The 142,237-nt window shown below is 36.3% G+C and overlaps 13 protein-coding genes and 2 long non-coding RNA genes across 28 annotated transcripts in view; 5 read left to right on the forward strand and 10 right to left on the reverse strand.

Annotated features, from left to right (window-relative positions):
- Positions 1-2,457: 2,457 nt before the first annotated feature.
- Positions 2,458-8,651, reverse strand: LOC121252717 (alpha-dioxygenase 1-like). The gene is made up of 10 exons (XM_041152488.1): positions 8,482-8,651; positions 7,989-8,252; positions 5,559-5,708; positions 5,243-5,376; positions 4,711-4,927; positions 4,366-4,511; positions 3,867-4,094; positions 3,512-3,714; positions 3,147-3,390; positions 2,458-2,949 (listed from the first exon to the last, which is right to left on the reverse strand). Exons 1-10 carry the CDS (start codon positions 8,602-8,604, stop codon positions 2,727-2,729), a joined length of 1,932 nt encoding a protein of 643 aa, XP_041008422.1. The 5' UTR covers positions 8,605-8,651; the 3' UTR covers positions 2,458-2,726.
- A 7,457-nt stretch (positions 8,652-16,108) lies between these two features.
- On the forward strand, positions 16,109-21,340 carry LOC121252719 (protease Do-like 9). The gene is given in 10 exon segments (XM_041152489.1): positions 16,109-16,790; positions 16,793-16,912; positions 17,525-17,724; positions 17,828-18,008; positions 18,255-18,446; positions 19,366-19,598; positions 20,370-20,471; positions 20,567-20,617; positions 20,718-20,822; positions 20,920-21,340. Coding segments are annotated over 10 exon segments (1,761 nt in total). The 5' UTR covers positions 16,109-16,312; the 3' UTR covers positions 21,019-21,340.
- Positions 21,341-21,754: 414 nt separating this feature from the next.
- Positions 21,755-25,582, reverse strand: LOC121252720 (WAT1-related protein At3g28050-like). Its single transcript, XM_041152490.1, has 7 exons — positions 25,014-25,582; positions 24,847-24,912; positions 24,558-24,671; positions 22,831-23,065; positions 22,548-22,706; positions 22,287-22,438; positions 21,755-22,034 (listed from the first exon to the last, which is right to left on the reverse strand). The coding sequence occupies exons 1-7, from the start codon at positions 25,454-25,456 to the stop codon at positions 21,851-21,853; spliced, it is 1,353 nt and encodes a 450-aa protein (XP_041008424.1). The 5' UTR covers positions 25,457-25,582; the 3' UTR covers positions 21,755-21,850.
- A 324-nt stretch (positions 25,583-25,906) lies between these two features.
- On the reverse strand, positions 25,907-37,780 carry LOC121252721 (DNA repair protein UVH3). Of its 5 annotated transcripts, none has more exons than XM_041152493.1 (19): positions 37,556-37,780; positions 37,215-37,465; positions 36,543-36,724; positions 36,329-36,452; positions 35,962-36,039; positions 35,594-35,709; positions 35,367-35,499; positions 33,640-33,717; positions 33,478-33,531; positions 32,604-32,788; positions 30,933-32,343; positions 30,643-30,843; positions 29,968-30,162; positions 29,362-29,447; positions 28,825-29,122; positions 28,605-28,741; positions 27,849-27,933; positions 27,051-27,584; positions 25,907-26,818 (listed from the first exon to the last, which is right to left on the reverse strand). In XM_041152493.1, the coding sequence occupies exons 1-19, from the start codon at positions 37,641-37,643 to the stop codon at positions 26,105-26,107; spliced, it is 4,950 nt and encodes a 1,649-aa protein (XP_041008427.1). In that variant the 5' UTR covers positions 37,644-37,780; the 3' UTR covers positions 25,907-26,104. The 5 variants fall into 5 exon arrangements, with proteins under 5 accessions (XP_041008427.1, XP_041008430.1, XP_041008425.1 ...); XM_041152496.1 differs by having other exon boundaries at positions 30,643-30,813; positions 31,580-31,585; positions 32,151-32,343; positions 37,215-37,780; XM_041152491.1 differs by having other exon boundaries at positions 37,215-37,780.
- Positions 37,781-42,018: 4,238 nt separating this feature from the next.
- LOC121252725 (RING-H2 finger protein ATL46-like) lies at positions 42,019-45,325 on the forward strand. Of its 5 annotated transcripts, none has more exons than XM_041152499.1 (2): positions 42,019-43,737; positions 44,819-45,325. In XM_041152499.1, the coding sequence occupies exon 1, from the start codon at positions 42,586-42,588 to the stop codon at positions 43,732-43,734; it is 1,149 nt and encodes a 382-aa protein (XP_041008433.1). In that variant the 5' UTR covers positions 42,019-42,585; the 3' UTR covers positions 43,735-43,737; positions 44,819-45,325. The 5 variants fall into 5 exon arrangements, with proteins under 5 accessions (XP_041008433.1, XP_041008434.1, XP_041008437.1 ...); XM_041152500.1 differs by lacking the exon at positions 44,819-45,325 and adding an exon at positions 44,017-44,418; XM_041152503.1 differs by lacking the exon at positions 44,819-45,325 and adding an exon at positions 44,027-44,418.
- Positions 45,326-47,042: 1,717 nt separating this feature from the next.
- LOC121252726 lies at positions 47,043-48,104 on the reverse strand. Of its 3 annotated transcripts, none has more exons than XM_041152504.1 (2): positions 47,524-48,104; positions 47,043-47,450 (listed from the first exon to the last, which is right to left on the reverse strand). In XM_041152504.1, the coding sequence occupies exons 1-2, from the start codon at positions 47,886-47,888 to the stop codon at positions 47,351-47,353; spliced, it is 465 nt and encodes a 154-aa protein (XP_041008438.1). In that variant the 5' UTR covers positions 47,889-48,104; the 3' UTR covers positions 47,043-47,350. The 3 variants fall into 3 exon arrangements, with proteins under 3 accessions (XP_041008438.1, XP_041008439.1, XP_041008440.1); XM_041152505.1 differs by having other exon boundaries at positions 47,043-47,443; positions 47,517-48,104; XM_041152506.1 differs by having other exon boundaries at positions 47,043-48,103.
- A 9,514-nt stretch (positions 48,105-57,618) lies between these two features.
- LOC121252722 lies at positions 57,619-62,099 on the reverse strand. 2 transcript variants are annotated; one of them, XR_005938267.1, is made up of 8 exons: positions 61,549-62,099; positions 61,376-61,462; positions 61,042-61,218; positions 60,032-60,202; positions 59,618-59,830; positions 59,450-59,538; positions 57,869-58,864; positions 57,619-57,682 (listed from the first exon to the last, which is right to left on the reverse strand). XR_005938267.1 is itself a non-coding variant. In XM_041152497.1 (7 exons), the coding sequence occupies exons 1-7, from the start codon at positions 61,628-61,630 to the stop codon at positions 58,127-58,129; spliced, it is 1,557 nt and encodes a 518-aa protein (XP_041008431.1). In that variant the 5' UTR covers positions 61,631-62,099; the 3' UTR covers positions 57,723-58,126. The 2 variants fall into 2 exon arrangements, 1 of the variants encoding a protein (XP_041008431.1); XM_041152497.1 differs by lacking the exon at positions 57,619-57,682 and having other exon boundaries at positions 57,723-58,864.
- A 1,338-nt stretch (positions 62,100-63,437) lies between these two features.
- Positions 63,438-69,844, reverse strand: LOC121252727 (potassium transporter 8-like). Of its 2 annotated transcripts, none has more exons than XM_041152508.1 (9): positions 69,596-69,844; positions 69,307-69,448; positions 68,727-69,213; positions 68,580-68,633; positions 66,157-66,417; positions 66,003-66,055; positions 65,446-65,569; positions 65,096-65,350; positions 63,438-64,651 (listed from the first exon to the last, which is right to left on the reverse strand). In XM_041152508.1, exons 2-9 carry the CDS (start codon positions 69,343-69,345, stop codon positions 63,600-63,602), a joined length of 2,325 nt encoding a protein of 774 aa, XP_041008442.1. In that variant the 5' UTR covers positions 69,346-69,448; positions 69,596-69,844; the 3' UTR covers positions 63,438-63,599. The 2 variants fall into 2 exon arrangements, with proteins under 2 accessions (XP_041008442.1, XP_041008441.1); XM_041152507.1 differs by having other exon boundaries at positions 69,592-69,844.
- Positions 69,845-75,035: 5,191 nt separating this feature from the next.
- On the reverse strand, positions 75,036-79,307 carry LOC121252728. Its single transcript, XM_041152509.1, has 6 exons — positions 79,123-79,307; positions 77,742-78,031; positions 77,452-77,558; positions 77,202-77,334; positions 76,879-77,073; positions 75,036-75,538 (listed from the first exon to the last, which is right to left on the reverse strand). Exons 2-6 carry the CDS (start codon positions 78,012-78,014, stop codon positions 75,260-75,262), a joined length of 987 nt encoding a protein of 328 aa, XP_041008443.1. The 5' UTR covers positions 78,015-78,031; positions 79,123-79,307; the 3' UTR covers positions 75,036-75,259.
- A 7,592-nt stretch (positions 79,308-86,899) lies between these two features.
- Positions 86,900-87,211, forward strand: LOC121252732. The gene is made up of 2 exons (XR_005938269.1): positions 86,900-87,011; positions 87,107-87,211. It is a non-coding gene; the product is annotated as an uncharacterized LOC121252732 (long non-coding RNA).
- Positions 87,212-87,219: 8 nt separating this feature from the next.
- Positions 87,220-94,437, reverse strand: LOC121252731. Its single transcript, XR_005938268.1, has 3 exons — positions 94,426-94,437; positions 88,585-88,597; positions 87,220-87,384 (listed from the first exon to the last, which is right to left on the reverse strand). It is a non-coding gene; the product is annotated as an uncharacterized LOC121252731 (long non-coding RNA).
- Positions 94,438-94,611: 174 nt separating this feature from the next.
- Positions 94,612-116,951, forward strand: LOC121252729 (methyl-CpG-binding domain-containing protein 9-like). Its single transcript, XM_041152510.1, is given in 12 exon segments — positions 94,612-95,380; positions 104,283-105,000; positions 105,154-106,278; positions 106,395-107,087; positions 108,041-108,352; positions 110,345-110,680; positions 111,049-111,147; positions 111,442-111,870; positions 113,621-114,208; positions 114,210-114,214; positions 114,216-115,809; positions 116,081-116,951. Coding segments are annotated over 12 exon segments (6,708 nt in total). The 5' UTR covers positions 94,612-94,874; the 3' UTR covers positions 116,384-116,951.
- Positions 116,952-119,014: 2,063 nt separating this feature from the next.
- On the reverse strand, positions 119,015-122,303 carry LOC121252733 (homeobox-leucine zipper protein HAT5-like). Its single transcript, XM_041152511.1, has 4 exons — positions 121,686-122,303; positions 121,196-121,329; positions 120,278-120,517; positions 119,015-119,631 (listed from the first exon to the last, which is right to left on the reverse strand). Exons 1-4 carry the CDS (start codon positions 121,771-121,773, stop codon positions 119,260-119,262), a joined length of 834 nt encoding a protein of 277 aa, XP_041008445.1. The 5' UTR covers positions 121,774-122,303; the 3' UTR covers positions 119,015-119,259.
- Positions 122,304-136,219: 13,916 nt separating this feature from the next.
- Positions 136,220-138,825, forward strand: LOC121252734 (bidirectional sugar transporter SWEET4). Its single transcript, XM_041152513.1, has 6 exons — positions 136,220-136,390; positions 136,881-136,917; positions 137,128-137,350; positions 137,692-137,853; positions 138,004-138,123; positions 138,401-138,825. Exons 1-6 carry the CDS (start codon positions 136,348-136,350, stop codon positions 138,533-138,535), a joined length of 720 nt encoding a protein of 239 aa, XP_041008447.1. The 5' UTR covers positions 136,220-136,347; the 3' UTR covers positions 138,536-138,825.
- Positions 138,826-140,954: 2,129 nt separating this feature from the next.
- The window catches only part of LOC121252735 (serine/threonine-protein kinase STY13-like), a 4,514-nt gene continuing 3,231 nt past the window's right edge, over positions 140,955-142,237 (reverse strand). Inside the window, exons 4-6 of one of the 2 annotated variants that reach the window (XM_041152514.1) lie at positions 142,220-142,237; positions 141,553-141,687; positions 140,955-141,379 (exon numbers count right to left, since the gene is read on the reverse strand). The exon at positions 142,220-142,237 is cut by the window's right edge and continues 157 nt beyond it. In XM_041152514.1, coding sequence (XP_041008448.1) covers positions 141,173-141,379; positions 141,553-141,687; positions 142,220-142,237 — 360 coding nt within the window. In that variant the 3' untranslated portion in view covers positions 140,955-141,172. Of the gene's footprint in view, positions 141,380-141,477; positions 141,688-142,219 lie in introns of both variants that reach the window. The other variant, XR_005938270.1, reaches the window with a different exon arrangement.

Below are 142,237 nucleotides of genomic sequence, written 5' to 3' on the forward strand. Positions count from 1 at the left end.
GATTTAATGATCACTTGTGTAGTACTATATACACAATTAATTGAGGCCCAGCATATCTCCAATTAATATATCAGCCAGTCAATATGCATGCGATCGAACATGGTAATTTATATTTTGTTGAAATATTAATGCTTGTTCCATTAGTAAATTAAGCATATATATATATAATAGATTTCTGATCATCAATTTAGTTGCAGACAATCGATTATAACCCATGATGATATCTCTCTTTATAATATCCTGGAATTCATGAGATCAGGAAGCAAGCACGCTATATAATCAAATCGATCCATATATATGTTGAGAAAAACGATGACAATAAAGTAAATTCAAACACGAGAAAACAAGCAATTACATACGATACAATATTTACATGATTCGGCAAATTGTCTACCTCCACGGGGATTGCAAATGATTTTTATTTCTTGAGGAATCACAATACAATGTATGTAGAACGGCTACTGTTCACTCTGATACAGTACAAGTAAAAAAAGAACAAATATATATGTCATGCAGCGGAAACCCTAAACTCAGCAGAATTAGTGATGTTCGCTCGAGCGGCATGTCCAGCCCACATCGAGCAAACCTGTTTCCCGCAATCGCTCGAGCCATGTGTCAAGCGGCTCCTCAAGCAAATCTCTCTGACTTCCCTCCGCTCGAGCTGTGTGTCGAGCGGTGTCGAGCAAAACTCTCTGACTTGCCTTTGCTTGAGCGGTCTGTTGAGTTGTCTTTGAGCAAAGCTCTCTAACTTGTATTCGCTCGAGCGGCGTGAACCAGACTCCATATAGTCAAGAACATACTCTCAAGGGCATAGTAGGGTCGACGTTTCTTTCAAATCGGTATTAATTAAGATCATGATCTAAATTAATTAGAATTCCATTTTGCGACTTTTCGACCAAGAAGTAAAGCTCAAATATGCCGCCATTTGGATCAAGAGATCGAACATGATCACTTTCACGTGCTATTCAACAACGACGACGACCATAAGAAATAGTACTCTTCCTTAATTTTTTTAATAGATATTACATGAGCAAAGCACATCAAAGACGACCCGGACCAGAGAAACTATTACACAGTACACATGAAGCCCAAAGTCAAGCTCTGCCAAAGCAAGCCCACAATCAAACTGCAAAAGCCCAAAGTCCAGCTACAAGTCGTCTACCTCTCACAGCCTCTGCAAGTCACTTAGCTACAACACATAGAAGTGGAAAAGGATGACTTACTATTATTTAGATTCCATCTGTATATTTACTTATTATTTTTCAATTGTCCTTAGGATGTCAGGATCGGACGGACGTGTATATGAGGCCTCTTCTTGTACCTTTCATTATTCCGATTTCGAGAATGCACAGTACAGAATTTTCAGCCTTTTCATGCATCATGCTCTCTGCACCTTAGTGCTTTACAAAAACAGCGAGAAATTGTACCTACTTTATTCCATGAATTAATTGCTATATAATATCTATAGTCTCATTTTAAAATTAACTCCTATTTTTCAACTCGCTCGCACAGCATGATCATCACTAGCTATCGTCTCTTTCTCCAACAAAAATGAAGAGTGATTTCTTGTACAATATTAATAAATATACATATCTACAGACGTAGTACTTCAGCTACAACTAATAAATATAAATAAATACTATATTAATAGTTATATATAGCAAAGTCATGATATTTTTCTTAGAGTACTTTTACATTCACGAAATAGATTGGATAAAGATTCAGAGAATGATGAGATGCACAATAGTTGCATGTGAAAACTGGATAGTTAAACTATATATAAATAAAAATATTTAAATAAAGCAAAATATATATATATATATATATATATAGAGAGAGAGAGAGAGAGAGAGAGAGAGAGAATCATGAGTACAATATATATACCTGAAAATAGAAAAAGAACAAGAAATTGAAAGAAAAAAATAAAGTTAGTCTACATACAGTTCTCATTTAGGGACTGTTCATGCAAGCTCATACAGTTATATTTAAAAACAATTAAAATTATAATAATATCATTTTTAAAATAATATTTTTCCCCTTTTACCCACAATTATCAATAATAATGGAACTGCATATGTAAGTTTACCACTTATGACTGTAAATAGAATATCTCATAAAGATATTATTGAAGCTAAAATATAGCTAGCTAAACTTTCATTAATTAAACCAAGCCTTGTTCTATATATGGAGCTAGTGTTCTTTTAATAATCTTGGATATTTATAAGTTTTCGGGTATAGCTAGCTTTCGTATTGCATTTGCACGTTAAGCGAAAATCAATGATATATAAAATGGCTGCAAATAAAATTCTCCTCTCCGTTTTATTCTGATGATTTAGTACGTAGATATTATATACACACAAGCACATGGGCTCTTTCCTTGAAGAATTGTTCATTTTTCATCGAATCCACACACACACAGAGAGAGAGAGAGAGAGAGAGAGAGAGAGAGAGAGAGAGAATTACAAGTACTACTATATTAAAATTACAAAGTTGGAGTAAATTAATAGTACTGTAACATTAATAATGACAAATAGCTTGATCTCCCTTATTAACGAACAACGAGATGATCATGGCCAATAAATTTATAAAGCTGGTAGTGCATGGGCGCTTATTGACGCAATATATAGTACGTTACACATATTTTCACCTAAGCTAGCTAGAACTTGATGGTATTCCAAAACCCAAGCACTGACTAGCTAGTCATGATTAATAAGTCTTATATATTATTAGGGAACACGCAAATAGATTGGGATTGGATTGTGAGATTCTGGAGGTGAATCCCAGACCGTGAAAGCACTCGTAGAGTTCATCCATTTCTTTATCAATTCTGGATAATGACGCTCTAACACATCTTTGAGGCTCTCTGTTGTATTCACCCATTCAAATCCCTTCTTCGTGTACGTCTCCTCATTAAAATTGCTTGTGAAGAACCTATCCGCTTCCAGCCTCCTGCATCCATTCATTCCCATATATTAACCCAATTAACGTCGTACATTCAACGTTAGATATATTAATGTAAAATTCATTTTCATCATGTAATTAGGACGCAAAGATCTAGTCTCAATGATATGAAACAATATGCAGCATGCATGGCTGTGCTAGCTAGCTGCTTCCTTTACGTATTAACAATGGATTTATTTTATTACCTGCTTGCCATTAATAAGAAGATTACAAAAGCTGTCTCGCTAATGGCGAACCCTGTGATCTTCTTCTCTGCCATGAGGCCCACAAGCAAGTCAAGCTCTTCAACATCATCACCGTACACTTCTTCAAGAACTCGAATTGCTTCCTCATCATCTGTCAGATCTTCCCACTTCGAAATGGGTATCAACAGTAAGGCCCTACGAAACTCATTATACCTTGCTACACTCCTCTCCCTGTCCCTATAAACTGCATTGATATATACGAACCAGAACATATACATCAGCTCCGACAAATAATATGTATGCGCGCTAGCTGGTAAATAAATCAATTAGATGAACGGTTGATATATATTAGTTAATGTTGCTACCTTCAAGAGCTGGGAGGTCCACATGATCAGGCCTATCATGGCCATCCACGTCATGTGGTATGACATCCCTGAGCCATGTGGGATAGTTCCAAAGTTCTAGAGCTCCGCAAGCTTGGTGGCCCATTGACACCATTTGCTTTGCAAACCCAATATTTGCCAAGGTCTTTTCTCCCTTGTGACCTATCAAATTTGCCATAGGCACCCTAGAAAGGAAACAACACATGATTTTAGGGCAAATTTACATATATGCATATTGCTATATAGCTAGCTATATTTCACAAAGTAGTTTAATTTCATGAAAATTGTTCGGGCTACTTTTGATGCTTGGGGGAGTGAATTTAAGAGAATGTCATACTTTTCCATCAATGGTGGAGATTTGTTCGGTCCGGGTGAGGCCGAGATGTCCCTAAGGTCAAGATGATCTGGTAGGAGGCCATGCATCCGATAAACACTAACAAACTCCTCGGTCAATGAGTAAGGGACCCCATGATTATTGGGTTTCTTTAGACCCACCAGACCTCCCAAGACGACTCCTCCAACGTGACCAAATGTGTCCTTGAATTTCTTTCCCAACAATCCATACCTGAATCACAAAAGTTAATTATAATTAAAACAACCGAAACCTTTCGATCGGAATCATTTTCTAAAACAATATTGTGAAATCTTTATTTTATTCATTACATTTCTCTATACTAAATTTGGAGTATTTATATATAAGTTTTGGTCTAAAAAATAAATCACAATTATAATAAGCCCCCTTTTTGCTTTCCATATAAATTCATCATATCATCATGTATAATATTGTGTAAAGACGGACAAGGTGGTGATGAATCTCAGTAATTATATCTAATTACCAGTTGGCGCGCATCCCTGCACGTAACGTATCAGTTTTGAGGAGCTCCACAGTCCAATCTATGGTGTGGACCTTAGCAATCACTGCCGATGTGACTAGCCTTGCACGATGATATAATTCTTCATCATCCATGTCTCGATATTCCTTCTAAAAAAATCATGATGAAAGTTAATAAATCTTGAGCTAACTGATCAGAGTACGTATAACTCACGTACGAACAGGAAAAGTAGTGATTAATATTGATGATCACTTGCTTTGGCTGATCATCATCGGCCAGTACGCACGTACCCAAAACAAGTAATTATTGAGAGCGTTGTAGCTAGCATGCATGCACTAGCTAAATTACCTTGAGAGTGTCGCAGACTGCATTGTGTTCTTTAATGAAGAGGGCTTGCAACGTGGAAAGGCCTGCCCAACCATTACGAACGTCTCCTGAGACCGGAGTGCCATCTTGATCATGGAGAAGAAGATCAGTATTCGAGTCTTTTTTGAGCTTCCCATCTTTGAAAGTCCTCACTTTTTGCAACCTTTCCGCGTTGCTTCCATATATGGCGCTACCATCCCTAATATATTTCATAATTGTTTTAAAAAAGAGAAAACAAATCCATGAATCATCTCCGGTACTCCCTAATACTGATCACCATCATTCATGTTACAAGCAGCTTTGTTAACAAAGGTTTAGGAAATTCATTTAAATGACATGATTTCGGCTTGCATTTAAATTTGGCCAAAGAAAGAAAATGCTTTCAATTTTTTATATATATGAGATCTAAAAATGTACGTACTAAGACTAGCTAGGCTCTTCGATTTATAAATCATTTTGTGTGGAACCTGGCACAGTACCCTGGAATATTGCAAATTTGTACTAATTTTCTTACCACCATGGTGTACGAATGTTCAGGCCACCCTCCTTGATCTCGTAAAAGCCGGTTGGAACCTCCTTTGTCTTGTAAAACTTGAAAGACTTGAGAGGGCACTGGCTCGCTACTTCTTTGGGTGCAGTCAGCTCAATCTACGACAATTTGCACACATTTAGGAAGAATATATACACATAATGACACGTAAAATTACATAAAGGAAAACTATTAAAGCTTTGTTAAACTTTCCAAGAAGTCCAAGAAAAAAAAAAAATGGATCGTACGTTCTTAATTAAATATTATATATATATGTGTTTGATATAAATCAGATTCAGGCCTGCTTGGTATCCTCCAAATGATCAATCCAGTCATGTATCATAAACTGAATCCAAGAGGCTGCTATCATGTTGAATTGCTTTCCCGTGTCTGTGAATTTTCTCCGCGCAAGCAGCTTTGTGGCCACCACCATTGGATCTGGTTTCATTAGCTGCATATTATCAAGAACAGATTGTTATTGGAATTGAAAATACTAGAAACAAGGAGTAGAGCATTAATCACACAGGATAAAAAAATAATAAGTACATGCATATCGACATTTATGGTATTAATATCAAAGATGTTGACATTAATTATGTTCAGAAGAAATAATTTCAACTCTGTCAGTTTTATCATAGTTTTCAATAGCCATTAATCATGTATATATAAGATTGACATGCATATGAGTTGTACAGGTAAACTATTTCATTCCATATAATTATTATGATTTTTTAAAATTTTTAAATAAAATATAATAAATATTTCAACTTTTTTAATTTTAAAATAAAAATAATATTTTAGTAATATTTTCTTTAATTTCTAATTTTCATCTCATCTCAACTCACTAACCAAATCTAGCGCCTTAGTTGCCCCTCTTTTCCTCCCTCCTCTTAACAATCTCCATTTTCGACCAACTACTTGTACAAAAATAAAAAAATTAGAAATCAGCTCCTAGGAACAATTCCACATCACAGTAGCCTCTTGGATTCAATTTATGATATACGATTGGATTGATCATTTGGAGGATACCAAGCAGGAACAATCGATTTGCAGGAACAATCGATTTGGATTTGTTGGAAATCAATTTTGTCTCGGTTTTTATGTTTTAAAAATCGATTTAGATCAAATTGAACCAAGATATATATATTTAATTTTTTATATTATATATATTATATGCAATATATATTATACATATTATAAAATTAATATAACATAAAATGGTAATCTTGTTATTTATACTTTCTAGATATAAACTTACTCTTAAACATAATTATTAATATTAAATTACATACTTACATATATAATATGGTATAAGTATAATAGTACAATTTTGATATGTATATATATATATATATATATATATATATCAAGGATAAATACAGTTTTAATAAGTATATTTTTACACATTTTTTCTATAATTTTTTTTTTTCATTTGGGTAAGAAAAACTAATAGCACTAGCATAATAGCATAATAGCATTGGATTATGCATCTACATATGCATGTACATATTTGCATAATATGACTTTAAATTAGACTACATTGGATTATGCATATCCAAAAATTTGCATAGCTATGAGCAGTGTTTCTTCAAATTTGAAGATGCACTGTTCACTCTCCAAATCTTATTTTGCTATTTTTTTTCTCTCGACACTAATGGAAATAAACCCTCTCTCGAAATATTTCTTTCTCCTCTCTCTCTCTCTCTCTCTTGCCACCAATGAAAAGAAATCCAAAACAAAAAAATAATTTTAGGAAAAAAATAATAATAATAAAATAATAACATTTTTTTATTATTTGACTCAAAAATACATAATCCAATGTAGGAGTTTTTCTTGATATGTAAAATCAATCTCCAAAAGATGTGATTTTGCATATGCATATAGAGAAACCAATGCTTGATCAGCTCCTCCAACAAAAAGGTTCAAAACCGAATCACACCTGTAAAACTTAACTGAACTAGACCGAAATTGAAAAAATTGAAAGTTCCAATTTCTTGGATGAACCGGTTCAGAGGTTGATCTGGATCGGTTTTCAGAATTCCAAAACCGACTAAGACCAATTCGATCACAAAATATGTCGAAAACATGACTGAACTGAATGATTACGCCCCTACCCCCTCCATATATAATAGCTATTCACATCCTCATGTTCCTTCAAACAAGTACTCCAGTCTCACTTGGGCATCAGATTTAGGTTGTCTATTGTTTTTTCAAAGTATTGGGAAGCTCGATCTGCCAAGATCGATCTTTAGGTGTCCAACTTACCCTTCACTTTTCAAGCAGGCATGCATGCATGTACATATTTTGTTTTGCGGAGAAGTGGGTTTTGCTCATCTACGTACCTTAATCATCATTAAGGAATGCACAAACTATATTTAGGATTAAAAATCTTCAACTATCGCTAGATTGGACACAGTTGGCTAGACCTCCCATCGCGCGGAAGAGTCTATTGCAAAAGATAATTAAGAATATTAGTAACTAATTGGTTTTGATTGCTCCAACAGTCACTATTATGCATGGCGACCATGCACCTTAATTTGGACCAGTACCTACCTTAATTTGGGACTGGACCACTCATTCGATACAATTTTTTTATTTGTGTTTTATTTGTTAATATTTTGAAATAATTGTCAGAAATTCCTTTCCTAATTTCTTCATGTATTTTCTGTTTTTATTACTTGGTAATAAAATTATTTTGCCCATTAAAAGAAAACAGTAGTAGTAGTACTACCTTCTTCTTTTGATCGACGGGGAGAATATTTCTGCCAAAGAAAGTTCCTTCACTACCTGCACCTTCATTGAAGGGATCGTTGTATTTCCCATCAGCTGTCCTGTACGGATAATCCATGGGGTTGAACCGAACGCCAACCGTAGATCTTCCAACGTTGACCAAGTTGTACTCCTCATGAAGGTGCCGGCGAATTCCCAGATAGAAGAGACCTAAGAATACCGGTAACCGATGCCATATGCCCAACTTGTCAATGAAGTGAACAATCTGCATGAACATGACATGAAACACATGAAGTACGTGTACGTACTACGTCAAAACAAACATAACTTATATCCCACTATAAGATCAGTGCGTGTTTTTCGAGTCTTTTTAGAAACTAAATCATGTATTAATGATCATCATCGTAAAGCTAGCTAGCAGGTCAAGCAATATTTGAACATATATAGCTGCAGGTATTTAGGTTTAACATGATAAGGTCATGATGAGGTTTTACGAGGAAGAGAAGACGGTCGATGAGAGTCATCTTAGCGACAGCTTCATGGAAATCTCTGTGGATGAACAGATGGAAAAATTCGGTTATGAGAGCTCTAATCGACGCCATTATTGCAGAAAACATAACCACTACTTTCTTGCTCACGACTTTTTCGTTCTTTATTAATATCACAAGGTACCTTTTACTTGATGTATGTTTGTCATGTATTTATGGTACGCAGAAGGTAGTCGGGTGTGGGGACCAATATCGTGCGTATGTGAAAGCAGACACGTTACGTTTCATTGTTTCACGTGGACGACCGATCGAAACTACGACCAAGGCCAAGTCCATATTAGCCACCCACAATATCAACCTGCCTCCATTCAAAAGATGTTCAACTGCTGAAATACTTTTATTTGATCTTTTTCCACACGATCTTCGATCGAAGAGATAAGGATGTAATTGGCCGGGCCGGGAAGAACAAAATATCATGTTGACCATAAATTTTATGTAATTATTTGATGCAACTTATAATTCGACATGATAACATGAGAAAATCCTTTTTTCTTCTTCTTCTTCATGTTCTTCTTGATCTTCTCTCTCTCTCTTCGCCAAGTCCTTTAATTTCTTTTTCCATCACAAGCAGTACACGGTATTTCAGCTCGCAGAATCGGTGATATTGAGTGGCTTGGCTTCCTCTCCACGTGAGGAATTAGTAGTTTGTATTAAATGTATGTTTTTAATATGTTATAATTAAATTATTTTATTTTATTAAATTATTTAAATATTTTTAAGACTCCCAACCTAATTCTAAACATGCCCTTAATTCATTTCACCGAATAACCAGATCTATTAATTAATATGATTCGTACAAGGTTGAAATTAATGATTTTCATGTGAAAAATAATTTAACTTATAAGGTAGATTAGGGCTAAACAAAAACCGACTTGCAGTGGCAAATTGAAGGAACTAATGTTCAGCAGTTCAATCCCGATTTGAAGCTGAACCAAACTGCTGAACTGACCGAATGGGTAAAACTATTTTTTTTAATATACCGTATATATACAAAACAACGTCATTCCATTTAAATTTAAGTAGAACGGCGTCGTTTTATACCTATAAATATATAATACATAATGAAAACCATGTCGTTTGATATTAATCCACATTAATAATTCATCTAATTTAAATTTTAATAATTTTTTATTAATTTATTTGTAAAAAAAGATGAAAAAAAATTAAGCTGGATTGACTAGACCAATAGGTACATGTCTGGTCTCTATGGGTGTTCCATTTGATCCAAAGTCGAAAAATCTTGGACCACATAGATTTAGTCTGATCCCAAAAATTCCCTCCAGATCGACCGGACCAGACCGAACTCACTTTTAATCTCGATAGGCCTAATTATTTCTCCCCTCCAGACCCCCTCGTTTGTTTTCGCAAATGAGATTAGATAAGTTAAGATTCAAGTTAAAAGTTGATTATAATATTCTTTTAATATATTTTTTAATATTATTTTTATTTTAAAATTTGAAAAAATTAAATTTTTTAATTTATTTTATATAAAAATTTAAAAAAATTATAATAATTAAATTAAATAAAATAAGATAAATTGAGAAAAATTATAAAAACAAACTAGGCGTCAATTCCATTCAAAATGGTCGACGGACTCCCTACGTACCTAGAAGCTGCATCCATCTGGAATAGTATATTTTCGTGTGCTATTATATATTCAAAGACCAGGACAGCTAGAGAAAATGAAACTGCGGCTGGAATAGTATATTTTCGTGTGCTATTATGTATATATTCAGAGACCAGGACGACTAGTTTCCAAAAAATAAAAATAAAAAAGACCAGGACGACTGGAGAAAGTTATGAAACTGCAGCTGGAATAGTATACTTTCGTGTGCTATTATATTATATATTTTAAGAAAAATAACTTATACATAATATTTTATATAATTATATTTTAAATAAAAAATAAAATATATTTGACAATAATTATATAATTATTGTCAAATATATTGTACTATATCATCATTAGTAGGCCTGTGCACTTGTCCGCCCAACATAGTTTTTGGTCAGACAAAACTAATCGTTTTTTTTTTTTTTTTTTTTTTTTTAATAAAGAACCGGCCATTCTCTCTTATTTCTAAAACGCATCTATATATAAGTTATAAATTATAATATCATATAATACCCAGAAACTCAAGCAGCCTCACTGTTTGGGATTTAGATCCTTATATTCATAATAATAACTAATAACAGTTTTAGTTTAATTTTAACTTTCAAATTTACTGTTTAGATGGAGTCAGCTAAATTAGAACCATGAAATTTTATTTCTCATGTAATATCCAGAAGGCTGAAACCATGCAAAAAATAAAACAAAAGAAAATAAAATAAAAACAAAAAAGAAGAAATCAAACCCACTTGCAGAAATCAATCAATCACCCAAATATTGAGGTTGACGATTGCATCCACACGGACCACACCTACTTGTAGAAATCAAACCACATTTCACCAAAACAGACTCTCCAATCCGATCCACGTGGACCATGTCTACTATTAGAAGTTTAAAAAGAAGAAGAAGAAAAGTAAGTAGGAGAAGGAGAAAAATCAAGGACTTTCAAGAATGTTCTATTTTGGAGGACGATTCTAAAAAATAAATAGAGAAAGAAGATCAGAATCTCATCTTGGGAGATTTAACTGTATGGGTTGCTAAATTCCGTTGTCAACTCGACCACTAATAGTGACCACACTATCGCTGCCGAATGCCGTCTGTGACAGAGAGAGAGAGAGAGAGAGAGGCTAGCTCTTTTTTCGATGAAGAAGGGAGCGGGTTATCGGGTGATTTTGTGTTTTGCCTGCTAAACACAAATTGTGACCCGCTTATGATTTTAACCCGACAGTATCGGATTGGCAAGGTCGGGTCAGCCGGATGGATCGGGTTATGTATTTATCTGCACAAGCCTAATTATTAGACCAGGATTAGAGAAAGTTATGACATTACATGCATGCATGCGAAGAGCAGTAGGCCGTAATTTCCATGCATGCACGGACCGAATCCATGAGCGATCAAGTATGTACCAGCTCAATAAATTTCAAAGGAAAATTCTATACACCTCACTTTCATTCTACTATATATGATGTGACACATTTATTATTATTAAATAATTATTTATTAGATAATTCTTTATCATTTAATGGTTATAAATATGACACATCTTATATAGTGAAATAAAAATAAGATGGTGATATAGTGTATAGTATTACTCAATTCCAAAACCTCATGCAATATATGCTATGCTAACCTATTTTTTTTTAAAAAAACGCTACTTACAACTGGTTGGGGAAACCAGGGTAACCGGCTGCATAAGTAAAATTATTATTTTTTTCTCTCTCTTCATTTCATTCCCTCTCTCTCTATCAATTTTTTCTTCCTCTCCTCCCTCTCATTCTTCCCCTCGATTTCATTCATTCTCCCTTCTCCCCCCACCCTCCCCACCCTCTCATTCATTTTCAGTTCTGGATATTAAATTTGCATTTTCATTTTCAGTTTTCGCAATGCTGAAAAAGAGTCCAAATTTTGCATTTGACCGTGACGTAAGTTTTGTAAATGATAGTGAAACATTCGCAAATGCTCTGTTTGGTTTGTAGGAAAAAGTATGAAAAAAAAAGAAAAGAAAACTAATAGATTCTGAATTTTAAATCATTTTCACATTTAGATTTCATAAATTCATTTTCTCAAACTTTGGCAAACTTGTAAAATCCGTTTGGCACTCATGCGTAGAATCCAAATTCATTTATTCAAACTTTCACAAATTGGTTCAGTTTCAGCTTCAAAATAGTTTTAAGAAAACTAACGAAATAGGTAGAGCCACCTAGAAATCTAAGTTCACTTTAGCCCAAAATAAATCAAGTTTCTATGAACACTTCCAGACAAAAAGAGAGAGGACGAAAGAGAAGAGGCAAGAAGAAAGAAGCTGAATAAAGCTTTTTAGTGAGAGAGGAGAACTTCGTCTTTACCGTACACTTTACTTTCCGTTGCAATAGACACTGGAAAAGGTCATCATGAAGAAGCAGAGATGGCATTGGTTTTAGATCATGTCTTTACCGTGCACTCAACTTTCCGTTACAATACTTTTCTGATTTTCGTTTTCTTTTTTTTTTTTCAACCGATTACCTGACGGTGGGAAACCGCCGGTTAAACGTAACAGAACTGATTTTTCTTTCTTTTCTTTCTTTATTTCCTTCTTTCTGAGCTCATACTGATCAGTACGTACGGCCGGCTAATCTATTAAATACTAAATAATACTAAAAATAACTCTTAAATAGATAAATTGCATACAATTTTTTTTTTATAAAAAAAATGAGTCTCAGTAATAAAAAATAAAATATAAAAAATAGTTCTTTTAAGATACATATAATTTAAACGGACGGACTGGATCTTTTACTTCCTAATGTTACCATGCATAATTCATTCAGGAAGCTGATATTATAGATCTGAAACATATAAAAATTGAATTTATATATATATATATATAGAACATTATACATATATATATATATATAGCAGCCATCGCCATCGGGGTTTGATTCAGGTCTTTGTTTCGTGTGGCGAGCCTGTACAAAACTTGAGATTTTAATAATTTACTACAAATTTATATAGGATTCTAGGTGAGGAGTCCACGTCTATTACCTAATTCGATAAGAATATATTATAATTTTTTAGTAAATTTTGAATGCCAGTGATTGTCATGATCGCTTTGCTTTGACCTCCTGAGAAAAATGGTTAGCCCATTCATTTTTTACTATTGATCGGACCTAGTCTTGATTATGATTTATTAATTATATTTTGTATTATTATTTTATACGATTACTGTATTGTATTTACTTATCATCTAAAATAAAATATTATGTAATTTTGTATATGTTGATACGAACCAAGTAAACATTGTATCAAAATTAAGACATTAACGGTTCCACTTCTATTTAATTACTTTTTTTAATTAAATATAGCTAACATGAGTGAGAAGTGCTGACCTAGTATGCATGTGATATCAACTATATATTAACATGCACGATGGTAGGTGCTTCAGTACGGACTAGTACCCCCTTCTCCCAAACCAGTCTGGCTTTGTCCATCTATGAAATTTATGTCTATGAAAAGCACACATGCATGTCAATGTAATGTCAATTATTCATAGCAATAACAGTAATTTTACTGTAAGAAAAATGAGTATTTATGATGAATTATTTGCTATGAAAATATATTTAATTTGGTAAAAAATAATCATTTTGACAGTAAATAACTTGTAGCAAATAAATAATTTTTTTGTAGTGCTTGTAATTAGCATTTTATATGAAAAATAGATTAGTATATCAAATGTATTACATTTCTCTTATAACCGGCCTAGTGTAGCTTGTTTTGCATTTCTTTTACAATATCCCACAAGGCAAATATTGCTTAATTTATCGCGGTATATATATATTAATTTACTTAAATTATAATTTTATTTTAAATTAATTAGATATCACCATTTTACTATATACATCATAAAATATCAAAATCTGATAATTAATACCTCCAGTACTGTTGATTTGACTATGAAAATGGATGAAAATTAGACATAATATTTATATGGTACGTACACTAGTCTTAATGGTTAGATTTTAACCAAGTGTGTAAATCGTCAAAATTTAGTAATTTGGATGCCAATTGTTAGTTTTTGAAGATTGTGATGACACAAAAAAAATTGTTAACCTGAATATATAGCTAGTATAAGGCTTCTGGAGAATTTTACAGAAGCCTAATACACTGATAGGTAGAGTGTATAAGGTGAAAGATTTCAGAAATGAGCAACTACTTGAATCATGGCTGGGACAACTACCATCTATGATTTCGAGGAGTTTATGGAATGTAATTAGATTGTTGAAAGATGGTTTGTTATGGAGAGTAGAGAATGGAAAAAAATATAAAAGTATGGGGCGACAAATGGATACCAAGACGAACTTCATTTGATGTCCAATCTCTCGTAAAAGCTTCTGAATTATGATGCATGCAAATGTGGAAAAGCTGATTACAGATGAGTCAAAGAGTTGAAATCAGGATATAATTGCAGAAGTTTTTAATTTGGAGGAAGTGCAACTCATTTGTTCATTGCCATTGAGTAAACTGGGTGGAGTGGACATAATGATTTGGAATTATACTAAAGATTCAGCTTTTAGTGTAAAAAGTGCATATCACTTGGATCAATGCAGGAAAAAAAAAAGATCAAGGTGAAACATCTAGTTACGAACCAAGAACGAGATGTATGGGCAGAGAGAGGGAGTTCAATCCACAATATGGCCTGTCAAGGAGAAGATTTCCTGGAACTGTGGAGACATATGTTCAATGTATTGAAGATGGATCAACTGGAGGAGATAGCTGCAATTATGAAAGGTATCTAGTATAGAAGGAACAGATTTTTGTTTGAAGACTCTTTCTTAAGTAATGATCGAGTGATGGGAGATGCACTAATTGCTTTGGGGGAATATAAAGAAGCAAAAGAGACACATAAACTAAGTCAAAGGGCAGTCCAAAATTCTGAGAGGGGCATGCAGTGGGTTGTACCTAGGGAAGGGGTCGTTAAAGCTAATTTTGATGTTGTAGTGTAGAGTACGAAGCACAAGATAGGTATTGGAGTTATCATTCGATATTGTAAAGGAGAGGTTATGGCATCTGCATGTGAGCAACAAACTAGAGTATACCAACCTGTTGTAGCTGAATGCTTGGCTTTTTGAAAAAATGTTGAATTGTGTTTGGAGCTGCATTTCTCAAAGGTGTTGTTTGAAGGGAATGCACTTTCAGTGTAACTGCAATTCAACAAAAGAGGACTAATATGACTCATTATGGACATATTGTGAAAGATATCAAAGTGGTCTTTAGAGCCAAAAAGGAGTGGTCTGCAACATTTGTTCATAGATCGAGAAATGTAACGAAGCGGCTCACTGTCTTGCCCAGTTGGTTGTACAAAAGCAAGGCTTTCATTATTGGATAGAAGAAGTTCCTCACTCTATTTCTAATCTTTTATAATATTGCTAATTAATGAGAATGTGCATATTTCCCTCCAAAAAAAAAAAAAAATCCCATTATATGTATATATGTAATATATATATATATATATATATTCATTACTAGAACTTGTTCACAATTAATATACTTGACTAAATAGGTTTGGTTAAATGCCTATTGAAAGAACGTCTTCTCATTTCTCTCTGGGAAAGCTCCACAAAAAAACACTCAAATTTCTTTTTTTTTTCTTTAATTTGTGTCCTCCCTTCCTCTGAGTTTCCCTCCCCATTAGGCATTATGTTTGTAAGATTTCATCTCAACTCCAGCCCAATCTACTGCCTCCTGGTAATTAATCTGAAACTCACACGTGCCACTTCATGCTAGTCTCTAACCATTGATCTCTCCAGAATTGCCGTAATAACCATGATCTATAGTAGGCTTATTTCTCACCTGCCCGCAAAGTTACTTTTAGACAAAAGTGGATTGACATTGGAATGGGCCCAAATGGGCTTTTCTCCCTACCCCGGGATAATTTGGAACCATTAGGGCTATTTCTCACTTGCCCGCCCTGTTACTTTTAGGCCCCATTCTCTCTCTCTCTCTCTCACATTCTGGCTGCTGCTGCTCTTCTCCTTTCTCGGACAGGACATCTACTCCTAATTGTTCAAACAAACACAGAATTCCGGGAATCTCCCAGTGTCCGCACCCAAACCTCTTTCACCCAGAAGAAACAGCAGCTGCTATACTCTCCAAAACCCATTTCGGTACTCTCTCCCTTTCTCTCTCCTAAAAATACAAATGGGCGAAAATAAACGGAAACGTGGTCGTAAACCCAAAACCTCGGCCGAAGAAACCAAGGACTTCCAATACACCACCACCGCAACAGCCAACGACGTCGTTTCTGCCTCCGTCCCCATCCCCTCCACCGAACCCACTACGGACACAAACAACCCACCGCCTTCTCTGCGCCGCCGTGGCCGTCCCCCTAAGGTCAAGAAGAACGAAAACCCCCGTGCCAACATAGCTGCTTCACCCGAACGCCGGGGCTCCAGACACGCCGACCAAAACGGAGACTTTGCCCTCGCAACGACATCGACGACCACCACCACCACTGCGGTTATCTCTGAGCCAGTAAGGTGGGAGACCGTGGTTAAGGTGGTGCCCTCTATGGACGCGGTGGTGAAGGTGTTTTGTGTGCACACTGAGCCCAATTTCTCGCTGATGTGGCAGAGGAAGAGGCAGTACAGCTCGAGTAGTAGTGGGTTTATCATTGGGGGAGGAGAGTCTTGACCAATGCGCATTCGGTGGAGCACCATACACAGGTGAAGTTGAAGAAGCGGGGTTCAGATACCAAGTACTTGGCAACGGTGTTGGCAATTGGGACTGAGTGTGATATTGGTAATGAGAAATTTGGGCTTTTCACTTGGTTTTAAGCTTATTTCGTACCTGGGTTTGGTTTGTTTAGGTATCGAGTTGCATTTTTAACAAACATAAATCATGGGATTTTGTACCGTTAAGGAAAGAGAGATAAAAAGTGATGATTATGATGACTATGGTTCTATCAAATTAGTGTTGCTTTGCTAACCAGGTAGGTTAATAGTTATAGGTGTTCAATGAAGTTTTCTTTTTTTCATCTTTGGTTTTTAGTCAATAAAAAAACTTCAGAAGTCCTAATTTTCATTTTGTTCGAATGTGTATATTAAAGACGCCGGTGTAATATAGAATATAAAGAAAATGTCAATGTTTCGTGCAGGGTACGCTTTGGGAAAGCTCGTCCGTGCTGGTTTAACCGTTTAATTGAATTGATGTTTATAGAGATAGGCTAGATAGCATTTAAAACTGTTAAGGGTTCATGCATTTATGCTACTGCAATGCTTATGCGATCTTAGAGTCTGGTTTAATTGAATGAATGTTTGAAGAGTGTCGGTGATTCATACAATGATTTGGTTTGAATTTGTGCACTATTTAATTGAAAAGGAATTTTTCCCTCCCTTTTCCGCAATTCTTCAGCAATGCTGACGGTGAGTGACGATGAGTTCTGGGAAGGAGTTTCACCTGTGGAGTTTGGAGATTTGCCTGCACTACAAGATGCTGTAACTGTTGTCGGCTACCCAATTGGGGGTGACACGATCTCTGTGACAAGTGGTGTTGTGTCTCGCATAGAGATACTTTCTTATGTTCACGGGTCAACAGAACTTCTCGGATTACAGGTTATAGAAGTTCCCTTCCTTTAGACTTACTTTGACATCAGATATGACAGTTTATTGACATATTCCTTTGCCGTCCCTTTTCTCTGACTTACTTTTTTCCCAGATAGATGCGGCAATAAACTCTGGAAATTCTGGTGGGCCTGCCTTTAATGATAGGGGGAAGTGCGTGGGTATTGCTTTTCAGTCTCTTAAACATGAAGATGCGGAGAACATTGGTTACGTCATACCAACACCAGTTATTATGCACTTCATTAAAGATTATGAAAAGAATGGGGCATATACAGGTATCTCTGGTGGTGTTCTACTTCGATTAAATCTCCCTTTTCCTGAAAATAACCTCAAATTATATAATTATGTATGAAGTTGTTGCAGAAATTCTGTTTATTGTATATATAAAGGTGATTATACTGTATGTCGTCCTCTCCCTGCACATTGTTCAGCAACTGTGGAATGGGGAAAATGCTGAACTTTGTGGTCATTGTCTGTTCATTGGAATGATCGAATTCATTTTCATTCCTTCAAATTTGTAGGGTTCCCAATTCTTGGAGTTGAGTGGCAGAAGATGGAAAACCCTGATCTATGCATGGCAATGGGAATGGCACCAGATCAAAAGGGTGTACGAATCAGAAGAATCGAACCCACAGCTCCTGAATCTCAGGTTCTGAAGCCTTCTGATGTTATCTTGAGTTTCGATGGGGTTAATATTGCTAATGATGGAACAGGTAAACCCCCACCCCTTTCTCCCATAAAGAAATGATAATTTAAGATCGGAATTTGTTGTAGTAATGTGTTCTGTATGTTTTTCATGTGCACTGGATTCTACGTTTACGTCTGTTCTGGTCTCGAGAACAGACTTGAAAAATGTTTACTACGAGGATTAATAAAATTACAAATGATAATCTTCTATAGAAACCCCTTAGAACTTAATTAACTGGAAGTTTTTTCTAAGTTTTCTTGTGCATTTAAGGTTTATTTTATGCTCTTTTGGAAAACACCATCATGTGACCGTCAAAGTGTGATGCCTACAAACTTTCTGGATGCTTGCATGGCTTAATCTCCGGTCAATTGTAGATGCTTTCATCAAGTAATAGGTGACATAGAAAGAATGTTAAGTGGTGGTCGATGGATGGGCAACCATGGGAAAGTAAATCATGATTAAAAAAAAAAAAAACTGAAAAATAAGGGTTCCAGGTGCATGCAAGAGTGAGAGAGGAGGTGCTAGAAATTGAACATATGCAGAAAGTTAGCTTTAGTCAGCGGCTAAACTTAATCAGCTGGCTGAGATGTTGGTCATGTGATTACAGCATTTGACCCATCTACTGCCATATCTGATAATTAAATTAAGTAATCCACAGAAGATCAGAAGATGGCTAAGAAAACAGATTCATTGAGTGGGTAGTCAGAGAGATTAACAGTTGCTATTCTCTGGAAAAAAACTCTGGTTGAGGCCTGAATACTTGTGTTAAAGTGTGTAGATGATAATAACATTTGAAGCTTGTCTGGATTAATTAGGCTCTGCAGCTCACACTCTCTTGTATAAGATGTCATCTGAGGATGATGTCATTCTTATGCAGATTACTGCAGTGTACTTTCTCCATCCTATAATGGCTATTAAGGTTTACTTTTGTTATTCTTTTTTAGTTCCATTCAGGCATGGAGAGCGCATTGGTTTCAGTTATCTTGTATCTCAAAAATACACTGGGGATTATGCTTTAGTAAAGGTTCTTCGTGATTCGGAGGTCCTTGAATTCAACATTAGACTTGCTACTCACAAGCGGCTCATCCCAGCACACATCAAGGGCAGACCTCCTTCTTATTTCATAATTGGTGGATTTGTTTTTACTGCAATATCTGTTCCCTATCTCCGTTCTGAGGTGTGTATCTAAGCCTGAAATTTCTCTCTCTCTCTCTCTGTTTTTTTCTTTGTTAATTCTGTGCTGCATTATTAGAGAACTGGAGTCTGGATGTAAGCATTTATTGGGTTTTTATGTGCATCAGTGTGCGCTTTGGCAACCTTTTCTTTTGTTTGTTCCAATACTTTCGGCTCTATAGGACTCTAGAACTTACATTGATAGATTAATTTTAATGAGAAGTATGAACTGCTAGGTTTTAGAATGGGATTTGGGGGATGTTTAGCTGTGTAACCTCTAGGTTTTATTGTATGCTCAATCATGTCAGGTACAACGTTTAGCTGGTGGCCAAATACTCAAGGGCCCTTCATTACTTATGTGTTTCAATTACCTGTGTGCCCCATGAAATGGATAAGTGCAAGTAAAAGTAGAAGCTCTGCATCGCTTTTCAAATTAATATAATGAATGTGGGTGGGATGCATCTGAGATCCTACACAAGTTGAGGCTTATTCTCTTTATAAATTTCTGCATGTTGTGTCAATCACGGATGCTCTGATTGTTGAATCATTTGTATACATAGAATATTAGCATACCTGCTATAAAGGGAAAGAGGGGGGGGGGGGGGGGGGGGGGGGGACCATTTAGTAATGAGGTGTATATAATATTCAGGGCGTGTAACTTGTTCTGATTTTCAATTGAAATGTGATATCCTAATTCAAATGAACTTTATGCTTGGGTCAATAAGAGAGATTTCTCTGTTACTTCTTAACTGCTTGGTTTTTTCACCTTTTCCAGTACGGAAAGGATTATGATTTTGATGCTCCAGTAAAGCTGTTAGAAAAGCATCTACATGCAATGGCAGAATCAGTAGATGAACAGCTTGTTGTTGTTTCTCAGGTTTCTCTCTCTCTCATCATTTTCCCCATTTTATGTCAGTTCACCTCCAGGTAATGCAGAAAACTCATTGCTTTTTTCCTCAAAATTTGTACTAGGTTCTTGTGGCTGACATCAATATTGGGTATGAGGATATCGTTAATACTCAGGTCAGGGAAATATGTGTACAACACACTGTAATGTAACATTGTGGAAGTAACTTTTATGTGCACTTGTTAATATCTTTCTTTTCATCTTTTGTATTTCTAGGTTCTTGCTTTCAATGGTAAACCTGTCAAGAATCTTAAGAGCTTGGCCAGCATGGTAGAGAGTTGTGACGATGAATATCTAAAGTTTGATCTAGAGTATCAACAGGTTCTCTCTTTGTCCCCCCCTCCCCCAAACACGACACACACATGTACCTATGTGCATTCTCTCAACTTTCACAAGCACTAAAACTTTGTTTGTGCAGATAGTGGTCCTACATACTAAGACTGCCAAAGCAGCAACTTTAGATATTCTGACAACGCATTGCATACCTTCTGCAATGTCTGATGACCTCAAAACTTGAATGAAGATTGTGGGGAAGGTAGAGAATTCCGTTGGGGGAAAGGTAAAGAAGATCCTTCAAGTAGCTGTCCTCGTAGTTCATTAGTTCATCTTTTCTTGGACCCACAGAAATGCAACGTGAGGCTGGGGTTTGCATTATTCAATTAACGTTTGGATTTAAGTTCATGGGCATTCTGAACTTTGTTTTAACGAGTGTAACATAGGGAGATGAAGCTTGGTTTTACTAGATCCAGAAACACCATGTGATTTTCGATTTTTCATCTTTTGTTTGTTTTATATCCCAACAAATCATTAGTAGAATGAGATAGATGTTTGATCAACAATTACAATGTCTTTATGCAGACATATTTCTTGACAAGTGAATGTCATAAATCTGAGTTTGCATGTCCACATCGTCTTGGTAAATGAAATGAAATCTTGGTGTTTGTATTAAATTATTGTATCATGGCACCAGATAGAATGCGCTTCTTTCCCTGGTAGGATGCTAATAATATAGAAAGGTTGGGCTCTGTTTATACCAGTTGAATTTATCTACGCGGTAATATGTTATAAACACCGCTGATGCCTCACATTGAGCAGGATGTTTCATCACGAACTTTGCTGATGGGTGAAAGGACAGGATTATGTGCTTGCGCTGCTTCCTGTTTGGAATATGAATTAGCCTGGAAATTTGGATAACAGAAAGTGATCTCTCCACTGTGTGTGGGTTTGGACCAGAGATGGAGAGGTTGGGGGTGTAACGTAATATTTGATGTGCTCTGACTAGTGGCCACTGGCAAGTCCATATGATTTTGTATAATTCAACTAGGTGCTGCACGCTTAGAGCATGCTTTTTACACAATCGCTTGCATTTTCTCTCTACCACTTACAGTTTTATAGCTCTGCAATAGAGGGACCTTTTGGCGGCTAGATGGTGATTCCAGGCCACGGACTCCACAGTCTTCACCCATATCTTCTTTTGCTTTTCCCCATGTTACAGTATAGAAGCCGATGGATATTATTGTTGCTCCAACAAGACTGTAAAAAGCAGAAAAGTGGCAATTGAATCCATAAAACAAACTGTGAGCAGACTAGAGCATTTGTTTAGTTCTTTATGTATTGGACTTAGTTTTCTAAAGAAAGACAACGTTGAAAAACCATGCAAGGACGTTCAGGAAATAAACAGTACTTACCTAACTTATTTTGAGCATAACTAGTCTCATCTTTGGATTTTTGGGGTGTTGAGGGTTAATTGGAACTGAAAAAAAGAGGCTTTATCTGTCCTAGTACCTGCCAAGATGGAGAGTATCACCAAGGAACATAACGCCCATGGCAACAGCAATGGCAATGGACAAGGGCTTGAACATTGCTACATAGTGAGGCCCCTTCACGCGTAACGCCCATGTATGAACTGCATTGTTCAAGAATGACCCAAAGAGTCCCTAGACTCGGAAAAAGCAGGATCAAGACATTAAAACTTATAAAGAAAGGTCATAAGGCTGTCTTGTTCTTTAAATTTCACAGTACAAATGGTGTGTGTTAGCTTCTTACCGAGCACACCACGGAGGCCAATGCTATATTTGGCTCCAATCTCCAAGCATTTGGATCTTCTTCTGTAATCAAACCTACAACTATAGCTATGATGCTCACGCATAAATTGTAAAAGAATATCACGGTCAGTTCATTTGGGTACTCCTTCATAATTTGTGCCTGTAAATAAAAAGGCATAGCTTTCAGACTAGTTTCGTTTCTACAGTATTTGCAAATCTCAAGCAACGTAGACATTGAAAAATAAATTGAAAATGGGTTCCTGTGTAATGAGAAAGAAACCCACCTGAACAATGTACCATAGTGGAAGCAAAATATTGTCAGCTGTAAGTAGAAGGCCGCCAATTACCCAATTTGATTTTAGTGAGCTTAAAGGTGGATGAAGTGAAAGGGATGATGACCGAGTAATAATGATCGGCGGGCCTTTGTAGAGAGTCACTACAAATGCACCTGATATTGATACCATGGTGCCCAAAACTTTAGCTAAGCTGCTCGAGCTTCTCGAATCCATCTTTTCCATTCTTTTAATGCCAACAACAGGGAAAAGAAATGGCAAAAACGAGATGAGCGAATGATAAAAGTAAATACACATATATACCTGTGTGTGTGTTAACAAGCATATAGATATGTAAAAGATGTGAGGCCCCAACCCAACAGTCACTTCAGAACAGTCAAAATAGTGCATGACAATCAAAAGAAAGGGGAAAAAAAAGTTGTGGAAATGGGACCACAGGAGTGACTTTGGTTTCATGGTTTCTTGACTTTGAGAGCGTCTCAAGAAAATGCCCGCTTTTAAAGAGAATGCTATTGGAGTGTTTTGGGGTGCATTGGTGTTTGCTATATTGGAGCAAACGAAAAAGAGATATCCACCGCATCTTTGTAGACCAAAATAGATTCAATACCTCATTAATTTATAGGTTGTCGGTGGAAAAGAAGGTGTCCTGGATTTCACAAGATATAGATTTGAAATTATTGGATTTGGATATGCATATTACTCTAGTCGAGTTGTGCTACATAGAAGCCTTACACTCTTACACATCACTTAAAAATATGTGATTTTACTTTTTTATCATTATATTTCATATTTCAATTCAATATCAAACATGATGGTAAAAAAAGAAAATTATATATTTTTAAGTGGTGTGCAAGGTGTATAACTTATGTTTAGAATTTTTCTACTCTAGAAATCTGCTAAAAAGTTAAGGAACTAATTTGGAGGTAAATGGTAGTAACGATAGTGTTGAAAGTAGAAGTAATAAAGGGTATGCGAGAGGGTGGTGGAGGTAGTAGGAAGAAAAAGAAAACGAGAAGGGTATGGTTGGTGGGGAAGATGAAAAGAAAATGAAAGAAAATAATCTCTCCAACTATCCTATGGAGAGGTGTGGGAGGAAGTAGAAAATAAGAAAGGGGAATAGGGAAGGTCTTTTCCTGAGGAAGCTCTGCGATGAAGTTTCTCATAGTTTCTTCAGGGACTGGAAGAGGTAGGTGAAGGCGTTGTAAAAACCTTAACGAATATGAAAGTTAGGTAGTGGTTCACGATGCTCAAAAGGTTTGACTCCACCTTAACTGGTAAGACCAGACATCAAATGACATCAATAGTATAATTTTTTCATCCAAACTTGTTAAGTGATCATTATCAAACAATGCCAATTATTGGGAAAGGACTATCGAATGCAGTAGTGACTACTGCAAGTTGGGTCAGACTAAGCTTGGCTGGTTACTGACTTTGGCCCAAGCACTTGCTCATAGAATTAAGGTCATTCCTGATTCTGGTTTGGCATTTCCGTTAATTGAATCAACTGCAGGTTTTTCTCTAGGCAACCAAAGCCAAAGGAGGCAACTAGACAGAACAGAGTTACTGCAACCCTTGTTGTCATGATTAAAAAGAAACCCTCTTCAACCTTTTTTTTAAAGTCTGTTTTATTTATTTATTTTATTTGTATATAGAGGCCACTTGATCTTTTAACACATGAGGATATTTTTGGTAACTAAATTGAAGGAGTGGAGAAGAACCTGAAAATTATGGCAAGTATGAAGGTGAAAGCTGGCACCAGGCTGCTGAGGGCTGAAGCAAGTGTTGGAGAGCTGAAATTGATGCCTGCATACCCCATGATCTGAGATGAACTCCTGCTCCCAACCCAACAACGATTCAAATTGAAAAACAGAGTTAGAAAAGAAATAAGAACGAGAAAATGTTAAGAGCTTTTACTCTCATGTAAATAAAAATAAGCTTTACTGATCCAACAAAAATAATAGGTTGGCTTTGTAGATCATCATAGCTGCATGTGTGAAATAACTGTACCCTATGAGCCCGAGAAGACCAATTTTCGACAGTATGGAAAAATTAAGTGGAGGAAGCTCTTTTGATCTGCAAATCATATGAACAGGAACATAGAAACTGTAAGCTCATGTCAAATTTACCTGTTTAGTTGAAGTTTGTAAAACCAATGGTAGAAGAGAGAGAGAGACCTTTGGGAGATAAAAGGTGCAGGAAAGAGGACAATAGCAGCAACAGCATAAGCATAAACAACAAAGACATGGTAGCTCATCCCAGTCAACGTGGCTGCCTTGAAGAGTGTGGTTAAGCCCACGCTGGTGCACTCCATGGTCACCATGGCCGTGAATGGCAGCACATCCCTGTAGCAATACCTTCCATTCATCTTTTTCTGGCTCAAACCCAAAGAAACAGAGACACGAAAGAGTAACTTGACAATGCAAGGGCAAAACCGAGCTGTTACTGGTTGCTGTTGACTTGACAATGAAGGGGAAGTATGTGAAATGTGTGGGATTGCTTGTTTAGTCCTTAAAAGAAGGAGAGAGAGAGAGAGAGAGAGAGATACGGTAATGCCAAACATATTGCTGCTCTCTCTTTTTTCTCTTCTTTTAGGGTAAATCACGTGTGAAAAGCGCATCTCTGGTATAATATATTATATATAAATTAGCACGTTAAGATCCTTCCATATCGTGTGACATCATCAAACTAAATAATTAATCAAGAGTAGTTAAGTTAAGTAGGGTATCACCATTCACCAAACACCAGTTTTGATTTCTTCCAGGTGAAATCAAGGCATGCAGTCAGGCATGCACCATGCATCTCATCATCAATGATGGTTGTTGCTCTTTTAGGCTTCGTTTTGGATCATCAGCTCATCTCAACACATCATTACAATTTTTTTAAATTCCAACACAAAATATAATAAAGAATTCAACTTTTTCAAATCTCAAAATAATAATAATATTAAAAAATAATATTTTAACAATATTTTATCATCTCAATTCAACTCACTTCAACATCCAAACACAACCTTAAGGTTCACTGACTTGAATGCCTGAACTTCATATTTGATATTTGGAAACATTTGATCAAATTGACTATTTGTTCCTCGACGGCTACACTTCTTACTTAATAGTTGTAAGTTCATTGATTTGTTTCCTATTTAACTGGATTAAAGGAAGCTTGCCGCAGCAGCTTTAAAGGTGGGGAAAGTAGAGGGGGAATCAGGTATACACAAAATACGAGAAAAGAATAAATTATTTGAAAACCAGAATGTCTGGGAGTTTTAGCTCTTTCTACGCTTTCTTTTCAGAAAAGGCATAGCACTTAGACCTCCAACAGAGGTCTTTCCAGTAGTATTCCGAGGCGGTGACGCATCCTCCTTCGAATTACCCTCATTACTTGAAGCATTTTGAAGGTCCAGATTCGATTCGGTATCATATGCATCTGTCTTCCCTGTGGCATGAAGTCCATCCAAGGCACCTTTGGGGCCCAAGTTAGATTGAACTGAACCAAAATCAAGATCAGCTTCATTTGTGAAATCAATGCGATGGGATGGGTCTGGGTCAGCGCTTCCTGAGGCATTAGCTGTAGGGCAATGAGTTCCATCTTGGTCATTCTTTGTCTCACCTTCATCCAAGCAAAACCCACCTCCCGCATTGAGGTAGTCTTTACAAAACTCGGCCCCAAAAGAAGGATCGCCACATTGGCTCACATCTGGCAGATCAATTTCACATTTGTCAGTGCAAAACCCACCACCCATTTCATGATAGTCTATATGCAAGTGCTCCTCATGAGCATAATCTCCTGCATTATTATGCTGTTTGTTTTCGTTATGACCAGCAGCAGCATCTTCACATACAACCTGGGCTGAAGATAAATCCCGTCCTACTGCCTCACCAGCAGAGCATTTTTCATCACTCTGGTCTGATGACTTCTCCCCATCATCCATCATAGAGTCATTCACAGTGTAATTCACAGGCTTCCGAATTCTCATCGACTGAAAGATATAAGCAGGAAAATGAGTGCAAAGATGAATTGTTTAAAGTTGGGTAAGGTAAGAATGAAAAGACTACAAGACTTTATTCTCTCTGATAACATCCATATCTCAGGTATCAATCTGAACTGAATGGTAAATCACATAATTAGAAAAAGGCTTGGTGGACATAATTCCATGAAGGTGATACTTTGGCAAATTATTGTTAAGAGAACAGAAAAAGACTGTAGCTTACCCTACGAACTTTGTCTGGCACTTCTAAATTCTCCACAAGAACTTCTTGCTCATCATCGTCTGTGTCATTACCACTGCTTTCACGTGGTTCAAAACCAGAACTTCTTTTTCCCCTTCCTCTTCCTACTCCATCACCTCTTCCTCTCCCTCTCCTTCCACCTCTTCCATTCCCATGCGATCCTTTGTTGCGACTTCGTCTGCCTTCTGTCTCCATAGGTGGTATGGCTGGAATAGGCTCTACAGAATTCCTCCTTTTCCTTGAATGTTTGGGTAATGATTTGTCCATAGAGTAATGCTGGTTCCCAACATCACTCCCCTCTATTTCGCTTGAAGGTTTTTCAGACTTATTATCCCCAGGTTCAACAGGGTTTGCCCTTCTTTTCTTTCTACTCCTAGAAACCTCTAGTAAGGGATTATCCATCAACTCCAAGGTCTGGCTCCCAGTGATTCCTTTAACAGCTTTCTTAATTCTCTTGCTACGAATTTTTGCAAATCGTTCATTGAAAGTGTAAAATGCTTCCAACCGCAATTGAGTCTTCATCAAACAAGTAACATATATTTGTGAGCACCATCTTCAGAGATGAGGGATAAATGAATAACATCATAACTGACAAGGATGTGTGATAGCCAACTAAATATTGCTCAGATTATGTGCACCAATTGATTTTAATTTAGTAGCAGGTGATGATAGAGATGAGAGCCAAATTCTCTTGGATTTTTTTTTTCTTTTTGGGGGGGGGGGGGGGGGGGGGGGGGGGGGGGGGGGGGGGGGGGGGGAAAGAAAGTGCATGTCCCTAACCTCGTGTTTGTCGTACTCCTTCAGAACAGGTACTAGCAACTCATCTGCCTTCTGGTTACCCCACCCGAACTTTTCCCAACACAATCTGTGAAATAAAAAGAAGCTCGTCAGAAAATTAATTATGAAATATTTCAATTTTATTTGTCTAAAAGTGTAAGGATTGTGAATACTGTCAGAAATGTGGGTGCATTGTTGGCAGTGGAGGCATGTATTCTGCCCTTGGACTGGATTAATCATTTGTAGTTTTACCATATGAGTTAGCCATTATATGGCGTGCATCTAGAAACCATAAATAGGAAGAAGTGGGCATGGGCTTTCACAAAGTTATTTGAAAAGAAATCAAGCCCAAACGCAGAATGTGCAAACTGAATATACTAACAAGAAGAAGCCCTGTCCAACACCAGAAAAATAAATCCAGGTTGCACAAGGAATATGTAAAAGCCTAAGTATTGATTAATAGCATGACTATACATAATAAAAAGACAACTTCCCCTTCAAGCTAATATACTATAAGAAAACTTTAACAGGACAGACAGTCTTTTTTTATAAGAGGAGGGGACACAATCTTCAAGTGATGAGAGCTGATAGATTTACATAGTGACCCAAGCTAGAAACCCAAAAATTCTCTTCCTTTTCTTTTCTTTTTCTTTTTTCATTTTTTATTCTTTAATGTATCAAAAGATGAAAATGATCATCAACCATCTCAAAAGATACAACTCATATGACCCCGAAGCTAAATTTCAACGAATAACTCACTTGCGAAGAACAAAATGATCTGGCTTTCCCCACGTGAAAGGCTCAGTTGAATTGTCCACTTGTGGAGAAAAGTAAGCAGAGACAACTGCTTCACTAGGGAAAACAGGAGGAATATGCCAGTTCTTGCTCACATTTCTCTATTAAAAGGAGAAGAGAGAATAAGAATGAAAACAAAAGAGCAATGACAAGTAAATAACAAGGCGGACAACATGATCAATACATGCTTATCCATAAAAATCTGCTTTATGTCGTGCATGGAAGTTACAGACTGCTGCTGCTCTTGACCTTCTAAAATGTTTAGGTCAGATCCAGAGACTTCTTCTAAATTTCTTTTTGAGCACTTCAAACCATTGTCAATAACTTTTGGTCCTCTTTTTTTCACAGTTGATCCTGTTTCTGCATCAAACTTTTTCAGGATGGTGGGATCTGGTGACTCAATCCACTCCCGAAATTTATGGAGGCCATCTTTCTCAGGAAATGCATTTACAACCTCAATAGCATTGACAATGCCAATCCCACTACATAAAAATATAATCAATGTATTAAGTTAGCAACCAAGTTCAGCACCCTCACAATAAAATTCAGTTGTATATATATGTAAACTAGCAATAGCATGAGACTCCCGTAATAGTAAATGACAAACGAAATTTGTATGAAGCACGGTAAAATTAGAAATATATGTGGCAATACTTTCATGGTCAAATCACTAGCAAAAGTACAAACAGCAAAGGAAGTCAGATCTGCAGCTGTTAATTACCTGACACCTTCAGTATAATCACTTCCAAGAAGCAATGCCATCCGAATTAATTTTTCTCTAGTCAGGCCAAGCTCCTTCTCCATGTCCTGAAAATAAAACGTGTGAGCAAATTGCATCAGCATAATTTAATTACTTTCCAAAAAAACAAAAGAAGAAAAGAAAACGAAGGGGGAAATAAAAAATACAAGGAAGGGGCCTGAGTAACAACATGCACCATAGGGATGAAAAAGTGGAACAAGAATCAAAGAGCCCCAAGCTAAAACTGAAGGCTCTGTTCACTCCAGTTGAAAAAAAGATATTCAAAGGACACTCTTGTTATATGCTTATCACAAAGCCAAAAAAGTTTTAAAAAAATCAAACAATTAGATAACATTTGGATACCACAAAAGCAGATGTGTTTTCTTTTTCAACCAAGAAAAAAATCCATATCAAGAAATGGTAAATGGTTTTTATGAAAAAAAAAAGGACCAGAATTAAGATGAATACTCTCATCTAACAAAGCCTCGCAAAGATACAAATTATAATAAACTTTCAAACAAATAAGTATAGTTGGTACAAAATATATAGAACAACAAGAATAGTAATGCAGCAACACAAAATTCGGACCTTCATGAGGTATGTCTCAACATACTTTCGATCATCAAATATATTCTTGTATACACTTCTTGCCCCAAACAAAAACACATCAGAGTCATCAGTCACGACACCATCAACAAGGTTTGCAAGTTCCATATAAGCACATTGAGCTTCTGCTTCCATTGGTGCAATTATATATGGCAAACCAAACATTTGCAGTAGTTCCTGCAAATTCATCAAAATTATAACGGACTTATCTTTTCCCAAGAAAGACCATAACTTACTGAAGCAAAGTCATACTGACCGAGAAAATGCCATAACTTATCAATTTCTCATTTGTTTCAGTAAGTCAAAAATCTTTTTCTTTTTCATAAGTTTAGTAATGGAGTAAAAAATCTAATAGGTGCATCAACTGACAAACTCCAAAGCCTGTCTACTGGATCGAAGGGCTGTTTCCCAAATGAGTTTAGAGTTCCCTTGAACAAAGTCATTCTCAAAGCACGGCACAACCTGGTGTCTAAAACACAAGGCAACAGTGCAACGAAGCATAAATTGGGGTCCATTACTAAATCAAGCCAGTCATACCAATGAATCGATCTTGACCATTGTTCATACCAATCAATTGATCTTGTCCATTGCTCAGAAAATAAAATAAATAATATTAACCATATATATTATTCGAACATTGCAAAATTTAAGCCACACCTGGCATTCTGCAAACATCTCGCTGCTGACAGATTCTGCATTACGCTCAAGCTTTCTCTGCTCATCTCCTAGACTTAAATATTCTTGACCCAGAATTTGGATTTCCTCTGCCAAAGTACCTTCTATAACTTCGGCGTCGATATTTTCATTTCCCTCAAATGGAGAACCATGTTGGCCATTTTTTTCTTCTGCAGCCAACTTCTGCTGAAAATCAATGTCATTTCCAAGTCAATTGTGGATAACTTAATTAGAGGAAAATCAGGGTTAACCATATCAATAAAATAACATACGGTTTCAGTTTTAGGATCATTTAACTCATCACCAATCTGAATGCCACTGGTATTGGCACCAGATATATGAGAATTATGCTCTGAACCCCTGCTAGGAAAATTGGGCGATCCAGCACCAACACTAAAAGTACCCAGAGGTTGTTCTGCAACCACATGGACCTCTTTTTGCAACGGAGCAACATATTCTGAACCTGGAATTTCTCTGTACAAACTGTCCCTTTCACTGGCATCTTGCATTGCCTGTTCAGAATGGGAACCTGGTTGTCTTTCACATGGCTTATTGATCTGATTCCCAGAGTTATCAGAGCTACATGCCACAGATGACTTCAACTGTCTCCCAGAACATTCAATGATTTGTGAGACAGTAATTCCAGCCACACCATTTGGCTTTACATCTCCATATACTATTTCACAAAATGATTCACTTTCTTGAGAACCATGCTCCCCTACCAGAAGTTTCCCACCAATATTATTTTTTTGACCAAAGATTGCAATATCTTTACGAACTTCTTCAAGATTTTTCTGAACTTGTGGTAATTCAAGACTAGATTCCTTATCCCCTACATACTCAAGACTTCTCCTTATTGCCTCCTGCAAATCAGCCTCTTCTTCCAAATAACCTTTAGAAACTGTTCTTCCTGCTTCCGCTTGTTCTGGGGAGGTGCTTTTATGAAAGTTGCAAAGCCCTTCCTCCCATTCCACGTCACTCTCATCACTAATTTTGTCTTTCTCAAGTGAAGGCTTAATTTCCCCTCCATTGTTACTAGAGAAACTACCAACTTTATCTTTGATGATTCCTTCTTCCCAATCACAATTTGAATAAAGGTTAGAAGACTGCTTCCTTGATGGGGTGTTATCAGCAGAAAAGCTTTTTACTGGATTTCCTGCTACTAAACGAGCAAATAGATCGTCATCACCATTCTCCCCACCATCTATCAAGGATATCTCTATGGAAGTGTCACTTTTTACATTGGATTCCTCATTTCTCCCATTCAAATTAACAGATTCACTATTACCATAATGTGAAGTTTCTACAGACTGCTTGGTACCAGGAAAGCTTCTTGGGGCACTAATTGTGTCTCCATCAACCATAGTTTGAGCATTTGCAATCTTTCTTGCATTTGTGCTTTCCTGCTCAACCTCTTTCATCAAGTCCAGATTTCTTTGTATATCACGAGTCATACGGATCCCCATAGCTCTCACTCTACTAACTCGGACGTGCCCCCTTTCATCCATATATGTTTCAATATTGTCATCAAAAACCCTCCTAGATTCATCCAAGCCTGAACCACTCATGGCATTGGACTTACTGGCAGATGCAACACTATTGATGAAATTTTGAGAAGGATGCTCTCTTGGTGTCTCTAGTTGCTTATCTCCATTTGTCTCTCCTCTGGCAGTTCTAAACGCCCTGACATATTTAAGAATGTTGAAAACAAATGAAAACCTTGATTTCTTTTTTTGTAAAATTTTTTTATTAATACTAATATAAGAAGCCCAAGTATACGGGATGTATACAAGAGGAAACACTTAGTTAGGAAGAACAAGCATCATTATATCTATCAAAGATTTAATATTTCTCACCCCCCCCCCCCCCCCCAAAAAAAAAAACAGAAAACATGGACTATTTTTTATGCATAATTAACATACAAAATATGGACATTGACTCACTGTTTATCACCAGTAAATGATGATGAGAAAATAAATTCTCTGTTGGCTTCAGAGGCTATCCGAGAAGTTTGTACGCCTCCTACCCCGCTCCCAGCAGCAGATTTCTGCACTTCATCTATCTCCCGACGGAAAGCAACAGTTTTTAGATAAGCTTGTATTTGCAGCTCCGAGAACTTTGTGGGATCCTAAAAGAGCATAAAAAAAATCAATAATAAGATGCATCCATACTATCAAACGAAGACATAATTGGAAGGAATCATATCATCGCTATGATGTATAGATCAATCTTATGATTATAGAGGGAGACTGCTAAATAATTTATCCTCATCTTGGTAAACAGTATATATAGAATTCCTATGGCATATAGTTGCATGTGATATCAATCTTTGCTCAGAAACTTTAGAACCTTACATGTAAACTGGCAACCCACTTGCTTTGATTCCAGACTCTTGGAAAGGCTGATTATATCACCATAGGATCTCTAGTCTAACTAAAGAATTATGAAAATGGCAAAACCAATAATTATATGGATAACTAGATACAAGTATTCATGAGATATTTTCTGAACTATCCATCTTCCAAAATTGATAAATATGTTATTTTTCAATCCTAAAAGTAGAATGCCTAGCAAAATCAACAACTTTCACCACAAGAATGAGCATATCTCATTGAATAACGTTTTTACTGTTTCTAACAGCAGAGAACTTATTAGTGTACGTATGTCATGTTTGCAACCTGACATTATTGCATATTAATTTTTTTAAAGGTAATCAAGTTTTATTCATAAGATAAAAAAAAGACATAGCCCAGGTACACAGGATTATTGCATATTAAAATGAATCAGAAACGCACATGAATGCATCCCATTACCAACCTTCTTGACTTTCTGATACTTCTGTCTGTTTTCAGCCATCAATCTTTCTCTCATCTACAGAGAACATCCATAATAAACATCATAATAAAAGGAATGTCAAGAAGGGAAAGCCAAAATGCTGAAGCTGAGAAAAATCCATAAACAATCTGTAGGGGCACTTACTTGAACAAGAAGATCAAGTTGCATTGATGGAGGCAAAGCGGCCAATACAGTAGGATCAAATTCCCCATTCATTTCAGGCTGCAAATTTAATTAAATGAAATAAACAACATATTTTTAACAGAGGTCAATAAGTCTCACATGACAGCATGATACTATGGTCTAAACCACACAAACCCAAAGTGTGTCTTTGTTTCCCAAATATGGGTGTTAATAAAACTACCAGCATAATCCAAACTAACCACATTCACACTTGGGCCATGTTTGTGTAATAGATATTGAAATAGCGTGATGAGTCCTTATTCCTATAGGTTGAGTTTAAATATACGAATTTGAATTTGCATTTGGATTTTAAGTCGAGATTTAAAATGTTTTGACTCCAAAACTCATGATTTTCAAATTTTTTGTTTAGATGAATTTTAGACATAAAGGGATTTGAAGTTCATTGTAACCTATTTGTTAGAATGATTAGGAATTCCTTTTCAATAAATGGATTTTGAAATCCAAGATTTTGAGTGATTAAAATCCTGCTGGGATTTGATTCGTGAGGTAATTTTTTTACAGAAAACCGTTTTCAAACTCCCCAGCTTTTATATTTCAAGGAATTAGAGAATCTATTGAACTGGTTATACCAATTTGACCTAGCAACCCCATCAGCGTCATTTTTATGTTAGTTGAGAATTTTATTTTATAAGTACACAAGTTGTATACAAGAGAAACACCTAGCTAGAATTATAAGCTGATAAAACACAATAGTATGTCATCAACTGTAATAATAAAAGGTAATAACTCCAAGCAAATACTTTGGCTTGATACTTGGTGAGGGTACAAGGGTCCAATTTTGGCTTTATACTTGCTGTGGTGATAGGGCTCTTTGTAGCGTGTTCCCTACTTTGTTTCATATAGCATCTAATCGGCTTGCATCTGTTGCTGATCTGTCAGTAATTTCGAATGGAATTTTGAAGTGGGATGTTGGTTTTACGAGAGCTGTTCAGGATTGGGAACTTGACGAGGTGTCTGATTTTTTCTGCTTCCTTTATTCCCTGCGGGTTGGGGGTGATGAGAGGGATAAAATGATATGGAAGCATACGGGCAGCAAAAAATTCTCGGTTTGGAGAGCGAAAGAGGTCTCATGTGCCTTCCAAAGTTGCATTTGGAGGTCTCATGTGCATTTAAACAGCTTCACTTGGAAATATTTTGACGTTTGATAATTTGAGAAAGAGGGGTTTTGTTATTATGGAATGGTGTTTTATGTGTAAGAAGCATGGGGAATCGGTGGATCATTTACTTTTGCATTGTGAGGTGGCTAAGGCATTATGGGATGGAGTTTTTAGTAGAGTTGGACTGGTTTGGGTGATGCCGAGGACAGTAGTGGATTTGCTTGCGTGTTGGATGGGGCTTCGTAGTTCTAAACAAGTGGTTGCAGCGTGGAAGATGGTTCCTTCGTGCCTCATGTGGTGTATTTGGTGGGAAAGGAACGAGCGATGCTTCAATGATAAGGAGCGCACCTTGGAGGAAATCTGGAAATTCTTTGTATTTACTTTATTACAATGGTTTTCTGCTATAGGTCTTGATGGAGCTTCTGCTCATGATTTTCTATTTTCTTCTGATTTATAGAATGTAACTAGGTGTTTCTTTTGTATACTTCATGTGTACATGGGCTTCGCCTATTACATTCGTTCAATAAAATTTCATTTTACTTATAAAAAAAATACTAAACAAAAACTTACCAACATCATCTCTTCGTCTTCATCCTCATCTTCGTATCCTTCACCATTCTCCCCAAAAGGAAAAGGATCAGCTGATTTTGACGCACAGTTAGGTGACCTCTCAATTTCCTCTGCCAAAATAGACGCTGCCAACCTAAACTTACTCATCAGAATCAATAATATAACTTTTTTCTTAAAACCATATGGTAAATATACCCTTGTAATCTACAACTGTGAACCCAGCTTACATTTCATCTAGCTTTTCCTGATTGCCACTCGGCCCACTCCTCAATATCGCATCCCCACCATTTGAACTGCAACCAAACATACCCGTTTCACCTGGCATAATCATCTTTCCCTTGAGCTGTTACATCAAACCCAACAGAATTGAGTCAAACAACTATGTTTTTTTCCCTTGATAAGTAAAACAAAAAGGTTATCATTAAAACATTGACACTGCTTGGGTTAATGCAAAACAATTTTTTCAATATTCTGTATAATAATGAAATGTATACAATATACAGTAAAATGCTTGGAAAACAAAAGCAAAATGAAGGAAAATGTAAAATATTTGACTTGACAAGAAACCTTTATCTATTTATATTAGGAAACTAACCTGAACGAGAAGATCGTGTTGCATCGACTGAGGCAAAGAAGCTAATACAGCTGGATCAATTTCACCATGCTCTGGAGGCTGAGAAACAAATATCATGCAATAACCCTCAAATATTTAGCAAACAGATCACGAAGTGAACATGAGCATTAATTAAGTATGAGACTTAACACCTCCCAAGCCAAAGAAAGAAAGTATTTTCTAAATGCAGGTGTTCAGTAAGCCAGCCTGAAATAGTATAAACCAACTATTACTAATTAATTCCCAATGCAGAACTTACATCGCAAACTGGTCCAGCATGAGACACAATGTCTATGATTTTGTAAAAAACAAAAGGTAATAATCCATAGAGTACGTAGAATAAACTTACTAGTATCCTCTCTTCCACTTCACTATCATCCTCCTCAGCAGGAATAATAGCAGCAGCAGCAGCAGATGTTGATGCATTGTTAGGAAACCTCCCATTATCCTCTGCTGCAATAGATGCTGCCAACCTAAAAACCAAATCATTCAACAGTCAATGAAACCTATAAACCACATAGTCGGAAGACAGCCTGAAAACTACAAATGGGCATGCAGCTTACATCTCATCTAGCTTCTCCTGACTGAAACTTTTGGAAACCATATCCCTTTCTAACTGATTACCAACCATGTTGGTTTCTTCTGACAAAGTCTTCTCACCCTTAGCATCATTCTTCTGCTTCTTCTGCCTTTTCTTCTGGTTCTCAATTTCCTTTGCCAGTTCTTTCAGTTTCATTGCCTTAAGCTGTTAGCAAGAAGCAGATAGCCAACATATCATATCAAACACACCAGTCAATTGTACCTCACTATGAAACTAACTAGAGTTATCCTCCATTTCACCAACTCGGCTTCTAGAAAAGAAATTCACACTCATTCGAGATCTCTTCACTTCCAAAAAACCAGACCGAGATCAAAATTAGAATCTATAAGTCCAAAGGTGTTTCCCCAGTTCGCTCACCAAACTGACAGAGTACATTCTTCAGGTGTTTCAAATGGTATAAAATAATAGAGTTGCAGCGAAACACAGCCACATAATGTCCAACGCGAAATGCAAAGTCACCTTCTACATCCAAAATCTAACACGATGAATTACCAATAATACTCAAATGCGGCAGGAAATCCAATTACAAACACAGAGCTACATACAAAAATTTACTGCTCATTTATTGCATCTCATCATTACCATAAGCAAATAGAAGAAATTCAAAATTAAAATAATGAAAAACAAGACGAACCTGATTGAGAAGCAACTTCTCGGCGGTCTTTCGGACCTTGGCCTGCGCGTTGTCGCGCTGTCTGCGGCGCGCGATCACGGTACGGCGCTTGAGAGCTGGGGTCGCCCCGTCGAAGACGAAGACAGGCTTGGTCCTCAGGAACAAGAGCTTGCAAATTCGTCGAAAGAATCCCAGCAAATGAGCGTTCCGTATCATCTCACCCTTCTCGTCCCGCATCGCCTTCATGAACTGCACCATCCATATGCTCGCATCTGGAATACAATTCATAATTCTACTGATGAAAATCAAAGGCTCGTGAGGTTTGAGAGTTAGGAATAGGGTTAGGGCTAGAGTGGTAGTACCGATGGCGAGCTTTTTTCCGGCGAGGGTTTCAACGGACACGCGGCGGCCGACGGGGGCCAGTAGTTCCCAAAGACCGTGCACTCCCATTGGTAAGTTGTAGTGCCGACGACGACGCTTTCTTCTCTGATTTTCAGTTAGTCCATTGCCGCCAAGACATATTAAAAGAGGATTTCGTAGGAAGTAGACAGAGCACAGATTGTGGTCAAAACGATGTCGGGAGAAGCCATGCAAGATATTAACAAGAAAATGATTTATCCACAATATTTTATATAATATATTATATAATAATATATTAAATAAAGAGTATTTTTATAAAAATATCTCACATTTAACACATTATATTATAATATATTATATTGGTATATCATTACTCAGTAATATAGTTTAGGTTAGTTTCGTGGAACGGAAGGAATGATGACGACGTCGTAGAATGTACGAGGACGACTTTGTCATTGTGGAACAGTGGAAGTCGGTATTTAAACGTGCAGATTTGTTCAAACAAATAATAAACATATTGCTCCAAGAAGGAATACGACTGTACATCAACGTTACAAAAGAATCTTGGGCTTCTTATTTAAAAAAATAATAATTGTTACAGAGTATGTAAATGTTGTATAATTATTTTAAAAGAAATAAATAAATATAGATTTTATATAAAAAAAATTAATTTTTTAATAATAAATTATACTCTTTTTTAAAATAAATATACATCACTTACACACTTTATAATTATACGAAACATTACCTTTAAAAATACACTCTAAATTGAAATTCATAGTTTTACATTAAAAAAAAAAACGTTAATATTTGTTGGTATAAAATCCAAGATAGATTAAAGGCTAATTAATAGCCCAGCCCATGTTGAATTAGAAGCCCAATAGCACAAAAGACTAAAAAGACTCAGAGGTAAAAAGCAATAACTTGAGAGATGCATTGGAGTGACTTCACTCCACCAACCAGACCATCTTCTTTTTCCCTCCTTAGCATTTGAGAGCAAATAGAGGATGAGTACTTGCATCAAAGATCTGTGCATAGTGATATCACCTCCTCAAGTGAAGATGCAGGCCTTAATACCGAACTGCGTAAATCATTTTATCTTTCACTTCTCTTTATATATATATTTCTGTATTTATTTTACTGTTCATGTCATGAACGAGCGTTCCAAGCATCGCAATTATCGTCAAAGATCTATCATAGTCACGCAATCATATTGTTGGCTTTCGACATTTGGAAAAATGCATCAAACACATTCTACTTGACTAGTTGATATAAGAAGTTACTAAAAAAAGTGTCATATTACAAACTACAAAATACCACTAGAGATTAAAAAGAAATCAAAATGAATGGTAATACTATTTTAAAATAAAATTAATAAAAAGTGGTCAAGATTGCTGGTTTCAAAATTCATTCTAAATTGAAAGCCATAGATTATACTTGATAATTAGTTTCCTAAGCGAATATTCTCTGGTGCATCAACTGTAAATTGGAGAAATTTTTACATAGATAACGTTTTTGTTGTACAATCCAAATGAGCAAGCAGACTTGGAGGTTGCAGCTAGCTATTACTGCTGAGGCATTGGCCTCCATGCATCAGGAACTAAAGTAGTAGATTGGATTTCTCACGGTAGCTTGAAATCCATCCTCCAACATCTCACGGCCATGGTTAGCCAATACGGCTCATCTCTTGTCGATGTTACTGCGACCAATGCATCCAGAGTCCAGACCCTTCAAAGGAGACATTTATGTACTTGGTGTCATGCTTCTTGAGCTACTTACTGGAATGCTGCTGCAACAATGGAGTAGACTTGGCTGATTGGTTGAGTGGAGTGACATAATACCCCGCATTAAATATAGGAAGGTGGTGAATGAAATCTCACTTTAGAGGGAGAATTTGGTCCCTCTCAAAAAAAAAAATCATATAGTCTTTTCTCTAAAAACAATTGGGGGAATAAAGGGAAAAATTTTATGGACTTGACAAAAAAAATCATGCCAACCTGACCTCTACAATCACATCAGAGAAGGCATTGCATTAAAGACTCTCCTTATACTGTTCATAGACTCCAACTAGGATGTTGATGATGATGATGATTCATGCTTAAAACTCCAGGGGACCATCAAGGGTGCTGATGTATAATGAACACAATTAACTGTGCTTATTACTCACAAATGAGTCATTATCTCTTGTAATGATGAAAACTAGAGATCAAACTTGTAATAAAATCACCATTCTCTTTCGGTGTTCACCAGCCAACCTACCGTGATAACGACCCCAGAGATGCAGATATTACTTGGTGAAGTGGATAGACCAAGAGAAGAAGAGGTAGATATTACTTGGTGAAGCTACTGCAGATAATGACCCACATGGCGGCTATGTTCAACCACAACAATGATATCGATCACGACAAATAATACCACATGACTTCTTTCTTTTTCTTTTTTTCTTTTTTCTTTTTCTGGATTGTAAGGTAATTGTGGAAACTCATAGGAAATGCAAGGAAAACTGTCCACCTTCGGATAGCCAGGATGTCTGCAGAGTGCAGAGTGGTTTCCCTCACCGAGCCAGTGCTGAATCCGGTGAGGCTGAAGTTTGCTCTACATCCACCTCCAATCAGGGGCTGAACTTTGGCTTTCCACCCACAAAACAACTTCAAGTTCCTCGGGTACATTACAATACTGATTCAGCTTCCAAAATAGTCAAAATTATCACAGGAAATACTAACTTATTTTTAAAACAACGCTTATTTGATCGGATCATGTTTCTAAGCAACTCTTTTGCAGACATTGGTTATTAGCAAGATATTGATCTTCACATTAACCCTCACGACATTGGCTCTTATATATAATCAATACATGATCAGTGAGGATTGGAGATTGGGTTGATTGGATTTTTTTGTAGGTGGCCATCATTAATAATATGCTGGAAAAAATTTACAAAACTTCTTTTTTCCCCCCCAAGCCTAAGGGGACCAGGGCTGAGCTAGATAGAAAGTAAATGCAGGTACCCGTGGCAAACCATAATCAATTGGGAATTATGTTGACAAAGTGGAATGATTAAGATGAGACAAGCCTGCGTTTATGGAGAGTGAACTGTGGAACCAGTTCTCATACACCTAACAAAGGGCCTGCCTTTTCCTTCTTAATCATCTTCCTTGAACATCCATCTAATATGTAATTGTCATCCATATACGTCCGCCTGAAGTGCCCTTAGACTCAACGCAAAGAATCATCCACATTTTCTTTGTTTAACGGCACGGCCATATGACTCACAAACACAAGCAATTGCTTAAACTAAGGCACTCAAGAATATGACAAAAGGATAGTGATCCTATGCAATCCAACAATGAGCAAATAGATGAGTTTGAGTCCACATTGAGTTTGACTCTATTCAAACAGGATATTTGAAGAGGATTTTTTTTTTTTTTTTTTTGATTTGGCATTGGATATCTAAGAACAAAGTCTCGACTAATTTGGAGGTGCAGAAGTTTTTTCCAAGTGCAGTAATTCAACTTGAGCCAAGATAAAAGGAAAAAAAAACAAATTATATAACACAAAACAAGCCAACGATGAAGAATTTTTTTTTCTTTATTTTAACAAAAGAAGAGTCCCAGAATGCAAAGTGGAGCTCACAAAGTATATCTGAGTTAAAATAGAAAACTCACTAGTCTCTACAATTAACGTTTTGTTACTACAAACTTCTCGTAGTAACGTGGGGTTTGTGTCCTTGATTTTCAATGTATCATAGTTTCTGGAGCCCAGCCATCTACTCTTACACCTAACCCACCGGACAACTGTGGTGAAAAACAATGACAAGAAAGCAAAAACAATAAATAAATAATCAATCACGCCTCATAAATTTATGTGGTTTGATAATCTGACTATATTTATAGAAGTGCAGATAATTTTATTATGATGAGTAATCATAAAATATTTTAAAGAAAAACATTACTGTTTAAAATGATCATATTGTACATAATAAGTATATTTATAAAATTATACGATAAAAATTTTAATTTTTATTTTTTTACGATATTCATTTTAGTAAAATATCGAGCCCGAATCAGTGAACTCTTTATGTGCCGTGTGATGTCTTCCCTAGCACCGACTTGAGCGAACTCTACACTTTCCGAATAAAAAACAGTGCCAAACAAGAAATCTGCACTCCATGACAGAAGCTTCATTAAAAATTCACTCAAAAAGTCGTAATGAATTTTTATCGCGAGTCTTCAAATCAGACCGTCACTACAATGAACCAGACTGCACAGACCAACAACAACTTCTCTTACGCAGAGCCCACAGTAGTTTCGAACTTCGCTTCAAAAAAAAAGCCCAGGCCCGCCCACCTTGAACCCCTAACTCGAGAGTGGAGCTTTGTCGCTTATGGCAGGTTGACAACAGAACTCTCACGCGCTCTTCATGGCATGTGGAGCAGCTGAGTTTAGTGTCTCTTTTTGTCATTCTTTGCAACTCCCATCGAAAACTACCATTGCTGCCCCACTGTAGCTGTCTTTGGTTCTATTGTTCCAGAACCTTAGTTTTTTTTTTCCTCTTTTTTGTGGGGAGGGGAGCTGTTCCTCTCACCCACTTCACTTTCCTTTCCTTACTCTATTTAACTGGCCATAAAGCCTATTTTTTAGGGTATTTTGCTAGAAGAACATCATATTTCTTGAGAGCTTTTGAAAATACATAAATGGTGGACTTCCCAGAATCCAGTTAGGTAAGCTCTAGTTTTTATCATATATTCTATGCCAGCTTCCATCTTATTATTGATCCATCAGTGACTTCCCTTTCATTTGAAATCGTGGATGCAATAAACAAATGCTTCGGAAAGTACCTTACAAGTTACAACCAATGGCTGCCACCTTCTACTATTCTCGAACCTGAGCGCAAAAGCCGTAATTTTTTAGGGGGTTTTGAATCAACCAAAAGCATTTAGCTTTGCTAGTATCGAAATGACTTTGGTGTGTGTTTGAATACAAAGAATTAGGTGTTGCTACTACATGTTTATGAGTGCGCCCATACGATCTGTGAGATGCCCGGATACAAAGAGCACGGGTGGTTTTTGGAGCCTGCCCATTTGAAGATGTCTTGGATTCAGCATCAAATCCAGCAAAAAGATGGTTATTTGAGCTACCCCCCTCCTCTTTCTCCTTCATCCACATCTCCGTATGCTAGTACATTTCATAAAGAATCAACTCCATCCTCTGGTACTCGAATAAGTCCGGCTGTTCTTTTCATTATAGTGGTTCTGGCCGTGCTATTTTTCATCTCTGGTTTACTCCACCTGCTTGTTAGATTTCTTGTGAAGCACCCATCTTCCTCAGCATCTCCTCAATCTAATAGATACCCAGAAATCTCAAGCTCTGATGCCCTTCAGAGACAGCTACAACAACTCTTCCATCTCCATGACTCTGGTTTGGATCAAGCTTTTATAGACGCTCTTCCTGTTTTCCACTATAAAGAGATTGTGGGTCTGAAAGAGCAATTTGATTGTGCCGTTTGTCTCTGTGAATTTTCTGAGAAGGACAAGCTCAGATTGCTTCCTATGTGTAGCCATGCTTTCCATATCAATTGTATAGACACTTGGCTCCTATCAAATTCAACATGTCCTCTTTGTAGAGGGACCCTCTTCACCCCCGGGTTTTCCATTGAAAACCCTATTTTCGATTTTGATGATTTGATAGAAGAAGATAGTTATGCCGGTAATGGTGAAAATCGGGTCACTTCTAGTCAAAAGACAGCGGAAATGGATGAAATTGTTGTTGAAAAGGGGGTTTTCCCTGTGAGACTTGGTAAATTCAGGCAGCTAAATGTTGGGGCAGAGGAGACTGGAGGGGGAGAGACAAGTAGCAGTAACTTAGATGCAAGAAGATGTTATTCAATGGGATCATATCAGTATGTTCTGGGCAATTCAGACCTCCAGGTTTCCTTGTGCCATGATCGACAACACCATGATATCAAACTCTCACGGGGGATGGAACATAATGGGAATTCCTCAGTTAATGGCGACATGGAAGGGAAGAAGATTAGTACTGTGACTAAAGGTGAGAGCTTTTCCGTTTCCAAGATCTGGCAGTGGTCAAAGAAAGGCAAATTTTCAAGTTCCTCAGATGCACAGATGGGCTTGCCACCTTCTCTTAGTACGGAATTTCCATGGATGAATAAAAAACAAGGGACATGAAAGGTATTTGCGCAGTTGTTTACTTTTCCTATATATATCTTCTACTGATTGAAGTTTATTATGCTTTAAGCTATTCTTACCCAAAAGTTTTTTAGATGCTAATTCATCGATTATGAATTTATGATTAATGGCTGTGGCATATTCTGATTGTACGGCATCTCTTGTTTTGAAACCTGAAATTTTCCTCTCTCGTTCGAGGGATTTTTCTTATACTAGGGAAATGATAATATAGGATCTGCTTCGATGGCCCATAGTTGGGTTGAGGTCCTGATCTCATTGTAGGGATGAACAGATGATGTCTCGTGTCTTTTTCAGAGAATCATCGATGTATGTGCATTGGCGACTTTGCAAATTTTAATGATCTCAAGGCCAAACTCATGGAAACATCTTGACGAGAGAAAACTGATACATTTGCTAGTTCAGGGGTTGTATCATCCGAGGAGCATGCGTATAGAATTTAAGCATATAATCATGGATTGGAATGGCTTACAAAAGCACTTCATCTGAACCTGTTACTTTCAAAACTTCTTATCAAATTTATCCCGTAAATAGTTTTTTTTTCCATCTCAACCTTGCTGTAGAAAAGATCGCAAAACATGTTGTAACGCTAACTCAAAGCCAAAATAGTTATAGAGGACTTTTACATTGTTTGGACCCAACAAATATATTTAAAGTTCTTTCAAAGTCAGGACCTCTGCTCTCGTACTATGTTAAACCATTAAGCTTTATTTGGGAACACAACTGTTCTCAGATGTTCCCAGACTACTTCACTACTATTTACAAGCTATTAACTACTGTTCTGAGATACTCTTAGTATCCAAACGAGCCCGTCCCAAAAGTTGAAGCTGATAGGAAAAGGCATATTTAATTATTTATATTGTATTCTTAAAACTGTAAACGCTTGATATGGCTCTCATTCTCTAGCTTAGTACCAGCATTATGATTTGTGTCAAGGGAACAAGTGCTCTTGCTTTCTTGCCTTTTGAGGCATTGGTTTCTTTTAATCTCCTTACTATTGGCAAATACTCTTTTAGAAGAATGTGAACATAATCTTTTTCGATGGTTGATCTTTTGGGTTGGTCAGTGGTGGTGGGATCCATATAAAGCTGTGTGAGAGAATCTTTCATTCCTGTGATATGAGACCTTTGTTTCAAAAATTGGCTGTACTGGCAATGCTGTGGGGTCATACTTTGCTCTTCCCATGTGGCCTTGTTGAAATTAACCCTTCTAATTATGCCTGATTTAATTTCAAATGTGGTTAGATCTCAAGTTCAGCAATTTGTGAATGTGTCTCTACACTGGATCTATATCAGAAACAGTCAAATGAGACTGGAAAAGGGGGCAAAGGAAAAGGCGGAAAAAGAGAAAGCTGTGCCAAAATTAAAAACAAAAGATAAGATAAGAAAGAAGTGGGAATTTTGATGGTTCTTTTGCTTTCTTTCTTGTTCACTTTTATGGCTTCTTTTTTTTTTCCCTGTAATTTTGGAGAGTGGATGTCGTCGGTGGAATATGTAGATATCATGTTTGTTACTAACTCCACCAATTTAATGACAAAACTCAGGCTTATGGGAAATGATAGTGTCTTCCTCAATCTCCATAGAAAAATGCAGCAGACGCTCTACCAACCAATTATTATTAGTCAAACTACTTTTCAAAGGGGCTCAACATTCGTGCTGTTTAAGTACTTTGAAATGAATTAGAATTACCACCCTCTATTTTTCTGCCCCTTTTATTTTTGGCTGAAAGTAGACTAACCACCTCGGATGACAAAATGGGTATACTTGTCTCCAATTTATGGCTCACACAATGGACGCTCATGAATCGGCATATGATATAATACTCGGCTCAAATGCCAAACCCTAGCACAGAGGCATCCACTCGCAAGGAACCGGACTTGGGCAGATTGAGTCAAATTAAAGGCCAGCCAAGCCCATCTGGCCGCATCAAATTGGTTATTCTCAAATTTGTGAACTTTTGAGAAGATGATCTAGCTGCTGTAATGCATCAAAGGCGATTCACAATCCATTGAACTAGTAAAGTGCGTGAAGGGTTTGTGGGACCAAACGGTTGGCGTGCTTATATCGAACAATTATCTAAACAGACAAGTTAAGGTCTGTTGGGTTGGGGGGACCAATTCCTTAGATTGGGAACGTATTTGATATTCAACTTCTGCAACAAGAACAACAAGCCAAGAAATTCTAAAATTCTGATGTAGGACTAAAATAGGTAGGACAACAAAGCAAGATTCTATGTAAAATAGGTACATAAATCCTGCACAATTATGGTCCGACGGTACCATGCCTCCAGAAGGAAACAAAAAAGTTATGGAAATGGAAGAGTTGTTGATGGGATGGCCAGCCAAAGTGTGTAAATAAGAGGAGAAAAATGATGAGTAGAGAGAAAGACAGATACAGAAACCCCCATCAAGCTGTTGTCTACTCGAGATGAGGCTTTTCATAATAAAAGTTGGGGTTGAACTTTGCATGATACAAGGAGCATGCAGCTACCTGCCCTTGTCTTGTCAAGACCACTAAAAAGTTGGAGAAGGAAGGCACAAGGGAATTGGGATATGCATCTGCTGTGGGGAAAATAAACACTACTCATTCAAATAGGATATACAAGGAAAAATACTTGCCATTCGTTAGTTATCAGTGGCATCACACAACATACAAGTTAGGATATCAAAAGACTAGACTTTGGTGATGGGATGAGATGAGATGGAAGAGTATGCAAAGGATTACATCCTCAAGAGTTTTTGGATCCAAATGATTTTTATAATTTAGAAGAAGATAAATCCGAAACTCAACATTAAAGTTGTTCTGTAAGCAGTATGACTTCAATATTATCACGATGAAGTTTGTCAATATTTTTCTTAACTGTTGAAAGTGGTTAAATCGAATTTATAAGAGATCCTAAAGCCTATATAAGTTAAGATTTCCTTTTTACCTATGAAATGAATACATAAAAAATGCAAAGAAATTGCATTAGAATATGCCTCTTCCACTTCTGATGCCAATTAATGTTATTTTTCCCTGTCTCAAATGTCATAAGTGCCTATAATCATCTCCTTACGACATCTCATCTACCACAATTAGTGGCTGGACATCACCTCCAGTAGTGAAAGTGAAGCACCTATTCCAGCATGACATGGCAACATCACTACGTCCTTGAAAAAACATGAAATTTTCATACTATCTGAGCGCGGACATGATAGCATTAGTTGATGCCCGGAAAAAAATAAAACAATTCAAGAATCCAACATGAAACTTTTCAAGGTTGAACTTGTCTGGTAATTTTCTTTCACGTAAAAAAGCAAACACATAACATTCGAAATAAAAAAATCTCTGAGAATAGTTCATTGTTCAAAATCCAATAACGTAAATTCCTTTTTGCACCCCACGTTAACAATCCTCCACATCACCGTATATAATCACAACCCCCTTTTCTTTTGCCATTTCTTACGAAAGGGACGAACATGTTATCGAATCTATCGTAATAAAAAAAAATGTCACCGACCACCTGTTTCCCATGTCGAGAGAGAAAAAGTCCACGCAACCATCGCGATTTTCTTGTCCTCTCAACAATTCATTCCCCCCCCCCCCCCCCCCCCCCCCCCCTAAATCGGCGCTGCAGTCTGCCACTGGCGCACCTCAATAGAAAAAAAGATACGAAAAACTTGCCTGTCATCTCCATGCGCCTCACGTGAACAACGGCGCGTCTTTCCCCAAATCCATGGACGACTTCGCCGAAGCCGGAATAGAAGCGTACCGGCAGGAGAAATCACGGCCAAAATAATCCTCATCCAGGTGACCATTATGGCCCGGCCCCTCGTCGAAATTCAGTGCGTAACTCAGAGGGTCATAGTGGAATTTCCCCTGTCCGGTCCGGTTCTTGTTGAAGCGGCGGATAAAGGTCTTCCATTTGGGACCGGCCACGAGCTCTGACCACTCTCGGAACTTCTTCCACCCCCGGGTCCACCACCTGTCCTCGTTCTCCGCCGTTCTCATTGGCTCCCACCAGACTGATCCGACGGTGGAGGATCTCCTGGAACCCATACACGGCATCCATAAGCAGCAACCTCTGTCGGTGAAGAAGAGCCCATTAATGTCGTCATTTTCCCGTGGGGAGATATCAGGGGCTTGCCCCGACGACATTTCCAGATCGCCTTTTGCTCGAGAGGTTTTCAGAAAGGAGAGAAATTGATAGAGTTTCTTGCAAACTCTAACTCAATTTCTCTCTCTCTCTCTCTCTCTCTCTCTCTCTCTCTCTCTCCCGCTCTCCCTCTCGCGGTGGCAGTGAATGCGTGGGTTTGGTGGGAGAAATAAGGAGACGTAACAGAAGCTTCGTTGGCTTTGTACATGCCTACCGCATTGAAAGGAAGACATTTATAGAAGCCACCATTTCTTGTAAATTAAAATTAAAGGACAGACAATTCTACCGAAGATTTGTCCTAAAAGTTATCCCGAATGGTGTATTTTATTTTTTTATTTTTCATTTCATTTTTTTATCTATTTTTTAATCATCATAAATATTTTTAAAAAAATAAAAAATTCATAATATTATTAAAAAATATTTTTTTAATCATTAAGTAAAAATAAAAAAATATTTCGGGAGAAATCTTCGGTATCCATTTTCAGGATCCCAAGTATTTCTCTTTTATTATTGAGCTGAATCAATGTAATTCCCACTTAATTTCGACAGCTCATTTTAGGTCATTTTTAAAAGCCACATATAAGTTATAACGGTCGAAATCCAGCCCGATTCATTAAAGAGACAACACACCAATTTCCTTTACCTAAAAACAATTTAAAAATAAAAAACAAGCAAAGGGATATGGAGGATCCAAAACGCACTTCCATTGAGTTGTACTTTGCAATTTGCATGTTGACTTGGATGCTACAAAATTTCATAGAAATAACTGTAACCGTTGGTTGTTGCCATCTGTCGCATTGCTATTCGCTAACACGTTTCTCTTTTGTTTTTGTCATGACAACCGCTTAACGGTCAGAATTACAACTGTAATTGACGGCAGGAGTAATGATCGGATTTGGTCACACTTTTGTGAATCTTTATGTTTAAAGTAATAGTATGTATAATTGTGGAATGCATAGTGGAGTGACTTTAAAAAAATATAAGATTTATTATTAAAATATTATATTTTTTCATACGAATCTTATATTTATTTATTTTGTTTAAATTGACTACACGATATTTATAGACTTACGACTGTAGCTATAATTTTTCTTATTTTTATTACACTTTTGTCAGTTTTAATGGGTTAGTTGGGCCTTAATATTTTAATCATCACCTACACAAAGCCCAACAATAGTACAAATGTTGATATAGAGGCCCATAGTCTAGCCCAATGGGCTGCACCAAAAAAGAAAACTGATGTATTACCTTTGTCTTCTTTCCTTTCCTCCGTAGCCTCTCTGTTTAATCTGATTTCTGCCTTCTCATCTTCTACAAAGGAGGCGTCGAGTGTTTTGGTTAACAAAACATCAAAAGTGGACACGACAATATTTCTCTGTGATCATTTGGATTATCAGTTGGCTGATCCTGACCATAATTGGTCAAAATTCCCTAATTTTTAATTTTCACATTAAAAAATCCACACTGTTTATAGACTTTTTACCAAAGGGTGGTGCTAACGGCCGCCAACGTTTATCGCTGGACGTACTGCTAGTATAAATTTATAATTTTTTTTAATTATATTTTTAGTATCTTTTTAACATCCTTAACTATTAAAAAAAAAATACAACTTCACTAATAACTACATCCTTAATTGCTAAGTAAAAAAATATATAATTAAAAAAATTAAAATACTCTAATGGTAACTTTGAACGGTAAAATTGAAGGAGCATTTTCCTTTACAAAAAATATAGTATTTTATGCTACATAGTTTCCGCTCAACTCCCTTTTCCAATGCCTTCTTTGTGTCATGGGGAGGGCAAATTCTACCGTTGCTATACATAGTCTTTGGGATTTCTCAAAATTTTAAGAAAATTATCTTTCTTTACTATTTTTTTTTCCAGTGTCTACTATCTAATGCCTTGGAAGAATTCCAGCACTGGAAAAAAAAAATTGTTGATAGCATTTGTACTTGGTCAAAGAAGCATATGTTGGACTGGAATTCTCATTCAAGTACTCAAAAATGGCCTCAAGTTTCAACCTCCATTAGTGTTCTCTCTTCAAAGTTGCCTCTCGGGATTAATTCCGCCTCCCAAATGGATCTACTTCCAGCTGAGTTTCCTTACATGCTTCGTAACATACAGATTTCCCATGCGTGTTTGAACCGGGGCAATTTTTCTCCCGTTTCTACAGGCCCTGTTGTTCTTTCTTATATTTTGGAACGACCTCTTGCCATCCTTGATTACTATAAATACCAAAACTTTACCACTCAGTTTCACATCCCAACTTCTTCCTTCTCTACAAACAGAAGAGAAATCTTCTTGTTCAGGCTGCATTTGCTCGTCCTGAAATATTAATCCATGGCCAGACAAGCACTTCACGCATGCCACTTCCTCATCCTTGTCATTTGCAGCTTATCCTTCGTTTTGCTACTTTCTACCACAGAAGCCCGCACTCTGCCAGTTCAAAATCTTCACCACCATGGCATAGTGAAGCCCGGTGCAAGCCAAGGAGGGACGGGTCATCATATTGCTGGAGTTCTCAGCCTTTGGGGTATAGAGATTAAAACATCAGGTCCAAGCCCCGATGGCGGGGGCCATCGTTAGTTCATAAATGGTGTCCACGCGGCTGGCTGGCTGGTTGGGAAAACGATATCTCCAAATTCTTATCTAAACTTGAGACTCTTCGAGTTTGGATAAAAGTTCGAGAGAATCTTAATCTTAATCCGGCTAACTATCAAAAAACAATATAAATAAAATGTGTCATGACTCATGAGACACATGGTCAGAATAATTAACTACTAGATTATGCTTTCGTTTAAGGGAACTTGAATTACTTGTATGCTATGAACGATGTGAAAAACTTACAGCATCATGTTCCTGATCGCTGCACCATAATAATAAAGCTCTTGAATAAAGTATTTTTATTGCTTTTGCACCAATAAGACTGCATTCAGAAGTTGAATTGAGTTGAGTTCTCTATAAATAGTTGTGAGTTGAGATGGTAGAGTGGGTTTTATAAGATCTACATAAGATGAATTTAGATGTGTTTAAATATTAAGATGAATTATATATTTATGAGAAGTTAAAAAAATATTATAGATCTCATATATAAAGAGGTGTTAAGTTGAGAACGATTGTAGGTATTACATATAAAGAAATTTTAAATTGAGATGAGATTATTAATTTGTAAAAAAAAAAAAAGGGCCCTTAATATGCGCGCACGCCATATTACTCATACGAGCAGCATAAACAAACTTAGCTCTAGTTTGACCTTCTGTTTTCTCATGAAAGCTTTTATTTTTTCTGGTATACTTGCTCGAGATCCAATATGGAAAAATGACCCGCAAGACCTACCTAGCTGGGCGATATCAAATGCCAGGCAAGTCGGCCTGCAAAATTACCTACTTCGAGGTTAATTGCTCAGAGCCGTTTAAAGAAAGAAAATATCTTAAAATTTTCACTCCTGCTTCTTAAATTTTTGCAGATAAGTATAATTAAAATAATGGAAATTAAATTTAAAAATTGAATAAAATATTATTAAAATATATTTTTTTAATATTATTTTTTATGTATAAATTTAAAAAAATTAAATTATTTATTTTATTTTATATAAAAATTTAAAAAAATTATAATAATTAAATGAGATGAAATAAATTATAAAAAAATTATAAAAATAAACGAGACGTTAGATAAGACATCACAATGTGATTATCTCTGTGTCATTAGTTATGCATAATTTGAAAACATAATTTAAGAGAATGTCCGCGTCATCTAATTTGGAAAGAAGATCTCAAATTCAGTAGAAAGGATACGTAAGTTTAGCATGCTGTCCCCAAGGAAATACCTTCTTTATGACTCTTCAAGTTGATTTCTGACTTGGCAACGCGACGACTACACACAGCTTCTCCATCAAACTATCGTCATCTTATCTTTTCTTTTCTTTTCGGTGAGTACACTTGCATTAATGAAGAAAGCTATTATGTCACTCAAATCTTATCGTTCGATTTGATTATTTGGTATTTTTTATTTATTAATAATAAAGAAAGTAATTTTAAATGTATTAACATATTTTTTTTATTTTTAAAAATATTTAAATACATTAAAAAAATATGAATAGAAAAATAAAAAATAAAAACTAATTTTACAACTAGCGGTAACACCGAGCGATGCTACTCCGGCAGCAGAGTAGCACCGCTCTGCATTAATATGATTCTCTAGGTTTCCGTTAATAAGAAAGTACAATGCAATTTAGCCGTATAGTACTTCCTTTGTAACACCCGGCGCAGCATTAAACCGGCTTTTTAAAATTTTTTAAGTTTATATATATGAAAAGTCTATTTGAGATTAGAGTAATTTTTAGAATAAACTATCCACTCAAATTTTATTTTGGTGGATATCTAATTTTTATTAGGATTGCAAATTAAGTTAAAATTATTAAATATTTTTGAATTAGGTAAAATCTTTTTATGGGTCAAAAAATTTGTGGGACAAGTTAGATTATTTTAGAGGTTGAATCGAGGCCCAAAACTCAGGAAAAAAGCCCAAACCTTGCACGCCCAAAATCCAAGCCTGTGAGAACCAACATCAGTCTCCTCGTCATGCATGTCTCCATCCCTCTAGGATTTACTACACTACATCAATGCATGTATAAATACCCATGTAATCTGCACTTCATGCAAACCTTGTTTTTCTTTTCTTTTCCAACCTAGGATTGTTGCAACCTTGAGTTCTTCAGTGAAACTCCTCCACAACTACTTTTTTTTTTTCCACCCTTCATCGTCATCACGTCCCCACACAAAGGTCTACCCAGCCCCACGTCACAGACAAAGTCCATGTCCAAGAAGCAGCCATAGCCACGGCAACAACCAGTAACGTCCTCCCCTCTGCCCCGATCACATGAAACAACAGCAAGCCACTGCATTGCGAGAAGAGCCTCATTGCTGCATCCTTGTGTTTTTAATGAAAATTCTCTTCCACATAGCTGCCATCAGCCACTGCCCAAACTTAACCACCACGATCCCAACATGAGCTACTTTGCTCCTTCACAACAGCCAACTACCGCAAAGCTCCTTGCACCACTACCACCCAGACCTCTTTAAACCACCAAAAGCCTCTGTTTCAAGCTCCCAAAACAGAGCAAGAAAATCCATTCTCACGTCCCTCTGTTTTCAGCCTCGTTACACAACAGAAGCATCCACACGTCGCCCTAGACCCGTTGCATGCCTCCTCGCTGTCTCACGGTGAGCTCTCTCTCTCTCTCTCTCTCTCTCTCTCACTCACTCTCATAGTCTTTCAACCGCCAGCTCGTTGGCATCTTCACCTCATGTAACACCCTATTCCCGTAGGATAGGAGCGTCACGTGTTTTTCATAAAATAAACTCGGCAAGAGATCTCATATTAAATAAATAAAATTAGGATTTATTTTGTAGAAAAATGTCTAATAAAAAGTCTTCCAAAAATATTAAATGAATAAACTAAATAAAATTTATGTCATAAAACTAATTTTATTCTAGAATGTCTAAAACTAAATCAACTGCTCTTTCTAATCCTAGCATGCATGCTCGTATTCATCATCCTCACCTGGGTAGTTAAAAACATGAAAACAAAACTAAAATGAGTAGAAGACTCAGTAAGAAATCCATTACAACGTAAACATAATAAATATAAGGTTTTCATAAAAGTTTTTCATGCTGAGAGTTTAAAATTTATGGATGTTCATAATGATGCTTATGCTATGCATGACTGATTTATCTGAATTAACTGATTGATCTGACTGGCTAACACACTTAATCTTGTGTGCGAGGTTGTGCACCGACCCCACGTCCCTAGGCCGCAAGGGGAGCCACTGATAGTATTTTGACATACTATGGTAGACCATGCTTGAGTCCGTGGCTTGCACATCCAACCTGAAACTGAACTGCGTTAGTACCATGCATCTGAATGACCATATGATTAACTGATTTGATCTTATCTTGCACTTAAACTCAAGATAGCTTATGTGTCTTATACACATGAGATGCATGGCATGATACATATACAATTATAATTTCTGAATTTGAACATGATGTGGAATGACATGATCATATGTTATGCTGGATGACATGTTTGCATATGACATGAGTAGTGCATAAACAATGGTTGTCAATGAACTGGCTTGAATAATACTTATATATAAGCTGAACTATGATGATCCGAATTTGTGATCAAATTACTTACCTCGATGTGCTTCTTCTTGAATATTACTTCGTAACTCGTCACCTATACGCAGTATTAACTATCACTAAATCTGTTTAGGAACAACATGTGCTAATATCCTCCTTAATTAAATTCATAATCTAGAAGATAGTCAAATAAATCTTTTGTTTAACATCATAATCAATAAATCATTATATTTTAAATTACTTAAATATCAATAACATATTATAATTTAATAGAATACTTGGGATATTTTAAATAAGTCATAAAAATTTCAATTCTTAAAATAGGTTTCATTTCTTAACATAATTATTCAATCTTATAAGAACTCTAATAAATATTTATATCATTTAAATATTCTCAACATAATAATTTTATTAAAATTCTATTAAATAGGCAAATGAATATTAACAAAATATTAGGCTCAATAGTATACTTTAAAATATATTTCAAATTCTTTCAACACTTTAGCATTTGATTAATATATTTATTTAAGTAAAAACTCACCTTTAAAATATTAAGCCCAACCCATCAACAAATTTTTTAAAAGCCAGCCTAGCATTCTAAGTCTTGGGAAAAATACTGGTCGTATGGGCTTAGGGCCCAAGACCCGTTATGAATCAAAGGCTCTTGGAGATTTAAAGCACACGAAAACAGAACAAAGAAGGAATTGGTCGTGTGTAAGAGAGGACTCACCAAGAGCAGCGGCACGGTGTTATGGGCTGCTGGAAGTGGTCGGCGATGCGACTGGGTCTCTGGGCAGGGTGGTGCGATGCCGTGAGAGAGAGAGAGAGAAAGAGAGAGAGAGAGAGAGAGAGAGAGAGAGAGAGAGAGGACTGTCTAGCCAAGAATAACAGAGGGAGACGGAAAGTCTTCACCGGCGGTTTCTGCGATGACCGAGAGGTGCTCCGACGTCCTTAAGGTGGCTGGCAAAACCACTTGGACTGGCAGTGTCGAGGTGCTCGTCTACGGGTGCAAGAGGTCGCAGTGTGGTTGAGCTGGTTTCTCGAGTGAAGGTGGTCCAAGAGCTGGCACCGACGTGATCTAAAAGTGGTGGTGGCATCGGCGTGTTCTGGGCGGCGTGGAGTTGCTGTAAGGGGAGGAGCTGCACTGGTGCCATGGTTTTTTGTGTGGTTGTGCATGAAGTGGAGGGCAGCATGCATGGTGCATGAAGTGGAGAGCAGCGTGGAGTCGCCGGAGAGGAACGTGGGTGATGATGGTTCACGGTAGGTTACTCTATTCCATGTGACGGTGGCTGGTGGGTTCTCGATTTAGGCTGCTACGGTGGCTATGTGTGTAAGGTTCTTTGTTTTTATACAAAGGGTTTCAGTGATTTAATAGAAGATGGGGAGGGAAGTGGCGTGAGTTGGATTAGAAGGTTTCTTATGTTTATTTCATAGGGCTTCGTGGGATTTTATAGAGGGAAAAGGGAGGAGTGATGATAGGATGTTGGTTTCCTATTAGGATGATCAATTAGGAGATAAAAATGTAAATGAGATTATGATTATCCAATCAAGAGATAAGAATGAGGCTTATGGGTGGAGATATGGAGAAATAAGGTTTAAATTCAAAAGAAACTCTAGTGACTATTGCAAAATCAGGTCATAATAAAATACTAATAATAAAATGATAATAATCTTATTAAAATTAACAATGTAAAATCAGATGATGTTGATGATGATAATAATAATAATAGAAAATTTATAATTATATGAAAAATATATATAATTTGTTTTATGGCCTAATCTTAGGATTGGGTTGTTACACCTCAACACCTAGAACCGCCGTCACGAGCTGCTTTCTTGTTGAGTCTAAGGCCTCTGTTGCACGACTTCACACTTTGGTGAGACTTCAATTTCTCTTCATAAAGAAGGGGTGCCTTTTCACTTTTCGGAGAATAACCTTAGTTGTAGTGTTATTTACAAAGAAATACCATTAAGCCCTATTGTCACATGATTAAGGCAATTTAAGAACCCTTTGCAAATTTTTTTTTTTTAATTTTGCTGCCCTTATAGTCAAACCTTGGCAAAATACTTATTGAATTGGGATGGGCTTGACTTTTAACATTATGACAGATATTTCAATTTGGACTTATTTTTTAAAATAGGCTTATGATTGAGCTGGAATTATGTTAGGTGAATATTAAGTAGATATCGATGATTTTGGGAAGTGATGGTATTTTAGAGTTACTGGCATTTTTAGATCTTTTTAAGAAAATAGGTTATTTTAGTATTTTAGGCTTAAATATCAAAATTTATAGTTTATTAGAGATTCAAGTAAGTTAGGTGTCTATTTTATAGGTAACGGTCGATTTTCGTTTGGCAATGTGTGAGAAAATTTAGAGAAGTAAAAAAAATCTAGGTAAACGAAGTTCCTATGCTACACTTTGCATAAACCGATTGGATTGGGGTTGATTTGATGAAAAATATGTATGTTTTGTTATGAAAAGAAAAACTTGAAAACAACATCAGTCATTTTATCTGTATTCGCATGAAATTTCGTTTAAGAAAAGAAAGTATCTTCTGTCATGCCTAGTGTAGACATTAGCTATTTTTGACATTCTGTTTCTGAACTGTGCAAAAAGAGTGAATATGAAAATTTGTGCATGATTATATGAAGATGATCCGAATCTGTTTTGTATTCTGATATGATATGATGTGATTTCTAAAAACCTCTAGCATGTCATTTTATTTCTGTTTTGACCTTACAACAGGTGTAAAACTGTAGCCTCTGTTTGGGTTGGTACCAACTTTTCTATTTCTAGTGCACTCACTTTGGAAGTAAAGTAGTTTTCTACATGGTCTTTCTTATGTGCACACTTGGGACTCCGAGAATGAATAAAGGGAAGATTTCACATTTTGTTTCTACTCGGTTGGTCGCCGAGGTTTGCACAAAGTACCACGAGAGTTAAACATGGAATTATGTTCTGATGTAATATTTCAGTTATGTTATGCCAAAGGAATTTTGAATGAAAATATTTATGAACTTTCATTCTAATATTTTTAATAACATGTTCTGAGTATGCATTCTGAAAATAAAAATGTTTTATTCTGCATTCTGAACTCTATAAATGTTTATGTTTACATATTAGTATATGTTTTCTACTTATTGAGTTATTGATAACTCACATCATATCTCCACAATATTTTTCAGATAATTTTGATAGTTCAGCTAGAAATTAACAGTAGGAAGTATTAGCAAGATTTAATGATCGCAGAGGAATAAGTATCAAATGACACAAAGAATTATTGGAGAGTCTTGTTTAATAGATTTATTATTTTCTATTGTTTTGGATATTTAGAGACATGGATATTTCTAAGTCTTTATGGAGATTTTAATTTGTTATTTTGATCAAGTATTTCTTTGGTGTCCATTTGGAGGAACATATAACTTGTGTTGAGCAAATAAGTTAATATTTTGTGGAGTCTTTGAAGTATATATAATTGTGTTTTGAGAGATGATTTTAGATAATAGGAGCTAACTCTCTGGACCTTCGAGACCGGGACGTTACATCCTTATACTTCCTTTTACCAATTAAGATAGTACTTCGAAGACCTAACATTAGTACATTCCGCCTGAGTAAATGAAAATGAAAGACAAGCAGCAGCCAGCAGGAATACCTCCTATATCATTGATATGAACCCGTGGAAATAGAATCCCTTGAACCCACAATCAATTTGAAAACTCACCTAAGAAAACCAAAATCAAGCTAATGGAAAACTAAGATGGTACTTTGGAGACCTAACATTAGTACATTACGCCTGAGTAAATGAAAATGAAAAACAAGCAGCAGCCAGCAAGAATACCTCCTACATCATTGATATGACCCGTGAGAATGGAATCTCTTGAATCCAAAATCAATTTAAAAACTCACCCACAATCAATTTGCATTGCCTCTTTGATCTTCTTGGCTCTTGACCTTGTAATTGACCTATCTGGAACTTGCAAAGGATCTTTAAAACTAGGTTCATCTTGGTGCCCATCAATCATATATATATATATATATTATCATTGCAAAGTTTACAATGATCCCTTTTGCTAACACGTAGCAGTGATAATGGATATCAATGATGGTAACTTGTATAATTGAGTCGGGGTCGAATATTACGGTGATTATAGATGGGATCTCCATAATCAACAGCCTTTATAACTACCGCCCCTCGCTGTCCATCCTGTTGAACTGCCCCAAAGACTATCTCATTCGTTTTGCATCTCTTTTCAGGGTAAGTTTGTGGGCTTGGTGAGAAATGCTTGTGATGTTGCTGGTGCTGCCTATGCTGCTCTTGTTGCTGATGCTGCATGTGATGCTGTTCATGTTGCTGATGCTGCATGTGATGCTGTTGTTGCTGATCCTGCCTGTAAAGCAGTTGTTGGCGGTAATCACCATCCCATCCATTATGGTAAGCTTGACTTTGCTTGGTATGGTGGCTCGTCTCCAGATCCTTGGTCATAAAAGGGTAGGCCTTTTTCGGTGTAGGTGGTATAGTTTCTAATGATGGTGGCACATCCTCATCTGGTATCACAAAGCTCTCTTGCATGGGCCATGCCCTTGAATGTTCATTCAGTTGTTGGTAGTGTTGATGGTAGAGGAGGGGCTTTCTTCTTGAGCCTGAAAATAATCCCCCAAATATCTCAGCTACGGATGAGCCAGTGTTGAGGACAAGCTTCCCCATTGAACCAAAGAATCCCTCTTCTGGTCTCTCAGTTTCATCTTCAGGTGGGATCAACGGGGGCCTGACTGATTCAGGAGGCCTCTGATACGATGCCACTGGTGAAACTTTCTTTATGGGAGATCTTGAATCCTGCAATATAAAAATGAAACTTGTTCTGATCATAACATGAAGTCAGGAAAATAATCAGTCGAGGAATACTCCAGCTTGTTTCCATCGTAGTGAATAATTTCAATTTTAGTTGTCTGCCACCAGAATATTTTGTTTTGAAGGGTTTGGACAATTATAGGAAGTATATTAAATTTGGGGAAGCTTCAAAGCATATGCATACTTCAAAGCATATGCACATGTTGGCATCTAAAATGTTCACAGAAAACACTTCAGAATATGACCCAAAGGGAAATAAAACCATTCGTAACATTCAAGATGCATGTTCTTATAAAAAAGATGCATGAATAAATGATGGAAAAAGTTAACTTGCGACAAGAATATATATCAGATACATGCTCCATTCAAAACAAGTGTAGAAGTGAGATTTTTTAAATCTTATAACAACCATTCTAAGCCAGTTAATATTAAAAATGTAAATTTGATGTCTATTCTTCATTCCTTGGGCAAACATGATTGAAAAGTCATAATTTGATATTCAGATTTGTGACAAAGATGCCTATGGAGACACCTCTCCAATCACCAACCCAATCTAATAACTTAACTTACATCTTTGGAAGAAAACATTGCTCGCAACCTTCGCAGCATCAATGCCAGCATGTAACCCAAAAGTCCTGCAGCAACAAGCACTGCTATCCCTGCAATGTTAAAACACATTTTATGGGTCTCCTGTTGAAAGAAAATGATACATGAAATTTTCCACTGTTTCCTTGATACCTAAATGGAAACTGGAATCATACTGGGAAGAACAATCATCATCATTTAGTTGAATCTCTCGAATTGCCTGGTTTCCTCTGTCTATAACCAAAAGTGAGCAGCTTGCTCCAATATAAACAAGATCAAAATCGTTTGAAAACTTCGCGTCTTCACTTGGACCATCAACGTGACCAGCTCCTCGGCCCCATGTTCCACCAGCAATGGTTGTAACCCCTGCAAAAAGAAAAAATTAAATTGTACTAATTTAGGTCCTATCCTAAAGTAGCAAGTGACTTGAATGCCAGAATTTCATGCACTTGGGGGGATGGGACATTTTGAAGAAAGTTTTGTTCCCACGGTTTGAAAGCTTTTTAGCACATTCATTACAAAAGAAGTTTCTTTCTTTAACCACAATAACCTTAGATACATTTTTACCTGAATCAGTGATCTTCCTGATTGCCATATTCTTTGTATCAGCAATGTAAATGTTTCCTCTGTCATCCACAGTAAGCCCTTTTGGGTGGTTCATTCTTGACTCTCTTGGCTTCCCATCTATGTGCCCAGAATAACCTTCAGAAGATCCTGCAACCAGCTTGGGCCTGCCATCTGTGGTTTATACACGCATCTTGAGCATGCTAAGAAGTATAACAATGGGTTTTGATGAAAAGAGTAAATTCCCAGAAAATGGAGAAGTAACTTAAGCAGATTACAAAACTGAAATGTGTCTTGAGATCTGTCCTAGAGGAAAGGGAAATGGATAAATCTTAGTGTAGCTATGCATATCCAACTGAAAAAATAAAGGACAACTTAAACACCATTTGGCTTGCATCGATCTGATTGATTTTCTCGACACCATACAATCAAACAACTCGAAAAGAAAAATGTGATTGGGTATCCATTAACCATATAAACATTTGAGTGGATCATCTTCTTCAAGGAACAAGGTATCTCATCAAAATAAACTTAGTGGCGTTTTTTTAATGCAAAGCACAAAAGCGTTAAATCTTAGTTAAAAAAAAAGAAAGAAAGGCGACTAGATGAGTGAACAAGAAGTGTGGGTGCACTTTAAAGAATATTATTGGTCTTAAAACAAAAGATATCTCCAAAAGGCCTATTGTACTTTTGAAAGTGGTGGCTTCAACTAAACAAAAGCATACATTTATAATATTTACCCAATAGTGAATCTGCATTCTACCAAGATTTAGCAAGGAAAGGTAACCAAAATAAACAAATAAAACGTCTCGAGTGTGAATCTAATTTGGATTACCTGACAGGTAACTTATTTAATAGAGACTCGAAATAGGGTGTTCAGTCTTCAGGAGTGCTTTATGGGAAGAAAGACAAAGACCGCAAATATTAAAGACTAATGGAAATTGGAGTGAACTAAAAGCACAAAATCACAAACAACATGATCGTGCACAATTCCAAAACTGAAAAAATCTTACAACGAGACAGTGGGGTTGAAATCTTGTAGATATTACTGTTTTCAGAATCCAAAAGCAGAAGCTCCCCACTTGGAGACGCCTCAACTGAGTATGGTTCAATTCCAAGTTTGCTTCCATCGAATACCGTCTCCACCGTATATCCACTCTCAAATTTCATCATGGGACGATTAGAAACCCCTGAAAAAAAAAAATTCTCACAAACTCATCAACCTGAAAAAGTCCTTATTTTTGTTTTATCAACACTAACCTTAACATTACAAAGGACAGTCTCCACCCCCTAGTAAGCAAAACCCAAGACAGGGTAAAAGACAAACTTGTGTGCTCGTTAATATACCTGCACCTGTCTTGTTGATGAACTTCTGTGACCATATCCACTTAACGAGTGCAGAGATCACATTGGAGACAACACCACTTACAATTTCTGTAAATGTTTCAGAATGTTAAGAAAATTTAAAAACTTAGAAAGAATTTGAAGCAGAGAATCTGAAAACAAAAATTTATACTCACTCGCAGGATGTGTGGCTGAGGCTGAAGAAAATCCACCGAAAAGAACCGCGAAAATGAGAGCCAAAAGAACCCAATTTCTCATCGTTGCTGATGTCCAGAGTAGAACATGAAAGAAGGGACAAAATGCTCAAATGCGAAGCAGTAAGCTTTGCATTTTGAGGAACCCGCTTATGTAGGAGGCCCACAGACTGTGTTTCCGGACTCTTTTTTACATGTTAATTAGTAAGAGTCTTTGTAAGAGAGAGAGAAGTGAGAGACAAAGGAGAGAATAATGACCATTGGAAGGCATTGCAGTAAACAGAAGGGAGCTGAGTTCAAAGGGAAGAAAGTAAGGGCAAACGAGAGTGAGAAGGCAGAATCAGGGGTGGCAGCAATTCCATTTGGCAATAAGATTTTCAAGTTCTTAACAGGTGCAGCTAGGTGTTACGTAGTTTTGGACCTGCTCAGGAAGACAGTCAAAGATGCATGGGCTGTGGCTTATATAGAAAGCAAAGTTTTTAGCAGAGTGGTTTACAAGCATCATGAACGGCGGCCGCCTCGGCCTCTTTTCAGTTCCTCCCTAATAATGGTCCAAAGAAACAAAATCTTTCTTTTCTTTTCTCTTTGACGGAAGATTTGGCTTGTCTCAAGAGTAGCATAGAAGCGTCCTAAGGTTGTGTTTGATTGTGGAATAAATTCAATCTCATTCCAATTCATTTTAATTTAATCATTGATAGAATTTATTATTTTTTTAATTTTTTATAAAAAAAATTAAATTCATCTCAACTTACTTCATACATTTTAATCTAAAAAGTTAAGCTTATTTTAAATTAAAAATATTAAACTCATCTTAATAAAATTTATAAAATATTATTATTGATACCTTAACTCAATTCATCTCAACGTTCAAACGCACCTATCACGATGGCTCCAACAATCCCAACCTGTCGAAGATCAGTAATCCCTTTCATCCTCTCATCAATCTTCAGTAAGCATGACCTTATCTAAAGACATTATGACAAGATATAAAAAGCAAGATTCTATCTATTTCAGGTCCAATAATTTTAGCAACTATAATCTACTGACCTCCTCATGCAAAGGACTGAGGTCTGTTCCAACCTGACACGTTTCAAATGGAATGAGGTAAAACTTTTTTTTTTATTTTTAAAAAGAAGAGAAAAAAAGAAGACAGACTCTAATTTTATTGATAAGTGAGACTTATAATAAATGAATATCTTATATAAAAAGAACAAGACGGTTACAACATCTGAAAATCAAAAACCAGACTCTTAAAAAAAAAGAAAATCATTACTAGAAATGAAACTAACAATGAATATACAAGAAGAAGCTAAGAATGTCAGCATTAATATCGAAAGTTGACAATACCTGCACGGTCCAATGCAAAAAGTCCAACCATATGTTTGGAAAGTTCAAAATAGAACGTTGCCAAAGCTCCATGATTAGCGAGATAAAACGTGAGGAGCCATGTTTTTGGCGTTTCAGCAATGCCCAAATTCTGCATTGTCATGGACTCGCAGCTAGAGGTGATATGATAGTGCCACTTCAAAGACTTTCAGCTTCTAATGTCTAAATATTTTATTTTGTAAATTTTTTATATGATGTTAAGAGTAAGGTTCGAATTGGCCCGTTCATATGGTCGGGCTCAAGCGTTGACTGATAAAATCTTTCGAAAACAGCAAAACAAAGACTGTCGTTTAAGGCGGAAATTAATACCGTTTACGGCTGGTGACGAAAATGTTACCGTACTTAATTCGTGTCAAGTTTTCCAAGAGTATATGTATATATGAAGCCGTGTTTAGATGTTCGACTGAACGGAAAAAAAAGCTGTCGTTTATTTTAAGGCGATGGGGAAGAGGAAAGACATCCAGACATGTTTGACTATCACTATCTGCAGATCAAACCTCAGCTCCATAAGCACTTTGTGCCTGTTTGCTCTGTAAATTCATCTTGAATAAGCATTCAAAAAGAGGAGAAAAACAAAAAGAAACTTCGATACACCATTTACAATGACACAGATGCTGAAAACGCAAAATACAAAGCTACACTCGTGGTTAAACATGGTAGACCATCCCGACCTCTAGAGTGGATGCATAAGGAATGTTCAAAGCAAAAGTTGGTTCTCTGAAGTTTCTCCTCAAGAAATCATAGCCAAGATTAATCACGACTTTCTTCATGAAACTGGACCCTTTCTTTGCTCTCACATATGAATGCCCCATAATAAATGCCATTCCTGCCTCCCTAGCGTCCATCAGTTCCCGCAGCTCCTCACGTGCATCTATATCAATTTGTGGACTCTTTGGCACAACAAATCTCACTCTCTTCCTAACCCTTTTTGGGGAGTTAATTTCCCTCAACTCTGAAGTACCTGCCATTTCTCCAACGTTTCCATCATCTTCACACACTCTTATACCTTCAACGTTCGATGATGAAGTCCCCACAACTGTCATCTTTTCATCATTCTCCACATCTTCTGTTCCCACATCGTATGCCGGTCCCTCTGACCGGATAAATTCTGCAATACTACAAACAAGATCTTTTTCAAGCTCATTGTCATCTTTTCGAACATCACGATAGCCATACCGTGCTATGCATCTATAGAGCCGATACTCCCTTGGACCAACTCTTCCGACCAAGAACCTTTCGCCGGGCCTGACATGTGGCACTGGAACAGATTTGATGCAGAGGAATACTACAACCTGGTGGAAAGCTGGGAGATTGGTGACAAAGTGAGAGAAAATAGCTGGGATCCCAGAAACTAGCTCTGTATGTATAAGTCCAATCCCCTTGACCCGAACAATTCCAAGGCTGGGACCAAGACTGAGGAGCCAGTTGATGGATACCTTATTTTGAACATCAAACTCATATTTCTTGAGTGTGCCATAATGCCAAACATACATGACAATTAAGAAGATAAATGAGAGGGCAATGGGGACCCATGCTCCTTCACGGAACTTGATGAGGGACGCTGAAAAGTAGAGTGCTTCAATGGAGCCAAAGAAGAATATAAAGCAAACGGCTAGGAAGATGCTTCTGTGCCAGCAAAGGACTATGACTAGAGACATCAGGCAGGTGGTTACCAGCATAACGGTTATAACTGCCAAACCTGTTCAAAAGAAGAAGATGCTGTAAAAGTGATGATGATTAGAGCCCATGAAACATTACGTTCATGATTAGAACTCACAACGTATAAACTAAACGTATTGACTGCTCTTTCTCTTTTTGGTGGGTTAGTACTTGAAAGTCTCCACGCCATTAATTAAATAATTAGTATGTTTCCTGGCTGATCCCATTCCCACACATCAAGGCAGTTTTCGACATTGAAAGATGAAGAAGAGCTTAATCAATTGTCGTCCTGGTACAGAGGTAAGAATTTCAAAGGCTTATACACGAGGCCAAAATCAGAGGGCTACCAAGGAATCGTGTGATAAAAATCCCACCAGATACAAAAAAAGGAAGAGAAATAGGGAGATACAGAATAACACAAAGAGCAACTTAATGTAAACGTTTTGTGTGAACACAAAACAAATTTTGATGTGGACTGTAGTACCTGCTGCATTACCCATGCGTTTTGTGTCCCTAAAGCCAATGGTAACAGCCAGGCATAACAGCATTAAGGTCCAATTGATCTCCGGGATATAAATTTGTCCATGTATTTTAGATGATGTGTGGACAATTTTGACCCTTGGAAAGCAACCCAAAGCAGAGCACTGCTTGATAATAGAGAAAGTCCCAGTAATGATGGCTTGGCTTCCCACCACGGCTGCAAGTATGGCTATTCCCAGAACAGGCCATCTTATTTTCTCTGAAAGAATAAGGTCAGTACTTCAAATTAGTCAATTCCCAAGCCAAGAGTTAAACTGGATTCTTATCCTCTAGGTAACAATAGTATGCACCTACCAGGTACTGAGACATAGAATCCAATCCGATAGTGACTTTCAATAGCATGATGCTTAGAAAGATAAGCAGCTTGTCCCATATATGCTAGGATTAAGGATGGGTACACCATACAAGTGAAAGCAATCTGCAAAGGTGCTTTCTGTTAAACAAGTAGCTTGCATGTACTGGTTGTATAATAGTTTACCATGAGTTTATATATGAACGTAAATGCGTGAAGCCGTTATAAAGCATGACCATGCAAGTCTTTTACTTAACATAGGAACGTCTACCAGAGGAGAAGCTGGTCTGATTAATGCACTTTTATTAGAACTGGGGCAATAGAATTTTTAGCTGCTGAACCGACTACCAGAAACTTCATCTATTTATTTTATGCTTCAATTTCCTCATTAATATTTCAAGCAAATTATGGTAAATTATAAGTCCCATGGTATATCATCAGTGTGATGAACCTAGAGAGTCTCTTTAGTTTCTATTTGAATCCACTAAGCAGAGTCAGAAAACTTCTTTTGCAGATTTTAGTCATATACCCACCAACAAACAAAATCAGATAAATCTACCTTAATAGACAACTGTGAAAAATGTCCAAGATCAGCAAACATAGCTTCCGAGCCTGAAATGTTGTAAAATTATTATTAGAGGGGAAAACATTGTATTGGGTAAAGTGATAACAGAGTACACAGTACACCCTGCATATTCTGCATATTCTTGTACCTGTTATACATAAAAGAATCCCACCCAAGGACATCCACCCTCCCCTTTGTGTCTTCTTCAAAAATTTGTACATGTAGTATGGAGAGAGTGCTTGATAAACATGGGGATTCCAGTGGAAGATATTATACACACCAATAGCACTGATGCATAAAAGCCACGTAATCACGACAGGTGCAAAGAGGAACCCTACCCGATGTGTCCCGTAATGTTGGAGAGCAAACAAAAATACCAGTATGATACAAGCAACTGGGACTTCAACATCTGCAGAATCAATGAACTTTGAGGAACAGAATATTGTGCCCAAGTATATGAGAAATCATATTCTGTTAGCATTGCCGATACCCTTAATCAACCTTCAGAACTTTAGAAGGCTTCTTCTTGAGGTATGCAGTTGATAGACATCTCATCTACTTATATCAAGATCATTAAGCTAGCATAAAAGCAATGCTACAAATTCCAAATGAAGCATACTCATGAACTATAAAGGCACAAGTGAAGTTTCATGTCCACATAACCGAACTCAATGGAAACGTTAAGGGTAATATTTAAATTAAAAGTGACAGTTATATTAACTGTAAGTCTTGAACTCTTTCAAGGTTTTGAACTCTCCTTGAAAGAATTCCCTGGTCCAGCATAGAAAGTTCCAAGCTAGTAACATTTAGTAAATGAAAACAGGGTTTCCCTACAGCATATATATGATAAATATCACTTGAAAGAATTTTTCTGTTTTCATGGATGGTTATGGAAGCACCTCCTGCTTTCATACATATAACCCATATGGGTAAGATACACCTAAATGATCAGATCATATTATTGTTTCATCAGCTATCTAGCAATTCAAAAACACTTGGTATTGGCTTTGAATTTAACACCAACATGACGGATGCATATGAGTGTTAGGAATGGTAAGTATATAAATAATTCCGTACAATTGTGCCATTTTCAACTTAACTATCACTAAATCAGTTTTACACCTTGTTACTAAATTTAAATTCTTAAGAAAAAATTGAGACTAAGAATGAATCATCTTGAAGCTTAAAAACTTCCATTTAATTTGTGATTGGCCACAGTAAGATTTTAGTTGCTAAGTACTTTTTTAAATGTGAATAAAGAGTACCACCTATAAAGGGAAAGGGGAAAATCTCAATCCCAGTCATTCTAGATTATGTTGGCAAGCATCCCCCTATAATTGCTATACTAGATTCCTCCAAGCTAAGGTTTTATGATGTCATCAAATGGCCTATCGGCTATCAAAGTCCAATGAAATAGGCAACTTTGTTGAACCTTGATGGATGGTGGGGATCACAATGCTCACAGATTGTAAAGGCCAGCAAGTAGAGACAGCAGGACCAGCAAAAAAAGGACAGTGGACAGTAGACCAGTGGTAGGAGGACAAATAAGCTGATTACACCTATGATGGTAATAAGAGGGACGGTTGAAAAATGGATGGAGATTTAGAAAGTGGAGATGCTATACATATCATCAGATATACTCCATAGTGACTCGAGGAGATGATTCGACCACAAAGGTTGAAGTTTATAAAAGAATGATGATCATGATCATGACTTCATTCTGGTATGTGCACTGCAACGCTTGGGAAAGGGACAAGTGGATCCAGGCTTGGTTAATTCCATGGTCACAATTATGTATATGATATACCTCATGGGGGCCTTTAGTGATAGTTCTAACTTTATTTGACCAGTCTAATAATGATCATAATTCCAATTACACAATCTAACAGAGATGCTGAATGCCCTCCAACGTTATATATATCTTCTTCCTGGTTGGAGACTTATCCAAACTGAGCTACTTTTTCTTTGCCTCATTAGATTGCTCAACTTTATAAAAGGTAAACCTTATAGCTTTATCTTTTCATAAATAAGTTAAGCCTCTCTCTTTAGCCACGAATTCCATCTTTATTAATAGACAGGGAGTCATCACTTGACCTTCTACATTATTAATGTAAATATTTTTTTTTTTACTTTCGTAGTGATATGCTTTGATTAAAGCAGGTAGTTTGTCTTGCGTAGGGAACCACAAGGTCCACAACACTCATAACTAGTCCACCAACTTCACATCTGTACATTGGAAAAAGGAGAAGAAAAGGTTTTGAATTTTCAAATATTATTTAAACAGCGGTATGTAAGGATAGAATCAAGACATATCCCTAACTATGATTTGCTTCTTTAATCCTCACCAAACATGTGAAATAGACGACATTAAAATTCTCAGAAAAAAGTGCACCAATAAGAACTTGGTATCACTCGGTGCTCACCAGGTACTAGAATACTAAGATATCAGGGGATATTTTATTTGCAAACCAACATGTGATTAGGAAACATGTTTTATTTGCAGATCAACTGAAAGATTTGCCGGATAGTAATGAATTTTGACATATCCGGCCAAATAGTCAAGGAACTTACATCGGTGGTGCTCTTTTGACATGGAAAGCTCCAGCCCGGACACAGCCGAAAACACTATACAGCGATCAAAATCAGAAAGGATTCTCAATTAGTGACATCCCAAGCTAAGAACTTGAAATAAAATCAAAATATCATAACCTCTAATACCAGAAATTGCTGGTGTAAGGACCCCATCCCCAATAACCATACAAGTCCCAATCAAAGCCAGAACAAGCAGTAACCTTTGCAACACTTTATGCTTCTCCAATGTCGATTTTAGTCTCCGCCCAATATTTCCATCGTTGGATTCAACTCCGTCTTTTGTGTACTCCGATAGCTCCTCGTCAGCAAGCTGGCAATTGGGCAATGCGCTGACTCGGGCGTGCCGGCATAGCAATGAATACAGAGCAAAAGTCCCACCTTCACCATTATCATCAGCTCTAAGCACAATAAACACGTACTTGAGCAGCGGCACCAGCGTAATTGTCCAGAACACAAAAGACAAAACCCCATATATTTCCTCATTCGTATCTGAATGCGTAATATCCTCAGCAAAAGTGCTCTTGTATACATATAATGGAGAAGTACTTAAATCTCCATAGACAACACCTAAGCTCTGATAAGCCAATGTTAAAAGAGTCTTCCACGAGTCCTTCTGAAACAAAAAACAAGAAGATGATCAGAAAATCCAGGATATCTGGGAGGGTCTTTCACGAAACTACCCACAGTACTTTGCCACATGTCTTACCTTGATTGGCTGGCTACGGATTTCACCCTCCAAATCCATGCTGGGCTGCCTTAGAATCAGAGAGAGTACATTCTTCGAACAAGTTGAAGGAAAGTGAAGACGAACCCAGATAAGTTCATAACCCTCCCCAGTTTAAAGAAGCCTAAGAAACACTAAAAAACGTTTAGATAACGTCGATTTGTTTCACTTGAGAGTGGAGAAAGTAGTTAAAGACCCACCAAATTTTTATCCCAATAAAAAAAAAAAAAATAATAAAAATAATAATAAAAGAAGAGAAAAACTGACTAACCAACGAAGACAACAAATCAAGAATAAACACGAAACACCAAGAACTTCTAGAGAGAATGGTATCGCAACAAGTAGGTGGGTGGAATTGGAGCTACAAATACGAGGGGGTGTTGTTTTTTACTGAATACAGGTGTCTTCTGGGTCCTCTGCTTGCTTTGCTTTGGTTTGGTTCAAATTCTAGATGGATTCTTTTGGAGAGGTTGCCATCTTCCTCCACTTGGCATTCACTGAAAGATAACATACTTTTCGGAAAGGTAGGTTATGTGCTCTGTGAACGAGGCAGGCACGCACTTAAAAGAGTGCGTGTATGTGTATACATGGCCAGTAAACTCATATCAAACTCAACTTTATACGTCAACTTTGTCTTTTTTTTGTAATAAAATCATGCACATCCAAATCATTTGAGAAACATTAACAAAAAAAATGAAGGAGGACCCATGATCTTAAGCCGACCTGAAAAATAATATTATAAAATTTGATTAAGATCACTCGCTTATCAATGTGTTATTTTTTTATTTTTTTTTAAGATTTAACATCTCTAAATTATTAGTGATCACTTCTTTACAGCTCCTATATAATATCTCTTTGCTAGTCACTGATGACTGAAAGCAACTTTTCCTTTGAGGTGGCAAACTTGACGCGGATTGTATTGTATGGCAGATGTGGACCACGATTCAATTGAATGGTCCATTTAAATGACTCCAGTTAATAGGCCGCCTACCGATGAAGTTCTTTGGCAAAGACAACATGAACGGTTACCAATCAAATCTGTGCATTCAAGCTTCCGTTCAAAATAAATTCAATGTGATCTGCTAGATTATAAAATAAATCTAATAAATTATATAAAATTACGTTAATTTATATATATATATAACACTTCTCTACGTGTATATGTTAAAACTAATTCATTTAAATACACGTTTTTTTACATAAGTTTTATATTTGTTTTATCTATTTAAGAAGCGAAAGCTAGAAGAAATTAAGATTGCAATACCCTATATAGCATGGTAGGGCAATACTACTAACTCATTCATGGAAAGAAGAAGGGATAGTCAGCAACAGTACCATTGAAAAAGAGTAGGTGACGTAAACTACCTATATTTATTAGCGTCGAGATTAATAAACTACTTCCAAACACGTGATGTTGATCAATGGCATTGAATTTTTGGACAGAATTTCTCACTCATCAGCGATTCAGCTGTTTGGTTTTGATAAGAAGTACTGGAACTGCTTGCGTTTAAAGTACTGAGTACTGAATAACAAAAAGGATGGATGGATCTATACTAATCTACAGAGGTGGCCAGAGCGTAGATATTCTTTCTAGCTAGAGCCGAATGGTCAAAGTACTTGTGTCGTGTTTCAACCTTAACCAGTTACTATCTTTTTATTATTTATTTATTATTTATAATATATTTATTATTTTATCATTTTTTTAATATTTTTTTTCACATCTTTAATTATGAAGAAAAAATTAAAAAAATATATAATTTTATTAATATTCACTTCTTTAACTATTAAATAAAATAAAAAAATGTAAAAAATTAAATATAAATAAATAACAAAAAGATACTAATCCTATCATTTTCACCAAATGCACAAGAGTAAATCATGAATCAAGTTATTTGTCACGATTCTAATATTTCTGTGCCACTTTTTCTATATGTTCGAGTGCAATAATAGGTTGCAATTAATTATATATGTTGATCATCATATATACATTTTTCCTGCATGCCTGCGGGCTGCCTCTCTTTTCTCTAGCTCCTCTCATTTTTCTTGCCAAGCCACCAAACGCAAATGGGCAGCTAGCTCTAAGATCATTAATCAAGAAATTATGAAAGTGAGACTACCTTAGGAGTAAGGGGCCCATGGAATCATTTCCATGAGTTCCTTTGTCAAAAAAAGAAAACTACTTATTTCAAAACACATGATTTATCTTTTATATATATACATACATATATATATATATATCCTGCCAAAGCAACCCCCAACAAGTTATAAGTATATTATATATGGGATAATTAAGCATATTTAGTTTTGGAGAGATCATAAAGTAATTACTTAAAACCAGTTGGCCGGATAGAATTAGGGATTAATGGAGAGATTTTTTTTTTTTTTTATCTTTTTAAAGTCTAGTGATAATGACATAATTAATTTCATAAAAAAAAAAAAAAGTAGTAAAGATAAGATAGAGGAAAAGTCATGAAGATAGGATTGAAACAAGTGGCGCGCGGCTAGGTTAGCTATATATATTGCTAGATAAAGATGCCCATGCATTAATAACGCCAATCGGCCTTCGTTTTCGCGAGAAGAGTGACCACATCGATCATGGCTGGCCATTACTATTCCGAGCTGCTAGCTAGCTATTTGATCGCCTTTTGACCTCTTCCTTGCATGGCTTTTAATTTTTGGAATCTAGCTGCTAGTATATGCATGGTATATCCAATATTAATTAATTAATTTCAGATCCTAATTATTATTGATACAGACCTACATTACGTGCTGCTTTATAATTCGTATTTTCATGGGCGGGCCGGCTAGCTAGCTAGCTAGCAGCTTTTTATAAGATCGATCATGTCATGTCATAATTTAATTTTTCATAATTTTGATCTCTAGTGAAAATTAGATCAAAATGATCATACCAATCAGGCTTCTGCATGCATGCCTACGTACGTAAATCCAGAAGATGATCATCGATCGTCAAAGCCACTCCATACAATCCGGTTTTTATTATTATTAATATTCCTGCAGCATGGGTAGGCAATTAAATGAATGACTCACTTAATTTTATATTTCAGTGCAATATTAATGTTAATTACTTTGATCTGAACCTTTCCTGCATGCATGCATCCACATGATCGATCACTTGGACGTACGTCGACGTTGCCGCGCCCCGTATAGTACTAAAACTGATACCATATATAAATTCATTAATTAGGATCTTGTTTTGTTTAATTAATTAAGATAGAGAGATCTCTAATGTCTTTGGTTTAGTCAAAGATTGAGATTGAGATTTCTCAACTCCCATTAATTTTTTTATCATTTCAAAGTTTTTTTTATTGGTAGTATGAACCATCTTTATATATATATTTTAGATTATTTTAGATATGTTTGTGATGAATTAAAGACGAGTTAATAATTAGCATGGTCATTATCCTTCACCGGTGCTCCGTACTTTCCAAGGATGGAGTATTAATTTCTAACCGCGATCCACCGAGCTAAATCATTCATGGATGTGTTAACAAACAGTATTAATATTCTCTCATTAAAAACGTGTTTTACTTGTGAGAATGAGGAGGTAAAACTAAAAGCAAGTTTTGGGTTGGGTAGGGTTGGGTAAAAGTTCTGTACTTTCGACTCCGTCTGATACCTACTCCAACTCTAATTTTGTTAGAGTTGAAAAAATAGAGTTCAGAATTGAACAAGATTCCGGACTACCGACTTTGGCTCCGATAATTATATTTAATATATTTTATATTACAACAAAAGTGAACTAGCCTAATGGTTGTACCAATTTTTTTTAACTCCAATTCCATGAATGGAGTTCGAGCCCCCACGAGAACAATTTTGTCTAGGCTGGGTTTTACCCAAAGCGGTACCATAAGGGCCACATAATGACTTTTAACTTTACTTCCCCTTTTGATTTCTGAATCTTCACTTGTTTTCATTGGTTGAGAGAAGCAGATTAAAGAGAGAGAGTGTGTGCTGTCAAGAGTTGAGAGAGAGAAGAACATGGTGTTATCGACCGAGAGAAGAACTGGATGCGACGGAGATGGTGGTTGAACCGAGATTGATAGCGGCACCATACGTGAGGTTGTGTGCGTGGTGCCTAAGTTCAAGAGAGAGGTGAAATGAATTTCGTTAGGTCGAGAAAAAGAAGGAGATAGATCGGATCTATGGGCTGAGCTACACATACTCTATGCGTGGTGATGGAGCTCGAGAAAGAGGAAAATGTGACGAATCTGGGTGGCCTTCCTCACAATGGCTCCCAATTGGGTTCATAGCTAATATCCGACAGTAGGAAGTGCCCAATCGGTGTTGTCTGTGCGTGAAGGTGGTCTTGGTGGTGCTAAGTGGCACTCGATAGTGAAGGAGGTTCGATCGGGATTGGCTAGTGCTTTTCAAAACTTCTCATTCAGGTTCGATTGGTGGTACAAGTTTGAGAGAAATTTGTTGATCTTTATTTGGATGTTGGGAAAGTGCAAGTGTGTGTGTGTGTGAGAGAGAGAAAGAGAGGGAAAAAAAAACCTAACTCCGAATGGGAACTTTGACTCCGTTTCGATACCAATAAAGCGTAGCAGAGTCATAGTTATCTCCATCTTAGAATCGGAGTCGGAATCGAAGTTGTTTTTGAGCTCTAACTCTTATTAGAGATCGAAGTTGAGAAATCTCACTCTGTCGGAGTTGGAGCTCACACCTAATTTTGGAGCAGAAAAATAAAATGTAAAAATAAGATGCCAATAACTCATTATAGCCATTACATTAGCCCGATTAGGCCCAATACCTAAAACCTAACATTCAATTCTTAAAAGAGAAAGGCCCGCATATGTTGAGTGTGGCTTTTGAAACCATGGCCCAAAGCCTAACCCCATTATTACCATTTTCCTAGCAACCAAACAGAACCAAATTACCCATTCTTCTTCCCGCGCGCTTCTGTCATTTAACGGCTCCATGACCACCCCTTTCTTCTTCTTTACCTCAATCCCTCATTGCGGCACGGAGTCCTAAAAAGCTCCAGACTCAGCCATGGAAGTAGAATTGAATAATCTCCGGGAGGTCGACCTCAAGGTCCCGCCACTTCCGGTGACACCCCAACCAGACCGATGACCAGGGTCCAGGCCCACCACATTCTAAGGTGATAGTTGTGTATCATTCAGAGTTAGTTACCTATAGACTGGTGTGCAGTCTTATATTAGTTTACCGGCCACATAAGTTTCCGGAGCTATGCCATGCATTCAATATGCATGCAGCTCAACGCTCCCTCTCATGATTTTTTTTAATGATTTAATTCGGCTTGCTTCAATAATAGTTTTTTTTTTTAAAAAAAAACCATGAGGCCCATCCTTCTGTCATAGATAAAATGTTGTAGCCGTGGAGGTTGGAGCATTCTGTCATTAGTTGTAATGTCATTAAGGTTGAAGAGCCACATAAAGCAACGAAGTTCTCTCGGAATAATCTGCTTTCTCTGGTCAAACTTTACTTTCATTAAAGGAAAAGATGTACACCTTAATTAAGTACACAGCAAGCCTGTGAAAGGAACCCTAATTAAAGGATCTGAATTTCAAAAGATCCACCAAATATGTTCAAAGAAAAAAAAAGTAATCTCAGAAATCTGGTCAAACTTGAAAAAATAAACATGGAAGCTTTTACAATATGCTCACAAAATGGAATAATATCTATAATTGTCCTTTTTGAAAATGTAAAAATTTCCAAAGTGACCTCCATGACAGTAAAGAATTCATCAATTATCATAAAGAATTCCTGCTCAACTACAAGCTTCAATCGCAATTCCAAACATTTCAATGTTTCGCATCATTTACAGAAGAGGACAGTAAAGCAAATCAAAGCAACAAAAAATGGAATTGTAGACTAGGCTTGCTACAGCCCATATGTGTAGGTAAATGAGGACAGTACTCACTAGAGTTCATGTGTTCTATATAAAATCGTGTCAGGAACCCAAAACAAGACCCTCCCGACCAATATTGGTTACACGAAGGACGGCTTGTGCACTTAAAGGAGAGAGTTTTGACTGACAAAAGTTCTCCCAAGAGCCCATATCTGGATCCTCTGATACAGCCGTTTCTGTGTGAAATTTCTCATAGACAGTTTGCAGCTCCAGAAGAAGGGTTCGAGCAGCCTCCCTTGACTCTGGAAGTTGGTCGCTGAGCTGGGATGCAGCCGTTTGGATCAATTTGTCAATACCATATGCTTTTATGCCTTCAACACCCTGTTGACATAAACAAGACAAACAAATCAGGGGAGTATAAATACAGACAAACTTAGCATCCCGGGACAATAAGATAAATAATTTCAATTAATGGTTATAATGCACTCTAATCATCTGAAAGTTCAGAAGACATTCATAATTAGAAATAACAACACTACCTCAAACTCAATGTAAGAAACCTTTCCTGTCCAAGCAAAACCAAGGCCAGATGCACCAGGCAGTCAAGTGATAATAACTTCTTCTTTTTTATAAGTACTAATAACTAGTGCTACATATATTGTAGCCAATAGTATTTTCCACTATTTTGGTCCCTTCTTTTTATGAATTGTTTCATGTTAGGCCTCACATATATTTACAAAATAAATAAAATAGAGTCATTTAACCGTCAGAGGTGATTGCAGCAAACAGGTAGACACACGAGAGAGAGAGAGAGAGAGAGAGAGCATCAAACTCCAGGAATGTTAGGCAGAGGCACAAACATTTATACATGTTCATGGATACCCGCAGGAGAAGAAGTCACAATGATCTAATTACAATGGGCATACATAATTAACATTCCAAAGGAACCCTGAGACCTGTTTTTCATAGGCCCGTGAAAAGTTTACAGAGTAAACATAGCAAAAAGGTGGCAGAACAAAAAGTATACCCAACATAAACTAGCATATACAGTAAGTAATACATATGAAAAGGTGGTGCTTAGCAACACCCGCAATGCTGGGTATACACAGTAAGGTTATAATATCAAAAGCATAGCAGGAAACAAGCAGCAGCCAGCACAAACTAAATAGAGAATCTATATATCAACATGGACCTTAAACTAAGGGAATGCAATCGAAAGAAGGACATCATTTTCCATGGGGTTTAGTGCAAGACCACATTCTACCAGGACGCATGTGGATACACAATCTAGAGGATCTTCACAGGATATACACAATAATTTGTCATTGCTGAAATCACAACATAACTATTTGCATAAAATACACTAAAAAAAGAAAAAAATCATCTAAAGTTCAATCAGACATCAGAAAAACGAAATGAGCAAGATGAGAGGTGTTAACCACTGGCAAATACAAGTATTTCATGTTGTTTTTACCCCTCAAAAGATTGTCATCAGAAAAATAAAAGAGATGTTATGAAAACGGATTCCTTTCCAAACCCATTTAGAATTTTTTTTCTTCTTTCAGATTTCCCAAGAACCAGAGAAATATCATAAACGAGATGAACGAGAGTAAATAATTATGTAAACAAGAAATCTAAAATGGGAAAGTACTGCAAGAAAGTATACAATAAATGTTACTTTGCAAAATAAGCAAATAACATATCTATTGTCTTTTTCTTACCAGTTGTGGAACACTTCGACAAAAGCACATCGATGCCTTTGCTCGAATTCGAGGATTCCTGTTCTTAAGATACGGTTGCAATTTTGGTAATAATAGAACAGGTGAAACCCATTTAGTCATTGCTACTAAAGCTCTTTCAGCTGCTTCACATACAAATCTTTTGTCTTGTGAAGACTTGAGAAGAAGCTGTGTAAGCTGAACCCATCACATTTGATCACATTCAGGAAAAAAAGGGAGTAAGAATGAATTTGCATGCAAATGATTGGAGCATTTCGCCACAAAGCAATCAGGCATGGCAATAGCATATAAGAAACATAAGTTACCAGAGGGTCCAATGAATCGATTAGGGTATCATTGTATGCGCTGAAAATGTCAGCAGATGTCATAATTGCAGTTTTGCAAACAGCACTTCTCGGATTCTTCAAGGACTTCACCACCAGTAAAATCACATCTCCCCTATTCACCAGTATAATGATGGACGTGAATAAAAATAACAATAAAAGCATTAATTAACCATATTTATCAATTAGAAAAGCAAAAGGTCATTCAGATCATCCAGGATTTGAAACTTACAGCATATAAAGAATTGTTTCCTTGTGAAATATTGATAAACGGCGTACATTGTTGAGTGCTTCACACACCAGAACCCAATCTTTAGAGTCAAGTGAAGCTAAGAGTGTCTGAAATGTTAAAAATAAAAATAAAAAAATATATTATGTGCACACCATAAAAAGAGTTGATCTCCAAATATCAGAATGTCCATCCATGATCATTCAGGATGAGAAGTTCAAACAAAACAGCATGTAAAGACAATATAAGCACCCCCCACCCTGACCCAGTGAAACAAGAAACAGGAATAATACCTTAAGACTCGCATCAACGTCTTCTAGATCATTCAAGTTCTCAGATTCAATGTATTCCACTTCTGAACTTCCGGTTTCTGCTGTAGTATTAGCAATTTCATTACCATTAGTCTGAGGTGAAACCAAGGAGGCAGAGTTTTTCTTTTGGCATTCTTCAACATTTTCATCAGCATTCCCAACGAACTGCTTGGTTAAACTCACTTTACTGGAGCTTTCATTCTTCTTCTCGGATCCAGGTATTGTATTGAGATCTCGAAGAGCTTTCCCTGACATTACTTCTGCCTAGGATTCTGGAACAAAGAGTAAAGGCTTTCGTCAAAAGCAATCCTAAGACAATGACACAACAATATAATTTGTCAATATGCTCATAATCAAAAATAAAAAGGAAGTATGAGAGACATTAATACAATCGAAAACTGAATTTGAACTACTATAAACAGATTCTTATGTCCACCCTCATTTCATACTGTTAAAGGTAAACCCATTTTACTGAGATGTTGAAAGACTGCCCTGGCATCATTTCTAACAATCACAGAGCATAAATAGCAATTTAAAAGCTTTAATAATAGTGATGCCTTCTAAAGGTCTAAAATAATAATACACATCAGCATGGTCTTGGATCCACTTCGCAACTCAGCTTGATCAGGATATAAATTTAAGAGTCAAACACTGATATATTTAGCACTAAAGTATTTTTAAATTCCACTATATTATCTTACAGAGCATACTGAGAGGCAATCTTCTCTAGCATACCTATAGGATAGCAAATAAACAATCAAGTAATCCAACAGCACCTTGCTAAACAAATTTTATCTTCCATTATTCAAAACCCTCTGCACACTTCCTAACATAATGAAGACCTAAGAATTACACTAGGTGCCCATAAGCATACGTTTGATCTGAAGACTCCAACGATGAATAATCCGAAAATGAAACAACTACACATAAAAATGAAAGAAAGACAACGGCCAACGTCGCCGAGAATGAATAAACTACAATATGAAAATACGAGTGTGAAATCAAAAAGTTAGGACTCAAGAAACCAAACCCAAAAACTGTAATGCATATTATCTTCCTTGCAAAAGTCACTAGCAAACAAACCCCTAATCCCCGAGAGAGAGAGAGAGAGCAAAATTAGAAGGAAACAGAGAGCGAAATAAAAGCTTCACCAAAGAAGGAAAGCTGACGAAGATCTAACTATGCAATGAGCAAATAAAAATAACAAAAAAGTAAGATGAAAAAACGAATAGAGACTGTGAAACTGAAAAAACAGCAAAGGTCTCACCCTAACCGTACCGGGATCGCAAAATGGAGTTCGAAAAACGAAAACACATACATATACAAGTATATTGAAACGCAAGGATAGTTCGAAAGAGAGTACCAAAGAATGATCGGCCGGACAGGGAGGAAAATGCGTCAATCCTCAGTCCAATCTCTGAGAAATTGGGCGGACTTAAAAGAGGGAGTTAATACCGGAGAGAGCAGTGAGTCAAATGTGGATGGGAAGACCGTGACCCGACCTGAGCCGGCAGGGTCGGTGCATGTGACTGCGATCAGCCTTGCGATTGTAATTTAAAAATGAATAAATATGTTAGCATTTTGGCTTCCGAAATGCCCGCAGCTTCCTCCCTAAATTATCCGTAATGCCACTATTTGATCATCATCCTTAATTAATTCAGATTTTTTCTTAAAAAGAAATCAGATTTCGAAACCGAAGAGACAAACTCAAAAGAAAACGTCACTTTTCGAAGAGAAATTATATTGATATTCTACCTCGTACATTTTTTTAAAAATAAAAAATAAATAAAGATAAGATTTACATTAAAAAAAAAAATTTAATAATAAATCCTATTATTTAAAAAAATATATATAATATTTATATAATTCATAATTGTATTTAACGTTACTTAATTTATATTTAACACGTATTTAATGCATTGTGTGCATCACACATGATGATTATACCACCGCCTTCTATTCATCCACCACTCCACATTTTCCTTTATTATTTATTATAAAGAAAAGTTTAGATAGTAAGTTGAAATAATATAAGTTGAGATGAAAGTTAAATAAAATATTATTAGAATATTATTTTTTAATATTATTATTATTATTAGATTTGAAAAAATTAAATCTTATATTATATTTTGTGCGAAGATTTAAAAAAATTATAATAATTAAATAAGATGAGATGAGATTAACTCTCGATCCAAATAGGGCCTTGCCAGTGAAGCTAAAAATATGGTTAGTTTTTTATTAAATCAACTGCATTGGACAAGTTAAAGTCCTTCAAATAAGACTATGAGCTAGAGTAAATCCAAACATTTCTCCGTCTTTGATTAGACACTACTTATAGCTAAAACACATATTTTATTATAAAATCTTGCTATCTCCAATTATTAATTAATATTGTCAATAATAATATTAATTAATTGATTTTGTGCATGGTTATTAATATTATTATTTTTAAGTATTGATTAACATATAATTAGTATAGTTATCAAATATGAAAAAAATAATATTATTATTAAAAAATAATATTATATTAATATTTTGAATGAATTATATGTTAAATGATTTTGATTTAAGATCAAATATGTAATTTTAATTAAATATTGACTTTGACTTTAACTATTCTAATAAAAAACAAGAAAAAGACAATAACAGCCTGGCAACTTTGACGGAGTGGGTAAATAATTGACCGAAAAACTTCCCATTTTTTACCGTTTAAAGTCAGACATCCAAAAAATACAAAGATAGAAAAAGAACGGATTATTAATGACAAAAAAAAAGTTCTGATTGGACATCATCAACGAAATTTGAAACTCTCATGATTTTCTTTTACGATTATCCACAAATTTATAAAAAAAAATTTTATATATCATATTATTTTTTTATTTTTATCTTATTAAATATGTTGTGATATATTTATTATTATTAAATAATTATTTATTACATATTTATTTATAATCTAATGATAATTAATATATCATATATTATTTAATATGATCAAAATAAAATGAAAATATAATATTATATTCGTTTACAATATCTATACAAAGATAAATTATACATTGATACGTCACTGCGTTATTTATTAATTAACAATTATTTTAGTTTGAGATTAAAAATGTTTGGCATTTTTTGGTATGTGTGCTAGACATTTTTATTTTTAGCATTTTACAAATTTTTGAGCTTGAGCTCCCGAAGTGGTACTGATAAATGGCAGTGCCACGTTGATATTGGTGCGAAATTCACCTTTTACAATAAGTAGATAAATGATCTGTACATGAGCTAAATAGACAAAATACATATAAACTATTGTAAACAAGTAAATCTTGCCTAAAAAAAAAAAAAAATTTATCAGTAAAATCTATTTTTTTATAAAAGACTTTTACGTAGTTTTTCTATTTTTTTACTCAAACGATGATCAAAGTTAAATTCACAAGACTTATACAAACTCGACTCAATTCATATGAACTTATATAAATTCAAGCTTATAATGTTTATTGTGTTATTTCTAACTTTAGAATGAGAACACCTTAAATATTATGCATGCATATAGAAATTATACAAAGATATTTATATAGATTCAACTTTTACGTATAGAAACTTATAAATAAAGTTATAAGATATAAAATTAAAAATTTAATTTGTATTATATAAAATAGTAACATATGGTTTATTACAAATATAATATTTGTCACTTAACTTTAATAAGTTCATATGTATGGTCTATTTAATTATCTTAAATGATATAATATTAGACTAATAAATTAACTCGGTACTAATATGAATTTTAGAAAAATTATAAGAATTTTGAGAAATGAACTTTTCATTTAAAATATAATAAATTAATCAAGCAACTTGAAATTAACACGCTTGATCGAAAATAAAATGAATTGATTACAAACATAAATATAATAATTCAGTTTTATGTTTGGGCATAATTCATATATCCGTCAAACAACAATCTAACAGGAGACATTCCTATCAGGTTAATTGCATTTCATTTTTCTATTTTCTTTGGTAGCGTTCTTGATTACCGATCCAAATTCTTTGGTGACTTTGGATTTCTACGACATGGTTAATTAGGATAAACGTTATATACAGCTTTGAAATATACAATTTCTGCATATATATTTTTTTAAATAAAGAATATTATTTAAAAAATAAAATTTTAATGTATTATAAATTTACTCACTTTAAATAAATAAAAAAATGCAAAAATTGCACGACTCTAAAATATAACTATCATTTATTGGTTATAGAGTAAAGATGTCCCATAGACAATAAATTAGGGAAGGTTTAGATAGTAATTTGAGATTAGAAAACTCTATTCTCAAGCGGTTTTGTGCACCGAAGCGCACCAATAGGTACAGTTGTACCATTTAATGAAACGGTGCGTTTCATTTTAGTATCTGTGAATGTGTTTTGGGCGGGAAAGAAATTTAAATGGAATGAGGATCTCAAGGGAAAAATGCCACAACGCACCGTTTCTTCATTCTCGCCCCTTCGTGTTCCTGACCTTTCTCTATTTCCATTCTATTCACTTCAACAATGTCGATTCTCATTCTCTCCTCCGTCAAATTCCATTTTTTTCCTTCAAATTGTTATGAACCCTAACCCTAAGCAGATGTCTTCTTCCCTCTTTGGTTTTGAACCCTAACCCTAACTAAATTCCATTTTTGGTTCTAAGCCCTAATCCCTACAAATCCCTCTTCTTTGTCAACACAGTTCAACATACAAGTATCTCTCTCTCTTTCTACTTCTCTATCTTTGCTTTTCCTATTTTTTGCTTGATCTCTCTCTTGAAATAGAAATGAGATTTTAAAAATTAATGGGCGCTAAGATCCGTCATGATAGAAAGATAAAATGCAGATTGCTGGTAGGTATGGTATGGTGCAGCCAAAAGCACTTTAGAAAAAGTTCCATAATAAAGAATGATAGCATTAGAATATGAAAAATGCCAATTCTGGGTTGAAATAATAGTATGGTCTATGATGTTACCATATAGTGACATCAAATATATGTCATATGTAGTTAGTCTAATATCTCTAATATTGAAGGGTTTAGTTACATTTTATGATTGGAGGCCCTTTTGGGTACCCTGGGCGGTAGGCATTTCTGAGTAAGAACATACATGTTTTGAAAGAAGCTGCAATGACTAGGGGTGGGCAGCGGGTGTCAGGTGCCCCCCACCCGCTGTACCGACCGTGAGCCCCACACAGGCGGGGGGTGGGGCCCCCCGCCCGTATGAAAGGGGCGATGCGGAGGGGGGGGATGGAGGGGGCTTAGCCCGGCTCCATAAATTCCCCCGCCCCCCAAGTTTTAAGCTTTTAACTTTTACTTTTCCCGAATCTTCTTCAACAACTCAGTCCCTATTCTCTCTCAATCTCTCTCCGTCTCTCGTCTTAGTTTCTCTCAATCAAAACTCTCTTCGCAATCCGCACATGATCTCTCTTGTCTTTGAGCCTTTGCCCCTCTTATGTAGATGAATCTACTACTTCAACCTTATTTGTCTTCTTCCTCAAAATCTCCTTCCTCTGACCAGTTTCGTGTGCAGGACTCTTTATTTTGCAAGTTCTTGAAACTTTTGTTTTCCAAACATGTCTGCAAGGTCCACAGACTACAGAGGGCAGAGCCTGTTTCCATATCTTCAAATGAGGTTATTTCGCTCCCCTTCGAGTTCGCTCTGTGCTAAAACCTAGTCCCTCTTCTCTCTTGATCTTCAAACCAGATTTTCACTTTCATTTTCTTTTGGGGGGTTTGATTCCATCGACAAGTTGTTGGGTTTGGTTTCAATGGTTTGTCGTTGTGGTTAGAAAAATTGTGGACATTGGACATGATAGTAATCGATTGGGGAGGGGAGGGATAGAAGTCCACCCCCGCACCCCGTGCAGTGGACTAGGTACCCCTCCCCTAAATGGACGTGGGTGGATTGCGGGAAAGAAATCCCACCCCCACTATGCGGGGGCAGGGGGCGGGAAATGGGTGGCCCACCTCGTAGGGGCGGGTAGCACCCCTAGTAATGACACTGGATTTTGTTCTTAATCCAAAAGTCACACTTAAGGGTAATCTACTTTGAAGTAGTTATGAATGTGACTGTGACAATAAAAGAATGGTGGCATTTATGGGAGGGCCATCTAGAAATTTACTTTATTTTGATTGTTATTTTAGGATTTATTTGCTTCTTATTTTGGAGGAGAATAAAAAATAATAACATTTCAAAACATAGACACCTTGTAGGGCCCAAAAGACCAATTGTGGTTTCAAACTCATGATATTTTTACTTTTGTTAAAGATGAAAGTATATTTTATCTCATAAAAAAAAAGAACAGAAATTAAATGTTCTTCTCCATCAATGCTCTAAGTCTATAGTAGTCATAGATGCTTTGCATCTTCTATAAAGAACCAAAGTTCTATTTCTATATTGTTATATTGTTCATTTTCAGTTGCATCTGTTAATGTCACGCAAATATTTCTCATGTATGAATAATATCAAATAATTGTAGATAAATCCTCAAATTGCAACCTCCACTTCTCATCCCTATCATTCCCGTTTCAAGAATTTTGTGAGGTTCTTTGTCTTCTAGTTGAAAAATAAAGTCTTTGTTACATTTAAAGAAAATCGAGAAATGTTTTCTTAGTGAGTATTGAGATAATTGATCTATTAGCCATAAATATTGAGATAATTGAAATCAATTTTTATTATACCATGCATTTATCATTTTTGAAATTGAAATTACAGTCACAACCAGCTCAGAGGGTTGACTCCTTGCCAGCTACTCTGTCACAATCTCACCACATAATGGCTTGTGATGTGCGGCCTTTTTGTAACACCCCGTATTTCAGTGTATTTTTACTGAAGGATTATTTTTGATTGTTCAAAAATTTATCCTCTTATTTTAAAATTGGTTGGATTTTTAGTAAGTTTATTTCTATGATTTTAATTTGGTGAAAATTAATTTTATGTGCTTTCTAAATATTTATTTATTGTTATGCATTTAAATTACTTTTAATATTTAAATTAATTACTGTGGGATTTAATTATTTCAATTTGACTTTACCATTACGTTTAAATTATTTTATATGACTTGTTCACGTACATCGCATATTGCATGCATGATCATGTTTGTAAAGAAAACTGGGTTTTCGTGTATTGCATACATGTTTATGTATTTATTGGATTTGGATTTTCATGTGAGTAAAAGGAAAAGAGACTGTAGGGATGGTGGTAAGCAGGGATGGTGGTTGTGTCCCGCCTGTGATTCCCGCCTACAGTGCTCTGTTAAGTATTTATTGTGTGTAAAGGAACTGTAGGGATGGTGGTAAGCAGGGATGGTGGTAGAGTCCCGCCTGTGATTCCCGCCTACGGTGCACGCGTTAGGGATGGTGGTAAGCAGGGATGGTGGTAGAGTCCCGCCTGTGATTCCCGCCTACGGTGCACGCGGTAGGGATGGTGGTAAGCAGGGACGGTGGTAGAGTCCCGCCTGCGATTCCCGCCTACAGTGTCCGACAAATGGATTGTTTGTGTGAATCATTTTATGTGAAAATGTTTTACGGTTATTTTGGGCCAAAATGGGATTTTTGGCGTGTGTTGGAAATAATCATTTTTCTGGGAAAAAATGATATTTTATGGCTAAATGTATTTTGCTATATTGTTGGTTGCATTAATGTATTTTTATCTCGAGAGTTGTTTGGTTTATACTTACCTGTGGTACCATTTTATGGTATCGCAGATTTTGATGCAGACGATGATGACGAGCCTTAGCTTGGCTCCGGTGGAGGAGTGATCTGGGATTGCTCCTGTTTAGTGAGTTATGTGTTTTTATCAATTACTGTATTTACCTTTTGTATTATATTTGGGATGACTGTATAATTTTTAAAGATAAATTGTGTTAAATATTTGTATTTAAATTCTAGTACTTAGTTGACTATCCGCTGCGTTATTATATTTGTACACTGTTGCATGTACACACACTGGCACTTCGTTGGGATGTGTGACCGTGTTGTCACCATCCTGGCGTCTCGATCCCTGTGTATTTATATAAGGGGGATTGGGGGCGCCACACTTTTGTCTTGTCCAAACTATTGACCTTTCATTCCAACAAGTAGTTGTCCTTTATGTATCCCATATCAGATTCTATCCTCAAAAGTGAATTTGGTCACAATATCTTGGTGGCCTTCAACTCCAGCACCCTGTTTACCAATGCTTTTCTTTTAGATCGAAAATAGAATGTGGGCATTCAACTTTAATGGCCACTTCTCATCTATAAATCAACCCACTTTCTTTGCCTTTTTTTTTTTTTTGTTACTTTCTCTTATTCTACCTTCCCCATATTTTTCAAGAAATAAGGATATGCACACCTAAAATATGTAAACTCTGCACAAACTTTTTGAAAGAAAATAGAATTAAAAAAAGTTCATTTCTTTATAATTTGTTCTACTTTAAGGATTTGTGCAAGGCTTGCATACCTAACTATGTAAAAAATATTTTCCTTTAAACATGTCTCGTCAACAAAAATGATAGCATTGACAAAATTTAAGATGAGAAACAACACTACTCTTAATCATACTACCATAATGCATAAACAATTAAAAAAGCCTGAACAAAAATCGAAGGGAAAAACATTGCACAATAAGCATTTTGCTGCAAATTATAATTGTATGATCTACAATCAAGCACCTTCCACTCCAACAAGGTGGTTGAACTATCTTTGCTAGTTAGATGATCAATGATCACAATGCATTTGAAACCATAAGATTCAACAACATCGTTATAAACATGACTAACCAAATAAATCATTAAAAGAGTCCCCTCTGCACTTGTGAGAGCACACTTTGGAAAACCACCAAACATATGCATACTACAGCAAACAAAAACATGCACACTTATTATACTTCTATCATGCATCAATAGTATGATGAGTGGCATGAGTATCTCTCATTTATTCACACAATTGATTATCATAGTAGAAATAAAGTCACTAAAAATGGTATTAAACAAGTTTCCAAAAGGTTTGTATTACCATGCATTCATGTCTAGGCTTTCTGCTAGCCACAAGTATTGAAGTTTGCACATTTCTTGGGTGGATATATTAGTCAACTTCTAATTCCTTGTGACAGGATGTCATCATCAACTTATTCATCTTTTCTTGTTAATCATACTTCGATGAAGATTCCAATGTGCACCTATAGGAAGCTCGCTTCACTTAGAACATCGAATATGCCAAGAAACCCGAGGCGATCATTCTTTGGGTGTCCATAGTACAATACCGAGGTATATATTTTTATTATGTGCATTTGGGTTTCTACAAAAGTTTGATATTTTACATACACGTCGTTTGTTTGTTTATAATCAGGGGTTACCACACTGCAACTATTTCAAATGGGCAAATACCAGTGAGGAAAGAGAAAAAGAACTCGTAAAGATAGAAATTGAGTTGTTAAGAAATGAGGAAGTGCTTAGAAAAAGAGAGGAATAGATAGATTGTAAAGAGGGAGTTGGGAATCCACAACGACCAACTTGATATTCAAAGGAAACAAGCAGACACCCGGCTTGAACTCACACTTCTTCGTATCTATTGGGTTATTTCTATTTTAATTTCATTGTACTTGATACGATCACAGTAAATACCCACTTTTTGGTTTTCTGTCTGTACTTATAGCTTGTTATAAGTTATGTGTATTCAAAATATTATGGTTGGTATTTGGCTTAAGGGATCTGGTTGGTTACTTTATTGGTATTTGGTGACCAGCAATCTCATGCATTAGCTTTTATTGTTCATGTTGGTAATCATAAATTTGATTTGTACTTTATTTGTCCGCTAGCCTTTTTGAGAATTTGAAGGACGTGGAATTAGAGATAATGGGAAAAAATTATTTTCTAAGAATCTGAAGTACGTTCCATGGCTTTGCAACCCCATGCAGGGAAAATGATTTTAAATTGAACGAAAGAAAGAAGAACCAAAACATCATGTTCTGGGCCATGCAGGGACAATGTTGTTTGAATTTGACATAACATAAACCTCCACAAACTTCCCTTACAATTTTATGTCAAGTTTTTAGAAGGGCCTCTTGGTTGTTGCTCAGATCTAAAAATATCAACATGTTTCAAGTAAAAAGAGCTTTCAAAATAGAACAAGAGTTTTGCAACATGTTCCAGTTGCTCGGTCGATCGCAAGGTTTCAAGCATCCCCATTTGAAAATAAGAAAATTTATTAGTCATCAACTTGCTCCGAAAAGTCTCCCATCCAGAAAAAATAAAGTAAGATATAATTAAAATGCCAATAATATATTAAACTCAACTTCCCAACCATCCAAAAAGAAGTATTTAATATCAGTACAATATTCCTCGATCAATACAATATTCATAAACCAGATTTTCTCCAAGTACATTGACTTATAGCCACGGTTGTGTCCCAGACAAGTTATCCGGCTGGGTTCTACCCACCCCAAATTGCATATGTGAACATAATATAATAGTTAAAAACTCATCCACATGTAACAAAATCAATTAGTTTAGAGAGAGTGATGAAGTTCAACAAAAACCATTACATTTTCTTGTGTCTCAATCTCTACAAAGTCAATCTGGATTCTACTAAAGTCCAACACTTTGGTAATATTTTGGAACATCTAACAATAGTTAAAAAAAAAAAAAAAAGTAGATCAATTTAAAGGATGAAATAAGCAAATCAAACATTATAACTTGAGAAATCTTACAAGAAAATCTGCCCACTTCTTAAGCATATTATATATATAGTTGATTTAAAAGCAATCCTATGAATAAAAAGAACATAATACAATATAATTTAAAAGTACTAATTAAGAGGTATGTAACTTGAACGGAAACACTTTTCTAAGTCCCAAATAAATTCCTGCACGTGTCAATGATTGAGCTGAATTATTGCTTATTTAATACATCTAAAATCCATATATTTAAATTATTTCATTACATTATTATTGGTTTTAGATGAAACAATGGTTAAGATGCATAAATCCAAATTGTGATTTGAATTGATTTATAGCATAGTTAATACTTAATTTTATAACTTTTGATTTAATTGTGCATTATATCTTCACTTGCAGAATACATTTTTTATATTCTATTATTTTCTTTTCTTTTATTTCATTTTTTTGATTTATTTTTTTTCCAAGCCAATAAATGCAAAAACATGAGAAAAGTAAAAAAGGCATCAACATTTTTTTCTCTTGGTGTTTGGACGAAAGCAAGGTAAAACTCTTTTGGTTCTCTCTCCAAAAGCATGCTGGGCAACATACACGGGAAAAGATAAAGAAAGAAACGCACGCACGCCGCACGGAAAAAAGAAAAAAAGTAAGGGCCTTTTCGATTTTGAACGAATAGAGGGTGCTGAGGCTTTACACTTTCGTTTGAAGACATAAAAAGGCACGGGGGACCCAGCATATTTTTTTCTTCTTGTTTTTTTTAGATGCAACACAAATAGAGAGCGCCGCACGTTGAAGAACCTTGAAGAGTCCAACTGCTGCTGCCCAGCCTCCTCCACTGCCTACCATCTCCATTTCCATTCATTTGGCTTGCGCTTCCATCTCTCTACTATTTATTTAATTTTAGTTTAAAGTTTATGATATATTTTTGAGATATTTGGGACCTTTGGGCATTTTATTTGCTTTTTATTTACTTGATGTTAGTTATTTTTCTTACTTATTTAAACTTCCATTAAATAGACATTACAATTGTTATGGATTGATTTTGAGAATTTATAATTTAAATACAAGGATGAACCCTGAAATTTTGATTTTGGGGCTTTCCAATTTTCAGCTCATGTTGCATTAATTATTTTCTAATCTAACTTAGTTTTTAGTTTAGTTTTGTTAATCTTTTAGTTCCATTATGTATTAGATTAATTAGGACTTAATTGATTACGGTTTAATTAATTAATTTTTTAATTAATTGAGATTGTTTAGCTTTGTTGGTTCCTTGATTGTTAATTTCAATTTGTTAATCTCTTACATTTCATTTCGACACTAAAAAAAATTTAAAAATATGAATCTAGTCCACGACTAGTGCCCTTTTAATTCTCATTGCACATATCACGACTTTTATTTTCTCTTTGTGAATATTTTTACTGTTTTAAACGAGTTTGATTTTAAGTAACTCTCCCTAATGAGACAATCTAGGAATTTATTCCTAATTATTATGCGACATCCTCTTCCACTTGGGACAACCTTTGTACTGCTCATTTTTTTAGTGGGTCCCAAATAAATTCCTGCACGTGTCAACAATCTCGATATCTCTTCCATGCAGCTACAAATCAATAAAAACCAAGATTCTGTCTAACAAACAATTACACAAGCTAAAGCACAAATATTCAAAATGAACACATATATTGACCTGTTTACGTTTTCCTTTATGAGTAGTCTTCTTTGTCGTGGGTATCACTCTCTCAATTATTGATTTTTTTTTTCTAAGCAATTACGGTCTGCCTTTGCCTTTCACTACAAGGGGACTCAGTACTTTCTTTAAACTCCCAATTGTAGTTGTATTGACAGTTGTAATTGCAACATGTTCCAAGGGTCGATGGGGGACTTGTTGGTGCGATAGACGTCGTTCATTGCATGTAATTTATCTATCATATCATCAACATGCTCATTACATGACGTTGCATTTGTGGTAACGTTGTAGCATACTTTCAATATATGTGAATCTACTCACTTCTGGTCTCGCATCAATTGAGTCATAAGTATTTCGTATAAGAGTGTATGTCGTTTTAATGTCATTCCTCTATTGATCTAATATGTATTTTTCTGTCACATTTTTCACTTTGTTAACTCTCATAATAGCTAATACATGTCTATACAATATCCCTCTTATTTCGAACAGTGCGCATGAACACTTCACATCAACTTCAGCCTCATTAAAGTACACCATTTGGATCACCTCCTTGATGAAATCATAAACAAAAACTTCATCTTCTACATGATGCGTTGCAATTACACTATCATTCAGGTGTATAGCTAGAAGAATACCAAGCATCTCCATTACTTCTTTTTTGAATTTCTCTAAATTTAGAGTTAGTGTATATGGTTTAAAATATCTTCTCAAGTTGAGAGATAGAGACGACGGGAATTGTGACGTTGAATGAGTGAAAGTCCACCTCATTTTAATTCTCAATCTTCTTCCTTAACGCATTATCAAACTGATAAACAACTTCTTTTAAGTTTGTCATAGTATGAACATACCCGTCAAAGAAAACATTCATTTATCGCTTCGTTGGGTTGTACTCATTCCAGCCTAGAAAATTTCTTTCAGGAATACCGATGCCCAATAGGTATGCTCAACATATAAACTCTACAACCAAGCATTCTCCTGCAAGTTGTATGTCGTAATCAACACTTTCCAACATTTCTCAAACTCCTCTATTGTTTGAGAGCCATATACACACTTTAGCAACTGACTTTTCAACCCAACTTTGCTTGTATCATGCGAACTGAGTTTTTCAAGTACTTTCTTCAGTATGTGTCATAAACAAAATCAGTGTCAACTATTTGGAAAGACGAGCACAATCGCATTTTTCATGGCTCTATCTTGATTTGTGATAATAGCATTCAGAATTTCACCATTCATATAGTTCAACCAACTTTGAAACAACCATGTAAATATTTCTGTATCCTTATTAGAAATCAATCCTGCCCTCAAAAGGATTGACTAACCATTGTGATTTACATCAACAAACGGTGCAAATGACATCCCATGCTTATTTGTCAAATATGTGGTATTGAATGTGGTAACATCACCAAAATATTTGTAGGCTGCCCTACATCGTGCATTTGTCCATAAGACATTTTCCAACCTCTCATCATCATCCATATATTAGTGAAAAGAATCCATTATTCTTGTATTGCATCCTAATAAAATACTTACAGATGGCTCCAGCGCCACCTTTCCTAAGTCGAAGGTGGCGTCCCTTGTGAATGTAATTACGATAGTCTTTTTCATTGAATGGTAAGTTCTCAAACCCACATGCTTCTTGCACAAGAGCGGCGAAACTCTTGTTCATTCTTATACCAGCCTGATCATTTGTATCTAACACTCTCTTAACAGACTTACTTACTTCTCTGTTGCAGCGAAAAAACCTCGACTTTTGTGAACTTAGCCCGTAATTGTGGGTATTGTGAACAGTCAACACCTTTAACACCCCTTAAATGAACGCAGTATTTATCCTTGCATTACAACCTATCTTTGATGTCGGATGTGGCCGCGCGACATTTTTCTTTCGGTTCCATGCCTTCCCACCGCAAATACAACCCATTGTCACATATCTAAGCCTCCAATCCTCAAACCTATGACTCATTTGTGTCATTATCCCAAAATCGCATTGTTTCCTATATCTTTTATAGTAAGAAACTAACCCTTCTTCATATTTAAACACCATCCCCAACTTCGACTCCTCAATGATAGCAGCCCCGTCAGCATGCACAATATTTTGTGTCCCGCGCTCATTGTCATCTTTGGATTCAGAGGGTTTAGACAAAGTTTCAACTTCCATCGAGTTAGGTGTGGGCTCCTGAATTTCTTCCACATGGCTTGAACTTGCAGAGTTTAAACCAATCGGAAAGGGGGCTAATAACTGAAATCCCAACATAAGATTTACATGCAGTTTACAACAATAAAAACCAATATTTAAATCAATATAAGCATTTTAAAAAATACACATGCTATTTAAGAAATGAACTCATCACTTGCGAAGTCCATGGAGATGGGTTGGCATCAAGACAAAGTAAGAATAGTGATAACCAAGCATGTGGCATTGGTGCATGTCCCTCATGCATATAGCTTGAGAAATTCAGATAAAAAGACATTGGTATCATCTAACATATAGATAAATAATGACAATTAATCAAAGATATAGTAATAAATACAAACATTAATATAACTATGGTGTCGAATTAATATTCAAAATACCTGAGCTGCTAGATTGATATATGGATCTGTGCGGAGGTGTTGACAAATATGTATAAAATGGTATTGGTATCATCCGATTTGATGGATTTGTTGATGGATCTGTGGTAGGAGGTGTGATAGGAGATGTGTGCTCTTTTCCTTTCTCCATCTACATAAAATTTACCAATATTTTAGAACAATAAAAATTATCTAGAGAAGTTGAAGTCACTTAAAAAGCAATATCCACCAGAATAAAATTGTATCTTTGTGGGATATTCTTCTATTTTTTTACAACAAAGTCATCATCTAATGGAAATCAATTGGCCAACTTGAACATTTTTTTTTTTTTGTGTCTTTAAAAAGTATCAACTTGCTTTGAGAGCAAATTGATCACTTTAAGGACAACAATGGGCCAACTAAATGAACACATATATTGATATAGATTCATATATAATTGCATTTTTATATTTAATTGTGCATTCAAAATAAATCTATGGTATCACCCTCGTCTAAATTTTAAGCTGTGTGTGATTTTATTCTAATTAGTTTTCTTTGGAAGGAAGTTGCTCATTTTCCGTTTACTAACTAGTGTGACTAAGTTGTTCCACGATGACTTATCCAATAACAGTTTTGACAGTCCAAACATGTTTTTAAGAGGTTCCACTGAAATCTTTGAACAAAACTACATATATGTGTTTAACTATATAGATATAAATAAGACATTAATGAGCAAATCGACATTCAACTTTAATTTATATGCTTCATTTTTTTTTTAATTCAAGATGTACGAAAGCCATCATAAAAAGAGGAGAAAGGCATCACAACAAGGATATATATAAATATATATATATATATATATATTTATATATATTCAAGATGTGTGAAAGCCATCCCATAAAGAGGAGAGAAAATCTGAAAATAATGGAAGGGAAGGAAGAGGCATAAAAGACAATTTGAAAATAGAAAGAAAGAGGACCAGAGAAGTTTTTAAGTCATTTTGATAATGGGATGGAGTACTTGAGACCTTTGATGCAAATGAGTCCATAGCATGCAAAGGAGATCGTCGTGGGTAGAGGAGACCGTCGCGTGCAGAGGAGACCGTTGCCATCACGCGTAAAGGAGATACCTGCATTGAGGAAGAGATTTGGGGAAGATGAATGCGTTGAGGAAGGGAGATGCCTGCGTTGTTTTCCTGAAGATGTTTCTCTTTCTATTCTCTTCGTTTACCCTCCTATTATTTTTTTTAATATAAAAATGCCAACTGACAAAACTCTACACCTAGGCAAATGGTATGCGGTTTGGTGTGCTAAATCCTTGTACCTAAAAGAATTATTTGAGATGAGATGAGTTGAGATAAAAATTGAATGATGAATAAAATATTATTATAATATTACTTTTTAATATTATTATTTTTTTAAAATTTGAAAGTTAAATTATTTATTATATTTTGTTTAAAGATTTAAAACAATTCTAATAAATAAATAAGATAAAATGAGAGAGAGTACTCTACAAACGCACCATATATAATTTGATTGCATCCAATCGAAATAATAGCTGACGAGGAAGTGAGTCTCACTTACTTGTATTACTCTTTAAGTCTCATTTGTTTTTAGAAAATATCTCATCTCATCTAATCTAATCATTACAACTTTCTAACTTTCAATATAAAATAAAATAAACAATTCAATTTTTTCAAATCTTAAAATAAAAATAATATTAAAAAATATATTTTAACAATATTTGATTTAACTTTTTAACTTTAATCTCAACTCATCTCATCTCATCTCATTTATAAAAAAAATATCTCAAATACTCTCACTACTATTCTTTATTTTATTATTACATTTTACCTATTTTTTTACTATTTATTATTTTTCACTTATTTTTTATTATTATTTAATATTTTTTCTTTTATTTTTTATTACTATTTATAAACATTCTCAGTACCATTCTTTCCCGAAAGGCAAACGATATCCAATTTCATCAATTCATCTGAATTGCTTCCCGACCCCCCACACGAGTACTCCCCTGGTCCCATTCCTGTCTTTCGCTCCAACTCCAAACTAAAACCCTTTTGGCATTTGCGCTCTCTCTCTCATCGGCCGTATGATCCGTACATTTACTGATATCTGAATCTCCAAGTGAGCAATGGCACGAGTGCCGAATCGGGACTCACCAACCTACAACTCGGGGCGGAGACTCGGATAATGGAACTCGCCGATTCAAGCGGCAAACTCAAAGACCATACTTACTCCAACTCGAAGCCCTCTGAGGCTCGCTCTGGCCTTGGAATCGATCTCAATGAGATCCCCTCCCCTACTCTCGTCGAAACCCTACCCGATTCTCTGGATGTGGTCCGGGCTTACCACGACAACCCTCCGCCGCCTCCGGAGGGACCGGCTGGGCTCCCTGGAGAGGACGACGCGCGGGACCCCGGGGCGTGCGCCGCGTGCGGAAAGCCCGAGGTCAGTGGCCACGTGGTCGTTTGCGACGGCTGCGAGCGCGGCTTCCACTTGTGCTGTACAGGAATGCATGGCCGCCCGGCCCCGAACTTGGACGAATGGGTATGCACGGAATGCGAGTCCAGTGGGGTCAAGAGCAAACGCTGGCCCTTGGGCGTCAAGTCCAAGTGTATTTTGGATATGAACGCCTCTCCCCCCAGCGATATCGAAGGAGACTGCGACCGAGAAGGCATGGAGGTCCTGGATTTGAGGTATGGTGTTTTGTGCATTTTTAGTTTTAGTTTACTAGTTGAAAGTTTAAGGTTAATCGTGATATTAAGTATATATCTATAATGTGTTATAATTTTAGCTGAATGAAATTGAAGTAGTGTAACTTTTGGTGCGAATGGTAAGGATGTAGTTTGAAACTTTTTAATTGTGTTCAATAAAAATAAAGGCAAATTTTCGAATACGAGTCGTTATGTTACATATGTAGTAATGCATCACGTTCGCATGCTGGTACTTAGGTATTTTAGGTCACCAAGAGAGAGGGAGATAAGGAGAACCAGAAACTCTGGCGAGACCTCCTAGACAACGTAGTGTATATATCGCAGCTGCAGAGCTGCAATGACATCTGCGATGTGGTGTTCTGTAGCATCAAACTATTGCATTACTGTGTATGTCTATTGCCGTCCAGTGTATGCCACCAATATAATTGCATGTGTCCATGAAGTGCCATGCATTGCTTAAATGCTATTCATCTACCATGTATCAGTCAGAACTGAGTCAACTGACCTGTTCATGGCAAATCTCCGTAAGCTGCTTGCATTTTGGGTGAGTTATAGAGATTGCCGAAAGAGTAGGACAAGGTTTACTATATTTGTGGATTACAGCTTCTGCTGGCAAGCACACACCATCAAGCCTGGAATCGAACTAATGGTAATGCCATATTTCGAATTAACTTGGGCTAGATTAGTTTTGGCTTGTGGGCTTGTGATGTAGCTGATGCAAAATAACAAAAGAAGAGTTGTTTTTTTTTTGTTTTTTACAAGTAACAAGGCAAAGCCAAGTACACAGGAAGTATACGAAAACTGAACCTATTACATGTCAGGAATGTGTCTTCTAATGGTCACCAACTACTGGAGTTGTAGAAAATAACGAACTTTTCTTATTCCAAGCAATCCATCATCCTGCATTAAATTGCCTTTAATTTATAATAGTATTGGAAGCTACTAGCAGAAGGAAAAAATCTTCTTACGTGGAAAGTTGTCGACAAAATAAGGAAACAATCAACAAACTTGCTGTCAAATTAAAATCTGACATTAAACGGTGCTATACATGGAAAATTGTGATGCCCCCGTGCTTCACAGTTGGCAAATGTCAATACATTCCAAATCTTCAGAAATCCTCAAAGTCTTCTAGAAAGTACTCAAAATCTGCTGCCACATTTTTTGTGTCCTACATCAGCTTGCTATGGTAATGAAATTTATCAATTATTGATAAAAAAAATATCAGCTTGCTATGGTAGTTCCTTGTTATTTTCTTGTGTCAATATTGGACTCTCCAGTTTTACGCTTTAATGGTTCTGAACAAAGATTCCTCAGTAGTGCAACCCAACATTTTGTGAGGGCAGGTGCCCTGTTGAGGGGACAGAACCTACTCCATCGAACTCTTTTCATCTGAGGGTGTCAGATTGAGTAATTAAAAAAGCCATGGAGATCAAACATTTTGTTGGGATTACATGTGAGGGTTTTGAAGATGAATTTTTGGCGTTACTCATAGCTATTAAAGCTGGACATGCACAAGCTAAAGCTGTCCCTTCACTTGTCTTGGACAAAGAAAGAGAAAGAAAACTCAAGAGGCTTATGTGGGCTATGAATGATGAGGGAGGGGAGCGAAGCTCTTGCCGGGGCATGGTAAGGGAAGGGCAACGATGGTTCCGATATGAAGCCAAAAATGATATCTTGGAATGTAAGGGGTTGAATGAGCAGGCCAAACGGCTCCAAGTCATAAACTTACTTCGACAATGGCAGTGTGATATCATTTGTTTGCAAGAAACCAAGCTAGAACTAATTACAAGGCAAATAATTCGTAGTTTGTGGAGAGGGCATCATGTTGGGTGGTCGTATCTACCTGCTAAAGGTGCATCGGGTGGTGTTCTTCTCATGTTTGATAAAAGGGTGGTGGAAAGAGTAGAGGGATGTGTGGGTGAATTCACTGTGGCGTGCTCCTTTGTAAACATAGAAGATGGGTTGCGATGGGCATTTGCAGGAGTCTATGACCCTAATATTGACTCAGAAAGAAGATTAATGTGGGAAGAATTGGCGGGACTCCTTAGTTGGTGGAGCTACCAAATTGTATAGTGGGAGACTTAAATGTATCTCGTTTCCCGAGTGAACGTCAGGTACACCCCGCATCACTCCCGCTATGAGGGAATTCTTTGACTTCATTTCAGAACAGGCGCTTATGGATATCCCACTAACGGGAGGCTCGAGAATTGATAGATTTTTGTTAACTCCAGAATGGGAGTTACATTTTCCTGATATAACTCAAAAACGACTACCTAGAGTGTGTTCTGACCATTTCCCTATCCTTTTGGATTCTGGAGGCATCCAATGAGGCGGAAGGTATTTTAAATTCGAAAATATGTGGCTTAAATCTGACGGTTTTGTAGACAGGGCCAGACAATGATGGTCCTCGTATAAGTTCCAAGGATCTCCAAGCTTCATTCTGGTAAGAAAACTAAAAGCGCTGAAACACGACTTGACGTTATGGAATGAACAAGTGTTTGGCAATATACTATTTCAGCGACGTTCCCTTATGGAGGAGTTACAGGGTTTGGAGGGTGAGGAGGAGGCACAAATTCTCACTGAATCTGAAAAAGCTTGCAAGAGTCAGTTAGTTACAGATCTTGAACGAGTATTATTGATGGAAGAGATCTCTTGGAGAGAAATCTAGGGCTTTATGACTCAAGGAGGGAGATAGATGCACAAAGTTCTTTCATAGGGTGGCTAATTCGTGTCGGAGGAACGGTCTCCAGAGGAACTTCAAACTCTATTTTTCAGCACTTTATTTCTAGGGGCCATTGCTTTAGATTTTAATGGCCTAAATTTTCACGACTTTTTAGTTTCCCTTACTTCGACCTAGATAGGTCTTATTTCTTGTATACCATATTGTGTACTTGGGCTTTGCCTATCTTTATTAATATATTATTGATTACTTATAAAAAAAAAAAAAAAATCGCGTCGGAGGAACAACGCTATAGATACATTAATGGTTGATGGTGCAGTTTTTTCGGATCAGCCAAGTATTAAGGATCACATGGTACAGTACGAACATCTCCTATCCGAAAAACGACCATGGAGACCATCAATAGATGGGTTGACTTTCTTAGCTTTAGATCAACAGTGTGTAGGGTGGCTGGAGAGGCCCTTTGAAGAAGAAGAAGTATGCAAAGTCGTTCGTGGCATGGCTAGTGATAAGGCCTCAGGCCCTGATGGTTTTACCATGGGCTTCTTCCAAACCTGTTGGGAAGTGATCAAGGGTGACCTTATGCGGGTATTTCAAGAGTTCCATTATTATGCTAGCTTCGAAAAAAGTCTCAATGCCATTTTCTTAGCACTCATAAAAAGGTGGGGTCAGTGGATTTTCGTGACTATCGTCCTATTAGCCTTGTGACTGGGGTCTATAAGATTCTTTCCAAAGTGCTAGCAAATCGACGGAGTACGGTGATGGAGAAGTTAATCTCAAAGCTTCAAAACGCATTTGACAAATCCTGACAAATCCTAGACTCGGTTCTAATTGCAAATGAAGTGCTAGACGAACGTCTCAAATCTTGTGAACTTGGGTTAATTTGCAAACTAGACTTGGAAAAAGTCTATGATCATGTTAATTTGGGAATTTCACATCTTTGCCTAACGGTGGAAGAAATTTCACACCTTTGCATTGCGTTTGATAAGGAAGCTACAGTTGCTGACAATCTGGACACCTCCTCCAACTTCACTCATTGGTTAGTGAGATTCACTAGAGCGGTGCAGGTTTGGGAGCTGGGAGATATTGTCGATTTTTACAGTGCGCTACATGCGCTAAATCTCCATACTAATGGAGAGATCGTTTGCTTTGGTCATCCTTAGGGAACAAGAGCTTCTCAGTGCATTCCTTTTTCAAGGTATTATCGACACACCACTCCGCTGCATTCCCCTGGAAGTGCATATGGAGGACTAAGGTTCCCTTAAAAGTGGTTTTTTTTTGTTTGGCTAGCATCCCATGAGAGTATTCTGACTATCGATAAGCTGAGAAGGCACGACTTCTACCTAATAGATTGGTGCTTCATGTGCAAACACGACAGTGAGTCAGCGGATCATCTACTCCTTCATTGTGAAGTAGTTAAGGTTTTATGGGATGACATCTTCACAAGGCTAGGTATGCCATGGGTAATGCCTAGAAGGGTGATAGAGCTATTGGCATGTTGGAGAGGAATTAGGGGTAAGGGGCAGATTGTGGTTATTTGGAAGATGGTGCCTCTTTGTCTAATGTGGTGCACTTGGAACGAAAGGAATAATCGCTGTTTTGAGGAGAATGAGCGTTCACCGGAAGGGTTTAGGGACTTTTTTATCCTACTTTATTACTTTGGGCTTCTTCTATTGTACTGAATGGCACTTCTTTCAATGATCTTTACGCTGTTTTCTGCAGCTCTTAGCTTGTATCTAGGCTCTTTTGTATACCCTCTGTGTACTTGGCCTTGCCTATTCTCATGATTTAATATATTTCTTCTTGCTTATCAAAAAAAAAAAAAAAAAGAAAGGAAATTTCTGCTTTATTTACTTGCAAGATGCGGTTTGGAGAAAGATGGATGAAATGGATAAAGTTTTGTATCTCAACCGTCCGCTTCTCTATCTTGGTGAATGGCTCAATGGCGGGCTTTTTTGACTCCTCTCGTGGATTGAGACAAGGAGATCTGCTCTCTCCCTTACTCTTCCTATTCGTCACAGAAGCCCTCGGTAAGATGATTGTAGGTCTTGTGGAAGATGGTTTTCTCTACGGTTTCTCGGTGGGGAATGGTAACTTCGATTCTCTTAATATTTCTCATTTGTTGTTTGCTGACGACACTCCCCTATTCCATGGAGCAAATCTTGGGCATATCCAATCTTTGTTTTGAAGTCGTTTCGGGTTTGAGAGTTAATCTTTCAAAGTCTGAATGGTGCCGGTGGGAATGTTCCCGAAGCGGCGGCTCTAGCCTCTCTCTTGGGATGTAAGATATCTTCTTTACCTCTTCAGTATCTTGGATTATCATTGGGTGCTTCCTTCAAATCAAAGTAGATTTGGAATCCTGTGATTGAAAAGGTGGAGCGTAGGTTGGCATCTTGGAAGATGTTGTATTTATCGAAAGATGGTAGGCTCACATTGATTAAAAGTACTCTCTCTAACCTCCCCACCTATTTTTTGTCTCTGTTCCCACTCCTGGCAAAGATTGCCAACTGTATTGAGAAGCTACAATGCGATTTCTTGTGGAGTGTTTTGGGGGACGAGTTCAAGTTCCATTTGGTCAATTGGACCATGGTGTGCATTCCATTTTCTGGGGGTGGATTGAGAATTCGTAACTTGACGAAGTTCAACAAGCCTTATTGGGTAAATGGTTGTGGTGGTACCAACAAGAAAGGGGGTCTTGTGGAAGTCTGTCATTGATGCACAGGTTGGGGAAGCATGGGGTGGTTGGGGCTTGAATGAGGTGCGCGGCTCACATGGGGTAAGTTTGTGGAAAACATTAGGAAGGGTTGGAGACTTTTAGGAGACATACACATATTGTTGTGGGTGATGGCTCTCGCGTTATATTTTGGCATGATAAATGGTGTGGTGAACGTTCTCTCAAAGATACCTTCCCCGTCATATTTGAATTAGCACTAGTAAAAGATGCAGTGATAGCGGCCCTTTTGGCTTTTTCTAGTGGCTCCTCTCAATGGAATGTGGACTTCACTATGGCAGCCCAAGATTGGGAGTTGGAGGTTATTTCAGACTTCTATGCGGTTCTGTATTCCGTACGTATAGATATGATGTTTTGGAGCCCTTCCAAGAAAGGTAAATTCACGGTCAGATCATTTCACAAAGTTTTATCGAACCCAAGCAGGCTCTCATTCCCTTGGAAGAGCATCTGACAGACTAAAGCTCCTTCAAAAGCAGTTTTTTTTTTTTTTTGTTTGGACAGCAGCTTTGGGCAAAATTTTCACCACATATAATCTAAGGAGACATCAATTAATGGTATTGGACTGGTGTTACATGTGTAAGAAAGATGGTGAATTAGTTGATCATTTGTTTCTACATTGCGAGGTGGCCAGGACCATGTGGGCTGATTTTTTTTTTTTTTTATAAGTAAAAAATATTATATATCAAAGGAGAAACCAAGTACACTGAATGTATACAAGAAAACACCTTGTCCAAAATGACCCAAAAAACCCCTAATGACCCAAAAAGCATGTGAAAAGAACAACCCAAAACACACTAGACCGGTCCCCAACCCTTATTTCTCATAGAACTAAAACTATAGCCAAACCCTTGATTGCCCGTCTTCACAATGTCCTCCCTTTAGATTTCCCTCTAGTTGAGCTACCACTCGTAGCGTCGTAGTTGATTGCCCAAGATAGATGCTGTAACTCCCTGCTTTTCTTGAAACTTTTGGTTTCAAGCGCGTGGCTTGTCTCAATCGCAGTGATTAGTTCATTGAATTGGTCTTCACATCCTCCATGTGAAATTCCTACAAACTGCTGAATCTCATTAACTTTAGGCAAAATCCAGTCCGCTATTGGTGGAAGAGACACCAGGGGAGCAACATTATACCCAGACACAGTATCCAATTGTACTCCCGACTCTAGACATTGATTTACACGAGGCACCAACGCGAAATCCGTTGGCTCTCCAGCAACTCCATTGGTTCGCTCCAATGGTATCATGGTCCCATTGGAGATTTTGGGATGACAGCAAGTCCCTTCACCTCTGGGGTTCCTACATCTCCTTCAGACCTTGGCACACTTTTTTTCTTCAACTCTGACTAGGGAGCTTCGGGGACCAAGGGTGTAGTACCGACTATCGGTCTATCCTATGTTACATGAGGCGAATGACATTCCATTACTGATGTCTCTATGCCGATACCCGATATAGACCCTGCTTCAAACAACCTGGATTTCCTTTTGACCCTCCATACTCTTCTGGATCTAGAAATAGGGACAGAGCCGCGATCTTCTGTTTTCCTTTAATTGGGTTTAAATGATTCGGGCCTATCTTGTTTCTTACAACCCTGTTGCCTCCAACTGAAAGCTGGTCTATTTTTTTATGGGCTGAATTTTTTACAAGACTTGGTTTATCATGGGTCATGTCGGGCAGATTGGTGAACTTTCTAGCATGTTGGAGAGGCCTTCGAGGAAATTCACAAGTTGCAACAAGATGGAAAATGGTCCCCATATATATGTGTTGGTGTATTTGGCGGGAGCGAAATGATAGAAGCTTCGAAAACCAAGAGAGAATAATGGAGGAGCTAAAAGTTTTTTTTTTTTAAAACATTGTTTTCTTGGGTGAGAGCTATTGTTTGTAATGGACTTGGGCCTTGTTTGCATTCAAAACCCACCTTAACTCATCTCAACTCATCACTACAACTTTTCCAAATTTCCACACAAAATATAATAAACAATTCAATTTTTTCAATTCTCAAAACAACTTTCCTAAATTCTTACACAAAATATAATAAATAATTCAATTTTTATTTTACTATTTACAAACTATCTCAACTCATCTCTGAATCCAAACCACTCCTTAATGTCCATGACTTTCTTCTCTCAGTTGTAAATTATAGCTAGGTATTTCTCATGTATACTCCTTGTGTACTTGGGCTTTGCCTATTATTATGAATAAAACTTCTTGATTACTTATCAAAAAAATGGTTTCTATTCAATGATTAATTCATTTATGAGAATTGTCATGGTTTCTAATAATTCATTTATGTGAGAATTGTCAGCAAAAAATGCTCATGAGGATTTTGTAATGCTCCCCTGTTTAAGGTTTAATGTTGAATCCTTGTGTGATGTGGAAATTTATCTCCCTTTCTCCTTACAATTTAATTTTCTTGCATTTTTTTTTTTTTAATCAAATTCTAGGCTTAGCTCCCAAAATAACACAAGAATATGCGAACATTATTCTCAGTGTTCTCAGCTCGGAAGTGACCCAAACCATAAGTTTGTCTCTTTTTCCCTTTCATCCTTAGAAACCATATAGTCTATTTTTAAGGTTTAGAAACCCTATAGTCACTTATATATATATTACGTTGGATTCTACGGATAAACTATATGGTTTCTAAAATAAACTATATGGTTTCTAAGTGGCTAGATCTCGTGTGCCTTCTAAAGTGGCTTTCTTCGTTTGGATTGCTGCTCTTGAGAAGATCTTGACCACGGACAACTTGAGGAAGATGGGACTCATTGTGATGGATTGGTGGTACTTGTGTAAAAAGTAAGGAGAATCGGTGGATTACTTATTATTGCATTGTGAGGCGACAATGGTGTTGTGGGATGAGATCTTTAGAGGAGTTGACGTTGCTTGGGTAATGCCTCTAAGGGTGGTTGATTTGCTGGCTGGTTGGACGGAGATTCAAGACTGTCATCAAGTGGCAGCAGTGTGGAAGATGATTCCGCGTGTGTTATGTGGATTTGGGTGGAATGGAATGAGCGTTGCTTTGAAGATAGGGAGCGCACAATGGCGGAGCTTCATAATTTTTTTATACACACTCTAATGCTTTGGTTTTCTGCTATTGTACTTAATGGGAACAATGCTCATGATTTTCTGTCCTTAATTTCTCGTTCCTAGAATGTAATTAGGTGTCCTTTTGTATACTTCCTGTGTACATGGGCTATGCCTTTTTCATTCATATCAATGAAATTTACCTCTTATCCAAAAAAAAATATTTTTTTTTTGGGGGGGGTGGGGGTGTAATTTACTGATAAAAAAATGTTTGGTTGGGGGTGGGGTAGGGTAGACCTTAACCATCATGCTGTTTTTTCAGATGCGAATTTATCTTATTTTGTAATTAATGGTTTCCAACACATGTTTCATGCTTGCTTATTTGTTAACAATTTGAGTGAATACTTGAAATGTATTTGCCATAATTACTAGTTACATTGATTTTGGTTTTAGAAAACAAGCTCCAGATGATAATCCTTTTGGTGGCAATCCATTTGGTGCTCCAGTTACCTCTAACATTTTGTATGCGGGAAATGGCTTTGGCTTTCAAAAAGCTTCTGGGATTTTGAGACACACTGTCAAACTGGGTTTTGATGATATTCTACATCATCCGAAGGTTTTGACTAGAAGACTTGAAGTGGTGGATTTGGATTCCCGATTAGGAATGCGTACGAGTAGTAATAATACAGCTGTTAGGCTACCATCTCGGAATCCAAGTGAGATATTTTTGCAGGCTCTTGGAGATTTTGTATCTGAAAGACATGGTGTATTGGAGGAAGGTTGGCATGTGGAATTTAGACAATCAGTGGTCAATTGTGAACTCTATCCAGTTTACTGTGCCCCAGATGGGAAGATATTCGATTCCGTTTATGAAGTTGCTTGTTATCTTGGATTGATGTCTAACATCAATTCTATGGAGCTTGAAGCAAGAAGTGAGGGGTCTCAGTCAATATCAGGAAAGTCTCATCTGTCTAGGAAAAGAAAGCCATCAAGATTTTCAACTGCAAATGGTTCTGCTGAAAATAAGAAAATTTTGATCAGCGATAATTGCAAAGAGATCTCGTCCAATGGCCTGACCATGGAAGTCTGTGCAAGTACAGTTGGTAATAATGTAAACATTACAGAAGTTGGGACAGCAGTGAATACTGACCCTGGGTTTCAGCAGTGTAATGTAAGTTTACATGTTATTGAATTAGTTTTTCTTTTCCCTGATTAAATGATGATAAGTAAGCCATTCTTTTCAATTTAACCTATTGCTTTAAGGATGTGACAAGTTTCAGCTATCTTATGTTGCCTCATTCTCGTGCATGTTTTACACTTTCAGAATTGGCTTCCTGTGCAGTTCGAAGATTTCTTTGTTCTTGCTCTGGGAGAAGTTGATGCTAGGCCATCTTATCATAATGTTAGCCAGATCTGGCCTGTAGGTTATAGATCCTGTTGGCATGATAAGATTACTGGTTCTCTTTTTATGTGTGAAGTGGCAGATGGTGGTGAATCTGGACCTATCTTTAGGATCAAAAGATGTTCATGCTCGTCATTGCCCATTCCATATGGGATAACTGTCCTTTGTAGTTCAAACATTTTTGTCGGTCAAGCTAATGAAAAAGGTGATGACAGTACTTCTCATTATATGGATTGTGATTATGATGGCAGCATTCAGATGATTCTCTCAGAATCATGCCCGCCTTCGGAGAATGATGTTTTGTCCTGTCTTTGGAGATGTTCAGATGGAGCCTGTGATGTTCAGACACCAAACAGATTACAGGTTGAAGCTAGTTTAATTGATGACAAATCTGGATCTATTTTATCTGGTGAATTGAGTTTGAGAGATGAAATTGGTGAGATTTCAGCAGAAGATCGATCGTTGTCTTCTGCATGGAGGATTGTGTCTAGAAAATTCATTGCTACTTGTTCTGAAATCTGTAAACAGAAAGGCACCTTAAAGTTATTCTGCAAGCATGCTGAAAATGAAATAGGAATACCTAATTGTGATGCAACTACTAACACAAACAAAATGAATTTGACTTCACTAGCTAAATTTTGTGGTCAACCGAGCTCTTTCACTATTCCATCTGTCTTTCAGAGCGACAAGGAGCTGGACACTCCACTTGAGGTACTGGAGAAATGGTTGGAGCATGATAGATTTGGATTAAATGCGGAATTTGTGCAGGAAATCATAGAACAGCTTCCAGGGGTACATGCCTGTTTGCATTATGAATTTCTGACTAATAGAGGTAATTCTTCTACATCATTAACTGTTGGAAATGGTCTCCTCGTGGTTAAATTGAAAGGTAGAGTGCATCATATTGAAGATGAAGAATTAGATGGTTTATTTAGGAGATCCAAAAAGGCCAGGCTGGTTGAAAACCCTGTCATGTATGATCCTCCTCCACCTGGTAAGCCCTTGTGCTTGAGGATTCCTTCTGAACTTGTTGGTGATGTTTATCAGGTATGTCCATGCAACTTGCAAGTATAACAATCGATTTAAATATTATAATTGTGCTTTCAGACACATGATTTACCAGCTACTACACAAGGCCGTACTGATTGTCTGTTATTATCCAGGCATGGGAGTTACTATGGCGTTTTCATGAAATATTGAGTCTAAAAGAGCCTTTATCGCCAGAAGAACTTGAAGAAGAACTCATCAACCCATGGTCAGGTGGTGAAAATCTTCTAGAAAAATTTGGAAAGGAGAACCAGGGGAGTCAAGGTGTACATTCAGATAGAATTGATCGTACAGGTGGATTAATCTTATCCCCAAGCTGTGAATCTGGTCCAGCCCTAGAAGAGGAAAGCTCACATGAGTTTATACGAATGGAAACTGGAGAAAAGATGGAAGCAACTCAAGCTAAATATGCATCTTTTACTTCCAGTAGATGCTCTGGTGTAACTTTGACAAAGGCTCACAAGTCACTGCTAAGAGTGCTGGTAGGTGAGCTGCAATCCAAGGCTGCAGCACTACTAGATCCGAATTTTGATTCTGGAGAGTCGAAATCAAGACGGGGAAGGAAGAAAGATGTGGATAGTGGTATTCTGGCAAAAAGAACTGAGATCAATATGCTCCCTATTAATGAACTAACTTGGCCAGAATTAGCTCGAAGATACATTTTGGCTGTCTTATCCATGGATGGTAATCTTGATTCTGCTGAGATTATGGCTCGCGAAAGTGGTAAAGTCTTTCGCTGCTTGCAAGGTGATGGTGGGGTGCTTTGTGGCTCACTTACTGGAGTGGCTGGGATGGAAGCTGATGCTCTTGTAAGTCTCTTAGTATTCTATGGTCTCTATTATTCTCTTGAGTCTTTCTAAGCAATACTAAATTACCTTAACCTCATTGAAAAGGTACTTTCTTGGGATTGTAATTTGCATGGCCTCGATGTGTCATAGTTACACGAATGTTGATTGCTACACGTTTTAAAGTAAATTTTGAGGACAGTTGCCTTCACTTTTTTTTCATTCTGGAGAAATCAAATCTGCCCTGGCTATGAACTGTATACGCTTGTTAGGATTAGCATGATTTCCAGTAATTTTCTTTCTTTCTTTTATGGGGTTTGGATCTATTCTTGTTGCCATATGGATCTTCCAAAATTGCTGCCATGACAACTGAAGAAATGATTGAGATATCGGAGAGCATGTTGACTTTTTTATGGACTCTCTACTGTGTGATCCGTTGGGAACTTTTAGCATAAAAAAAACTTGCTAAATGAATAATGTTTTACACATTTATCTTATAGATTTTATGTGGCGGTTCTTTCATTTTCTCAAATCCTTAAAGTTCATTTGGATGATTCTTGATTTGTGAGATGAGTTTCACTTTAAAATTAAAAATCTTTTGGTGAGTTCTTTCTATTCTCCAATATATTTTCCTATGGTTCTTGGTCTTGTTATTTTTTTTCTAGTAACTTCACTAGAGAAACATGGTCTCTTTAATGCATGTTAAGTTCATTGACTAAACCTGATATATTACTTTGACTTCCCTGCTATGCGTGCTTCTTCCTCTGTAATGTTAGCGGAATAGATATTTCAATTAAGGGCATTCCCTTATATGTATGTTCAACATTCTTATGCTAGAGTATCTTGGTTCAGATTTCTGATTTATACTAATTGCACATTTTCCAGTGTCTCTGGTTGTTGCTATAACTATGCTGCTGTTGAAAAAGAAAAAGAAAATCAGGATGCATGCTCTAATGCATTTCTTCTTTAACCTCCAGTTGCTTGCAGAGGCTACAAAGAAAATTTTTGCTTCTTTGAACAGAGGAAAAGACATTCTTATCATAGAAGATGAAGGGTCTGATGCAGATGCAACTGTTGGTGCTGAAAAGAATAATGTGAACGATGGTAACATCCCAGAGTGGGCGAAGGTGCTGGAACCAGTTAGAAAATTACCCACAAATGTGGGAACACGAATTAGAAAGTGTGTTTATGATGCTTTGGAGAAAGCTCCGCCAGAGTGGGCAAAAAAAATATTGCAACATTCAATCAGTAAGGAAGTGTATAAGGGCAATGCCTCTGGGCCTACGAAGGTGCTATTTATAGTAACTTGTTTTCTGTACTTGTGAAACCTGTCTAGTTGTTAGGACCATAAGCAAAGTGTATCTTTAATTTGCATCCAATCGCTCTTGAGGATTGTCTTCTTTTTCTGTTGCCGTAATATTGGCTGGTAAAATAGGCAGGATCTGTCTGTCCATTGAAGTTAAAAAGATGGTTCATGTCTGCAGAACTTTAGTTATCTGTTCCTTTTTTCCTTTATGCTTAATGTGGTGTCTATGGCTAGAAAGGAATAGGCGTTGTTTTTATGACAAAGAATGCTTGTTGGGAGAACTTTTTTTTTGATAGGTAAATGCTCGTTGGGAGAACTTAAGAGAGTTTTCTTTCAAACTGTCTTTGGGCAAAAATTCATGTATTGAATGGGGATATATTAAATGTTTCTCTTTCAGACTTTACTAGTTCCGAGTTCTTAGCTTATTAGTTGTTTCTTCTTGTATACTTCCTGTGTACTTGGGCTATGCCTATCTACTTGCATTAATAAAATCTCTTATTACTTATAAAAAAAAAAAAAAAAAAAAATTATCTGTTCCTTTAAATGATTATAAATAAGTCCTAAATCTTTTAAGGAAAATGCCTCCAAAATATACCACTCACTTTGCCCCTTGACGTGGCACCACAATGTAGTGCCATGTGGCTTATTAAAAAAATTGAAAATATATATTTAAAACAAAATGACGCCCGAAAGCACAAAAGAGGAAGACAAAAATCCTAGATGATCTCTACCCTTTTATGTTTGTGTTTTTAATTTTTTAATAATGTGGTGCCACGTCAAGGGGCAAAGTGAGTGGTATAAATTAGGTGGCATAGTAGCATTGTCCATCTTTTAATGCAGACCTTGAATGGTAACATTTTAAGATGCATTACCTTATATGAGGGGATGGAATAGTGTAGGGAATGTGCTGTCCTTAAGAGTGCGTTTGGATGTTGAAATGAGTTGAGTTGAGTTGATAAAATATTATTAGAATATTATTTATTATTATTATTGTTTGGGATTTGAAAAAGTTGAATTGTTTATTATATTTTGTGTTGGGATTTGAAATAGTTGTAATGATGAGTTAAGATGAATTGAGATAAGTTGTGTTTCCAAACGAAAATCTTAAGAATTTGAAGAAAACGTGCAAATTCTGGATCTGCTTCATCCTGTTATTTTAGCTGCCATTTTCTCCCTCTTCATGATGATTTGATAGATTGTAAGAGGTTGTAATTATAGATATTGATTTGGGTTAATGCAAAGACTTTTGTTTGAAGTAAATTAACAGTATGGGTTCTTGAACATCCTCTAAGGTACTTGCTTGTAGTAGTAGTTGTTGTTGTTGTTATTTACGGGAAATTTAGGTTTTGTTTGTACTTTTTTCTCATTCTGATCTCAAAATGTCAAATCAAAGATATTAATGTCTTCTCTCTCTCTTCAATTGAATGTTCCTTGTAAATAGCACTGTCAAAAACTTGAGCTAACCTACGAAGCTGACCCAGGCTGAAGAATCCATTTTCTCTACTCAATGCTAATTGTTTTTGTTGGTTGGTCTACTGGTTGAAGTGATACTAATATGTATAAATAGATTGGCTTGGGGTTGGAGGCTGGGTTCAATGGGTCATATTGTCCTTTGGTGATCAAGGAAACTTGAAAATGCTAGTGAACACGTTAGCAGAATTTGTTTTGTACTTAAGTATTTGGCTTTGCTTTCTTATTTTGCGTGTTTCCTTTCTTGAACTTTCAAGGTAATTATTTTGATCTGATCCAAGACTTTTTTTTGAAAAACCCATTAGAATAAAGTTCAACCATGTGCATTGCAAAGGTTGCATGTTTTAGCTATTTTTTGAAATGCCCTCTTTGAATCGTTTGTCTCCCTCTGTTCTTTACCATGTAACTAGTTGATTTTGGCAGTTTTTTTTTTAAATTTAATTTTAATTATTACGTCTCATTAAGAATGATTCTATATTGAATGCCATCTTGTTATTGTGCACAGAAAGCTGTTCTTTCAGTGCTAGCTGATGTGTGTGGTGATAAAGTGCAACAAAAGTCAGTAAAGGGAATAAAACGGAAGACTGTTGTTTCTATATCTGACATTATTATGAAACGTTGTCGTATTGTATTACGTCGTGCTGCTGCTGCTGATAATGCAAAAGTTTTCTGCAATCTGCTGGGGAGAAAACCAATAAATTCAAGTGATAATGATGACGAGGGTTTTATTGGATCTCCAGCCATGGTATCTCGTCCTTTGGACTTCAGGACCATCGATTTGAGGTTGGCAACTGAAGCCTATGGTGGATCTCGGGAAGCTTTTCTTGAGGATGTTCGGGAGGTCTGTTTTTTTATTAATAATAAAAAATGATTTGGAGCCAAACCACTTTCTCCATATTTTCCCCCTTCTACTTTGTAAAGATTCTTTCCATTAAATTCCTTTAGATGGGTGGATATTGATTAACCTTCTTATCTGCTTAGTTTTAGGGTATATTTGTGTGGGTTAACAAAATGGAATACAAACAATAATCTGATATCAGTTCAGATTGGCTATTAAATCTATGCGTGGTAGATAAGGTCTCACGTGTTTACATGTGAGAAGTTATATCTGATTTCTCATCATTGTGGTTATTCATGTTCTAGCTTTCACTTAGTGACATGGTTTGGTTTATTGACCTTTAGTTTGATAATGAAACTTTCACCTTGCAGTTATGGAACAATGTCCGAACTGCTTATGGAGATCAACCTGATTTTGTTGATTTGGCTGAGACATTATCTCAGAATTTTGAAGTATTATATGAAAAGGAGGTTTGTAACCTCTCTCCATCTCTCTTTTTTTGTGGAGGTTGTTTTGGTACATTTAAGTCACTATGTGCTTCACAACTTTATTGATTAGTTATACATGAATGGTGCCTTTTCAATCATATAGAATATTAAAAAACAGAGGAGTTTGTGTATGATTCTATAGAAGGAAATTTAGTTATACAATTGATCTGGTATTGATTTCAAACGTTTATCTCTCTGTTCATGTGGTTTACCACGCCAATCTTCTTCATATTAATTTAGAACCTGTGTTGAGATTTTGTAGTTCTGTTGTTGCAGGTTGCCACTGTTGTCCAGAAGTTTGCAGAGTACACTAAATTGGAAAGCTTTAATGCTGAAACAAGAAAGGAAATAGATGAGTTTCTTGCTTCTGCTACTGTGATTCCCAAAGCCCCCTGGGATGAGGGAGTTTGCAAAGTTTGTGGCATTGATAGAGATGATGACAGCGTCTTATTATGTGACACTTGTGATGCTGAGTATCATACTTATTGCTTGAATCCTCCACTTGCAAGGATTCCTGAAGGAAACTGGTACTGCCCTTCTTGTGCTGGTAAACACATCATTCAAAATCCATCTGAACGCATTCAGGTCATCGACCAACAGAGTAAAAGGCATCAGGGAGAAGTTAGCCGTGTTTACCTGGAAGCCCTTACACATATATCCTCTGCAATGGAAGAGAGAGAGTATTGGGATTTCAATGTAGATGAGGTTTGTCCATGGAACCCTACTTTAATATTGGCTTGTTACTTTCTTTTATGAGTGAAATGTTGGCTTGTTGCTATGGTTGATATTGATTAGTTCTATGGAAGTTTCTATGAGTTTATGTCATTTTGGCCATTAGCTGGCAGATTGTTGTTTGTTATTTACTCATATTTTTATCCAAGCTAATTCAAATTGGAAATAACATCATGGCAATGATGTTATGATGCTCTGTCCATTTTCCTCTCTCTCACGCTCTGCTTTATACTTCCTTTCCTCTGCTTCTATTTGGGTTGGATATGCGCAATATTTCTTTTACTTATCTTCTCTGCATCTTCCCAGTATCCTTATATCTTGTTGTATGCTTCTATGTAATGGAGAGAGTAAGCATCTCTAGTATATTTGAGATGTCCTACACGTGAATAGGTTAATTAATGCCGCACTTTGAAGTTCTTATAAAACTAAATACCATCATATCTTTGATTTAGGGATGGTGCTGTCTCACAGTATATTTATATTTGACTTCAAAATAGCTTCCTTTTAATAGCTTGCGTCTATCAATGACGACATAATTGCATGCACGCTGAACAGTGACAAAAGTAAGAGCGTGGCAATCATTGAACAAAATACTTTTCCTCAGTGTAGTCGAGATGTCTAAGAATGGCAAAGCAAAAATTGTAGCTCTAGGGAGCTTTTGTAGCCAATTGAAATGATTATCGATTGATTTATTATTATTGTTTTTGTAATACATCAAATATAGTTATAAGCAATAAGAGCATGACCCAAGTGCACAAGGAGTGTACAAGAGAGACACCTATGCAGAAAAAGTAAAGATCCTGAAAATCATGAAAGCTAGAGGATGAAAAACAAGTCAGGACGACCATCTAATGGTAAAGAGTATTGAAAAAGAAATGCTAAAACCCCACCATTGTATTCTCTTTATCTTCAAAATCTCAATTCTCTCTCTCTCTCTTTCTTCAGATAAAGCAAGACGGAATCAGTTTCCTTGAACATTCATTTTGCGGACTATAAAACTTTCTTTCCAGCATGCAAAGAGATCCACCATAATTCAAGATATGACTCAATCTATCCTGAAGAGACAAAATATCATCTTTCATAAGGTGCTAGCTGTCTCGCAATGAAGATGATCAACGTTTTCTCCATGCTTCTTACACATGCAACACGAATTAACTACAATAACATACAGCCTTCTCAAGTTGTCCAAAGTGAGAAATGTTTCCAGCACTACAGTCCTTGAAAAAAAAAAAAAAAAAAAAAAACTCCCATGGTTGCCTTGCCATGCCAAATACTCAGTGGAAAAGAAATATGGGGAAATCAAGCATCATAGAATGACCTTAATTCAAACATGCCATTCTTTGATGGGGCCAACATGGCTTGTCTTCACCCCCCTCATATTAGCCTGGTGGAGTATAACCAATCAAAAAACTCCCATGCGTCCCAGTCTTGTGTATGCTAACTTTTGTTCTTGCCATGAGATTGTGAAAAACTTCTACACATTGTGCAGGAAATCATCTTACATGCACGATATATGCCACTGATTTTTGCTTTTCCAGAAAAATGTTAGAAACAAATGATATGGCCAAAATGGAAAACCACATTGATGGTGTCAAGATAAAAACAACTTATAATTTATGAGCCTTTATATATTTGCAAGATATGATTTAGAACCTGTGTTGTTTTCATTCTCAACTGGTTTTCATGTTCCTTTAACAATAGCTCTCCTTTGTCTTGATTGCAGAGAGTATTCCTGCTCAAATTTTTGTGTGATGAGTTGCTTAACTCAGCTCTTATTCGTCAACACCTTGAGCAGTGTGCCGAGTCATCATCTGAATTGCAGCAGAAATTTCGTGTGCTCTCTGTAGAATTGAAGAATCTTAAGGCCAAGGAAGAAAACTTGGCTGCACGAGCTGCAAAGGCTGACAGCACGAATAATGTTGTTGGGGAAGTTAGTATGAAGGAAGGTGGTGCTAACACACTTGCAAATGGTTTTGATAAACATCCATCTGTATCTAGTTCTGACAATAACATCCAAATCATGAATCCATTAGATGCTCAAGTTCATTCAAAAGATGTTCATGGTCCTGTAGATGACAGAAAAGCAACTGGAAATCTTTTCTCCTGCGTGGTTTCTCAAGAGACTGACAAATCCATTAGGCCAAATGGGTTGCCTGCGTCACATTCTTTATCCCAGGAACTTGATGGCTTCGTTGGAGAAATCCATTTTCATGATAGCCCACAAGAATATGAGAGAAGAGACAATACTTTGCCTCCGTCAGATCAGCAAGGACATTTTACTCCTACCATGGTGAGCGTTCACCAAGCTCAACATGCCCTGTTGCTGCAAATGAGTCACAAGCCTACTACCTTGAGTTGAACTCTGTTAAGAATGATGTTGCACTTCTGCAGGACTCAATTACTAGTATAGAGTCACAACTTTTGAGGCTATCTGTTAGGAGGGAATTTTTGGGAAGTGATTCTTCGGGTCGACTATATTGGGCTTCAGCCACACTGAGTGGACATCCAAGGGTTATTGTTTGTGGTAGTATTGTGCCGCACGAAAGAAAAATTATGTATCAAGGAGGCCTCATGGATAAGAATTTTGTCATGCACAGTTCTGCTTTATTTGGCTTAGATACTTATTTGAATTTAGAGGGATCAAAAGCTTGCTGTCCATTCCCATATGAGCTGAACGATGCTATGGCCCTTTGTTCATCATGGGCTTGTTATGAAAGTGATGCAGAAATTGATGAACTGATTGGTTGGTTGAAGGATAATGACCCCAAGGGAAGAGAACTGAAAGAGTCCATTTTCCTGTGGCATAAGCTGAGATTCCAGGCCTCTTGGAAAAATGAAAGGCAAGGGCAGGATGAGCCTGAAATGGTTTTGTCATCGAGCAGAAATAGTGATATAGTTGGATCTTCAAATGGTCTTGTTACCAAGGCAGCCAAATTGCTTGAGACGATGTACGGTCCATGCCTTGAGTTGGAAACAACTGAAATTTTGAAGAAGCGTGGTAAGAAAGCAAGAGTAGCCAATGATGAGAAGATGTACAGGTGTGATTGCTTAGAACCCATTTGGCCTACTAGGCACCATTGCTACTCTTGCCACAGAACCTTTTCCACTGATGTGAAACTTGCGGAGCACAATGATGGCAGGTGCAGTTCAGGTGCACCAGTCGCTGAGAAGAGCAAGGAAACGGTTGATATAAAGAAGGGCAAAGGAAATCCAAGATGCGAGGTTGTTCGAGAAGAGTTCATACGGGAAATGGATGTTTTAGAAACTTCAAAAGGTGGAGGTTCTCAGCTCAGCTCGAGGTTGATTAAATATCAGAATGGACTGGTATGCCCGTATAACTTTGATGAGATCTGTTCCAAGTTTTTGACACAGGATTCGAACAAGGACTTGGTGCGGGAGATAGGACTTATCGGTTCAAGCGGAATCCCATCTTTTGTTGAATCCATATCTCCCTACCTGGGTGATTCTGTGTTGCTAATGTTAAGTCCTCAGAAAGACGTGGGTGGTCCAGTTGATGGGCCCAACCCTACTGAATGGCCAGTTACACTGGGAAATACTAGTAGAACAAATGCAGGCCATAACAGTGGACGTGACAATTCTCCCAGAAGATCTGCTGCAACTGAAGACAGTCAAGTGCTAAAAAATAACAAGCCAGCTCTCGGATATTTGGAAAAAAGATCCTTTTTAGATGGCCATTCTTCAGATATAGGTGTCAATTGCTGCTGTGTGGTCCCCGTGGCTTCATTGAGGCCATTAGTAGGTAAGGTTTTGGAGATTTTAAGGCAACTCAAGATCAACTTACTTGATATGGATGCTGCACTCCCTGAAGAAGCTCTGAGACCATCAAAGTCACATGTGGAGAGGAGATGGGCCTGGCGTGCATTCCTTAAATCTGCTGGTACAATATATGAGGTCAGTCACATCTCTTGGTTCTACTTGGGGAAGTTTGTGCATTGAAGTATCAATGTCAAATCACATTTTGTAGTGCTTCGTGATTGGTAGTGCATCGATACTGTTTACCAGTCTCATCTCTTGGTTTTCCTTAGGGATCATCAATGAAATGGAATTTACAAATTTAAAAATGAACATGGTAGTTATGCTACATAATCTACAATGTGGTCTACTGCCACTTTACCCCATATTTTGTAAAGTTAAAAAGTAAAATTTCATTGGTTGTTTTCAGATGGTTCAAGCAACAATCATATTGGAGGACATGATTAAGACAGGATACTTAAAGAATGAGTGGTGGTATTGGTCTTCACTCTCAGCTGCTGCAAAGACTTCTACTCTCTCATCCCTTGCCTTACGTATATACTCCCTTGATGCTGCTGTCATATATGAGAAGATCCCATCCAGTTTAGATCAGAGTGACAAATTGGACCCTAGCAGCATACCAGATCTGAACCCACTTCCAAGCTTGGCTTTAGCGGAGAAATCCAAGGTCACCAGGAAGTCTAACAAGAAGAGGAAGGAGCCAGATGGTTAAGCTTGGGACTCACGGTTATTTATTTCCCAAGTAATTCGGTCCAGGCAAATTTGATCCTGGGCGAAGCACCAGCGGGCATGTGCCTGTTGCACCAGCGGACATGTGCCTGTTGATGATCAGAGAAGCACATTGTGTGTCATATCGGGTCAGATAAGTTGTGGGAACCTATTTGGAAGGCGGCTGCTGCAAATCTTATGCGTGTACATAAGAGGTAAAGCTGACTTGCTAACTCGGATGCTCGGTGGGGAAGCAGAGTTTGCTTGAGCATCTGCTCGGAGGATAGAGTGATAATGTATCAGGATTCATCCAATTTTGGATTGATTCCGCCGCAGCCTTCAGGTTTATTGCTTGGAAAGAGAGAATACTTGGAAGGATAATTTTCTCACAAAGAGCAAGGTCCATATACATATAATACAGGGAATTCATGTAAAACAAGCAAAAAGGAAAAAACAAAACGAAATTAGAAAGAGTCGAAGTTGAGCAGGTCTAGTCATATTCCATTCTTTATTCATCATTCTGTGCCCCACCGTGCTTTTGTTGTTTTGGAATTAAATGAGGTTTTGATGGAGAAACTGCCTATAAAAATTAAAAGATCACCAATAACTGGACATTTCATCGAAAAATTTGGTTGACCAAGCCGCTGACGTGTTCCGGATTAACCATAAAGGCAGAATGGGCCATTGACTGTGTAAGTTATAATACCTCCATTAAAGAGAGCTTCTGTGATATGTCAACCTGTTTGCATGGATGAGACTCCTGGAAAATAGGCCAGAAGTGCTTATACTGATTCAGAAGGCAGGGGTCATTGATTCGTGTTTCAATGTTCTAGAGATCCAACTAGGCTCTGATTAGTTCTTAAATTGAACACAAGTGTATAGGTCATGGCTCGGCGAAGTCCGACTCATTGTTTATGGAAGGCTTGTCAAATGAACATTGTCGAGACAAAAATGTGAAGTTTTTTTTTTGTTCTTTTAAAAAGGAAGATACATCTATCGAGTGAGATGTTAGAACAAGACAAACAAAGATTTAAAGAAAGAGAAAAAAAAAGAAAAATCTAATTATAAGCGATTTTGCGCACTAATACGCAAATCCATTCAATATGATTGGTCAGAAAGTAGATTTTATTAAAAATAATGTTAATTTAAATTTAAAATATGAAGGCAATAACATCAGTACGCAGATTGGTACGCAAACTTGCTTATACATAGTAAAAAAAAAAAAAAAAAAAAAAAAAGGTGATTTGGGGGGGGGGAAGAATTTATTCGGGGAAAGTAATATAGCAAGTTGGAGGTGGGTTTGTGTCTTAGTGACAGGCCTTCACATGGAAGTGTCCTGTTGAGGCGTCAGATGGAAGTGTCCATAATTCGTCCCAAGGCCTTTGTTCCCTTCAAAAGTGAGAGTCTTTTAAAGAAATATCTATGAGCTTCCATTTTCTGAATGCGATTATCCAATGTCAGTTGTCTGATCTCCTGTCCTCACACTTCCATCTTTTGTTGCGGAAGCATCTGTATCTGAGGCTGCCCAAAAAGAAAATTAGAATCTGCATGCCTTAGATGGTATTTGCTCTGCCTTTCCAAAGGATATCGTAAGATGGTGGAAATAGTGTTGGGATTTTGGATGTCTCCATTTCAAATGCATATTGGGCCACTTTGACATCACATCAATGAAATCAAATCTTAAACAGTCCATATATATATATATATATATATGTTAATTGTTAGGATGACATGTTGTGACCGTCGATATTGGGGCTGATGTTGGCTGACAAGGAGACTCAGCACCACTCGGAGTATGTCTGTCACTGTGAGTAACATTGCTGATCTCCTCCACAGTTCTTGCACACAAACAGTAACAGGGAACTATGGAAGAAACCCAACTTCCATACCACCTTTATCAGTGCAAAGCAAAGACCCTCTGACACAGCATAGCCATTTAAAAAAAGGAATTTACGAGTAACCTCCCGTGGTTATTTCTTGATGGTTATATTGTGAGATTGTGAAGCGTTCATACTCGCTGAATTTGCTGTTGTTGGCTTGCTTTTTTTCAAAAAAAAAAAAAAAAAAAAAAATCCTTTTCTTTTTCTAAATGAAAAAATCACAGAAAATGACACACGGGAGAGATCAGCGGGTGGATATAACTATATTAGCATATTCGCACGAGTCTCATCTCTCCTTGGTATCGTGGTCGTGGAGAAAAGTGATGGTGATGACTTGTTCAATAGTCTTAGACAAAAAAAAGGGCGCAAAGAGTGAGCTTTATTAAAGATACCCAACTGAAGAAGTTAAAGAAGGTACCAAGTGCGCATATGTTCTAGAATTCCAACTGGTTTTGTGGAAACTCTTTTGGGAAAATCGATCTATACTATCAAACAGGCCCTGTAGAATAATAGAACCCAAAATGCTGTGCGTGCGAAGTAATTGATTTCAAGGTGTAAAGAAGAAGATTAATTTCATTTCTTTCCTTGAAAGCAATACAATTCAAATGCAGATCCTCAACGCAGTCAGCTACCTTAAACTTTATCACTTGCATTGATGGCAGAAAATATAGACGCCGTTCTTGTATTTTTTTATCACTCCAACATATAATGCATGCATGGAAATGTCTCGAGAAGAAATCAGGTGAGAGAGAGAGTTCAACCAGAATTTTACTCCTTATTGGCATAGAAGTACGTACAGGACGACACTGACTTGATTTATTCATTAACTCAACTCGGGGATCTCAGTTCTAGGATCTTAGCCACTAAACTAAACTTACGTTTTTTTCAACCACAGTAAATAGTTTCCGAGATAGTTTTCCGCTCGAGCAAACTAGTATTGGAATATATGACATGTTAAAAAGCCAGTAAACGACACCCAGCCATTAGCTTTAAGCACATTTTAAGACCACATCCACCAATTCAAAGGCTCTTCCTCCCCATGGTGTTGATCTCGATCATGATCTGGGAAGTAATTACGGCCATCACCACTCTTGTTATCCTCCTGATCTGATTGGACCATATCCACTGTAGCCACACAGTAGGGGTAGTTGTCACTTGGAATGTAAGAATCTCCGCTGTCCATGATCTGTGGACCGTCCTCATCCACCACCGCACTCTCCCCACTCCGAGAACTCAGGCGGTCCTCAGCCTTCACAGTGACTTGGAGGGCCGAAACATGGGCTATATCCCCTGGAAATGGGTCAAACTTTTGAGCTGAAATGGCTGCTCCGACCACGTCTTCTGCTTGAAGTTTTTCAGTTAAGGAAACCACCTACAGTCCAATTTATCATACGTATTAATTACATGACTGAAGTACATGAATAAGTGAGCAGTGAACCTAATGAAGTGACTAAGATACCTTCTTTAACAATTTGTCGGTGTTTTCATTCTGGGATAAATTGATTTGGCCATTCTTTGCACACAGAAAGAGTCTTTAGGCATATCGAGAAAGTTACCAAGGTATATTCCTCCAATGACTTTTAAATTGTCTTTTTACATCAAGGTGGGGTTTAGAACAGATGCTATATTGGAACAGAATAACCATGTTTGTTTATAGGGAAGAATCTCAATGGGTAGGACCCTCTTCGGGCAGAGTCCAATCATCTTCTGGTACAGGTGTCTCAATATCATAAGATGGAGTGTTGATTATTAAGGCACTGAAATTATCTAATAAATACAGTTGTCGCTGTTCTGCTCCCTAGTTTTTCATCAACTAGCAGATCCAAGTACAAAAAAAACTCTCTAGATGGTTATAAGAAAGATATCAAAATGAATAATAGAGAAGTCCAAGTAAAATAATCAATTATCATCACCAAATCAAACGTGATTTTTCAGAGGATGTTACAGTTCTTCTGGTATACACACAAGAATGACAGAGAAAATAAAGCTCGAAAGCGTTAACTTTAAGGCAAACATACCTCAGATTTCAGCTTCAAATTCTCTTTGACAAGAGAGTCATAATTAGAGAGGAGTGAGTCATAGGAGGATTTGAGGAAATCATAGTCCCTCTCCAGCTGCTTTGTCTTCCACCGAGCCCGGCGGTTCTGGAACCACACAGCCACCTGTCTTGGCTGCAGCCCCAGCTTTTTGGCCAGCTGGGTTTTTCGATCAGGCTCCAGTTTGTTCTCTGCCTCAAAGCTCTTCTCCAGCAGATGCACCTTAAAAGATTAATTACCCTCATAAAGTTCAAAACGAACACTCTAGAAATCACTCAGACGAAAGAATTGTCACACTTTCTTATTGAATTGCTACAAAACGTAGGGAAAACAGAGCCAAACAATCAGAATCTTACGTTTCATTCTCTTCTCCACCAAGATGAATAGTTTTATTATTCACAGCAACTCGTAGGATTCCTATTAATTACGTTCTTTGTCCCTAAAGAAAATTCTAAAGTCTCAAAATCTTAATTATCTTCATTTTCCAACCTCCTTGCCAGGAGATTATGATGGGGCATCAATTCCAAAGCGATGGTTCTTAAATTCACGTAGCTTCTACCACTAATCTTTACTAGAATATTTTCTACTCTGAGGTATTGGTTTACTACTTCACCGACAGACAGAATAATATACAAGCCCCCAAATATATGTTCAAAAGTGGTCAATTCGGATCTGACAATGGAAGCAGAGAAAAAAAAAATATTCCAACTGATCACCCCAATGGAGTTTGATGCCGATAAGATTTAAAAATAAAAGAATGAACTTGGGAATATGACATGCTGATCACAAAGAAATACAAAGGTGCATGAAAAAGAAGAAAAAAAAAAAAAGCAGATACGTATAAGATCAGTGAGCATATTGTTGTTTGTAACTGGTGGGTGGGTTGAGCATTTCACAAACCTGTTCAGGAGTGAGGCGGCGCTTCTTCTCCGGCAACTGCTCGTCGTAATAATCCTCGTCGAGGAGTTCGTCCGGCGAGCTGAAAAATGGTCGCCTCTTAGAGGTTTCCTCCATGCCCATCATCGTTGTTCCTCCTAATTCAACACCACCCAATAAAGAAACGTGCCCATACACACATTAGTACACCAAAAAGTTGATTCTTTGGATTCTGCTTCATTCATAAAACATGAGAAACATGAACAGAAATTAATCTCATGAATTTTGCTGAAAATTTCCGTTTCACGGAGACCGGGAATATGAAAATTAATGACAACATAAAACGTAGTTATTCAATTAAAGGCTCGGAATTCATTTTTTTTTTAACTCCCCTCGACGTTTCTCAGTAATCAAACGGAGGTACAAGAAATGAAGAAGACATCACGTGTGGAAGCGATATACAACAAAAAATTAGGGGGTAATATTGGAAAAAAAATATAGCAAAAGAAAATACCTCGGAAAATGTTATCACAATTCCCGAGGAACAACATGTTGCCGCGATGGCAAGCCGAAGAGTCGAAGAAAAGGTGGCCAGACTCCATGATCCAACCCTTCGTCGACACGTTTGGTCTTCCCCGGCGAGAGGAGACGAAAGAAAAGCTATCGTATGGCGCGGTGCCGGTGGTGGTAGCCGGTGCTTTTCTAGTACTAACTGTACTATACGTAGAATTGTGGTGGTTGGTAGTATATAGGCCGGGTGGATTAGAAAATCATAAGCTTGTGGCGGAAGAAGCTTGTGGTCCAGAGCAACCTCGCGGGCGTCTGTAACGGCATATACAAAATCCCATCATGCCAAGCCCTCCGCTCTGTCCCAGCTCAGCCTGACTTTCCCGGCCACTTGTGTTTCACTTCGAGCTCGGAAGAAAAAAGATGGAATTACTACGGAACAAAACAGAGACAAAAAAACAGAAGATATGGCCCAGAAATCAATAGCTTTATAAAACTGAGAGAGAGAGAGAGAGAGTGAGAGATGGGAAAGTGGAAACGACGGTCGCCGGAGACTGAAATCGCGGTGAGAAATGGTTTCTGTCGCACTCCAAAAGTGGGTTCTAAGCTATTTTTGCAGCTAAAAGTGAGAGAAGTGAGTTTAGTGCGTTTTATAGAGATCTGCCGATAGTGCGATCACGAAACTACCCTCGTGATTTAAATCTTTTTCCCCATTCTATTAACGTGACACTTTTATGCAAATAATAAAAATATACATAAAATATTATAGTTTTTTGTGTGCGAGGGTGGGCCTAGATGAATGGATCTGGGACGTAGGATTATTATTATTTTTTATTTTTTATTTTTTTAATCATACCTTAAAAAAATGGTTGGTGTCTTGTAGTGCCAGATCATCAGGTTTAACTAGGTCCCATGCTTTGTGGTCGGGGAATATGTCGGAACCATGTAATATTTATACAAAAATAATATCATTTTATAAAAATACTATCATCTTATGATATTATTGTGAAATATATTATAAAAATATATTATATATATATCATAAATTATATATAATTAAGAAAATTATTAAACAATGATTAATAAAAAAATAAAATAAAAAGAAAGTCAAATCGTCCACTCCTGCACAGCTTTCACAACCTCTCTCACATGATTCTCACCATCCTTATGCTCACTTAATATATATTTATATATATATATATATATATATATATATATGAGTGTGGCTAATATGCTGTCTCATTTTCACCACTGGACATATCGTCTAATATAATTTTTTTTAACATATTTAAATATATTTAAAAAATAAAAAAACACTAATATATTTAAAATCACTTCCTTAATTATTAAGTAAAAAAATAAATAAATAAAAAATAAAATTTTAACCAGCGATCAAATAGAGATGTCAACTTAGGGCGACAAAATAGACTTTCTCATATATATATATATATACATACTATATATATAAAAGTGCGAATAAGCATGCAGCTATTGTCAAACATTTTTTTCCGATTTTGCCCTCCATTATCTATTCATTTTCTCGTTCTGTCCTTGACTTCTCCTACGTTTTGATTTATTTTTTTCATCACCGCCTGCACCGAGTGGTTTTAAGTATAAAATCAAGTCTTTTGCCGCTTCGTATGGCAGCTGTTGTCTAACATTTTGCTTTTCAATTTTGCCCTCCATTTTTTTCGCTCTGTCCTAAACTTCTTACGTTCTGGTTTCCAGTTCTGCTAATTTGTTTTCTAGTATTTATCTTTTTTTATCACCGCTTGCACCGAGTGGTTTTAAGTATAAAATCAAGTCTTTTTTGCCACTTCGTATAAAAGCCTTGATCTTATCAGATTCTGATTTCTTTTTGTTTTCCACTGCTTTCGCGTAGCTCTTATCAGATTCTAGTTTTAATTTTTTTTCACCGCTCAACGCTTGCAGCTTAGTATAAAAGTGATTGTCATCTTTTTTATTTTCTATTGTTGCTATTTGATAAAATTTGGTGCTCTCGTTGTTCTAACTTTTCCAAATCTATCTTTTCGCTTCTGAGTTTTAAATTGTTTGTGAAATCTACTTCTGTTTGCTTTTGTACTCGATTAAATATGAAATTTTTTATTCTTTCAGGAAATAGTACATACACATATATGTTAAAAAGATTTAAATTACAAACTAAAAAGAAAATTGTACGTGAACAGAATTGTCAAAAAGTTTTAGATTGAATAATTTCAGCCCAATACTTACAAATCTAAAAATTATAATGTAAATTCATAACATAATAGACATATACGTGAGAAAGAAAATAGAAATTACATTTAAAAAGAAATTAAAACTACAAATAATAACGTAAAAACTAGAAATTACAGTTACAAAAAAAATGCATCTAAACAGAGTTTCCAAATATTTTGCACTTCGACTTATTAATATCTTAGATAATAACATATCAGATTTCAGATAATAACAAAAAAATAGAAATAAATCTGCACATTTGACAAACAAATAATATTAACATCTTAGACAATAAAGTCCCAGATTTGAGATAATAACAAATGTAATAAATAAATAACAGATCTAGAGATCTACAAAACAAAAAAAACAAAAAGGTCAAAACTTTTACAAACGGGTAAGTTCTGCAAAGTTTCAGATCACAGCCAAACAAAAATGATACAAGAAAATAATGAAATTGATATATGCATACTATCTCTTCAAATACGTAAAGATGTGTTGAGATCTATAGGAAAAAAAAGCAACAGAAACAAATAACATCTATTCACTTATCTACAGATTCACAATAAAAGAAAAAATTAAGAAAACTAAGGTCAAAGGGAAACAAAAAATAAAGATCAATTGAGAGGCAAAGAAAATAACAGTGAAATATGAACATGATATCTTCAAACATATGAAGATCTGTTGAGATTTATAGGGAAAAAAATTACAACAGAAAAATAAACAGCAAACAAAAGAAAGAAAAAACAGAGAAGATCAGAGTGAAAGGTAACAAAAAAATTAGGCATAATCAGAAAAAAAAAAATTCCACTTCTTTATTTATTTACCTACAGACAGACGATGGAGGAAAAAAAAAGAGCGAAAGAATAGAGAAAACGAGTGTGAACAAAATTTACAGATCAACGAAAAGGTAAAAAAAATAAAATAACACCACTTAGAACAATCTCTTCAAATATATGAAGATCTATTTAGATCTATAAAGAAAAAAAAAATCTAGAATAAACTGACTTCAAAAAAGACTAATATCAACTCAGATCTGTAGGAAAAAAAAATTTAAGCACATACATAAAAATATTTCAGTTCTTTGCTCTATACACAAGAACCATACTATTTTCCTAAATTTTTATATCAACTCAAATTTGTAGGAAATGAACAATGTCTGTTCATTTCCCTATAGATGCACGATGGAAAAAAAAAACAACAAAAAAAAGAGTGAAAGAATAGAGAAAACGAAAGCAAAAAAAAAAAAAAAAATAGAGATCAAAGAAAAAGTAAAAAGAAATGACACCACTTTGATCTGAACACAATATCTTCAAATATATGAAGATCTGTTCAAATCTATAGAGAAAAAAACATAGAAATAAATCTACTTCAAAAAAAAAAAAATATCGACTCAGATCTATATGAAGAAAAAAATTAAGAGAAAAAAAATATATGAGAAAAAAGTGAACATAGACTCTGATCTGTAGATCTGTAGGGAATTAAAAAAAATGACACCACTCAGATTTGAACACGATCTCTTCAAATAGATGAAGTTCTGTTTAGATCTATAGAGAAAATAAATTCATAGATAGACCAACTTCAAAAAAAATTTACATCAACTCCAATCTGTATGTAGAAAACACAAACAAAACAGAAAAACCATAGAAATAAAACCACTTTAAAAAAAAAAAAAACCTATAGACCAACGAAAAAGTAAGAAAAAAATGGAGACAAAAGAAAGAACTTCTGTCATAGAGAGAGAGAGAGAGAGAGAGAGAGAGAGAGGAAAAAGATGAAGAAGTGAGGAGAGGCAAAATGGTGAGGTCTTCTTGGTGTTGATCTGGCTGAGAGATGGACCAAGTAGTTGTCTGTAGTGTAATGGTGAGGCTACGACATAGTGGAGAGAAAACGAAAAAGAGAGAGGACGGGGATGAAGACTCTCGAAGATAGATGTTAGGAGAGAGAGAGTTTTGAGAGAAGAATGGGGGCGTCAACGTAAACAAGGAAATAAATAGAGGGGAAATGAATGCATGGATGTGAACTTGACATGAAAACTTTGAGATGTATGCGACTGACTTTTATAATTGTCGAGCATCCCAACTTGGGTATCAAAGTAGTCGAATGGGTTTTGCTCCTGGTCTTCGTCATCCCTATTCACACCATAGTTTAGCAAGTTGGCTTAATGAATAGCTATGTAACCACATACATTTTTGGCCAAAATTAGAACTTACTAAATGTGAATGCTAACAAATAATAATCTCTTTGTTAATTTTAGATGTCGAGTGTATTTTGAGGTGTATGATGTGGCTACATAGCTATTCATTCAGCCAACCTACTGAACTCTAGTGTGAATAGGAAAGGGGAAGACCAGGAGCAAAACTCATCCAGCTGCTTTGATACCCAAGTTGGGATGCTCGACAATTATAAAAGTTAGTCGTATACATCTCAAAGTTTTCTCGTCAAGTTTACATCCATGCATTCATTTATCTATAGATTGCTATTATTTGTGGTTTACTTGTATATGCCTGTGATAATCTACTATATGTTGTTTGTTTACTTACTGAAATTTCTTAAAATCTTACTGTAGTAATTTCCATTATCATTCCCCATTCGGAATCGTAAAAGTTGTTACATGCTTAGACGATGACCCTAATGACCAAAAAGAAGAGGACAACACCTCCTCCGGAGAGAATCGTATCTAAGATAGTTATGAGCTCACCTGAGCTCTTCATCGTAGAGCACCTTGAAACTATTGATCAAGTGATCATCGAGATACTCCAGGTTATTGAGGAATTCAAATGGCTCAACAATCGAGATAAGGATCAAACCTTAGAAAAGCAAGTGAAGCCCGAGCCCTTTTGATGGACCAAAAAAAAAAAAGAAGGAGAAAATGAGAAGAGAGGAAAAAAGGGAGCATGGGAATAGGAGTAAAAGAAAACATAATGAATTATGATTTTTGTGAAACAATATTTTTATGGTTCATGTGTTTTGAGAAATGGTTTTTGTGCAACAGTAAGTTGAATGTTTCAAATATTTCGTTTGAAACTTATCGCTCTTGTAATATATACTTTAAAAATATTTGTACATAGTTGTGAATTGGTTCTTGTAAGTCGTTGTATTATAGTTATAAATATTATGTAGATCGTGTGTATAATATGTGTTATAAACAAGAAAAAAATTCTAAAAATATAGATAGAATTATGTCCGTTTATAGTTAAAAATTTGAAATATAACAAAATTGGTCAACACGTGTATATATATATATATATATGGTGATCATTTTCAAAATTTTCATTGTTTTTATCCGTTTTTATTGTTTTTTTTTCCCTCATTTTAATTTAAGAAGGTAGAACAAACAAGACCATGTATGCAAAACCCATGCATGCACCCACAACCATGTCATCATGTGAACGCGTCACGCTGAAGAATTCCTGATCATGTTCATGATCACCTGATCTATTCATGCATGTCTCTATCGATCGGTGGTCTTATAAATTAATACGATCGAGGACATTCATATAATTTGGAGATCATGAAGGAAAGAATATATATTAAGAAAATATGCTCCATCTTCTTAATTAATTCCCTTCAAAAGTCATTAATAATATTAAACCACAAAAATATAACATGAGTAGTAGTACAAGTACTAGACATTAATCTAGCAAGCTAGCCTACGTACGTACGTACTCGTATAATTAGATCAAAGTTTATTAGCATAGATGACACCATATATAGGATCACAAGTGCAGGATAGTACTGTATTAGAGCAACTGTAGGGAATGTTTCTGTTATTCCCTCCAATTCATGTAACTATTTTGATTCTCTTTTTATTTCATATTCCTCTGTAAAGCAGTGTATAAATACACTTGAATTCATAATGAAATGTAAGGAAGGATTTCAGTAAATGATCAGCAACTGATCCGTTATGGTATAAGAGACCGACGACCACTAGTACTCCTGATCCATGGCCCTCTCCTCTCGGCCTTCAGTCCTTCCCTCACCCAACGCTTCCATTGCTAGCTTCTTCATTCTCCCATACTGTCACTACCAAACTAACCACAGAAAACTATCCATTATGGAAAGTCCAAATTAGTGCATACCTGCGTGGGCAAGAGTACCTCTATCAATATGTTGATGGGTCTCTGCCATGTCCATCCGAATTTCTTCCTGACCAAACATCAATCAACCCATTAAAGTTAATTATACATAATATTGATCATGACCTTAATTAATGTTTTAACATTAGTTGATTGGCAAAAGGGAAAAGATAATCCTGACATATATATGGCCTTGTTCACTGAGTACGCATCATGCTCATGATCAATCGTTTAATTTACGTACGTATACCAGAGTGGGTACATACGCATACGTACATGTACGTACGCATATATATGTACATGTCTTTAATTATAAACTAAGAATAGAGCCCGTATATCGATCGATTAACTAATTGCACCGTCTTTTGAAAAGGAACTACTAGTACTTTTAAAGCTAGCTTGCTATCTAGCTAGTAGCTAGTATATATGAAGCACTAAAAGAAAAAGCAGCTTTTGCTGCCAAAAACTGAAGGGGCGAGAAATTCATCATAAAACATACTTTTTGTGACGACATGATATATTTTGCGGTGACTTTGTCTCTTCACAAATAATAATATCGTGTAAGATGAAAAATAGCAAGTTATTTCTTAATGTGGCGACATGTTTATCACCACATTAAGTTAGAAACGTGCAAAATATTTCTCCCTGTAAAATTACAGAAACCCATGTTCGCCGATACTGATCTATCTTCCACCTAATTTTGCTGCAGCCATTGCAAGCCTCCACCACCAAGCATGAACCACTCGTGCCTAGCCACCCTGCTTTCACCATTGAAACAGAGCAAAACCCCCTCCATTAGTCCATCCCAGTCTTCACGTTGAACAAGATCTGAGAAAACAACGTCGTGTGTCGCGCTGATCTCCACCTTAGTCGATTCTTCTCTGTGATAGATCGACTTCCATGCTGCACGGCATTACCTCCTCGCCTAGCCGGTAAGTCTCATCCTTCTCTCTCACAATCAATTTGCCGTCCCTCTCTCTCTCTCTCTCTAAGTTTCACTCAGTCCCTTTCTCTCTATAAGCTAGCCAATCATGTCCCACTGTCGCGCACGACTTCTCCACTCGGTCCCTATTTCAGCAAGCTATCTCCTCTCCTTTCAATCTATGAGGTATTTCTCTCCTTCATTCCATGTCTGTCTCTCTCTATTTTGGGTATATGCATTTAGCTATTTTTTTTTTTGGGTTCATTTGCAAGTGAAAGGTAAAGTCATTGGAGGCTTAAATATTCAGATACTAGTTTAAATTGATTGTGAATCTGTTACAAATTGCAGTGCTTTATCTACATTAGGAACTTTTTGATGCTGGAGGATGGGTTTTGATCAGTTTTTAGATGCTGATTTATAATTAATTTGGAGTTTTGGGAGGTTTGGCGAATGTTGTTTTGGGTGACCAAGCAATAGTTAATTTAGTCAATGCTCTCTTCCGTATTTCCTAGATGGTTCTCACAACTTGGAAGTGGTTGCTATGTTTTGACCGCAACCCCAAACAATGACATATGTATAGATATACTAACATGTGAAATCAGCAACTTTAAGTACTGATTGGAGAGCATGAAAACCATAATCTAGATCCCAAATGAATATGTACCCTCTTCTCCACACGTTTCATGGTCATACAGGAGACAAATAAATAATTAGCTCATCACAAACGGTCCAAGTGGATGAATTTACATTGACCAAAAGTACTAGGAACCTAGCTGGTATGTTGTAAAAATATCCATGTGTGTTGCATCCTACCTTTCAAACATCACATGGATTTATTTATTTTTTTAATTATCGCCTAACAAGTATTTAACATTTTCCACTCAAAATTACTAAAATTCACATATTGCCTGCTTTACCAACTTATATTTTAGTCCAAGGTTTATTTTGAATAATAAATGAAAATAGGTAATGTAGCACAATTTTAACAATTGAATCTTTACATGTGGTCTGAGTTTTAATTTTTATTAGCGTAATATGCCGATGTTGATAATTTGGTGTGCAAACTGATATGTTTTGAAGCTTTAGTAAAAAGAATTATGGCTCTCCAATTAGTAGTGGATGAATGGTTGATTAACATGATGTTATTAACTTCATGATTCATACCACTTGAAGCTTTCATTAAATATTTCCACCAGATGGAAAACATTGGCTGTATAGAGGGTTCTGAGAAATGACTTTATTAATTCATTATATGATCGTAGTGCATGTATTGCCGGCATGCCCCAAATGGCCGAATTTCCCTGGATACAACCCACAATATCGCCGTAAATGAGGGAAATTTGTGACGATGTCACAACCGTAATTGCCTAAAGAAACCAAATTGGGGATCGTCTTTTGCTGCGTTGTTGTCGGCAGGAAAAGATGGAGCAATTGCGGTCGCCATGATTTCTCACCAAAATATCTCTGACCAGACGTTTTACTTTCGGTTGATTAGCGATGAAGCCAAATCGCAGCATTCACTAGTTTGCTGCGAGAAAAGAGGGGAGTTGCGGGGATCTTGCTCCACGTGAAAAGGCAAATATCTTGTAGTGAAGGTTACATAAGTAGTACTCGGAGATAAATTTAGGTTTCTTTTATTTTTACAACTCATCTCATGATCTAATCATTATAATTTTCTCAAATTCTCGCACAAAATAAAATAAACAATTCAACTTTTTCAAATTCTAAAACAAAAATAATGTTAAAAAATATATTCTAACAATATTTTATTCAACTTTTAACTTTAATTTCAACTCATCTCATTTCATCTGTAAAAACAAACGAGGCTTAATTATAGCTGAGGGGCACGCTAGCTGCACGCACCGATCGATCATGCATGTTTTTATTTATTTATTTATCTTTTTTACTTGTAATTTAAATTTATATTCCGAAAATTATAACCATATATAGCCGACAAAATAATGTATGCATGGGCACATGAATAAAATTTATTACATATACTGCACCTAGTGGAAGTTTTATACAGATATATAATAAACCTACTATTGGAACTACATATATATGATCATATGCATTGTATTTGATGATCAATTAATGGATGCCAGGAAATTCCCAGCTTTAAATGCCAATTCTTTATCTAGTACTACTGAGTACCATTGCTAAACCACTTTGGCTTGGAGGATATGAAGATATATATATATATATATATATATATATATATATATATATATATGTACTCTGGAAAAAAAAAATTAAGGGAATTCATGTCGCATGCATCTGTTAGCCAACATCTTTGTGGTATATATGAGGCTTGCACATGTTTAGATCCTAGTGGGAATTAAAGATTTAGTACCCATATTTCAGGGTAAACTGATCTAAATCTTTGGTTAATTTGAAGAAAAATGAAATTAATATATATTATATACAAGTTCCATGTGCATAGATGTTGGCCCAGTTGTCCACCAGTGACCTAGAATATCGAACATGGCAGTACTATGATTATCAATCTATTCATAATCCAACCACTAAGAATAACGTGGGAAAGGAACAGAAATAAAATTAAACAAAATAGGGACTTTCCCATCCTAAACAAGGAAAATGGGTTTCACTTGATCTCCCCGAAACTTTTAGAAGTCTAAGAATCTTGGCAAGACAATATATATAATAGCAGCTTTATCGATCATTATCTAATTTTTAATAGCTCTATCGATCAGTCTTTTATTCTCATATAAAAAGCTGCATTATCATGATCTCCAACTCAAATTAATGGAAACAAGCTGCTAGGAAACAACCCTTGCATTACGTACTCTTTTCCCTTCTACACATTTAGCTCACTACCAATTAGCAATATTCTAGAGATATTATATGAGAATATACGGCTTTTTATGAGTGTACATCGTGTCAGATAATTAAGGATTTAATTGAAGATTATATATATATATATATGTATATACATATATATGCAGATTCTCCACCTCACAGAACTTTCTTTTATGTGATATTAATGCATGGGAGGGATGGACGTTTAAGCAAACGAATTTATATTAAATTTCTCCGAGTAATTAATGCTTAATGTTGTACAAAGCACACAACACTAACGATGACAAATTAAAATAAAAGCAAGCACGATCAAGTGCACGACACAATATACGTAGTTTGACAAATTGCCTATGTCCATAAAGCTGCATAAATCTTATTAACTAAAAAAATTATAATTACTTAATTAATCTTAACTCACACTCTCTAAAATTTTTTTACTCTCTCACACAATATGTACTCATTTGACCATTGTTCTCTCTAAAAACTATACTGAAAGTCGTACAAAATAAGTTAAATATAACATGTTTATAGCAAATGGCGTTGGAAAATATCCTAATATGGCAAAAATTACGTTATTCGCTCAAGGGGCATGTCAAGCGCATCTCGAACTAACAACTAATGAACATTGGCTCGATCGAAGTGTCGAGCATAGTTCGAGCGAATACTAAAATTTATGTCTTGTTCGAACTTACTATCGTGCGAGATTTGAGTGAACTTATAGATTGAGTTTTACTCGAACCCATTATTAAATACACCTAGAGCAACAATCAAATGCCATGTCGAGTGAAATCGAACAAACTCTTTATTTCTCAATTTTTTACTCACAAACCAACCTTCACGTGCAACCCAACACTTAATACATGTTTAAATATTGGAGGTCAAACGTACGTCGTCCAGGGCATAGGTGTGTACAGCATCATAAAGTACAATTATTGTATCATTTAGAAAATTAAGAGCCACTAAAACAAGCATTTTCTGACAACACATTAGACCGGCAGAATATTATTGAATCATGATCACGACTATTTTTGGATTAATGCGCGTATGGAAATAATATTCATGTCATAATTATGTTGCTGGGTTTATTTTCTTTCTTTCAACTCTGATACTGGCCATTCTCTTCCAGTACTGTACAAGTGCATGGTGACAACACCAATCCGGATGGCTGATTTGTCATATCTACAATATATATATATATATATATATATATATATATATATATATATATATAGCCATAATTATATTCAAAAGAATATCCACTTTTTCTGAGCATAAATTAAGAATATTATTTGAACTGATCATCAATAATGAAAAATGCTAGTTTGTCACTTTAATTCGACCTCTCATTTTGATGGTTTATATATTTAAATTTTTAAAAATATTTTTTATTTAATAATTAAAAAAGTAATTTTTAGTGTATTGGTGTATTTTTTTTATTTTTTAAAAATATTTAAATGTATTAAAAAATAAAAAAAAATAAGAAAAAAATAAAAACACATTTGGCCTAACGGTCAAATTGAGCAGGCTACTACTCTAGGCGGTAGAGTAGCCCGAATCATAACAAATTTAGTCATATTATTATAAATTAATGCAAGATGATATTCATCATGAGGATATATATATAGCTAGGGATCAATATGCAGAACTTAAAAGACGTTGCTTTTTAAGAAAAATCATGTATAGAATGACCTTTTAAGTTAGTATAGAGTAAAAAGGTTTTAACATCAACGTACTTACTTAAATAGTGCTCAAGAACAACATAAAATTTTCATATATAGATGTAGGTCACGTAGTACGTACTGGCCGGGAAATTTGCATGCAAAAGGAAGTTTTTAAGCTGATCACCATTGTGCTGTGCGTGCACGCATTAAATTCTCCCTCTCGATGTCTCGCTTTTGTTGTTTAAATTGATCTATCTTCGCAACTAAAGGAGGCAATTAATAGACTAGTAATTAATGGGCAGTCTTTTAAATTCCGAAGATTTTTACGACGTTTCTTTTGTCTGCATTAATTATTAGGGTTAGCTTTAGGAAAAGGTGGGGGATGAGAAGGCCGAGTACTGGTGAACTACTACGTACGTACAAGTAATGGGTAGGAATTAGGAGATCAGGGATCGATCGAGAAATGAAAAGACGGCCATCACTGGAAAGGTAAGAGGCATCATGATTCATGACCTGATCAAGAAGGCTCAAATAATAATGCTGCTTTTGAGACCGATATGTTTGTGTGAGCGTGTATTTTGTACGTCATCATATGTGTATTGCGCGCTGATATATAAAGTCTATATATAATCATATAAAGTACTGGCCGGGATCGATTTACCATATAATATAATATTAATTAAGGTACTTACTACTTACGCATGCATGACATGATGCTTTCTTTCTTTCATATTAATGCTTCTTTTTAACAGATGTGACGATCGATCGAATAACTAGCCCAGCCAGGTAGTCATGAATATTGCTTTACATGATGTTTCATGATAACATTTAATTAGCTATATACCATTAAGGTGCATGCAGCATGACAATCATCTTTTTTGCATATCCACTTTATCATTCAAGCAAAATTTTTACATTAACTTATGCATATTTGACACAAAATAATAAAAAAATCAATTTTGCTAAAATCAATTTTTTTTATATATATTTTGCACTTAGTATCCACTACATACATTTGACATTAATAATACAAATGCAATAATAAAAAATATAATTTTTTTATATTATATTAAAAATATAATAAAATGAAAAAAAATATATAATATATTATAATAATAAAATGAATGTGCAAGTGAAAGTTTATTGTATTGTTGAAGGAGGGAGAAAAGGAAGGGATTGTGAGAGAGAGAGAGTGGGAGGAGAGAGAAATAATGATTAAAATATAATTTGTATGGTGAATAGTGGTTATCTAAATTTGGATAAGTACTATTTAATAGGTAGCTAAATATTTAGATATGTATTAGTCAATGTGGAGGATTTTAAGGTCATATTATGCAAATATGACTTTGCATATGCATATACATAGACCAATGCTAATGCTCTAAGTAGTTCCGCCCCTGCTAGGGTTGATTAAAATGCATGCATGGCACCCACTAACCTATAGTACTGCATGATATAGTATATATTTTGGGCAAGCTAGGTGGAGTACTACTTAGTAGACCACTAATATTCTTATAAATTGCCACATGATTGAGTACACATCTTATATATAAGAGTAATGTTATATACAGTCGTCCATTGCACAAGTATCGTGTAGTCGTTTTGAAAAAGAGTGGAGTTCACTATTAAAAAATTATTATTTTTTCATGTAGGTTTTCATATTTATTAAATTTTTACAAAGTGTGCGCACTCACAACTGCAATTATTATTTTCCTATATATAATGCATTAGAATAAATCATTGATTTGGATGCAACACAAAAGAAGTCAGTTGTTAATTAAGGTATTGGAACCAAATCATTAACTCACAAAAGTAAAATTGTGATCTGCTTTACTCAGGAAAAAAAAAGAAAAAAGAAAAAAAAAGTGATTGAACAAACAATACTTAGTGGAGGAGACCAAATTATATTAAGCCTAACAAGAAAAGGAAAAGTTTTTCAGCCTATATATTTAAATTCATTCAAAAATCAAAATAGAGAATACATAGACAGGTTCAAAAAGAACCCAATTTATATAAAGAAATAATATTTATATCGAGAAAAATGATTATTTAATCTTAAATTTACGTGAAAAAAAGAATGTGTCTCAGATTTAATTAATCACTAAAATACAAGGACCTTGAATATTTTAAAACTACATATAACATTACTTTTTTATATTATATAATATATATGCCCACGAGTTTAATATATTATAAAGTAAAGGGCACATTGGTCAGTTTGTAGGATCTGGGTCCCAGAATATGGATTTGAGAACTTTTGGGCTCGTTTTTTTTTTTTTGAACATGGGCTCGTTGTTTACATAGAAGATATATATTTTTATTTATAAGCCATCATTTATTAAAAAAAGAAAAAAACGTGACTTAAAAAAGAGGGGTATATTTCGTGATTAAATGGAAATGCAAGACCAAAATGATCAGAATCTTTCACGTATGACGTAACTACCCCAACCCAAACGGTCCAGGACGCACGGTTCTCTTCTCTCTCTCCGTGCAATCTCTCCCATTCATTCATTCATTCCCATGCACGCTGTTTTGACACAGAGACGTGCGAGCACTACTACCGGATATGGCCGCCGCCTATCTCACATACTCGATTCCGTTATAACTCTCCCAAGGGCTATATAAATTTGTGTGAATAGTTAATTAATTAATTATATTATATATATATATAATTGCGTTAGAAAATCGGAAACCAAATTAATTAATTAACAAAAATATAAAAATATATAAAGAAAGTTGGTTAATTGATTAGAGATCGAGATCTATCGTTTAAAAATTCAAATAATCTAAAATTAATGTTAATTAATGAAATAATTATATATCTGATTTTGATCAAATCCGCTCCAAACTACTGGATCCTACTCCTACTCAAACACTGAGCTCTTATATATTTGCCCCGCTTTCTCCTGATCTCTATCCAAAACCCCTCTATCTCTGAATTCAACTCAAGACTCTGAGGAGTACGCTTCGAAGATGGTGAGCGCTAAATTCGCTAGAAACGTCGTCGGGATCGTCGGTGACTACTGCTCCATCACCCTTCTTCTATATACTTTTTTCGAGCCCTAGCTACCTATATGCAGATGATCTCTGATTTTTTTTTTCTAATTCATCTATAGTTTTTCGTTTTTTCTTTTTTTAATTTGGTTTCGAATGAAAAAGGTAGTCCATTATAATATTGTGACCTTGTGTTAACCTTTTTATAAAGAGCGCAAAACAATGTGTTTAATTTGATTTTGATCTTCGTTTTCTCAGTGCAGTCGCTGTCTTTGTGTGTTTGTGTATGTGTGTTTCCTGTTATTTCCTAATTTATTGCGAAATTTACGCACAAATTTCCTGGATTTCTCATGTATGTAAGTAAGATTGTTACAGTATTAATTTCAGAGTTTTGATCGAGTTGCAATGCTTTGGTTCATAGATACATCGATTTATTATTAAGAGAGTTTTGTGTAATTGTGTGCTGATTATTTCGGTGTCATTGATACTATTAATTACCTCGGCGCGCGCAGGGAATGTGATCTCCTTCGGGCTCTTCCTCTCGCCTGTGTAAGTACCTCTGATCTTTTTGATGATCCTCTGCTTTATGTATGCATGCAATTATATATGGATGCATATAGCTTTGTATAAAGCTTAGTCTTGATCAGTTGTTGATCATTAGTTCCATTTCCGGATGATTAATTTCTATTTATTGCTAAAATCTCTTCAAAGTCACACTCTTGTAATTCATGCATTAAACGTCCGGAAATTTTGTGTCAGGCCTACATTTTACAGAATCATTACGAAAAAGGCAGTGGAGGAGTTCTCGCCGGTTCCCTATATCTCAACAGTACTGAACTGCATGTTCTGGATCTTCTATGGCATGCCATTTGTTCACCCTGACAGCCTTCTGGTTGTGACAATCAATAGCGTTGGATTAGCGTTGGAGCTCATCTATTTAGCGATATTCTATGCCTATGCGGCGGAACAGAAGAATGGACGGGTTCGTACCCTTATCGAATTAATGCTTGCTTGAATTTCTAATATTGCCCACAATATTGATCAATTAGACCTAGTGATCCTTTGGCTGACTAACATTCTGATCACCTACTTTATCATATAAATTAATTAGAGGGTTCCAGTACATCAGAAATAGGCTATTTAACCTTTTAAACATATGCCTGATTGCTTATTTTAATCAAAATTTGTCGTTATTAAAGAATATACTAGAGGGACTTCAATTTGGAAGTGCATCATGTGTACTCATTTAAAACTGATTCAAAGGAAGAAATTAAGAAGTTGTTGTGATTGTGTTTTTGCTGATATTGTCGTTTCTATTTACAGAAAAAGGTACTGATAGGGCTTGCCGGTGAAGTTGTTTTCGTGGTCCTCATTGTTCTTATTACTATGCTGGCATTACACACTCACAAGAACAGATCCATGATAGTGGGCATCATCTGTGATATCTTCAACATTATGATGTACGTTTCTCCGCTTACAGTCATGGTATGTCTGATGATCTCTTTCTCTCATGAATCCCATGCAGTAATTCCATTAAAATGATTGTTTTCATTCATCCCAGGCCAGATCTTTGATTTTATTATGCATTTGGGGATCTTTGATATATCTTTCGCCCCTTTTAATCTTAATTAACAGAAACAAGTCATCACAACCAAGAGTGTGAAATACATGCCATTTTCTCTCTCATTGGCCAACTTCCTTAACGGTTGCGTCTGGACAGCTTATGCCCTCATCAAGTTTGATATCTACATCCTGGTAACTAATTCAACTTTCACTACATATATGACCTTTTATAGCTAGGGTTAGAATTTTGGGAATGAAAATTGAACGCCTTTCAGGATGTTTGAGGTACGTAATTATATTGTTTATTTCTTTTTTATTTACCCTCCCCAAAATTTTAAAAAAATATATATATATTTACAAGCATATGCTTATAAACATCTGCAATTAATACTAATATTGTTCTTGTTTGTACATCCATGGAGTTTAACTTATGATCATATTATACCTTCTATATATATTAATCTTACAGGTCAGCAATGGTATTGGCGCAGTCTCTGGTGCCGCTCAACTCATACTATATGCAGTTTATTACAGGACAACTCCAAAAGACGACGACGACGATGTGCCTCAGAAGCCATCCAACGTCCAGCTTTCAAACGCATGATCGATTCAGCTAGTTCTGATGGGGCTGCGCGAGATCAGTACTTCTGATCTTAGTTATTTGTAACCCCTCGTAGGTTTCGGTTGAAGCATGCATTTCTATTTTTGGCTAGCTGTGGAGATTTAATCAGTTTGTCTTTTATTTTTTATGCCAAGTTTCTAGGCTTTCAAGTACTTTGATTCTAGATAGCTAGATCGATATCTTGTAAATAGATCAATATAATTGGTCCCTACAACTTGGGTTATGATTGGCCATTATCAATTTTAAAGAGCCGTGCAATTACTTCAGCTGTTAATCTTTGAGCCACTAGTCTGGAAACTCTATTTAGGTTTTTTTTTTTTTTTTTAAATAACACTCAAATAGTTTTCAACTTTTTTATATAATCATTATCTATTAATTACAATTTTTTCAAACTTCCAAACATAACTCAATAAATAATTTAACTTTTTCAGACTTCAAAACAAAAATAATATTAAAAATTTAAGAAATGCTACAAAGAAGCCTTACACTATACACATCCAACTAACCAACATGTGATTTATCATTTTTGCATTTCTATAATAGCACACATCTTTAAGCTTTGAATAATAGAAAAAATGACAAATCACATGTAGATTAGGTGGAAGTACTGTGTGGTGTAAGGCTTTCATGGAGACTTTATATTTTAATAATATTTTAAATTTATGATATTTTTATTCAATTTTTGTCTTTAATTTTCTAAAACCAAATAAAACATCTTAACTCAAATCATTTCACTAATGTTTACAAACTATTTCATTATTATTCACAGATTCTCATTCCCCAAATGAGACCTACTCTCTTTCATGTCCATGTTTTACTCATAGTTAAAAGGTTGCTCACGCCTTTAGTCACCACCACAAAAATGTTGTTTTGGAGGGGATTCAGACGATGGATTTTAAGCCCAAAATGACCATCTTGGCATAGTTAGTGAGTAAGACAACTTAAAGTTATGGGTGTAATCGGTCCAGTTCGATTTGATTTTATACCTTTTTAGAACCAAAATAATATGCACTGATTTTGAAAATTTAAGAACCAATACTGAACCAATTCATTACTAACACCGAAAATTCAAGTTTTTTCGATTTCGGTCCAATTTTTTCAGTTTTACAGATTATCTATTAGTAATAATATGATGTTTATATATACTAAACTATAAGTCTATTTATATTATAGTATAAGTACATTATTTTATAATAATTAATGCATACTAGTATAATATTGAATTTAACTATAGTCTATATAAATTCTAGACTTTTTATATGAATATATATGATCAAATATGTAAAAGTGTATTTACAAAAAGAATATATATTATAATTTATTATGCCAAAAATGTATTTATCCTTGATATTAGGGCTGTACATAAACCGACAGGACATAATGTCGCCGATGCGGACCAGCTGCCGGAGTCTAGAACCGACCGGCCGGCGGTATAAAAATAAGGAAACTAACACCGACCAGTTCAGTTTCGGTTTGAACCAAATCGAAACCGTTGAACCGGTTGATTATATATATATATATTTATATTATACGTATAAAATGATGCCATTTCAAAGTAAGTGAAACTAAAACAGCGTCATTTTAGATGAAACGACGCTGTTTGTTTCATCCTGGGATTAATAACCCTTCTTCATTCTTATTTCCTCTAGTTTCTCCTCTGCAGGTTCATTCTAACTGTTGAAAAATAATGGATGAGAAATAACAAAAAATGAATATTTAAAAATATTATTATTGGAAGGAAAACAGAACAAGAAAAGAGTGAGAAATAATGTTTACAGAAATAGAATAAAATAGAATTATAGAAGCGAGTATTAAAAAAAAATTAAGTAGCTAAAATAAACTTGGTGGAGATGTTGGTAGCGAGTTGAGGAAGAACGATTCCATTTTGAGTTGTAAATAACAAAAAAGGTGACGGGCCCATTTCTTTAGTTTGGGCCTTTGGCAAGGAAAAGCCCACCCTGTCTTAGACTGGCAACATTTGAGTCCTCTCCTATCCTTTGCTTCAAGCCCCATGGGCCATGACACAGGTTCACCTTTTCAAAGGAGCAATAAATATAATTCCACAATCTTCTCTTCTTGGTTTTAAGGAAAATGAAACTATTTGTAGGCGAAATGAAACGACGTACCTCTCCTGTCAAACAATCAAAACCATCAATTTTCACACTTCAAGACTCTCACTTTCGTTATCATTTGCACATTCCATATAGATCTAGCCGTTATTTCGGCAAAAATAGTGTTTGATGGTCTCAGACCAAGGAGATGTCCTATACTGTTTCCTTGACAATATAGGAAATGGGAAACAAATATAATAAACTATAACAGCTCCTCCACATTGAGCAAATCCACCATAAATTCTCATCATACCTACTTCTAATAACAGATCACTCCCATCATCATATCATTTGATATCAAATAACAGGGATTTTTACCAAAGAACAGCTTTACAAAGTCTACAGTCCAATTAAGTAACACATATTGGAAAGCCACTCTCAACCTATAGCCTCCATAGTTTCGTTTTCCTTTTGCATTAATCTTTAAAATCGAATAAGATACAAATTGAATTTCCAGAACGTGTGGCATATCACCACAATCACTTTGGTTGGAGTAGTTTTGAGTTTTTCAAGGCCCTCGGTACCTGCGGAAACAGAAACAACCCTGAGGGTGATCAAGAGGGATCATACCTCCACCCTTTGATGTGTCAATGGCCTCCAACATGGCCACTACCTCATCCATCTCTGGCCGCCTGTCAGGATTCGCATCCCAGCATCGCTTCATTACATTTGCAAGAGAACTTGGGCAGCAGCGGGGTATCTCTGGCCTCAGATTCTGCAGTTTCATATAGAAGCATAGAGGAGTTTAATTTCCTTTTCATATTACAACTGATGATTCTGTTGTTTCATGTGCATATTTATGAATAGACATACGTGTACACACATACATACATGCATCTGTCAGTGTCAGTTCCAAGCAAGCGGAAACATCTAACATATTTTATCTACCTGGCGAACAACTGCAGAAGTTACTTCTGAGAAGCTGAGGTCGGGGTATGGCATGTCGCAGCAGTATATCTCCCACAAGCAGATACCAAAACTGTACACATCACATTTCCTATTATATGGGTTGCCATTGAGAACCTGCCCCATCCAAAGTCATTGGTGATAAGTTAGATGCTTACTTGTTAAACATCTGGAAGTATCTGAAACATTCCTAAAGTAAAGCGCAACTAAGCACTAAAAAGGGAAACATCAACCTAAGCCAAACCTAACCATCATTTCTAGACCAACCCAAACATTCAAGCAGAAGCAGAAGCCATTCGTCTTTTGTTCCCTTCAGATACAGTAAAGAATGCCAAGATTCACAAAACTACGGTCAACTATGAGAAGCGAAGAATTTCATAGCTGGCAACTTCTGAATATTAGAATCAAGGGCATGCCGGTGATAGAAACCTAGTAAGGTAAGCAGCATGTAAATCCATTTAGGGCTCAACTAACAGGACCTTAAGCTTCAAGGATGCCACAACAATGAGTTAGCATAGCAAGCATGTATACGATACATATACATATACATATATATATATATATATATAGAGAGAGAGAGAGAGAGAGAGAGAGAGAGAGAGAGAGATTTGGTTTGCCAGAGTTCAATTTAATAGAAATCAAGTTATACCTCTGGTGCCATGTAACC

This window comes from Juglans microcarpa x Juglans regia, chromosome 2S (assembly GCF_004785595.1).
Source record: "Juglans microcarpa x Juglans regia isolate MS1-56 chromosome 2S, Jm3101_v1.0, whole genome shotgun sequence".
NCBI lineage: Eukaryota > Viridiplantae > Streptophyta > Magnoliopsida > Fagales > Juglandaceae > Juglans > Juglans microcarpa x Juglans regia.

Bases quoted from the DNA above. Each gene is read 5' to 3' on its own strand.
- LOC121252717 (XM_041152488.1), bottom strand. From the start codon at position 8,604: ATGTTTTCTGCAATAATGGCGTCGATTAGAGCTCTCATAACCGAATTT. The intron at 5,377-5,558 runs GCCTGAATCTGA...AAATTGTCGTAG, and splicing joins ATTTGGAGGATACCAAGCAG to ATTGAGCTGACTGCACCCAA. The intron at 3,391-3,511 runs GTAGCAACATTA...ATATCAATGCAG, and splicing joins GGACCTCCCAGCTCTTGAAG to TTTATAGGGACAGGGAGAGG.
- LOC121252720 (XM_041152490.1), bottom strand. From the start codon at position 25,456: ATGCGCTTTTCACACGTGATTTACCCTAAAAGAAGAGAAAAAAGAGAG. The intron at 24,672-24,846 runs GTACAGTTATTT...GGTTGGGAGCAG, and splicing joins GGTCTTCTCGGGCTCATAGG to GAGTTCATCTCAGATCATGG. The intron at 22,707-22,830 runs GTGGGTTTCTTT...TTTTATTTACAG, and splicing joins CACTATGGTACATTGTTCAG to GCACAAATTATGAAGGAGTA.
- LOC121252721 (XM_041152491.1), bottom strand. From the start codon at position 37,643: ATGGGAGTGCACGGTCTTTGGGAACTACTGGCCCCCGTCGGCCGCCGC. The intron at 35,710-35,961 runs GTTAGTTTCCTA...TTGATGTAACAG, and splicing joins AACACGATCTTCTCGTTCAG to CTCAAGGGAAAGATGATTAT. The intron at 32,789-33,477 runs GTTGGTAATGGG...ATGCTCTTTTAG, and splicing joins AGTATCAGAAAGTCAAGAAG to GATCCCACAAAGTTCTCGGA.
- LOC121252725 (XM_041152499.1), top strand. From the start codon at position 42,586: ATGCCCGGATACAAAGAGCACGGGTGGTTTTTGGAGCCTGCCCATTTG.
- LOC121252726 (XM_041152504.1), bottom strand. From the start codon at position 47,888: ATGTCGTCGGGGCAAGCCCCTGATATCTCCCCACGGGAAAATGACGAC. The intron at 47,451-47,523 runs TGGCCGTGATTT...TTGGGGAAAGAC, and splicing joins CACCTGGATGAGGATTATTT to GCGCCGTTGTTCACGTGAGG.
- LOC121252722 (XM_041152497.1), bottom strand. From the start codon at position 61,630: ATGAGAAATTGGGTTCTTTTGGCTCTCATTTTCGCGGTTCTTTTCGGT. The intron at 60,203-61,041 runs GTAAGATTTTTT...TATAAACCACAG, and splicing joins TTCAACCCCACTGTCTCGTT to ATGGCAGGCCCAAGCTGGTT. The intron at 59,831-60,031 runs GTAAAAATGTAT...TTCTTTTTGCAG, and splicing joins CAGGAAGATCACTGATTCAG to GGGTTACAACCATTGCTGGT.
- LOC121252727 (XM_041152508.1), bottom strand. From the start codon at position 69,345: ATGGATTTGGAGGGTGAAATCCGTAGCCAGCCAATCAAG. The intron at 66,418-68,579 runs GTAAGTTCCTTG...TTGATTCTGCAG, and splicing joins GTCAAAAGAGCACCACCGAT to ATGTTGAAGTCCCAGTTGCT. The intron at 65,570-66,002 runs GTAGATTTATCT...GCACCTTTGCAG, and splicing joins TTTCACAGTTGTCTATTAAG to ATTGCTTTCACTTGTATGGT.
- LOC121252728 (XM_041152509.1), bottom strand. From the start codon at position 78,014: ATGTCAGGGAAAGCTCTTCGAGATCTCAATACAATACCTGGATCCGAG. The intron at 77,559-77,741 runs GTATTATTCCTG...TTAACATTTCAG, and splicing joins ACGTTGATGCGAGTCTTAAG to ACACTCTTAGCTTCACTTGA. The intron at 75,539-76,878 runs GTAAGAAAAAGA...TTATGTCAACAG, and splicing joins GTCGAAGTGTTCCACAACTG to GGTGTTGAAGGCATAAAAGC.
- LOC121252733 (XM_041152511.1), bottom strand. From the start codon at position 121,773: ATGGAGTCTGGCCACCTTTTCTTCGACTCTTCGGCTTGCCATCGCGGC. The intron at 121,330-121,685 runs GTATTTTCTTTT...GTGTTGAATTAG, and splicing joins TTGTGATAACATTTTCCGAG to GAGGAACAACGATGATGGGC. The intron at 120,518-121,195 runs GTTTGTGAAATG...TAATCTTTTAAG, and splicing joins GCCGCCTCACTCCTGAACAG to GTGCATCTGCTGGAGAAGAG.
- LOC121252734 (XM_041152513.1), top strand. From the start codon at position 136,348: ATGGTGAGCGCTAAATTCGCTAGAAACGTCGTCGGGATCGTCG. The intron at 136,918-137,127 runs GTAAGTACCTCT...ATTTTGTGTCAG, and splicing joins GGGCTCTTCCTCTCGCCTGT to GCCTACATTTTACAGAATCA. The intron at 138,124-138,400 runs GTAACTAATTCA...TTAATCTTACAG, and splicing joins AGTTTGATATCTACATCCTG to GTCAGCAATGGTATTGGCGC.